This window comes from Rhea pennata, chromosome 6, assembly GCF_028389875.1.
Source record: "Rhea pennata isolate bPtePen1 chromosome 6, bPtePen1.pri, whole genome shotgun sequence".
NCBI classification, from domain to species: Eukaryota; Metazoa; Chordata; class Aves; order Rheiformes; family Rheidae; genus Rhea; species Rhea pennata.
Window position 1 is genome coordinate 27554780 of NC_084668.1, and position 144179 is coordinate 27698958.

A 144179-nucleotide genomic window follows, 5' to 3' on the forward strand; every position below is an offset into this window, starting at 1 on the left:
AACAAAGAAAGGCATCAACAGGGGACCCACTGGAACAAAAAATGGTCTCAGAAGGTCTCATTCTTTTTCTTCTCAGATTAATGGGAGTTTTACCATTATCTACAAAGGAATTTAACTTACAAATTTTAAACTGTTATCTTCATTGCTTTTGCCCTTTACAATAGAGAGGGCTGGTATAGTCATCAGTTTGCTGCAAAGTAAAATAAAGTTAAGGAAAATAGGCAGAAGTATTACTTATATCAGTTCTTAATGCTTCTTAGCAAACCAGAAGATCTTTTTCCTTTCCTACTGAATCTTGAACAGCCTATTTGTGTCTAGTCTTATTTGATCAAATAGTATTAAACCTGTAACTTGTTTTCAGTGCACTTCCACTCTACGTTAATGTGAACATCTGCAACGTTTGTCTTCTTTCAATTTATGCATTAATATCTACAAAGGTATAGAATTTTCTTTTGGTATATACTATTCAAACATTGCACTGTTTTGCTTTACTGTTTAAAGACTTTGGATTTCTATTTTTATTTCAGTAAATATTTTCCCAATTAAATCAAAATTCATATTGATACAGTAGCAAATGCTTTGACCAATACAGTGATGAAATGGGCTCCAAAACATACAGAGAAGCATCTGAGTAGTGTGTAAGAAGTCAGATCAGTAGAATTCCTGTGTTGAATAACACAAGTTTGACCAACATTATTATTCTCTCTGTATGACAAAATGCTAAGAGAAATGTTTTGCATTGTATTGATGAGGCAAAATATGCTTTTGTAGATTTTTGCCAAGGAAATTAGAGACATTCTTTTTCTCATTAGGTTTTCAATTTTACAGAGAAAAGTAGTCAGAAGATAAGTTAGAGTTGGAAGATCCGAGTAAAAAACTATAGCATGTTTTGTAGTAGGGAAGCAAATGTATTTAGTGAATATTCTTCCTGTCCAACAAGACAAAGCTTTCTATGAAACCAACACAGCACTCTCAATTTGATGGAAATTTTACCTAAAGTAGAAGAAACAAATGCTAGAAGAAGTGCTAAAAAGTTAATCCAGTCCTCTGCTAAGAAATATACAGGCTTTCCAACCCCTAAATCTCACTTTCATATGAAAGAAGTACAATCTACAGAAGCACAATCTACAAGATCCCAAGACAAGACAGAATATTTATGCATCGCTTAGTACTAGTCTTAATTATTGAAAGAATTTGCAAAGACTATAGCTTATTATACAGTTTTATAAAAATGTACTCACCACTGCCGGTGCCTCTACAGTTGCCATTATTAGAATCCATAGGGAAATCTGGCATGGATTTGTAAAATATGTAAAGAAGTGTTAGTATTTTTAATATTGGATTATTTCAACACAGCCACATAAAAATGCTTTTTATTTCTCTAATATTTAGTATATTAAAACTCAATAACTTTTATTAATAAACAAAGAAGTTGTAATGTTCTAGAAGCCAGACTGTTCTTGTTAAAGTTAACACAAACTCTTATTTAAATTTGCATGGAATATGGTTCATAATGTTAAATGTAAAAGTAGATTAAATGTCACATTTATACTGGTGCATAGATCGGCAGATTTGGGAGAAGGATGGAAATTTATGGCATGAACTTAGTGTATCTAAAAACATATACATACTGTTTGCATTTAATTAGATGCTGAAGGAGAAATTACTTTTGGTTTGTTTTATTGGTTACTGAGGAAATTAAACAGACTATAATCACATCATTGAAGCAAATGCCAAAACAAATGTTTCAGAACATTTCCCTTCAGTTTAAAAATATACTGATTATTTTGAAGGACAGATAAAGAACAAAATTAAAAAAAAGAAAGAAAAAAGAGGGCACTGTGCAAAAGTTACAAATGTTTCTAAAAGCAGTTCTTTGGAAGTGGAGTGTGTCCCATGTTGGTAAAATGTATAATTTCAAATCTGTTGTTCACTAAATCACACTTCCATTTACTGAATTTATGCATATACTTAATAATGAAAATGAATATATTATTGCATATAATGTTGTAGATGTTTAAATATATAGAATAGATGTTTAAATACAGGAGAGAGAAGTTACCGGGGAGACACAGCACAAATCATTAGAACGACAAATAAAACGGAAAAACAGATGAGCCTTCAAATAAAATGCCATTCTTCAAGTTTGTATGCCCAAAGGATTGTCCAGCTTTTCACCTCTAGAAATTGATGTCATACAAACACCATCTTTCTTACATCCTTACTTTATCATGTATATCACAACACAGCTCTTAATATAGAAAAAATGAATCCATGAGCATGTAACAAAAGCTACAGTCTTGCAACAGGAGCTACAAGGATCTGGCTGTAAAAGTCTAGGTCATTGATGATACTTGGTATAGGTAGAGTTTAGATACAAGGATTATATTTTAAGGGCTGGGACCATTATTTAATAATAGGTTTTGAACTATAAATATATTTAAAATACTTAACTCTTCATCAGAGATCTAACAGTACATACTTGATCTTCTAATTTTGCCCATACATTAAAAAAAAAGTCTTAATGTATTTTTTTTTATACTTCTCATAGCATGAGATTTCTTTTATATAAATGGACATATGGCTAAATGATAGTCAGGGCAAGCATAAATCTGAAGAAAAAAAACTAATTTAGCTAACTAATGCAATAATTAACTTCACAGAAAACTTCAGAAACAAGCATTTCTACCAATGTAATAAGCAAAGAGTACAGGAAGTAACACAGAACAATTGACTAGATGCCTTATGTCCAGCATCCTGTCCCTGGTAACAGTCCAAACTATTTCAGCCAAAGAAAGTTTCTCCGCAGAAACTATCCCAGTACCTTAGTTTACAGTACAAAAAACATTTTTATGGTACAATTCAGGCTTCAGCCATAATGTACTTCTATGGTAGCCATAAGGCATCTCCATATTGCCTTGTAACAAGTCAAATTACATACACTAATTCTTATTTGTTTTACTGTGATTAGTCATGTGAGATATTCTTGAATATTTAAAAAGTTATTTAGATGGGGTAATAATTAAAGGTTGTGACTCCTACTAATGATATATGATAATAAAAGATTCTCCAACAAATTTAAATGCTTTTTACATTTTCTCAAGTGCTTCCATGTATGCCAGGGCAGGATGAAAAAAGAAAATGGTCTTCCTCAAGCAAATGATTATCATATTTCTTTTCATTCTTCTCCCTTTGCAGGGCTGAGCTCTGTTGCCTTGTTATAGTATAATTAGTTGGCATTTCTCTTTAAACCTACAGCTCTTCCTGACTTGGTGACAGCGTACAGTCTACTTCCTTCTATAGTTCAATAATTCTCTGATCTCCTCTCATTACGGAAAGTAGTATATGAAACACTCTACTTGTGGTGCTAGTACCACCTGGTGATGAGGATCAGCCTGAGGCATTTTGCCAGTCTAGGCATTCAAGAGAGTAACAGCGCCAGTCAAGCAGAGAAAGCTCTCTGGATTTGCTGCCACTCCAGTGCTGTTGTCTTGGGCAACTACTCAGTTTGCCTTTAAGGCCAGCTCGCTCTGCACATGCCCAAAACAACTTTTTCTGGTGCTTCATCTGGCCCAACAAACTGCAATTCCTGCCAAAATGGGCACGTCAGTTATGAATGTTAAGAAGGGATGTTTTGTTCACACTTCTAAATTACATTCTCTATGCCAGTAAAACTGTTAATGGAGTCTAAACCAAAAAAAAAGGCACTGCAAGACACCCTTCCAAAACTGAAGGCTGATCCAAACATTCATGAACTTTATGGTGCTTATATTAGATTTGTGTGTCGATCCAAACTGCCAACTTCTGACCATCCAGAAAAATCACCTACTGTTCTTTTTAGCTTCATACACCTACACAAGAATGTTTTTGATAACAAATACTTCCTTTGTTACCCAAAGACAGGGATTCTAAAGGATTTCATTAATAAACAATTACACAAGATAATAAATTTGTATATTAAGGTACAACTCCAGAATGAGAACCTACAACTGGATCCAGTTTGATACCCTTGCTACGTCAGTGCTAAGTCCAATTGACTCTGGAGTTTTAATCAGAGACAAATTTGATAAAGCTGGTGTATTTCTGTGACTTCAGGTCAGATCTCCAGCCCTGATTTATCAGCTTTCATCCACCACAGTCAGTAGCTCTATAATAATACGCATCAGCTGAAGAACTATCCTTGTAACCAATATATGGAAAACTCCATTGCAATGCAATGAGGGCTCGTAAACACTCAGTATGCCTAATTGATCCTATAACAGCAAAAAACAACACACACACACACAAAAAAAAAAAAAAAAAAAAAAAAAAAAAAAAAAACAGAGGGAATTAGGCCACTTTCCATCAGACACTTTCTTCTACTTCTAGGTATGCAACTTTTTTTCTTTTTTAAGTCAATTAACAATGCACCACAACCTCAAATCATTTCATAATTCTGCACATATTTGCTTGCCAGTTCACTTGTCCAATCCCAAACTAGTAATTATGGATATCTGATGAAATATTTGGCTATACTGCAAAAGAATAATTTGATAAGAAGTTGTTGTTCAGAACAGCTAGTAAAGAAAATATGTTCAGTTTTTGTGCCTAAATTGAGGCTGTGGTGCACAGTGTATTGTACTCTGCAACTATGGTCATAGTAAAGTGTTTGTCAATGAAAAAAGGGTGCTAACTAGGTACTGTTAAGCCACTTAGTGATTCCTTTGCTTAATTTTGAGGGCTAGGCCAGGCAAGTATGGAACTGACCCTAAGTTGATACTGCTATTTCTCAGTGTACTTATGCCTATTTAGAGATGGGCAATTACTAGAGAGAAGCACAGAGCTGTGGGACAAAAGAACTGAGAGAGGATACCATAGACTTTCATCACTGCAGAGGACACACTGGAAAAGGCAATGTCCCTGTCTGAAAGATCATGTCCCTGATCCTTCCCCCACATCCAGCAATCAAGATTTTGGTGCTGCTGCCTCCTTTCCCACTGCCTGCCCATGCTTTTCCCCCCATCTCCAAGGCCAGGGCCAAGGTAGATTACAGCAGGCTAAGTCTCAACCATCCTGCTCCTGACCTAGAGTATCCTCACGCAACAGTGTGGGAACCCCCTCCTTGGCTGGGCACTCCTGCCACCAAGTTCGCATCAGCCATGTGACGAGAAACTCAGGGTTGGGGCCATCCCTTCCACCAGCCCCACATGCCCAGATTGGCTTAAACCAATCCGGGGCTCTGCGGAGAAGGACCTGGGAGTGCTGGTGGATGACAAGTTGACCATGAGCCAGTAATGTGCCCTTGTGGCCAAGAAAGCCAATGGTGTCCTGACGTGCATTAGGAAGAGTGTTGCCAGCAGGTCGAGGGAGGTGATCCTGCCCCTTTACTCAGCCCTGGGGAGGCCTCACCTCGAGTAGTGCATCCAGTTCTGGGCTCCCCAGGACAAGAGAGACATGGAGCTACTGGAGAGAGTCCAGCGTAGGGCTACGAAGATGATCAGAGGGCTGGAGCACCTGCCCTGTGAGGAACGGCTGCGAGAGCTGGGCCTCTTCAGCCTGGGGAAGAGAAGCCTGAGGGGGGATCTGATCAATGTGTGTAAGTACCTGAAGGGAGGGTGTCAAGGGGACGGGGCCAAGCTCTTTTCAGTTGCCCCGTGTGACAGGACAAGAGGCAATGGGCAGAAACTGAACCACAGGAAGTTCGGCCTGACCGTGAGGGGGAATTTCTTCCCTGTGAGAGGGACAGAGCACTGGAGCAGGTTGCCCAGAGAGGTTGCGCAGTCTCCTTCTCTGGAGATATTCAAGGCCCGCCTGGATGCAACCCTGTCTACCATGCTCTAGGTGACCCTGCTAGAGCAGAGGGGTTGGACTAGGTGATCTCCAGAGGTCCCTTCCAACCTTGCTGATTCTATGATTCCATATTTTTAATAATAAACAACTGACTTCCAATTGTTCCTCTTCTCTTCAGAACTGACTTCTTTGCAAAGTGCTGTCTTCACAAAAGAGTGTGTTGAAAGAAGTATCCATCAACAATGATTAGCAGGACTGTCAAGGAGAAATATTATCCAGAGCTCAAACTCTATTGATCCAAGTTTTCCTATTAAAATTTGATTAAGAGAGGGGGGAAAATAAAGTGATTTTTCCCACAAGCCATTCTAATTAATCTTTTTTCAATGTGAAGCTATTAAAATCACTCAAAAGAAAATTAGAATAAAAGTTATTTGTATAGTAAGTGTACAAAATAATAATTGCTGGACTGCAGATTTAGATGAGAGGTTTGGGAAATGGCAGTAACTGGTAGAAACTTAATCCTGAACACACATCTTATTTACGTCAGTTAAAAAAGAGAGAGAGAGAGAGAGAGAGAGAGAGAGAGAGAGAGGGAGGGAGGGAGGGAGAGGAAAAAAACTGCCAAGAGTACTAAGAACCTGACTGTCACTGTAATTAAAAGAATATCACCCAGCTACTATTGAAGCCATTTCAGGAACACTGCTCTAAACAAAAAAAAACAAAAAAAAAAAAAAAAAAAATTTGATCATTGTTTGTGCACTTTCTTCAGGTGGAGATATCTGTGAGCCCTGTTAATTAAGAAATCTTCCAAAAACACATATGTTTAGGCTTTGTAATCTATTTTAGTTTTTAATATATAGAGAATCTTTGTTTATCTGATTGCAAAAAGAAAAGTGAGTGAAAAATAACAAAAATGATGCTAGTTAAAATTTAATATAGATCTTTGTACACTAAACCATAGAGCAACTTGCAACCTGACAATACTTCCACTCCATATACACGTAGGGAAATCTGAATCTCTTATCTTTTATTTACATCAATAGGAAAACAAACATTTCTCACTGTCTGCACCACAGCCTGACAAGTTTTGATAAAATTCAGCTGCATAGAGCTCGAATCTGTGCTTAGACCATAAAAGCTATTCTAGGGAATTCAGTCTTCAAAGGCTGGCAAATTGAATTGATACTAAGACATAATCAGTGATATTATCATTTACAAGGTTTAACATTCTCTTATTTAACAACTTTTAATTTCTCTTAATTACATTTGCTCATAGTGTCTCCTTCAAAGCTTGCAGCTTGTGATTATTTTGTTCTTTTAACTAAGAAATCAGTCCACTTGAAAGTTGTGCAAATGACTAAAATCTCCACTCTAAAATGACAATCTCGGCATACACAACCATTCTGAGGAAGGCATACTTTGTGTGTCTGAAATACTTTTCTAGCACATTGTAGAGTTTGACTACAATAGAGCTAGGCAAAGTGTGACATCAAGTTTGGCAACACCTATTTTGGAAATTAAGTCATTAATACATTAAAAACAAGCATGAGAAATGATTCTTTCACTTTTGATTTAAGCATACAATGCCTAAGTCACATAGTGGGTTCCTATGAATTCCTCTTAAGGCAGACATGATTGAACTACACTTAAGATTCTCAAAATACATCTTCCTCAATTAAATAACATTTAATTTTCTTTCATGTTTAAGACATTTAAGGTATAACTTTTTTAAAAAAAAAGAATCTGAATTCTAAACGCTTTTCTTAAAATAATCACCCCAAATGATTCCAACGTTGATTATGTGGTTGATACCTTTACTATGACATTTCCTTTTCTCCAATACCTCATCAAAAGCCCTACACACCTTCAAGCCATTTTTATATCTGCTTGTAACATGGGCTGTTCCTGTTCCAGGACAAGCGGATAAAGACAGTACAGCAATCAGCAGCTAGTTTAGGGTAGCGGAAAGGCCAAGCTTTTCTAGTATGGAAACCAACAAGCATTTTAACTGCTCAAGAATCCTCTTGCGACAGGAGTTAGAGGATTTGTATTAAGAGACTGCAAGCTGTAAACTCCAGAAATACGGAGATAACTGGATGGATTTGGCTTTCCCACAGAAGATGCAAGTTAAATCACAAATTAAGTACAGTTTCTTATAAGTAATGAAACATTTAGCAAGATCAAATACAGTGAGATATGACTGAGACATTTTTCAAAATTCTGCAAGGGAAACATGAAGGTTTGCAAAGTTATCCCTACAATAAGCAACAAGATACAGAGTTTTTCAAATTTTAAAGTACGTCCCATTCAAATATAACTTCATTTGCAAAGTGAGAAATACAGCTGACAGAACTGTCCTCAAATATGCTTGTTACCCCTAACATTGCTCTTACTTTATTATTTCCTTCTTCAAAACAGAAACAAATTTGCAACTTGAATATGAACAGCATGATAGACAGTAGCAGACCAGCACACATGCTTCAGGACTTTTTTGAATCAGCATTCGAATGCCAGCAGTGAATTTGGTCATTTATTATGTGTAAAATTAAAGACAGGCTCTTAAATTCCAGGAGCTGATAGACTGAGTGATGCAGTGGTGAGCAAGACTTGCCTCTGTACATGCTTCTTGCTACTTCACAAAATAAGAATATTTGACAGGAATAAAGAAAATAGACAACTCCATAAACTTGGGGAAGAGTCAGCTTAAGCATTTAGCACACAGAAACAAATATATGGAGCAAGGTGTATTCTGAACAATATACATAGCAACACTACTTATACACAACTATTCAGCATATATCATACAACAACAGCCTGTATCAATGTCTGTGAGTGGAATCACTTTAACCCACAAAAAATGTAAGATAGAGGCATAAAGTAAAAAGCCTGAAATAGAGTTGACCTTAGCACATGCTGGTCTCGCAAGTGAGAGGTTGTCACACTGTCAAGCGTGTTTTTTCTTTTTTTTTTCCCTTCTTCCTGGACAGTGATCTGTGGGATCCTCCAAGCAAACTAAAATATTCAGCATCATACTAGCCTCCAAAACATCCACATAGTACCTTTTAAATACAGGCCTGGAGATTCCCTGTTATGTAAGTATAAAGAACCTAGGTGTTTTCCACAGGTGATGAAAACTGGACTTCAAACTTACTGACAGATACAAAGTATGTGTAATATAAATAATATTTATTATATGTTGTATTTATTATTATGTTGTTGTATAGTATACAAATATAATACACACAAAATAACAAGAAAGGTATGTTTCCCACAGGATAAATCTTTGAAGGTGGTCCCTAAAACCTGAATCACCTTGGCCACCCAAAATCAGCAGCAGAATATGGCAGTCCATGTGGCGTTTTGGGGGGACAGCACAAGCCAAGAGGGTCCTATTTCTCTTAATTCAAGTTGCATAGGTTTTTTCCAACTGAATCCTAAATAAGGCACTACCAACGTGTAAGCAGCCCTGAAGAACTAGAGTAAAGACACAAATATCTCCCTCATTCTTGCAGAGAGAAAGCCTCCTCAAAGCCTAGGCTGTGTATGATAAAAAGAAGTTGTTCTAAAAGATGCTCATGGAGGATTAAAACATAACCTGAGTATCAGTAACTGAGAGTGAACTTTTTACTAGCATTTGCCACAGATTTTACCAATCACAGTTTCTCACATTTTATAACAGCCACAGTATTGTAGGCATGGGGTGTACAACTGATATGAATGAAATTCTTCTTCATTTACTGCAACTTCAACTAAAGAAAAAAAAAGTGGATTTCAAATGAACTTCAACTTGGCATTGTCAAAATGACCATTCAAGTAAAGACTAACTACTTTAATGGTGGCAGAGATCAGACAGGTCTGATCAGGTCTGTAGGACCTGATGAGGCAGAGCTTCCAGGAATCTCATATTGTGGAGAAACAATCAAGATTGCACACCCACATATTCAGCCTCTGATCAAGGCTCCAGATGAGCGAGGCCAGCAGTACTGCTGGTACTGGTACAAATCAGAGCTTGTCAGAGCATCCAAAAGGGAATTTTTGCTAGGTTCTATACAGATTCTCCCTGGCTGCAGAACCAGACGACAACTGAACCGGCATGACATTCAACAGTCAAAAATGTTTCAGTATATTGAATCAGCAAATCACCTGCCACACTACAAGCGCTCTGCATCCTGTGGCCACTGTTTTTCCCATGATAGCTAGAAGTCTCTGACTCTCAGACTATACCTGACCCTTACAAACTGCCACTGCCAATGCCTTTTACAAGCAACCCATACCACAGAAGATGGCCTTCCTCAGCGTGCACCAAGTGCCAGAATAGCCCTTTCATCCAGCCAAACCACAGGTTCATAAGAGGCATGTGGCGGAACATTAGGAAAAGAAATGGAGATCAGACCTTTTGAACTGTCCCTACTCAGCAGCAAACACCTGAGTATGTTATCTTTTAGGCTGCCACCTTACACAAGAGATTAAAAAATATTAATCCTCCTCAGTTAATAACGCAGAGACTTTAAGAGGAAAGAATACAGTAGAATCTTGTCACTTTGCAGCAGCAAATTTCTTTTTTCTTTTGAAAATGAAAAATGAAGATTTCTGAAGAATAAAAATCTCTTCTGTAACAAAAGCCACTGAAAAATGAATTTGTGTGTATTTGCTCTACTAAAAGTAGTCTACAAACAGCATGAGGTTCAGGAGTGTTCAGGAGGAAAAATAAGAGTACTGTATACTAACCATTGAGCAGTTTGTTATTTGCATCTTCTACTTGGCTGCAATCCTTTATTTGTAGAATTGGGAAATGTTCATCTGACTTCTTCCTAGAACAGGAATACTTCATTCTGCCTTCTAAAGGAGCATTTTTATTCCCCCAAGAAGGATTCTTTCAGTCTAGTGAATAATACATTAGTTCAAAATTTTAAACCCAGAAACGAGAATGTCATCAGGTTCTCATTCACTGAAAGAAAGTTTTCATGGATTCTGGACGGGAATCATTCAAAGAGGTTATTGTACTGCTCTGCTTCTCAGAAATAGGTAACTCTGGGGCAATTTTAGCAAAACTTCCTTCCTTAAGATTTGAATGTGATTGCTTTCAAATTGCTGTAGACTTGCCAAGCCTCACTCAGTTTGGATCCATTTTAAAGCAGTTGTGAAAGCATGTCAAAACTGCTGAAAAATGAGTTTGGTGTTCAAAACCACACTCCCCCAAACCATCCCAGCAGGTACACAGCCCTCAAAAAACAGCAAGAGGAGATGCAGAGACAAAAATAAGTAGCTAAGTTTACAGGCTAGGTACTATTAGAGAGGTTAAAAGGAGGAAGGAAATGCAGAACATCTGGAAGAGTCAGAGAATTTTAATACAACTTGAGTAATCAGGATATGATTATTGAGTGTCATACAAGTCTTGAAGAGGTAGAAAGGATAATTTTATGGAACCAGAGAAGGAATGGAGTTGGTCTCCAACAGAGAGAAGTGAACAAAGCTTATCTAGGGAAGGCTGAATAAGGGAAGCACAGTCAGGAAACTAAAGCAAGAGATATTATTAGGAGAAGAAAACAGGAATGACAGTATTCAACATTACTAGTAACAGGCTAAAAGCACAGTCAAACACTGAAGTGCTGATCAAAGCAAGTATCAGAAGAAGAAAACCTTTCATTCAAAAGACACTAGTGATGGAGAAGGAAGGATGAGGGAGAGATGGAATAGACTGCACCCAGCAAACTGCTCCAGCCCAATGCTGCAGGCTGTGCAGCCAGAGGAGTGGGCTGCAGCAGCAGGAGTTACTAACAAAGAGCGTGAGGAAGCCTGAAGGGTGCACAGGTGCATTCCTGCCTTATCCCTTAACTTCCTGTTAACTGCTTTCTGGCCAAAGCTTGCTTTTCTGCTGCTTTGACACAGAGGTCACAAACCCACCAACACTGCAACATACTGCATGTTCTGTGCAACATGGTTACAACATTGGCAAATGTTTTCCTCAAACGAGACAGGCCATTTTGTAAAGGTCAAAGCTCAGTCACGATAACTACCATTGCCTACTTTAATTCCCTATTCAATAGCTACTTCACTGGAGTATTTCTGTGGTGCTTGTCTTACTGCGTTGCAGGTGTGCAGTGCTAGCTGTTCCACCCCAAAGGGAGCTGCTATTTGCTGCAAGTGGAATTGCAGCCTTAACAGAGCAGAAAACCTCAGCAACAACAGTTTTGCAGTGTCCTGGTGACACAAAAAAGGCTTCCCAGCTGGAAGCCTTCACCTAACCACATAGAGATTTTCTTACTGCCCAGGAAACCCTTAGACAGCAACATGATAACGTACCTAAAAATTAATTACCAGCAACCTTGTGGTATCTAACAAAGTAAGCACTGCCAATGAAACAAGATGTAGCTGAAAAGCTGCTGGGCACTGTGGGCTTGAGGGGCCCCTTGGACACCATCGCGATGGGACACGGGCTGGAGCAGACGAAGCAGTGTTAACACTGGAACCAGCCTTCAGCTCCCCCGAGAACGCCAGCAACACGATGTACTAAAAACGCACCTTCGCTGCCCTGCTCCTGAGCACACCCAGGGTACCTAACGCCGGACCCGTGCGGTGACCGTGCACCAAACGCGGGCGGGCGGGCGGTCGTTTTCTCCCCCTCCGCGGCCCCGCACGGGCTGCGACCGGCCTGCGCTGCCGCGGCAGGGGAGCGGGGGGACAGGCGCACCCCGACCCGGGCGCCGCCGCGCCGGGCCGGCCGACGGGGGCTCCGTTCCCCAGCACGGTCCGCTCGCGTGCGCGGGCAGCGGCCGGGGGGGGAGGGCGCCATCGCGCCCGCGGCGCGGCACTCACCGGCTCCCTCGGCGGTGACGATGGCCTCGGGGGAGATGCAGACGCCGCGGTCGTAGAGCGGCAGCTCGTCGCAGGCCAGGCTCTCGGGCCAGGCGTGGCGGTAGCGCACGAGCACGGGCTCGCAGCCGGCGCGGGCCCGCTCGCACACCGACTTACAGGGCTTGATGGGCTCGTGCTGGAAGTCGATGGTGCAGATGGGCGCGTACATGGCGCAGAGGAAGAAGAGCAGGTCGGGGCTGCAGTTGGTGCCCAGCAGCCCCTCGAACTGCTCCATGGCCAGGATGGCGTTGGCCTGCGTGCTGTGGTGCAGGTGGTTGGGCATCTTGGTCATGTTCCAGGGCAGCGGCTTGCAGAGGGGGATGCGCACCGGCTCGCAGGCCGCGGCCCGCGCCCGCGGCGCCCCGCGCAGCACCACCGTGGCCAGGGCGAGCAGCGGCAGCCCCCGCCACATGGCGGCGGCGCCGCCCCGCGGGGGCCGCCGGGCGCTCGGCGCGGCGGGGACGGGCGGGCGGGAGCGGAGCTGCCGCGGGGCGCTAGGCCGGCATGTGGCGGCGGCGGCGGGGCGGCTCTGCGAGGGGCTGCGCCCGCGGCCGGCGCAGTCTCCCTCTGCGCCCGCCACCGGCGCGGGCGGGCGGGCGGCCCCTCCCGCGCGGGGCGGGGCCGTTGGCCGTGGCCGTTGGCCGGGGCGGGGCGGGGCCGTGGCCGTTGGCGGGGGCCGTTGGGCGGGGCGGGGCGGGGCCGGGGCCGCGCCGTTGGGTGGGTCCCTTCGGCTCAGCCCTGGGCGCGGCCGCGGCGAGGTGCGGAGCGGCGAGGGGTCGAGCCGCTTCCCGGTGCCGCGGAGACTAAGCCGGTGGCAAGCGGAGCAGCAAGACCCGGTACATGATGGGAGACCTCCCTCCGCTCCCGCCCACCGCCGCTGAAACGCGCCGTGTTTTGCCGCGGCGGCGAGGCTGCGCGGCCAAGTCGTGGTAACGCGGTGCCGCTGAGGTAACTCGTGCGCCAGAAGCGCGTGTTTCGCCACCAAGGAGCTTGTTTTAGAACAAAGAACTGCCGGCAGCACCCGGCACTTCTGTGTGCTGGTTCAGTGTCATTCGGGCAGTTCTGATGAAACGAGAGTAACACTAATATCTCAATTACGCCAAAAAAAAAATAAAGAAAAAGAAAATGCGATTTAGTGTTCAAAAAGCGTTCCTAAAAGGTGAACTCCGAACAGGAACAGCTGATAAAAATACCGGTTTACAAAGAGAGATAAATATATCGATTTCTACCTTAGTCCCTGAGAAATACTCATGTATGATATGAGAAATATCTGGTTTTTGTTTGCTGCTGTACATGGTGCTGTAGACTAAGAAGCAAATATATTTCTCATAAATATTATAATACATATTGGACAGTTAGTTACAATTTGGTTAAAGAGTGTATGTTAAAAATTGCCTTAAAATGTTGAATGAGTGACCATTTTTAAAGGAGAATCCATAATAATATTAAGAGACTTTTTAAAAAAAAGCCAAATTAACATTAAGTAAATTCAACCTGACTGCTGCTGTTGCTTTCTTTCTGTAAGGTTTAAAAAGAAAAAAAAAGCCATATATAGATGTTTTAAGTAGCACACAGAGCAGTGACATGACAAAGGGTATTCCAGCTGGTAGGAGGAAAGAAACAGCCCTGATAAAAGGGCTTTTTTCATACTGACTTGAATTAATGTTTATTAACCAAATAAATTCTTCCTAGCTACTAAGATATCGAGCAACTGTTTGATCATGGGCTTGTTTTAGTTTTGTTATGGTATTAGTATGTTTATTGCTTCAGTTTCTGCCATCAAATCAAACATGTAGCATAAGCCAGTACTTGGAAACTGGAACAAAAATTTGAATGGGTTATGAAAGCAAGCATGTTTACAGACTTTGAAATCCAGCCTCCTAATCCCTGAAAGACTTTTTTACATTTTTAACTTGATTACTGCAGATGAAGTCTTGATCCTTTTAACTCGGTTGCAAAAATCCCATTGGCTGAAGTTAAGATGCGTCAACTGTACAGTGACTGCTAATAAATTCAGTAGGAGCTGAGGTGTACTGGGCATATTTCAGTGTATGCCAGAGCAATGAGGCACAGCAATGAGGTTTATTAGTAATTCGTAATTGTCACAGTGACTGATTTTTTCAGTTCGTCTGGACCTAAACTTTTATAGGATTGATGGTGGAAGCAATTATCTGCTTGTGAGTTGGCAACACCTCTGTGACTTGGACTTTCTGAAGATACGAATAATAAAAACAAAAGTTGTGCTGTGGATATTATGCAACAGCAAGTGCTTAAGTTATTTACCAAAAAAAAAAAAAAAAAAAAAAAAAAAAAAAGATCTGATGTTGTGACAGTTGTGAAATTACCTAGCTTGGTTACTTACATATAACTAGTGGAGTTACAAAAACTCAATTTTCACTGACACCAGTACACCGCTCTTACTAATTTAAAATGAGGAAAAATCTAGTTCTACTAAATTCATTACAATTTGAAGGAACTATTTAAGTGTTCAGCTTTTCATTTCCACCGTTCAGCAGACAGGTGCTAACTTGAAGGAAGGAATTGTTCTCAGCACTTCCAGAACTAGCTTTCAACCTCACAAACTTGTAGAAATATGTGTCACTTTGCATAAATGCTTGCAAAATAGGTAGAAGGATAAGCAAATGAAGCTCGTTCATTTACAGAGCAGATTAAAAACATCTGTCTTGATTCTTCCTTTCAGCTCTTCAAATTTAGTCATAGCAAAGTCTGAGGCTTGAATTTCCTCTTATAATGTAAAATATGTTTTAAAAGGTGTGCAGTTTAGTTGAAAAACTTACTTGCCTGGTTGAGAACTGGAATATACTGTCTTTCGCTAGTTGACATTGACTGGTAGTGATGATTGTTTTGAGAGTAGCACATCCTGGGATACTAGAGCAGAACAAGATCAAGAGCAGAGTAGAGCAGAGTAATGTAAAGGGACCAGAACCTTTTAAAAATGTGTTATAATCCATTGTTTACTGAATGATATTGATATCCTTCTGCATGAAATTTCCTAATCTCTGTATTTTATCTATTATCTGTCTCATCTCTGGGCAAGTTTTTCAAGTCACTGTTAGTCTATTTTAGAATGGTTAGTTCTATAGAAAGACTTTAAAATGTTTCCTATGCTTTCCTAGCTTCCTTTGAAAGAAAAGTATGTACTCTTTCTTTTTTTTGAAGAATAATTCTAATAGCATACTTTAATAAGAATGTTTTATTTTAGAAGACAAAACATAGAAATTTCAGTAATACTATTGCTACTGATTGTGTTTAAAGAGTATCTTAAAGCTGCAAATAGATTCCCCATTGCATTAGGGATAGTTGTGACAGCAAAGGTCTAGACTAGACAAAAGGTGAGACAGAGGAAATAACAGCATCCTCACCTATACCTACAGAGACCAATGCATGCAAAGCAACTCAGGACCCAGAACTGAGTGTCAATATTCCAGATAATTTACTCCTTGATATATTGTCCTTTTATAAAAGTTGGCTAAAAAAATTACAGTGAGAGCTGACTGATGTTGAGCACTTTGCAAGCTTTGATCTTTTCCAAGTGAGAGTGGAGATTTTTCTTTTTCTTTCTTTTCTTTTTTTAAAACACATCTGACCTCAATCTAAGCTCATCTAAACTGGATTAGGAAATCTACTGCAAAGGCAGAAATCAAACTTGAATTTCCTTTTGTCATAGTCCAGTATCTTAATTAGCCTGTTCCTTCCTTAGTTATATTGCAGAGCTGAACTCTTACAAACTGTTGCAGTCACTATTATTTAGAGCCTCATTCAGACTCAGTGAAAAGGCTCCATTGGCTTCAGGGTGTAATGACTCTCCCTTTGTAACCCTGCAGGGTCAAATTCTTCTCTTGAATACTCAGGCCTAGCTTTTTCTCGCTCCAGATAGATTTTCCTTTTTCATTCTTACATCCCCCACAGCATTTTGACTGTTTTGCTCTTGTAAGTTACAGTTTATGGGCAGATAATTTCTGGTGGGTGGGTAGGTCTGCCGAGAGCATATCTGTGTTGAATAGTTCCATATGTGCTGCAAGTCTATCAAATAAACATAGACTTTTTTTTTCCACGTCTAGATTTACATGAGATGACTTGCACTTTTTTTCAAGCATGAATAATACTGCACTTGCTTTCTCGGTACAGCTAACGGTGACATCCGCATAAACTCAAAAGTAGTAACATATGTTCCCATGCAATGTGTTTTTAAATCTTGCAACTTCTACATGAATGTGCTTGCTATTCATTTAGTCTGCAGGGGATTGCTGTTTCAGGGGGAGCCCTGCACTATGAGCAGCGCTGAGGGTGCACAACACCCACACGTAGCATCAGTGCTGGCGCTTCAGCTTTCCCCCAGCAGCAATCGACCTTCGCAGGCTCTAGCAAGGCTGCTGAGCGACAAGGCTGTCAGCGTTAATGGCCTGTCACTGTTTCCATTATAAATCAGGCTATAGTTGGTTGTAAAAATTCACCTCAGGCTGAAACTTGGCAAACAGTCAGTGAGTCTGGTCACTGACCTGAAATGTATTCTCATTTTTACCGATTATCTATACCCAAGCATCTATGTTTTTTTTTAACAGAAGCAACAGCCCCATTTGCACTTCATTCAGCCTTGCTAGCTTTTTAAAAACATATGATAAAGATACAGTAAGAGACTGGTTTAAAAAAAAAAGAGAGAGAGAGACAAGAGGAAGGACTGCTTTCATGTTATAGAAGTCATGGTTGCAGTGGTTTGTCCTGCATGTGGAAAGATTACTTGGAGGGAAAAAAATGACTTGAGGAAAAAGAAAGAATCTACTTTCTGCCTTCATGTGCAGTTGCTGCAAAAGATAGAAGCTGTGAATTGAGATGAAAGTATGTGCATGTGTGTAAAATGAATAAGGCAGAGTTATCTGTTAACTGAGCAAAATAACTGCTGGGGCTGTTATGTTTAGTACTCAGCAGCAGCAGATCTCAAAATACTCTACAAAAGAGATCAAAAACCTCCTTTCCATTTTGCATAGGGAGAACAGAGAGAGAGGTGTTTGGTTGACCATCGCCTGTGATACTTGTGCTTCAGCCTTACTGGCTTTTTTGCTTGACGTATGCATTGGTTTTACAATATTTCATACTCTACCAGCAATGGTCCAAATGACAAATGTTCTAAGCATATGTTTTTACCCAAAGTTCATACACACAAAAAAAATTAGGCAGGGAAAGAGCTTTTGTTTTGTATGCCATTACACCATTGTTGGGAATTTCATCTTCTCTCTTGAAACATTCTTAAGATTTAGGAATAAAAATTCTTTCTACAATTAAGCCTTTGGCAATGATTAGGGACAATAATTGGATTCCTAATGTTGTGTATAATGTAATGTTATGTATGTATATGTATATATATGTAATGTAATGTAATGTTGAGACCCATCTCAAAAAGGGATTAGTCAAATTAACAGGGACAAACATTATTTAGCACTGTATCAACACAGATTTCTTTTTAAGGAATTTTTAGTTGGCATTCTGTAATAAGCCCTAGCTGCATATAAGTTTTGTGGTAGGATTTAAGGAGTTGGTACATACCTATCTATAAATTTAAAGAATAATAATACAGCACATGGTATCAAATGAAGTAATTTGCTAGAATATACAAGCCCTTATTGGGGCTGAGGCCGAAGAAGAGGATTTGTCCTCAAAGTGGTTCATATGAAAGTTATAGAGAAGTTTTATTATTGTTGTTACATCCTGTTAGAATCCCTGTAATCCACAACAGTACAAAATATATCTTGTGGGGCAAACTGCCCTCAGTTGCTGTTGTGTAACCCCATAAAAATCAGTGGAATTGCTGGGACGCGAGGATGGAATTCAGCTGGAGGTGGTTTGATAACACACACAGCTGTGCAGATGGCTGAGTAACTTTATTTGGGCATGTAAATGTAACAGTGCTCCCAGAGCTGATGAGTGTGTGAAAAGGGGTTGGTGTCTTTGTTGTTCCTGTACCCTTCCCCAAATGGAAACTGAGCAAAGAGCTGTTTCTAGACAGCTGGAATCAATTTATTCCCCCCCCCTTTTTTTTTGCCTTTAATAATGTCTATATTTTCCTCCTCTGCTTGTTTTCCTCTTGTAGGAGTCAGAGAAAGAGAACTGTCTTAAGAAGCGGGAGGTAACTTTTTGAGAAGCTGTGGTGTCCAGCTGAGTTGTTAGAACTATACATTAGCAAAACTTGTTAATGGTTTAAAATACATATGTATATATTTTAAGTTTAAGTAGTAAGAAATATATTACTGAATATAACATATATCAGAAATACTACATTATTAAAAGTGAATTTCAAAGCATTCTATACAATAACCCCATATATGTCCTGGCAATTTACTGCTATGAGGTAGTTGTTGTTTATAGGCTACAAGTGTAGGAGCCCACTTCAAATCACATAGCACCTAATCTTGCTTGGGGCAGAGTTCAACAGACCAAAGAATTTTTACTTATTTTTTTTTAAACAGGAATGATGTTAAGTAGACAATATGCATGCATTTAACTCTGTCATGATCTGTTGAGAAGTGAGTATTAGTCTAAAAACGAAGAAGGAAGAGGGTAAAATTCAGAACAAGAAAATCAGAAGACCAGAAAAAAATCCAGAACAGCTGTGTCATTTCTTCTGGTAGAATAATCACCCAAGATAAAGGCCCTTGTTGCGTAGTACATTTATAGTTTATACACTATAAAAACCATTGTTACTATGTAGAAAGCTTATATTAGGCTGTAAGTACTAGATGCTTTATCTTCAGATTTCATCTTCTGACAGACCCTCCAAAGCAACAATTTGTGATAGTGTTTAGAGAACATGCAAGACTTTTTCATAGGCTTGGTAAACTACTGAATCAGTAACAAGATCAACAAGGGCTTGGGCAATGGGCTAATACTCATAAACCATATTATATGTTTTCTGGTATACTGCCACCAATTCTAACTAAAAGAAGTGCAAGCATGTCCACATTCATAGCAGTTCCTAAGAAGAAAAACTAACTGAGGAAAGAAATACATTTTCAGAAGAGGTTTTCACTTTCCTGAGCCTTTTTATAGATATTGCTTACGATTTAATTTACTTATGTATACTCCCCTAAAAAACTTAAAGTGCATCTTACATAGCTGTTACTAAAATCATAAAATCATTGACTTACAGAGTCATAAAAATGGGATTTATTGTACTTTTCCTGTTCTAGCTGGGGGCTTACTGCAGCTCCCTCAGGTAGACAAAACACAGGGGACCGTTAACTTATTTTCATAATATTTCAAGCTTATACATAGATGATTAAGAAGAAAAGGTTCTTTTAATGCAGTTTCTTTCAGACTGGTAATTTTTCATACTGTTTTTATTAGACAGCTCATTATTAACTATCCTGTACCCTCAGGGTCTGTGTGCATCTTAGGATCAAGCTTTTCGCATTGATATTTGCTCTCATAACTGACACACATTTCAACAACATGATGATGCCAATAGCAATTCTGTTCAGCACTGCCTGTTGTAGGCATTTGGTCTGCAGACATACACATATACATCCCTCAGAAGTCGCATTTTGCAGCGTGCATTTGTTAGCTGCTTGGAACTTTCCCAGATTGCGAGGCCATATAAGGACTTAAAGCATTCTGATGGTAAGGTTTTCTACCTGGAATGCTTAATTTCCGTCTGCATTTTGGGGTGTGTAATAGTTTTTCTGCTTAAATCTACAGCCAGCATCTATTGCAAGGAGTACATGCTTTTCAAAGCATTCAGTCATGCTGAAGAGACTAGCAGCAGAAGACAAAAAGCTGAACTTCATGGAACATCTTTGTTATCCTCCTTTGACAATCCTCCCATCTCATCTTAAATGCAATAGTCTTTCAGTGAAGATCCTAGTGGAAAAGGATTTATAGTTTATAGTTTAGCTAGAGTAATTACATCCACAACTTTTCTCATGCCCAGGCCTAACATAGAGTAAGCCCACATTTGAATATAGCAATTGATGGACTTTCATCTTCTCACTTGGGCAAATATGTCATAAATTCAAAGGCAGTAAATGCTTTCCATCGATAATCTTTAACTACTCAGATCTGTGACTATGACGCAGAATCCAAAATTCATACCTGAGAGCTTTTTATGGTTCCAAATCTTTAAAAATAAAATAATCTTATTACTACTTGTATTTCAAACTGAAATATCTCAATTTTAAGTTCATGCCACTGTTTCTCATCAGGCGTGGGTTAATTTGGCAATTCTTCAGTGCAACAATGAAGAATGATCATCCACAGTCACTTACTGTATTTCTCAAAATGTAATTAGTGTCCTGAACACGGTTCTTACTCTGACAGCTGTGAATGACTTGCGTATGGCCTGAGGGCACTGCTGGAACGTGATTCACATTTACAGCTGAAATGCTCTAGCTCTTGCATTCCCTGCTGAAAGAGGAAAACAGTGAGATGAAACTCAGGATTTTTCCTCTGCAGGGAAAGGAAGTGCAAAGGGAAAGCCTGCTGCCATACAGGGCTAGAGGCGTCTGAGCACTGTGAGGCTGCTGTGGCTGCCCTGCCCTCACTCACAGCCCCACAACCCCAGCAGCCTTTCCTGGCACTGCCAGGGCAATGCTTTTCCCTTGTTGCTCCTGTTCCCATGTTGTCATTCTCATGGCCTCGTTCTTGTGAAGCCTGGCCTTGCTGTGGTGGTGGTTTCCCAGGGAAAGCTATTCCTGTCAGCATGGGAATCGCCCGTTCTTCCCTCAGTTTCCATTCTCTGGTTGTAGCTTATGTTGGGGGACTCACTCAGTAACGTGCACACACAGAGCTTAGGAACTGACCAGCGTGCAGGACCAGCCATTGAGCAAAGCGTGCGCCTGTCAGTGCCAACACTGACAATGATGCCAACCGGAAAAAACAGTAGGGAGTTTGAGCAGGTCTTGACAAAAGCTAGCTTCTGAGGAAAACCCGTAGTGGAACAGACTGCAGAGGACACCCAGAGAGGATGCTCGTCTGCTTCTCTACCAGCTGGCTCCTGGGGAGAGTTTACCAGTTTCCCTCTCCCTGCTACTTTAATTTTCTCCCAGAAGTAATTTTCATTAGTAGAGCATTGTTAACATCATCATTAGCATGCCGTCAGCTGTGAACTCTGTTAATAAATCTTCATGCAAGTGAACCTGTTTCAGCTTCCTTTATACTACCTCCACAGTCAGTATGAAGCAAGTTCTCTTAACCGTGTTATCAGTGTAATTAAGAATAATAATTAAAAAAAAATTGGTTTTCATGCCATGATAAGAAGTCCAGGCTGAATAGAAGCCAGTTACTAGATCTGCAGCAATTCAAAAGGGTCAGATGGGAGAGAGAAAACACTTCAGGGAACTGAAATATAATCCCGTTGCTTAGTACTCAGTGTTTATTATTGTGACCTATCCATGAGCACTGAGAAAGTGCTTCCTCGGACAAAATCTAGTTGGCTGGGAGTTCACAAGTAAACCGACAGGCATCAGAGACAAACTCTGGATGGCACAGCAGGAGCTATGATTATCGCCTTTTCTTTCTGTACAAGCTGAAAGCTTGTAGAGACCTGCACTCTCACATGACCTTAAGAGGAATCTGCTCTGCAAAATGAAGAGCCTGTCTGCTACAGACTAAGGTGCTGAGTACAAATTACCATATTATGTCCAGAAACTGTAGTTTCAGATATTCTGATCAGCTCAGAAGGCAGCCCTGTCAACTTTCCATGTTTAAATGTGGCTAGATGTGACAAAGGACTTTAGGTCCCTGCTTTTCTTAGCACTACATCGCGTTCTGTCAGACTTCTTGTCAGGGATCCCAAATGCTACACTCATCACTCAACTTTCCCAACAGTATTTCTGAAAAGCTTCCCCAAGGTAGCAGCATTCACAGAAATGACTTTCTTACCCTCACAGATCCTACCTCAAGGGCTGTTAATAAGCTTACATCCTTTGTTCTGTCCCTTCAAAAATGCACATTTAATTTTAGAAAAGGTATGAGTCATCCATTTCAGTGACTGGAAAAATATATATTGTAAATATGATAGCTACTGCAATACATCCAAGAGTAGATAAGAAATTCTTTAGCTCTAATGTGGCCAACTGGCCCGTGTAAGTATTAACTATTAACTGCTAGATTCATGTGGACTACATAATACAAAAGTAAATTACAGCTTGTCAGATTGTTGAAGGTTAGAGGGTACCAGAGTTAAGCTTTTCATCTTCCTTGTGCATATTTATTCTGATCAAATTTCTGACAATTTTTTCTCTTACAGGGCCCTTTATCATGCAGCAAGCAAAACTGATGATCTTCAGCATATACTGGCTAGCACACACAATCAAGGAGGCTGTTACAAATAACAGTGAGTAGACTCAAAGCAGACAGGTTTGATCTCGATACAGCAATCATTTTTTCTTCTCAGTTTCTTACTCTAACATGCAGCTATACATATTTTTCTTTTAAAATTTGTTTTTAATTACTGTTCAAGTATTTATTAATGTAAGGTAGCCTCCATAATAGTATTATGTACAGATGTTCAGTTTAAATACACATTTTATTCATCATTCTAGTGCAACAAATTGCTATATGCTATTACAGTGAACATGATAATGAACATTTATCCTGGGCTCATGGGAGTTTGCCATAGCAAGATTGGAACATATATAAAAATGCATCTTTCTCTCCTACTGTGGGTCATTCTAGAGACACAACAGAATCCACTTAACCCCCTCTGAGTTATAATGACCTCCAGATGAAGCATTTAAGGCAAAAACTGCAAAGCTGTATAATAACATATACATTATACTGCCTTTCCATTCTGGCCTCTGTAGAAACAATTTCAGATTCCTAAGCTTAAGCACTGTAACCACTCAGAATTTAATTTTGTTAAACTATAAATTTACTATTTAAGATTTATAGCCTTCCAGTTGCAGTGCCAAAGTCTGCCTTTGCTTCTGCTTATACAGATTTATTAGCAGTACACAGCAGTATTAAGTACCAAATCACACCCGTGTCTAAAAATAAGATGTACAAAAATGGTTGAGTTTTACAGTAACAGCCTCATGCTGCCAGGTGCTGAAACTCAGACTTAACCACTGACTTCAGTGGGAGCTGACTGTGCTCGGCATCTCAGAGGATCAAGTATTATGCATAAATAGAAGCCAAAATAACTCATGTATTCTTTATTGATAATTTTGGCAGTTACTACTGCAATCGTAAAAGGGTTTGTACTGGAACCTCAATAAGTTTAGGAAAATAAATGTTGCCTTTCCTTAAAGCTTTTACTAATACACCTGCAACGTGTTTTAAAAACAGCAAAAGATCTAGAAAACAGAAAACTATGAAATCTAATCCTATAAAAATATCTGTATTAAAAAAAAAGTGAACCACACTCACATAAGTTTTTAACTCTTTCAAGTTAAGATTTTCAGTTTCCGTATGTATGTTACGCACCAAGTCTTGATTACGTTTCTTTCCCTGTCAGACCCCTTGTAATAATAAATATGCAATACAGGTAACGCTTTCCAGATGAGTAGCTGTTTGATGTTTATTTTTAGCTTCACAACTCAACACATTGTCTCTTTTCTCATTTACTGAGAATCTTTAAAATCACAAAGAATTAGTGAGCCTACAGCCACTTCTGAGACTTAGCAAGAGTGTTCGCATTTTTTTCCCCTTTATTTTTGTTTCTATTTGAGAAAGTGAATGAAGGTAGAAAATAGATGTTAAAAGATTCATAAAAAATAAGTAACAGCTGGTGGTGTATGGGCTAGGGCTGAACATAAATACCACAATATAATTTAAATGAAGCTATCACATAATAATATAATCCAAAACCTAGCTGTCATATAGAGCTTATACTAGGTACCTAGTCTCTTTAAAAAAATCTTCTTATTCCCACAGAGCCCTTTCCTTGCTTGCCAGGTCTTTCAGTCCTTTGCAGCAGTCCACAATGTTCAGCATTTAAAATCACTTCAAACAATCCACTAGTGATTCTAAGCTTTTCAATAAAGGTGTGATTTGGGGGATATTTTTGGAACCTTTTTACTTTCAAATTATGGTTCTTAATCCCACAAACACTTCAGCAGTAGCAGAATAAAAGTCACACCCCAGAAATTATTAAAACGTTTATCTTCTTCCAGTTCCCTGATGGCGTTAAGAATGTTTTTGAACTAAAATGTAAAAACATATGAAACAATGGGATGACAGTGTTGATAACTAAAATGCTTAAAATTTGCTCTACTTGCCCACCAAGTAAACTTCCTTAGTTGAGATATTATCAAGGGAAATAATTTGCGGCATTTTTCCAGAAAATATTTAGTTCTTTTAAAGGTAGACCTGTTTTCTGTCTTCCCTAGTAATTCTTTTACAAGATGCATAAAACTAACCTCCCAACAAGCTTTTTTAAGTTTACTTTTTTGTCATTTATAGACTGTACATACAGCATTTGCTTTTTTCCTCCCCTTGAAGCCACAGGGTTGTTTCCTAAAATTGGAAACAAAAATCTTTTTTTTTCCTTTCCTACTTTAGCAGTAGAGCTTACATGCATACATACAAATATTTGCCAGCATAAATGGATAGAAATAAACTTGCTTTATGACTAGTAAATGCTTGTTTATTTTATCTACTCACAGAAGACTAAGTAAATATACAATGACCCAGTCCTCTAGTCTCGTGTCTGTCAGTTATCATGCTAGAGTCATTAAAGTTCAGAAAAATGTATTTTCCAATACCACAAGATTTTTTTATTGGTAGTTTTCCTTAGGGAGACAACAACCATGCATGTCTGCTTTGCATCACAGCTGCAATACTGGAAACTACCAGTACTCCTGATCGCCCTCTGAATTGATTCAAGTAGTATACATGGTAGTTTTAAAATGGTCCTAGGTTGTTATTGATTTTAATTTCATTTCTCCACCATTCACACTGAGACCATTGAGCACTTAACAGCACATAGACCTAAGACCTGAAGTCCAGACAGTTGGAATACACATTATATTAGAGGTCATGTTTTCAGTCACAGTTCTGTTAGTTTTAAAGTAAGCGTCAGCTGCTTTTCAGCCTTTTGAAGGGCTTTGTTTATCTGAACACAATAAACTCTATAATATAGTAAAAACACAAATTCCAAGTAGTACAGACCATCTATATTGCTTCACTAGAACAGAAAGATTCATTCCAATCCAGTTTTGCTGACTTGGATTTGACAAACACATTCAGGCTAAAATGTCTCAAAATTGTACTTTCAAGCATTCCTAATTTACAAATAATCCTAAGCCTGGACAAATTTGCTACTTCACTTATGAAGTGGAAAGCTGGTGACATCTCAGTTGAGATTTTAAATGCTATTGTGGAGTCAGTGATCTACAATCTAAATTTGATCCATCAGAAGTGCCGGAATAAAGACCTAGCTGCAAAACTGATTCAGTCACTGAGTAACAAGCCTTTGTCTGAGCACTGTAACCAGTTTTCAATTTACTCCCCTTACCTTCTTTTTCTTTCATTCCTTTTATAGCTATTGGTGTTGTTGCTGTTTTTAAAGAGATTATCAATTAATTGATATTTAAAAATAATACTGCTCTTCTCAAATGAATCTGATCTCTGTATGGGCTGCCTATGGATTTATCTCAAAAATAGCCAAACTCAAATGCAATGACTGCATTAGAAGAGCAGGGAGGCAGAAACAGAAGAGTGCAGATAATCTGAGATAATGCCTTTCCATCTTCTTCTTCCACTTCACAGCTTTGAAGTGTCTACTGGAAAGATACGGAATTATATTGTTAATGAACTATGAAGTGGATTTACCGTATCAGGATTTTAAACACAACTGTAGCAGGTTTGCAGATCTCATCTGTACTATCACAGAGATGTATTTTTTTATTGTTTAATCATATTTATTTGAAAAAAATACGTATTATTATAATCATGAACAAAGTGATAGTCTGGAAGTCTAGACAAGAAACGACTCAAATCCCCTTGCTTTACACTAAGCTCAACATATGCTTTTGATTCAGAATTCAATACAAGCATTTTGAACTAATGAATTGTTTAAGACACCGTGACACTATATCCAGTGAATGGGTCATTTTGACCTTGTAGTACGGGAAACAGCATGACTCATTAAGAGCAAATTAGATATAGTTTTGGACATAGGTCACTGAGGCCATTTTGATTTTTTGCATACAGACATTTACAGCCTTACTAACATGACAAATAGCAAAAGCATATATAGTCATCTTAGAGTAAAAACATTTGTCATTTTTAAGGAAGACTTCATTGTAAAAAATGCTTCAAAGTTTATATTTAAAAAGATAGACGTAAGGCTGAGTATTTTTGAAAGTTAGTTGACAACCCTGTAAACTGTAAAATCTGTGGACAGCTGCCATTTAAATTCCTTGCTTTGCCCAGTGAACCACATTCATGCCCATCTAAAGCAAATTAGATTTTGCCCACAACCTCTCAGGCAACGTTTTGCTTTTAATCCCAAAGCTATGAAACAGAAGGCAGAGTTTTCTTGGCATGTAGACTATCTTTCGTTAGACTAGTACATGGCTACTGTACTACACTGTAGTGCAGAAACAATCAGTGCTTATCCTGCATTTATTTTCCCTTGTCTTCCCTACCATATTCACAGAAAGATGTTTCACTTACACTTTCTTGGTAAAGATGTCCATTATTCTCGATAGTTTTTTGTCCCGATGAATACTTTTTTTTTTTTTTTTTTTTTTTTGGTCTCTAAATCAAACAAAATAGCTTTTTGGGCAGCAATAAAACAGTCTTTGCATACGCTCTTTCCATGAAGCACCTCCCCACCCCATCCCAGTAATTTGATGTTTGATTCAAACTGGCTCCATATGGAACCAGCTCAGTTGTCTGTACTTTATGTTCCAGAAATTACAAGCAGAAATGCACAAGGCACCCAAGATGACTCAATAAACAGCATCAACAGTTGAGCTTACTAAGTTGTAGACATATTCCAGGCTCCAGAGGCGGCATTCCTTCTATACATTCCTCCCCCAAATTCTAGGTTCAGTCAGTTTATTAAAATTTGTGTAGTACATGGACACAGGTTGCCTCCAGGGCTGCATTTGATGTGCTCTGGCCTCAACAAGCAGACTGAAGCCCTAAATAGCTTTGTGGTAGCTCAGACAAAACCAGGAATAATTGTCACTTGGCAAGAACTGCCCTTCCCCTCCCCTCCAAAAAGAACCCCCCAATATGTGGGTTAATTCATATCATTCTTCCCAGACTGTCTCATTTTGCAGCTCAGTTCTGAACTTGCTCTGAGTTTTTGCAGGAAGTTTAGAAATTAAAAAGAAATCTTAAGCATGTGTACACCATACAGTATAGCACAACCACACAGCATCTCCTATAGAAACTGAGTTTAAAAGGTTCATGAGTGAATCAAAACTGTGTCAGAAGTAGCTTCTTGCAGATACTGTTATCATCTGTCAGAAATTACTTACTTTCTAGACTTAGATCATTAATACCCCAGAGAAAAGTTAGACAGGGATCGGAGGTAAATGACTGAATGCAATCCCTTTGAACTAAAACAAAAAACCTCAAAACCAAGGAAGCCACACAGAATTAAAGACACAAAATAGGTTATTTCTTAAGCCACAAATAACTTCAGATATTTAACTTTCTGTTGAAAATGGGCATTATTTTTTCCCACAAATAGTATATTACAATTAAGATTAATTTGAAAGTAGTTTATAAACAAAAAAGAATAAAACTTGTCAGTGTCTCATTTAACCTAACTTCTTGGTGAACAAACATACTTGTTATAGTACTAAATTATCAATTTAAAACCAGTTCCATGGTTATAACATAAAATGCATAATTAGGAAAAATATAGATGTACTGTTTTACTTCCTTAGGAAAATTTTATTCCAGTACTTATTTGTCTTTGGACAGAGGAAACTATTGTAGCTGAACACACAACAGCTCTTTCATAATAGAAAAAGTTACCAGCATGCACATAAGTTGCATCAAGAACAGAGGCTCTATACAAATTGCATTGCCTTTATATGCACGGATCAAAGAGCGCAACCATCTGGTCAGCTTTCAGACTAAATAAGCCAACACTATCCTGCATTTGCATGACTGATTAAAAAAAAAGACATATGTGTGTGTGTGTGTGAGAGAGAGAGAGAGAGTGAGTACTGTCTGATATTATGGTTTTAGGAACATTCTCTTGGTTTATAGTGATTTCAAGAAGTTTCATGCTTTAACATTTATTTTTATGGGTGCAAAAGGCATCACTATGTGCTATATAATGCTTCTCTTGCTTTATTATTTAAAATTAAGATTTAAAGGATAATAGCACTACACTGACACTTTTTACACTGGTTTTAATTCCTTCTAGTTTTTACAAGATTCACTATCACTGATTTTAATTCCTTCTAGTTTTTACAAGATTCACTATCACTGATTTTAATTCCTTCTAGTTTTTACAAGATTCACTATCACTGAAGCCAGTAGATGAAGGATTATAAAAAGTCTTCATATGAAAGGTCTAAGAATTGATATGTTATCAACTGTAAGATGTAAATCAAGCTACAACAAAATTTAAGCTTAAAATACCAGGATAACATTCATATTAAAAATAATTCACCAACAGATAATACAGTCTAGTGTTTATTATATGTTATGGAAGGTACACTTGAATTTCAAAAATTTAAAACATATAAAAAGTGGTTAAGGGCTAACATTTTATCAACATGTGATAAATGTGTAAGAATGTTTATTATACAGCAGGGTACAATGGTAGTGTTAATGCCAACAGGGCACCACAGAAGTTAGTTTAAAAAAAAATTTCCACTATGCTTTATACAAACAACACCACTTGCTGTTTTTTTTTAAGAACACTGGGAGAGGATTGCTGTCTGAGGGATAAGCAGTCCTGTAACATTTTTAATGTTAGATAGTGTCATAGTATATAGTTTGGTGAATATTTCAAATAAAAGTAGAAATGCTGTAATTACTTCACAGAAATGCACATCCAATATTTGTTTTCAATAAGAACAATAGGTACAAGATTATAACTCTCCCTATATGAAATAATTTACACACAGATGAAACCTACACTATCTAAAATAATCACTAAATACATTTTTCTTCTCTGAAATAAACAAGCAATTGTTTTGCATGATCAATATCAAAAAACATATAGCAGAAGTAGTATTTTTTTTTAAACATAACTGATGCCAAAGAAAAGGAAAAAAAAATCTCCATGAATGTGCAACCTAAAAATCAACCAAGCTTATATTGTAGTACAAGCATATTAAGAAACCACTGATCAGAAATACAACTTTATGGAAAAAGTTTATAATCCACAACTGTTCATCAGGCCATAAAGTAAAATAGCTCCACAGTTTACAGATAAAACTGAGGCCACACAGATGCGTGCTATGTCTTATCTCCAGTAAGTAGATACTTAGGCAGAGGATGTGACGCTTTGTTTGTAGACAGCATGGTATGCGTTTCTCAGCAAGACATAAGGAAAACAAGACTCCAAGAGATCCATTGTCAGGAATGGAGACTCCTGCACAATCTGAAAAATACCAGAAACAAAGTTTTGCAAAACACCTTCTTCTGGTTGCTATTAATAATCTATTTCATGTAGATACTTCTGTTCACCACCACAAGAGCACTGATGTTTTTTACAGCAAAAAGAAGTAATACAAAGTTTAAATGTTGGGAAGAAACATGTTACTATAAATATAAGTATATATAAATATAAATATAATGAGAAGCAATGTATTTTCAAGAGATGCATAAAATGCAATGGAAAACCTCTGAGCAAAGAAGCTTACCCCTCCTCCACACTCTGAACAGCACTTCTTTAATATGAAGTTTTATTTTAATAATGTATGTAACTAAATCAGCAATGAAAGTGATCTGACATTGTGATATCATGTTCTAGACAAAGAAACACGATGGTACATTTACCATTTTACAATGGTAAAAATGGGTGTTTCGGCATGTATTGGGGGAGGGGAGGGGTGCTAAAATGTAATCCCTGACATTCAAATATCAGTAAGAACGACATCAAGAACAATTTCCCGTGTATGATGAGTTACACCAGAGATGACTCCGAAGAAATCTTTGTTGAACAATGTGATGTGAAACCTATCCCTGAGGCTACTAATACAAATAAAACAGACAAAAGCTTACCATGTCTAGCAGTAAGTAAACAGATTCTCTGTTCCTTGTAGTAGTTTTGTCAGTCTCCTGGCCAATCTTCAGCAGACTAGACGATGCAAGCTATATAAAATGAGTATTTCAAAGCAATAAATAAAACAATACATTGATCAGCTTCTGCGCGTGCATGTGCAAGTGTTTTACTGTTCTGAAGATGACATCTATAGCCTAACCAATAGAGACTTCATTATACCAATAATGACAATGAAAAGTAATTAATCCTGAGCACAGTGACCATCACTGAGTTTTATGCTCAGCAAGTCATTTCTGCGTATTTGAAGTTGTGTTTAATAAGCAATGCATTGTGTTTTATTACAAAAAGCCATTCATTTATCTCATAGAACTTCTACTGAAGTTAATGACAGAACTCCCAAAGAGTCGAGATCAAGACCTCACTTTGTCTTTCCCAAAAGCACAAAAGTATTGCATTTTGGTAAGATTAAAAAATGAAGTTGTTGTTGCTTGAAATTATATATATTTTTCCAATTGAAGGAAAACAGCTTAGTTTTGCTTCCAGAATTATACATGGGTCAATAGATACTTTTCTTGTTAAGACACAAATTTTGATCTATTGTTAGCCTTCAAAAGTAAATCAACTCTATCTGATTTTCTCCTAATCAAAACAAACTCTGTATTATAATCATATTAATTGCGCTGCAATCTGTAACTACAGGAGAATAAGTAACATGAGACCATGAAGCAATATTACAAGTGGTATAAACTGGTATTAATCAATATTCATCCATGCAAATCTAAGTCTTTACAGTATGACCTTGTGACATACTATCATAGCTGACTGCTGCAGTAAAAATGACACTTGAAATCAGAAACATACTGACATGTTAATGGTATAACCTAGCACTATGCATCAGATAGATTAAGGGGCATTAGGGCATGTGAGTTCCCCTCCTTTTAGAGAAACTAGCTGTAGAAATTAAGTTATACATACAGCCAAAAATTCTTTAAGACGGTCTTCAATGCTTCCCTTGTGGATGGTAAATAAAGCTGCAGCAATCTGGTTGATAGCTTTTGCCAAGCAGTGTATGTTGTTGCAATGTCCTGAACAAAATCATACAAAAATTACCTCAGCATCATGTTTGGAAGTGAAAGTGGTCTTTAAAAAAATATTACTACAAAAACAGATTTGTCACGATGAAAGAAAGATCAACATGTAATGTTTTACACAACAGCAGAAAACTACTCTTACAGACTGCACTTCCTATCATGGATGTAATCAGAAGTACAGAGGAAAGCTATAATGGTCATAATAGCCTGGCAAAGACCCTTGTGGCTGTTAGATAAGCAAAAGCATATACTGTACGTTTATCTAATTTCTGTAGAGCCTGAGAGTATTGCTACTTGACTAGGCTAAATGGACATCTGCAAACAGGATTTTCTTAAGCTAATTAGCTGTTTTTCTCCCCTCCTCTGTAAATGAGTAAGTCATCAGGACCAGATGGGATGATATTCACCCAAGAAATCTACAGGAACTCAAAACCAAAACAAGTGAATTGCTAATTACAGTACAAAACTTAAAAATCACCTAGGCTCCAGAGGACTGTAAGGTGATTAAAATGATGCATGTTCTCAAAGAGAGTGATGGTTGAAAACTAAGAAGAATTGCACATCAGGAAGCCTGTTATCTTTTACATAAATTAGTTGAGTCTCCTGCTTTAAAACAAAATTAATGGACATCTGTACAAATATGACATTATGAGAATGTGCCAACACATTCAGTGGAAGAGGTCTTGAAAGAGTTAACATGCATGCAAATAATGAACATTTCTGGTATGTTATTCTTACTAAGCAGTTTGGTAGGGATGGAAGGGGTTGACTTGCTGATTTAGTCATTTATCATAACTCCAAAATCATGCTTGAATAGTGAGGTCAGCTGAGACCTCATCATTTCATATGAGAAAGATCAGATCTTCTCCATGTACAAAACTATTTAAAAATGAATTTCATCTGTCACTTTATTGCTCAATTTATTCAGTGTCATAGTATCTTCTTGCAGCTCTTTACTTCTTTCCAGTACTTTAAAGTAACTTTAGATGATTTGAAAGTTTTTTCACTTCACTCTTCACCCCTTTTCTAGGTTGTCTAGGAAAATGCTGAACAGTGCGTGCCAGCAAAGAACCCTATGAGCCTCTGCCAGTGGACTCCCTTTCTCCTCTGGGCAAGGGCTGATACTCCTACTTGCTGTTCCCTACTTTTTGATTAAATACTACTTCAGGAATATGTTAATACAAAATAGAATAGCCACTTTCCTTGAACATTTAGTCAAGGCATCTGCTCTGCCTAAAAGAGATTCTGAGTTGCATACTGTATTAAGTGATACTGAAGGCTTTTGAGTGTTTTGGTGTCTTCCCAATACTTCTAATTTTCAAAAGTCAATTTAGACTTTTTTATTTTTTTTGAACTGAATGGAATTGATTTTTAGGTCTAAGAGATTGTAGAAAAAGCATCAGCAAGGAAAATTCAATTCAGATACTGCTGTCTTCTAATTTGTGTCAGGTTTCAAGATTTTAGAAAATGCTATCCCTCTAGTAGACTAATATTTTAGTCTAAGTCTCTAGATGAGAAACTAGCACGCTAGTCTAATATTTGACTAATAGTTCAGATTTCAATCATTTTCAGTCAGCACAAAAAGAAAGCTCTGTTAGAGCCTGAGTCTTTAGCTGCAGCTAGTGAAAGAAGCATGTAGACATTGCTAAAGCTGTCCAAGAACTATCTGCATTTGGGAGGTACATCTTTTGCCAGGTAAGAAAGCTGATCCTTCTTTAAATGTGTGACTTGTTGATGGTTATATTCCGGATTTGGCCAGGGAGTTTACTTCACAAAAAGTAGCACATACTACATTCTCATTCTGGAAACAGTAACTATTTAGTTTCTGAAGCCAGATGGTCTACAATAAGGGGCAGAAAATGGGGTTGGGGGAAGTACTACGGAAGTAAGGCAGGACTGACAAGGTCTGTTCTTCTTCCTTAGTTATTTTTATGGTGTGAACACATTCCATATTCTGCAGACTAAGAGGGTCCTTAGAAGAGAGGAGAGTTTGAGGAAAGCAAGCATGCACAAGCTGTAATCTGGAGAAAGAGAATGTGGGCAATAACGTCTAGCTAGCCTAATTCAGGTTCCTAGAAATAATTTGTGCAGGGATGAGTGTGTATCACCAAGACTTGAAGCAGAAATCAGTAACAGAAAATATTTCTAGATGATTTCTTTTACAGAACTCTAAGTAATACTTACAGTATTACTTGCACTACTAATAGTATTACTTACAGCATTATTAGTAATATTTAATCAGTGTAGTCTTAACTATACATAAACAAGTTCATTTGGACCCAGTTAAGACAACCAAAAGGGAGATTCTCTCCCTTTTTGTCCAGAAATTGTTTGGTATTCCCTACTCTTGTCGATATCAAGAGTTTCAGTCAGCCATCAGAACTTCAATAAACCATGCAAAATCTGACAGAAACACAATGAGACTGCAAACAACACAGAACAACTTTGTTGGTTAAAAGCTGTTGTCCCTATCCATCAAAAACAAGATGTTGACTTTAACTTCCTTAGACTTTCAAATCAATATTCCAGTTCTGTTCATTATACAAGATACCCAGCTTTTCCACAATGGGCAAAAAGGCTATGCTTACTGTTTGAGATTAAACTTGAAAGTTAACAAATCTCTAATCTCTCAAAATTGAAGAAAACATTTCCCCTTCAAGAAGGCTGATTTGCACGTATAATTACAAATACCCACACTTCAAACCACAATCTTTGGTCTCTGAAGAAATTCTGATTTGCATACTGTATTATGTGATACTGAAGGCTTTTAAGTATTTTGGTGTCTTCCCATTACTTCTAATTTTCAGAAGTCAATTTAGACATTTTATGTAATTTCATTTTGTCCTGATTAAAAATAATACAACTTTAAAAACATAAAAATACACTGTATCAAATAAATGGATGCAGAATACAAATTTTTTATCTAAGCCATGGTACACATCACAAAGGAAATAGATTGAACAGCTGAAAGGGCACTTTTGTATGTGTTGGATCAGTTCTGTCATTCTTATTCAATTTAATTTTGTCTGAGAGAACTCAGTATTTTATGGATTACATGAAAAGAATTTCCTTGAGGCAAAGATCTATTTTTATTTTTTCAGTACAAGGAAGTTGAACTATTTCTTAGGATATAATTCTGTTCACAGCTCATACCTTCCAGATGCTGTTCGCAAAATGTTCTTCTCAGTAACATGAACTGCACATTCATATAGAAAACTTACTTTAATTAGTGCAAGACTTTTGTATAATTAGTACAGTTGTTTTAGTAATGGTTACATTTGATTTGAGACACTTAATGTAGAATGTATTCTCTACCTATTCCAAACATTAAGTCCAAAATTGCCCCTCGCAGTATTTGAACTGTTTCTGTTCTTAAAATCTCCTGCTTTTCATAAAAAGCAAGCTGAAAACAAGACTTAAATGCTTTTCAAAGTAGCTTTCAAAATTTTTTTTCTAGCTTCAGGCTAACCAATTTTTAAATTTGTTCACTACAAAATATAAGTAAATATTTAAAGAAAAAATATTCAAGAAATAACCAGGAGTACTACAAAGGAAACATTCACAGCAAATATTTAACATTACCTTCTATGGCAGGGCTGTATTGAGACATCACATTACTGGCCAAAGTTGGCAAGGAGACTGCTACAAAGACCATGAGAAGGCAAGCAATTTTATATTCTTCTTCTGGACTAATGTTTTCTGAAAATAAAAATGAAGTCCTTTAACTCAGAAATGATTTTAAAATATTTACTTTCAACTGCAGTTAGCTTAGAGTATAAACTCTCTGATCAAATTGAGGGAGCTAAAAAAACCACGTTATATTGTGAAAGGAAGAGTATTGAGTCATGCCATAATAAGATTCACAGGGTCACTGGACAAAATGTCCAGTTTCTTATCTGTAGAATAAGTTGCTGCCATCCTATTACTTTTAGCCATTTGAGTCAATAAACTTTTAGCTTGCTGAGTCAAGTTTTTTTTTTCATGCTGGTGTAAATCCAGTCACCACTCTCAAGTGAGCAGAGCTCGCCTGAAAGCACTATACTTCAAATTGCAAAGAAGGAGAAAAACAAAACAAGATCCTAACCAATCATGAAAACATACAGAATTTCCTGTCTTGTTCACACTGCTGCACAATTATATTTAAAATGCAATTTCAGATACTAGCTATTATCTGAAGATATATCTATGTATATTATAGGTATAATGTAAATAAACAAATATATGTTTATATTTTATGCTACTCAAATAAGTTGAGCTTGATAGTTTTGTATGTTTTAACATTGAAATATCTTTCAAAATTCGCTGTATTTTCCTTTTCCAAAACAACTATTAGAGGGGGAAGAATAACTAGAATGTAAAATATTCTTGAACTGATTAGAATATTAAACATCCCATATACACACAAAAAAACCCCGCAATGAAGTTTTCAATAATGAAGATAGGGAACAAAGTTAGGAAAAAAAAAAAAAAAAAAAAGTCCAAAAGCACTTAAGAGTCTCCATTCATGCCTTCAAAACTGCCACAATAAACAAAGCTGGGAAGCATAGACAGCAGTGTTTTAGAGCAAATAAGAGGAAGCACTATAAAAATCAGTACGTTTATTTTACCATGGTTTTCCTTGTAAGCTTCATGCTAACACCTGCACAACACACCACTATCAGAGTGTTGAACTACACGCAGGAACTAAATGTAGTTGGCACTTTCAGCTTCTAATGCCTACCTGCATGACACAGATCTATTACAGATCTGTAGAACAGAACTTACTACATCAGTAGCTTTCGAAAGTGAGACACTTTCATTGTCCTTCAATTACTGCAGTTTTCACTACAAGCCATTAAACTCATTAAACATCTCCCATTATCCTTTTCTAGGTCAACAAGTTAATATGCAGTTCAAAAGATTCTCTGCTAACAAATCAGCATGATATAGATAGCAGATATGAAATATGCACGTTCTTAGCCAATTTATTAAGTTCACTTAAGGAATGCAAAGGAGCTAAGATACACAAATTGCTCCCTATCACTACAAACGCTTTCATACTTTGGGGCATTTTAAAAAATTGAGGGAGTAAAAGGTACTTAAAGTTCTTACTTGATTAACCTGGTTAACTTCTTACCTGATTTCTGGGAAGACAGTGCTACAACCAAAGCAGGATCGATCTCACACGGCAATCCAGCAGCTGATGACAATTCATATACATTCATTGCCACCTGAGGACCAGAAGTAAGATAATTACAAGGAAGACAACATTGAGTGCTTTTGTGTAAACATTACAAAGCACAGATATGCTAACATTTTAAAACATTTGTATTAGACTTTGACGCATGAAGGAATTTCAGAGACTTGGCAGAAAAAATGCTTTTAGATTTTCATTGTTTCTAACCTACACTGAACAGCTGGGTCAGTGCTTTTTGTGCTAGCTGGTTATCATCCCTTTTTATCAGGTCAAACAAAGCTTGTATACTTCTCTAAATTACCTCCAGAGCAAACACCCTGCATTCCTTGCTAGCCTTCTGTTTCTACATCTTTCCTGTTCAAAAAACTGTCAGATTTTCTGTGTCAGATCTAAAGCGTTAGTTAAGATCTGCAAATATAGCATTTTTAGACAAGCAAAGGCAAAAAAAACCCCAAAAAAATGCAATTTGATAAAGTATTACAGTAAAACAGAAAAGTAATCTTACAGCAACATTCAAATTTGATACAGATTAACAATGCCAGAGACTCCAAGTACCAAAAAATGAGATTGTAGGTGGGCCTAATATTTGGAGGAGTTGAGAACACTTTGAAATTTATTCCATTTTCCAATCTGCCTCAGTCTTCCTGTATCTTTTATTGCCATTAACAAACTTTAAACACAGTATTTTCTTCCCTTAAATTACATTTTGAACAAAATATCTGAAGCTGTAACTCAGATGTAACCCTCCAAAAGCAAAGGTATATCAAATATAAAAGACTGAGAAATGCTGCTGATGCATCTTATTTCTATTAAGATTTGAGAAATGTTATCCTTCTCACAATCAATCTCATATAGTTTGTTAGCTGTATTTAGCTAGCCTGGCCAGCTGAGAGCAGTTTTGATATGGAAAGCACACTGCTTTGTTAGCAAAGTGCTAAGCTGTCAGCAGGGCATACGATACTAGCTTGAGTATAGTGCTGCATTACAGGAATTACACAGCCTCTGAATGGGAGCTGGCTTACCACAAACTGGCTTCTAACAACAGTGGCTCAAATGCAAGTGCCTGTTTGTGAAAGCCTGTACAGACATTCCAACAGCCTAACGCTACATATAACTAGCTAAAAAAAGAAATATCCATTTTAGCAATGGTTCCAAAAGTTTCAGGCACACTAAAATAAAAATAACATTTCAAAACAAATATTTATCCTACTAACATCTTTAAAGCTATTTCTGCTTTGCTGTGATAAATTTATTATATAGGAAATTACTGGTATTATGTCCAAAAATATCTGAATATCCTAATCCATTGTATAAAGCCTTGCAAAGGTCTGCTGACATGCCTTCATTTAAGGGAGGAGGAAAAAAAAAACCCCCAAAGCCCCCAAAACAAACACGCACCACCCTCAATGTCCCTACACACGACAAGGCCAGAGAGAAAGCTCAAACAGCAAAGTGCTGATTGTCCACACTGCTTAATTGTTCGCAGACTCTTAGCATAGCTCTGGCTGTACCAGCATGCTATTTTCAAGGCAAGGCTTTGGCAGAGATACGGGGTAGCACCTGCCAGAAACAGTTCCCAGCAGGCTGTATGGACAAGACTGCACAGTTTGGCTGCTCCCTCCACATACGGTCCCTCCAACACTATCCCAGCACGGTTTGTATTCTCAAGCAATTCTACATGGCATTATGCCACAAGACATCTAAGCTTGGTATCATGGAAACACCACTGTGGTGGACTGCATCACAGGCCCTGTATTATTTCAGATGCTTTGAACTAGAACATCTATGCACAAAATAACAGGTATATCTAAGAATCACAGGGAAACTGCACAGGGCCCAGAGAAGACCTACAGCCAAGTATTAACTAAGCCGAGGCAACTAGGTGTACTTTTGTGGCAGAGAACAGTCGTCAGCATGGTTTTATTTAGCAGCAGAAACATGGCTTTTTTGCTATCCACTTATGGCAAAATGGCAATCCACTTATGACTGTAAATTGCTCTAGCAAGTTTGAGAACAGAAGAAAAGAATACTATGCTTCCGCACCAGTAAGTGGTGAAACCATCCTTCTCTCTTCTGCATGCCGATTTCTCAAGTTTAATAATGGAACACGATGCATTGGCAATCAAAGTTTTGTAATATAACTACAGGAGAGAATTATTTTCTAGGAAGCTTTTCTTGAGAAGTGCAAAGGCAACTTGCATTATTTTGACATAGCTGTTACCACAAGCCGATATCCTTGAAGTTCTATGTCCATTTTCCATAGCATTTGCATATTATTTCTTCTATGCTGCGTGAGTTCCAATGTTTTATGGGACATCAAGCACTATGGCTGCTTTATCAGCTTTGCAAATTTCAGAGGGCATATAATTCTTTATCTTTTGGAGTAAAGCAACATACATGTGGACTTTCAGTAGCTTATCACACTCTTCATGCAACTTTCGACACTGTTCTTAGACTGGTGAACTGTCTTCTCAAATAATGAGACCCATCCATAGTAGGCTTCGAATAGTTCTTGTAATGTGCTTTTAATAAGAATTTTTTTTTATTTAATAGATCTTCATACATAACAGAACTTAAGTTTCTTGCAACAAGAATATACAGCAAAACATAGTCTCCAAGTTCAGGAATTATAGATAGGTTTAAGTTCAGGAATTACTGGGCATCACATGGCCAGAAGCCACATTATAAACATGAATAACAAGGGATTTTTGGATGTAAACATACTACTGTTCAGAAGCAAGGCACCGTATTCATGCTGCTATTTTCTCCCTTCCCCCTAAACATTTCAGGGGGTAGAATCATATGAATTTTAAATTCAAGGCCGAAATCAGGCTCATAGCTATTATACGCATAGAGCTCCAGGCCTGTATAGACAGTCCTTGAAATGTTTTATTTTACCAGCTCGTACTACGAAGTATCTCAATATTCCTCCTTTACTGCTTAGCTATGTTTTAACACTTGATAAATTTTGTTCTTAATTATTTTCATGAAAGTTCTCAAATGTGATCACAGGCAGATAGACACTTGCATTTATCCTATTAAGTTTTTTTGCAGAACATTAGTAGGTTTACAGAAGCACAATTATTTAGCTCCTTGGGACAAAGGTTGTTTGTTTCAGTATTTTTTCCAAAAAGCATGATAGTCTTGCGCCTTACATAGTTTTAATAGGATCAAAAAAAAAAAAAAAACAAAAAACCAAAAAAACAAACAAAAAAAAAAAACCCCAAAAAACAAACAAAACAAAAAAACAAAAACACACCCTCACACACCACACACTCTTAGGACCAAACATTACCTTCATGTCAGTCTCTCTTGGAATGTGATCCTTGAAATCTTCAATTGAACTTACAAGGAAAGGAATGTGATAGGATAAGACCTAAGGGAGAAAAATAAGAAGTTAGAAAACATTGAAAGTACTAATGATCAATTACACACTAATGTTACTTTACTGGATTATTCTATTTTTTCCATAAGTTATTTTATATCTATGTGTATTTAAAATCTGAAAGCTTAATAAACTCAAAGCTGAGCTGTTGGTGAATGAAGTTTTTAAAAATGTATTAAACACTGAAAAGACTGACAGGCATGCTCCAACGTAAATGTATAGGTTCTAATACAGTATTTCCCTGAACAGGACCCAAAAAGTGCTAATTTTTTTCCAGAACTTGTAAGTCAAAGTTCAGTTATGACTGACTTCTCATTTTACCCATATGCCAAGCTTTTAAGAGGCACCATCTTAAGACTGAGGCTTCATAAATTCCAGTAAATCTAAAGGAAATAACTGAATATTTTCTAAATGATTCAGGCATTTCTTACATCTCTAAGTGCTTCCTGTGCCAATGACCGAAAGGACAAGATCACACCAATAATCGTCATTCTCTTTAAAACACTGTCAACAGCTAAAGAGAAATAAGAAAAATAGTGAACAAGAACTTATTGACATTTCCAATTTAAATTCCTCCTTCCCCCCAAAATATGAGAAAACATTTAACAAAATACTGGAAAACACATGGTACAGGAACAAAGGCATTCCTTTAAGTGCTGAAGCAGGTTTTCATGTGTAAGCTGATGATGAAATTTTTAGAAGACATATGTTGCAAAACAGGGAAATGATCCCTGTTTTAAACAGTTAACAATTCAATGTTAACTCAGTGTCTTTTCTTGAGTTTCAAATGTTTCATTTTAACTATTATTTTAAACAAATAATTATTTTGTGTTAATAATTACATTGTTAAAAATGTTAAAAATTCCAAAGAATGCAATAAGTTACTGTGATGAAATCAAATCAGAAACATGTAATTTAGGAAAAAATATTTTATGTGAAACACAAAACTCTGTGCTTTCTATTCCACAGCCATGTATTCACCTTGTTGGCAGATTATTATAGCCATTACAAGAGACAGAAGTCTGTTTTATCTCTAAGCATTATCATTCCTGAAGAAAAAAGATGCTTAAAGATCATTGCTGTAGTGATGGTGTATTGATTAATATTGAAATCTCATTTTCTCTATACGTGACAAGATTGGAAAATTTTGAAAAGTTACATCAGTTCATATGAACCCATTTATACTGCAAGTAGCATAGTAGCACTGTGTTGCTTCTGTTTACTTAATACACGGCCATTAATTTTTCCTCATTTTCTTTACAAAGACAAGGATGAAAACAATTCGACATCTTTAATAGGATCTTTCTAGTTACCCACATGACAATCTTTTAAAGAGTGCTGCCATCTGGTCTGGCTTGTCGAAGCTGGTCCTCATTTGTGTTAGAACTTCAACGTTCTCCACCACAAGTTTCTAAAAAGAAGTAAGGCTTCAGGTTAGCTGCAGATCTCAGTTCGTTAAGAAGATAACAGCATGGCTTAGGACTTTTTAGTCTGGCAGAGAGGAAACTAAATTAATGGAACAAAGATGTTTCCATTGTCTTCTTAACAGGACTACAGCAGCGGTGTCAGATCCTACAGTACATGAAAGGGAAAGCTCTAAATCACAGAGCAGAGGATGAGATATGCCTAAGAACGTGATTTTTATATTTAGAAAAAATGTAAAACTTCCTAAAATGAAGTAATGAAACTCAGTTAAAAAAAATCCTCATGCAATTGGTATTTTTATAAGAAAATTTAACACACACACACAAAGATATATTATTTAGCTTCCAAAAGTAATCAGATTCTTAGTTTAAGAGCCAGACTGTTAAATCCCTGTGCAGTTTTACCTGAGATTTTATTCTATTACAATATAAAGGGAAAAAAGTCATTCATTCAAAACTACACAGCTTCAGCTAAAATAGTTATTAAACTCCCAAGTTTAACATTTTCCATGTCAGTTTGACAAAAATTAAAAAGATAAATAGGTTTTTTTTTTCAAATTAATGACAGCTCCCATATGTCACTTGTAGCATTAGGGTAAATGTTACAACTTTCCTGTAATTATTCTCCAAGTATATATTAAATTTAAATTACTGAAATTGCAAAACTACATCTACAAAATCTGTCATATCCAAAAAGGATCAGCTTGCTAACTGGGTAACTTATGTTGTGCCAAGCAGTATTTTTAAACACCCTTCAAGTAAGAGATGGTTATGTTACTCTTACACAAATTATTTTTCAATTTGGTTACAAACTATTCTATTTTAGAAACAGAATGAATGATAATCTCTCTTCAGGCGAGGACAACCAGTGGCTAGAGATCATGTTGTGTGCTTCTAAACACTAAATGAAAAAAGGTAATGCCAGGTTTTCCCAAAGCATCATCTTTTAATGAAGGATTAATTTAGTGCTTTATATACTAAACAATATCAAGGTAGGAAAGAATTGCTAAAGGATAAAAGAAGAGGAGGACAGGATATTCTGGATTGGGAGTAGTCTCCCACAGTGATTATTAATAGCTGTATTTTTCACATGGACACATTTCAATCCAGTGCAATTACTAAACAGCACAAACAAAAGGAGCACTGAGGAGGGGCAATGTAAAACTACCATTCATCAAACATGTAGACCATTATAAAAATGGAACTTAAGATAGATCGTATATAATCTAGGAAGAGAAGCACCAGCAGGATCCTACTGCTAAGGATCCAGGATACATGAGAAAGACAGCTCTGCTAATGGCTTTACAGGTTTTATTTTACTTTAACCCATGCTGATAATAGGGCAAAACATAGCAATTTGCAAGCAGGGAAATTCAATTACAGAGTAAACATTCCTGTTGCCACAGTGGAGAAAGACAGCCCACAAAACCCAAGAGAACTTATACCATAATGCCACTATGAAATAAACTGTGATCTCTGTTTGCTCCCAACAATTCAGGAACCTGAGCAAAGGCAGCTCAGATCTCAGATAGCGTTCAACTGCATTGCGTCATCGCCGTACTATTTCCATAACCTCCATCCGTAAGCCACTTGCTCTTTCCACTTTCATTTTTCTTATCTTCAGTGAGAAATAAGAAGCAAGCCAACAACCCCCACGCATGTGCATGTAGACCCACACTCATAACAAATTTCCAAGCTGAAAGCCAAAGTAAGACAGATCACCGGTTTGCACTTGAAATCAAGATGGGCAATTGTAAACCAACCAGTATATCAGAACTTGGCAGATGTGTGACATTTTAATTAGATTCCCTCAAAGCTCCCTAGAATTCAAGATTGAAGGCAATAACCCACACACTTTTACTTAGTCAAGCTTTCAGCTTTATAAAAATAACCAGCATATTGACTTAAGTTTTAAAAGGGACAGGCTGGAATACAGTTCAAAATAGTTACTTAAATGAAGCAAACTTTTTTCCCTCCTCTGTCTTAACCTCCAGATATAAAACCGGCACCTGGTTCCACTGTGGGATGAGAAAGCAAAGCAAGTATGCTGAACCCTACTCTTAATAAATTCCCCACTCTATCCTCTTGTTACTTCCTTCTCCCAAACAGGTGTTTCTCAATGCTCTCTGCTAAGTCAACTGCATCTAAGCCAGAGAGATAAACACTATTACTTTTCCTCCAAATATGAGGCCATGTTCATGTGGAACTGCATTATGTATCATAAGATGATTTATCTTTAGGAATATCAGAAAACAATAGATTTCAAAAATAATTAAAGGTTAATTTAAAAAAATACGCAGAGCTACAAGCTCAGTCACACCGGTTTTGAAGCAGTATGACACACAGCTTGACAGTAATTGTCAATTATGACAATGATAAAGGCAGCAGCTGCCAAGAAACTTCTATCCGATGGCTTTGTGTTGTACTGGAATGAGACGGACATCACTGCATAGCTAGCCAGCAGTTACACAAGCAGTACTACTCTAACTGTTCTTACCTGAAAAGTATCAAGAGCTCAAGAGCTTGAATGGGCATTTAAAAATACAAATCACCACCACCACACTGCTCTAACTATCTTAACATTGTTCCCTCAGGTCAGAGTTGCTGTGTGCTCTTGTGGGAGCTGGGAAAGCGTGAAAACCCTCTCCTTAAGCTGTGACGTTGAATAAGAGGCTTCAAATTTTCTAGGGCATCATATATCCTAGCCACTCAACAACACTGAAATTCACTTTACTGAAATAAGATACTTGGAAATGCAAGGGTGGTGGGGAATATGTTTTAAAAAAAATACTTTTAAAGGCCTGAGATTCTAAAAATAATTTTAGAATTATTGCTGAAGAAAAAAGTGAAAGTTTTCCACATTCCTTTAAATATTTGATGCGCATTTAAAAGAAAGCAGTAGACAGACATTGTAATTAGCAGTTAAATAAATTAAAAAAGATGAGATGTAATAGTAACTTGCAATTAAACTCATAATTGACACTAAAAGAGTAAGTCACATGAAAAGCAGATATATGCCAATTCATGGCATTTTTACAGTATGACTATCTTGGAAAAGTCGTACATGTTATTCAATTTATTAAAATACCTTTCCACAAAGAGTTAAGCACACCGGCATCAAGTGCTTCCCCCACTATTGCTGCTTGTTGTTTTGAATATACACGCAACTAGCTTCCCTGACATGTCCATATTACTTTTGGAGGTAGGAGTGTGTGTTTGTTTTACAGGACATTAACCTTATTTCTTGCCTTCATTTAGTAAAATGGCAACAGCAGCAAAGGCTGAACATTTTAAATACCGGATCATTAGGACTGTATTTCTTATCACAATGCAACTTCTCTAAGCAAAGACTAATCATTCAATCTCAAAGCATGTGAAGTGTCAAAGTTCACGAAGATTGCGTGTGTTACTGTAGGTATCAGTTTTATTTACCAGAATACAAATATCTATGGAGAGTATTCAACCAGAGTGAAAAATATGTTTGAAAATGTATAAAACTATCAAGGAAAACAAAATCAATTAAGTCTGCCATCCATGCAAAGTGAGAAATATAAGCTAATATCCAGGGATAAAGAAAAGCAAGCCCTTATAGATGTCTGGAACTTAGACAAAGATATGTTTTAGATTATTCATGCTAAATGTGGGGAGTTGGTGGATATGGAGAAGCTCTCCTCAAGCACCCTACAGGTCTTGAGAAGCATTCTTCTTCTTCTAACTGAAGAGATAGGGGGACTGGACTCATAACTTGGGGATCCAACACTGCAACCAACTGTAGTTTGCATAAAGTCCTGCTCATTAAGCTATTGAAGGAAATGGGATACAAGTGTATTTTCACATGTGCTACAAAATAATCCGAGTAAAATTCACAGCTTATTCAGTTTGCATTTGGTAAATTATTTCATAAATATGGCATACAAAAGCACAGCTATTGAGAATTATAAAGGAAGCCTACACAGAAAACCTTCCCCACCCCTTATCCGAGGTTACCTTAAGCTCAGCAACTTGTGAAGAAATGTGCCACATCAGACTTTCACTTAGGAACTTCATGCCATATGGTCCCAGAAGCTCAGAGAGGGCTCTCATTTCTGAGAAATAAAACAAGTTGTTCTACTTCAAACATTCCTTTTAAAGTTATTTGATGCCCATTATGTATCTAGCAATGCTATTTTAATTGCTAAAATATTTACCTCAAAATCAAAATTTAGATATGAAAATTTATATCATAATAGAACAAAAGTATCTGTACTCTATATATCAAATGCAGCAACTACACTTTTACCAAGAACTGGAAAAGTCAGATCTGCCAAGGCATGGAGGCAGCAGGAATGAAAATTATTTAAAATAATACTTTAAGAGTTGCTGGTATTCCAATTACTCAAGCATATGCTAACTATCACTCACAAATATTTGGTAGAAACATCATATGAAGTTTACCTGATATGTCAGAGTACTCCTCAGCATTAAATGTCAATTCATTTTCTGTTGGCAAATTCACAAATGCCTTCATGGCTGGAAAATAGGCTATGTGACCATTGCTGACTTGCCTTAGCAAAGTTTCCAAATACCTTATCAAGAGGGGAAAAAAATTTTAGGTGAAAAGACATAATCTCTCAGTATGTCTAAGTGTAAGTACTCTATATAGATGAAACTTCCTCTGACAGCACACTCTAAAGTCTCACTTCCACAGTTCAATCTTATTCTACATCTTCCACCTACAAAGAGATGAAATTCATAACAGGCAAATTTTAAGGTTTTTTTAAAAGTACTGGGAGAAGTAAGCCTGTGCAGTCTGAAACTTAAGAAAGTTTCAGGCACTTAGGCCACATGAAATGCCACTTCTCCAGTTCCAAATACTTAACTAAAAAGATATGTCTACATAAAAATATCTTGTAAACAGATACACATTTACTTACCAATTTGTGTACAGACTGGTAATGGTTGGCTCACCATGACTATCTAAATGTTGGGTTTGCTGAAGAAGAACATTGTTAAATACTCGCGTAATGTCGATCTGTACATAGTTTTCTATTGACTGGAGGACTGTCATATAGGCTCTTACACTGGTTAACAGCTCTGAAGGTTTTGCAATCTCTTGTGTTGCTTGATTATACATAGTCATTCCAACAATTGACCTTTTAGACCAAAAAAATTGGAGTTACATGCATTTATTAGTAAAATTAAACAGAGACAAATATGCAGCTACTAAATGACTTTATATTTAAAGCTTTTATCTGAATACTTCATTAATCTGCAAGTGTGAAACTTGTGTGTGAAATTCTTGTATCAATAAATATGCTATACTAGTAGTTTTAGGGACAGTCATAAACGCCGAAGAATACTGTACTCATAATAATGTCTCCAGTAAGACATCTATGAGACTGTAAGAATGGTCAGTAAGCATTATAAACATAAGGCTTTTCTTCCCGTATTTAAACTAATCCATAATGTGGAATATTTAATTTACAGCTAGTTTGGTAAAAAAATTGTAGCACATGCTTTGATAATAAATAAATAGCATTTGATATTTGATAATAAATAAATAAATAAATAGCAAATAAACTCTTAGTAAACAAGTACTTGTTCTAATATTCATTTTAAGCCTAGCAGAGTCTCAAACATTCAGAATTAATCTTTAGTTAGTATGTACTTTTCAACAGCAGGATAATAGGAGCAAAAACAAAAAAGAAAGCAGGAGATTGCAGCCTTCAGAGGTGAATAGCTTGAGTTATTCTGGAGAAGAATATGAACTTAATGCAACTTTGTTTCTTGTGAAAATAGGCTTATTTACTTGTTTCCAAGTTTACTTCTGGTGTATTCTTTTCTTTCTAAACTCAGTTCAAAAACTGGTCACATTACAAAATTAAGGTGTCATAACAACAAGCTATACTCCAATCGTCCATGAAACAGACTAGCTGAAAACAGTACCGCCCCGGTCCCAAGTATGGAGATAAACACCTTCAACTAAAGGTAAATTGCAAGTCTCCAGAAGAAATGTGACTTAAATATCAGAAAAATAATTATAGATTGAACATTTATGTACCTTGGCTAACATGGCTCATTTCTTGCTTTAGGCAAGAAAAAGGAAAGTAGTCTTTGAAAACCATTTCTTGCTTATGACTTCAGCACCAATCCACAAGCCCCAAAACTCCCAAACTAAAACAAACAAGCAAAAATGATCCGCAGCACTCCAGATTCATATTCCTCAAGATTAGAGCTCACATACTATAAAGTCATAAAGTTATATCTTGTCTGACTTCAACAATGGGGTGCTTTAGTGACATAATATCATGTCTTGATGATTAAAAATTTCATTAACTTTATAACCTGCTTGGAATATATACTTAAAATCTTCAGCCTAAAATAAAATTACGACAATTGGTCGTTTTAGTAAGATGATCTCTCCAGGAGTTGCCTTTTGTCTATTTCTGCAAACAATGATGGAAAGATCAACGTAAAGACAGACAAAAATATCAGTGACAATACTACTACTTTTAAGAAAAAAAAACTTCTCAGACTGCTTTGCCAGTTCTTTAGTTCTGATTTTTAAATTTCCCTTTCAGCAAGCCACAAACACTTGAAACACTGCCTAACACTGCTGCAGAACCGTGCAAAGAGTCTTTACAACTTAAGAGAGACTAAATATAGGCATCACCCAACTCCCACAAAATATACAGGAGTAGGAATGTAGGATCAGGCTGTTAAGGTGATACTAATTTTGAAACATTTTGTTTTAAAGTAAGAACTAACTACTGTGTATGTCTGCACAACTAATTTATTTGTAATTTCAGTCACAATTTAGAGTTTTGCAATTGACCTTTTAAAAGAAGTTTTAGGTAGTAAGTACACAATACTTTATGTCACACAAAGCAAGATTTGTCTTGTTTATGAATAAACCTCTCTTTACAATGTATCTTACTTGGTAAAGCGGATTTCCAGGTGAGACGTTAAATATTCTCTTGGGGTAAACGTGTGTTCCCAAACCACCATGTTTGGTACATAATTGATTGAGAAGCAGAGCTCAGAAAGTGCTGTGTGCAGTTTGTCCAGGCTTTAAGAACAGTAAACAAGGAATTATTAAAAAATATTTAAAGAACCATAAATACTTTTATTGTGGAAAGCACATATTGGAGGGAAATGGAAGGAGCTTAAAAAGCAGGTAAAACTCCAACTCTTCCTTTAATCATCTTTATTTACTTTCAGAATTTTCTTCTTCCAGCTTATCGCTTTTAAAAAACAGCATTTCAGTAAGAACACAGAAGCCTACAACTGCATATTGATCCGTATTACACACAGTAACACCTATATTCCTCTAAACTAGCTGTCTGCTTAGGGGCTTGTTTCTTAACCCAACTGGTAATACAAGTGATGTCTGTTACTAGTTGGTACTAAAAGCCTGGGGGGGGGGAGGGGGCGGGGAAGAAGTCTTATCAAGTTCATTTCCTGCAGTTTCTCTAATCATTACAGCTGGTGTTTTCAACTTCTCTACAGCCACCAAAAAGGAAACCTTCCCTAAGGTATAGAGGAGGAACAGGGCCTCAACTCCATCCCAACAGATGGAGGGAGCCTTTCAGTAGCAAGAACAGCCAGTGCAGCCTGTACTGTTTCTAGCTAACAGCGTTAAGCCAGGCATAATCAAAAATGCCATGCACTCCTTGGACTCCCACAGCAATAAGTGTGACTGCTAACAGACCTGCCTAAAGCGTAGACATCTTTCCTACACAGGAAAGAAAGCAGCTGAAGGGATAAGATTAATGAAGTATACATTTCTAATGCTCTAAATAAAGGGATTTCAGTCTCTACATAACGTAGCAGGCTCACAGCCAACAAATTTATATTTACAGGCAATAAAACTTACTCAAATAAAATAAGAAAGAAGTATTCAATATATAAAACAGGAATTTTGACTGAGGATTTGAAGTAAAAGGAGCAGAAGAGACTTACTTTGTCACAACCAATCTGTTTTTTCTCATACTTTCTACTCCTGGTTTCTCCCTTTCTGGTTCTCCTTTCTTTCCTGTCTGTTTTTTTGACTTTTTGTTCACTGCTTGACTGATGGTTTTGGCACAATGCTTTGGCAGCAACTAGTAGAGAGAAAGAGAAATTCCCCCGCCATCCCCCCACCAAAGAAAATTAAAATCCAGTTTCTTAGTAGGTATGAGATACACAGTAAGCTCACATGTAAACCTTCTTCTCATTTTGACTACTAGCTAAAAAAATTCAAAAGAAAGAAAAGCCTTCCTCAAACTGCCTTCAATATTACAGAAATAAAACTTCCCTGTAACAGAAAAAAAGAAAAAAATGAAAAGAAAGTAGAGTCGTAAAATTTAGAAAGTTGAACAACCTAAGAAAACTCGGAGAATTAAAAGAATATACACACACTAGCAGATATTCACAGTAAGTTTTTTTTTTTAAATGAACTCTGATTATATTAGATGTAGCACGAAGCATCACTCTGTACTGAATAACCCGTACACACATGCAGTTTTAGAACATTCAACACAAGATAGCATGAAGTTTAACTTCTATCTAAATTTTACACAGTATAATACTTAAATTTCATTTATATTCCCCACTGATACAAGAGCTATTGAGCAAAGCACTGAGATTTGGATGAATTATAAATTATTTGCTAAAACAATATTCATAACAGATTCCAATTATCAAAGCAGATTTATATTATCACCACCTTAGAACTACTAGTTAAATAAAACATTCTGCCTAATCAAAAGTTGAGAACAGCAACACCCACCTGATCACTCAGTGTACATTGCTCTGTGCAAATATCTGTGATAAGATTTCGAGCTTGCTTAGCCATCTCATCCAAGAACATGTTACATAAGGAAAGACTGCGGTCTCCAATATGATGTCGCTGTTAAAAGAGAAAGTTAAGTAGTTTGTTTTCCAATTCCCTACTATTCTTACAATAGTCACACAACATGTATACTGCAGGTAACAGTTAACCAAATCACAGAATTGGGGTACTTGAACTAAATACCTAATCTTTAAGCCCATTTATCACTGAGACCAGAAAGGTCTTCCCTAGGTGGTAATCAAAAGCAGTAAATCCCTGTTCCGTCTTTTCTGGGGGTGTGCAATGACTAGTCCCTTCACAGACCTTTAAGCTCACACACTCTTGAACTATACACCAGAAAAATAAGAAATGTTTTTCATTGAAAAGTTAATTCTTGTTTTTTGATGAAATTCACAAATTAAAAACTACTTCAATACAGTTTGTATAGGTAGGCTGATCCGCCAGTTAAGCAATACATCTCATATTTTTGTTGTAAGGTGACCTAAAGCATCACACCTGCATATAATTACATATACACAGCTTTTCTAATCAGAACACAATACTACAGAATGTTCCTAAAGCTATGCACAGAATACACACATGAAGAGTTTAAAGTTTTCCAGGAGGAATCCTATGTCAGGCTAAGACCATTACGGTTAAACAAAAAAGATTATTTTAAAGTTGAAATAAAGGACTCATCCTGGAGATTTTAAGGAAGTCAGGCAAAAACTTTCTCCCTGTGTAACAGGGAATTTTTTGGCTGCTGATGAGGTACACTAGTTCTAAACAAAACTCTGATAAAAACCTTATTTCATTAAATATGAGAATTACAATTCTAGCACTCCTCCTGAGCAGTTGTGCTCTATTTACTTACTGTATTATATCCATTTAAAATAATAGATTAATTAGTATAATTTATCTCAGCTCCTTTCATTTCTGAGGATTCAAGGTGGAAGGTAACTTGAACCATGAAATCTTCAAAGTCATTGGCACTACATATTATCATTAAAAGTATTCTGTTTATGATATTTTGCAAAACTAAGTAAAAAAGAGGTACAAAAAATGAAAAAAGGTAGATTTTCATCTTTAATTTTGAGCTGAAAATACTTTAGAACATCCAATACTCAGGGTTTCTGAGAATTTCCCCCTCATTTGCTCTGGCAAAATGTGCTTGCTATAGCTCAGTTTAAAGTAACTAGTATATAGCAGACCTTGTCCACCAACTCCTTACTGTTACTACAGTGGTTCTGAAGTACATCTCTTGTCCTGAAGGGAAGATTTTCTGGAAATTTTTGGGGGTTGTCTAATATAAATCAAGTTTGCAGCTATATGAAGCACAGTAGACAGAGGAAATAATGACAAAGACAAATACAAAAGAGGGTAACAGAAGAGGATTTGACATTTAAATAAGAAAAACATACATACTTCAATAAATCTTATTCATCTAATTGTTTTCAGATCAGCGTTGTTCATAATGGTGTGTTTTCATTCTTAACACTAAACAAGTTTGGCCAAGTTAACCCCTGGAGTAATTCCAAACTCAAAAGATGTTTAAGAAAGGTACTGAAGGATCTATTTCATTACAATATTACAAAGAATTTTCTCAGAATGAAACTTCTTGCCTTAACAAATGGTCAATTTCTTTAAGCAGCATTTTGCTTTTTTCATTTCTAACTCTAATCAAAGCTGAGGGGACAGCAAAATGAGTGTTTGCATTATCTTGTATTTCACTTAGGATTTTTTTTAAACTCATTAAAGAAATACCATTTATAATAAGTAAACAGAACTGTTGATCTGCTACCTCCTTTTCTAACTACAAGCTTATAAACCACTTTAAAGTACATTTGCTTATAAATTTTAATAGGCCTCTGGCACTTACTAGCATCTAAATCTTAGTAAGCGATACTACAAAAGTCATACACAGAGCATCTACTTTAGTACATTTTTCTGTTCCTCAAAACAGAATTAACTAAAAAATGGATTCCCAGTAGTCAAGGAGGTCAGGAGATGTGAGCTTCATTTTAAGTTCTGACATTAATCCTCTGATTGATCCCAGAAAGCCATCTAACCTTTGTACCTTTGTTTCACCTCTCCTAAAAACGAGAATAATACTTGCTCACTTCCAAAAAGCATTCTGAGATCCAAAGACGAAGGATCATATGTTATTAATACATTATCTACATGATTTACTGCCCTTTTTACCATTATTCTCCCTTGAATCTTAGATTGGAGTAATACTTTCTCTCAGCGTTCTGTACTAGTCCTTCGACCTTTAAATGACAACTGAAAATACCTAAGACGATGTATTTAAAAATTACCTCTTCTGGGCATAGTTCATGAGTGCAGCTCATAAAATGAGTACAAAGCAGTGGGAAGGCAATTGAGTATCTTGATTGAGAGGGAAGCTCCAAACACTGTTGAAACATCTTCTCAAAAGCACGACTATAAAAACTGATCAGAAAGACATTTAAATGGAGTATATATAAAAATTTCTCCAAAGTACTTCACAGAGATCAAATATGTTATTAATTTCAGAGTTCTAACTACAGTGCCCATCTGATGAAAAAGTGCAGTATTTTTCCAAAAAAAAAAAAAAACCCCAAAAACAAAACCACCATTTTCTTTATCAACTCTTCAACACAGTCATGACAACTGAATGAGAATTGGACTTTCAGAGACAGATTTAGCCACTGTAAAACACTGTCCTTCAGAAGAGATGCATGCTTTTTCACTGGAAGCTCCAAAAATAAGGTTCTACAATGGGGCTGAGCTATGTTTTTCCAAGACTAATTTTCACACTGGGACTTCAAACAGTTTATCTCAACTACTGCTTACACATTGTATTTGCCTACTGATTCTACAAACATTTAATTATTTCAGCCTTCAACAATCACAGAAGTATTTGCTTTGAATTCTTGCTTTCAGTAATTAATGCATCTGAAAAACATTAAAGCTCTAAACAATCAGAGCTTTAAATTGATATATTTGAACAATTAAAACACTGCTGAACTTTCTTTTACTAGACTTTCAACTAAAATATTTTACTAGGGTTGACTTCATAACATTAAGTGAAAAATCTTAAATACCTACATTATAATTTGTTACCAGAAAAAACAGTATGAGGGGAAAAAAAATGACGATCATCAGGATGAGTTATTCATAGTAATAATGGGAGAATAGAACTTAATTCTTTACATTAAAGAAATAAAAGTTATATACAATTTGATAGCAAAACTCTCGGTATCCCTGATTCCTAGCTACAAAAGAATGCCAGGAGATTTAAATCCTGACCTCAATGGATGAGAATGCAAAATGGTTAAAGTCTCCATCAGCAATAGAATGAAATGATAACTATTTATTTATAGTATATCAGTAAGCCAAATCATCCCTTACAATAATAAAATTTGACTACCTGCATGACAAAAGCTATACGGTTTCTCTCTACTGGTCCATATTTGAAGCAGTACACTTCATTTAGAAAAAGGTTTAATCTGAATTTTAAAACAGCAGCATTATACCATGATGTTCAGACACTGTTTTGTTAACTAGTTTGAAGAATTACATTCTTGAAATCTTAATTAGCTTAGGTTCAGATCAGTCTGATTTTAAAAAAGATAGTACTACATAAATAGTTACTAATAATCTGATTGAATCAAGACCTTAACTTTTCTTGATAAGCAAAATAGATCTTATAACTTTATGTAGATAAGACACTATAATATATTGATTACAATTCTTTTTTCCAACTTTCATCTTCAATTTTCTTCCAGACTTGACATTTCAGTGGCAATTGCATCAGAGCATCCAGTAAGATAAACTTCCTACTACTAAATTCAATTTATGCAATTAAGAAGACTGTTATCTCCTTAAATCTAACATTTCCACTGTAATCTGACATTCAGAATCATTCTGCATTTTTAGTTTTTGGATTACACTACTTCTGATCATGTTGCAACACTACTTTGCTATCAGTCTACATATCAATTCAGCTCTTTCTCAGCAAATCGTTCTCTTCATTTTTTGCCAGTCTAAGTGTCACATCTACATATCTGAAGAGCACTGATGTTACTTGTGGAGGTAGCGTGAAAAGGCAAGTCATCAATTCACAAAAATACACTCTGGGGCCAAAAAATCCACTCAGTCAGAATTCTCTGTTCATAAGCACATTTTGAAATCTGTTAAAATTAGATAAGCACTAAATGAAAATTAATTTGTACTAAGTGTAATTTTGCAGGACAGCAACTCTTTTGGAATAATTTCTTATGCAAATATATGATTTTCAAAAGTGTCACACTTAATAATTAGAGCAGTTTTTAGAAACAGCTTAAGCTACTTTGCTTATTAGAAGAAAAGCTAAAGCCAGCTGTAACAATCTAGAGTACTTGTCATGAGGAATGTAAATTGACAGAGGCTTACTCAGCCTTTCAAAGATGTAAGGACTGTATCTGACAGAGTTGAGAATAGCACAATACAGAAAAGGCATGTGTGGGTATTACAGATGTTAGTAAAGAACGAGGCAAAAACGTGGCAGAATGATTAGTCACGTTGCCTGATTTTCTTTCAGTATGTAAAAATTACACTTGAAAGGATGAGTCAAACAACAAAAAGCTGCTAGTCAGGTTCATAACATACCAAAATATAGAAAGATCTGAGGTTTCAACCAGCATCTCCACCAAAGAATCTACCATTTTTGTGTGGAAAATGATTGTGTTCATCATTTTCCCAAGTTCTCTATGGTCCGCAAGACTAAGTGAGGCTTTTGAAACACTAGTGTAGGCCTGAAAAGACATAAGAACAATGTAATGTTATATCTACAGCTGCTTTTCCGCAAATTCCACTACCGTTGCCCAATAAAGTTTAAATACTGAATAAGCTAAGCACAGAACACCTGTGCCTTTAAGACAGTGCATGGTCCACTTATTTCTGCACTATAACTTAAGAAAAGCAAACTGCCTTTCAATGACATTTCCAAACGTCATTCAAGTATAACGCCAACACGAAGAAAAGTTGTAGGACAAAAGTGTTGAAAAACCACAAATGCACACTTCTGGTATTAAGTTTAGCAAGGCCTTCCCTCACTAAGGGAAGCCATTCTTTCTAAGAATCAAGCGTGGTAAACAAGAAGAAAAGAGCAATTTTTGAAAATGATTTAATAATAATAAAATACAAAAATAACATCTAATCTGGAGGTAATGGCTTTGCAGTCTAAATAGTACTACCCTCTTTATAAAGTCAACTGGAGATATTACTGCAATGCACAGAAGCAAATTCACCAATTGCTTACTAAAAAGTCTCTAACTTCCCTTGACTGACTAGGTTGTATCATATTTCATGGAGTACAAAGCTGCCAGCAAACTGCTTGTGCTCAATACACTCTATCTGCAGAGAGTATGCAATAGAGAGACAAAAACAAAGTTATATCAAAATGTGGCAGATCATCTGCTTAAGAACTGCTAGATTTTAAAAGCTGAAGAGCAAGTTATCCTTAGATATCCTGTCCTCCATTTGCAATGTGAGAGTAACCTAGAAAAGCAACAACTTAATACTACCTTGAAACCAAAATGTGTATTCAAATTCAAAGTGCTATACATAGAAACTCTTACCTGCAATCTAAACCAATCTAATCTCATTCCTCTGAAGTCAAACACCTCTCCATCTTCAACTGCATTCGGGGCAGAGGGAGAAAAAAAGCCACACAGAATATGAAATCTTTAGGAAAACAACTAAAAGCATTCAGACATATTAAATCAGTTATTAAAAAAACTACTGAAGAATTACTTGGCTACTGCACTTCACACTGTTACCTGGTAATATCATTGCAGCACAACATTGTTAATAGGAATTAGAACAGCTAGATGAAAATATCTATATGCTTTCCAAATTAAAACATAGGATTTCTTCCAAAAAGCCTTCTTCAAAAGCTTTATCTATACAGACTTGCATCACTATAAAAGTGAGGAAAAACATTTAAGACCTTTTAAGAAATTCTCTGAATAAGTAACTACCTGTATAAACAAATGGTTTCTTCTCTGAAAATGGACAATGATTACTTCAGAGTGAACTAAAATGCAATCAGAATGTGTTTTTGTTTCTTTTATTACAATATTTAATGAGGTTCTTTAAGCTAGACAAATTTCATCTTTTAAGTGTAAAAATGGAAGTGTTGTTCATCATGCACTTGAGTGTAACCCTCAACTTTAATATGCTCCCAGATTACTGCACACGTTCACTAAGCTTCTTACACACGTGCAGTGCAAGCCTTCGCGTCATTATTCCAGTATTCTGCTCTGCTTCCTTGTCACCTCCTTGCTACTTTTTATTGAGTTTTTGCACTGTTCTCCTTAAGTCGTATCAGAACCATGGAAAAAAGCATGTATGACTATTACACTCAAAGCAGTTTTCACTTCTGCTCGATAGACCTTATTTAGGCATAGCTACCTAACGTTCAGCTACCTTATTTACTGCTTAGGACAAAATTTTATGCTTTGCTTGCGCATAACAAAATGCTTTTTCCTGATTCCCAGGAAGTCAGGAATCATGATTCCTTTTCGCAATATGCCTTTCCAGAGAGCACACTGAATCACTATAGCAGATGAGGTAAACTGTAAGAAACGGCAAGTTAACTATACTGATAGCACAAAGCAGTTGAGGGAACAACTTCAGGTTATCCAAGTTATCTACTACTGACTGCATAAAACAAAAAATGACAAAGCTTCCCAGAAGAATCTGTCATTTGGTTACGATTTCCTCAAGTTCATTTAACAGACTTACCTTGCTTCACACTAAGTGAAGTCATGGTGTTTACAAAAGAAGACATGATGATGGATTCATCCTCTGGGCACACTGAAAGATTCTAAAATAAACATTGTTACTGTATCTCTCAAACCTGATTTATGAAAGAATGCCAATACCCAATCCCAATTTATCAACTAAATTCTAAAAATGTGTTTATATACTTTACAAAAGATAACTTGATCAGTGAAGTATTTTAAGTAGTGCTGTTTAACAATAATTGTTCCTTTGCTGATGACAAATACCCAGAAAAGCTTGTTTCCAAACCAACAGAGGCTCAAAGCAGAAAAATCTGTCAGTAAATATGCTCCCACACTTTCAGGCTTTAGTCATTTACATAAGACAAACATTTTTCTGAACTCTGCAGGCATCTGATTTGCCTGAATAGAAAATTTAGCCATGTCAGGGTACAATACAGACCATTAACCATATCAGCATCACATTAGATTACGGCCTTGTTTCCCAAAGGACTCTATAAGAACAGATTTCAACATTTAAGACTTCATGAACTAAAGTTGCTTCGAATGACATACACCACCTGAAAGATGGGCTATCAAGTTTTCAAACCCTACAGAATGCAACAGTTCATAAAGAAGTAGTTTCAGCAACCGCTACAATCATACTTCTATTTAATAGTACAAAATAGAAGTTTCATGTAATTCTAGATGACTGATATTTTTAATGTAAAAAAGATCCCTAAAAGATCCAAACTATCACTCAATCATCTGTCTAGTCTTGTGTTTGATACTTGCTATGAATGAATTAGAACTAGACTTAAGTCATTATGAAGAATTATGTGTACATAGAGCTGTAAGTTTAAAATCCCCAAATACAATTATTTTGATATGAAAAGTAAACTCAAAAATTCAGTTACGTTAATAGTTGAAACAACAATGAAATAATACTATTTAAATAGTTTAAACACCAATTTAAATGAACAGCAGAAGATGCAAGTTCTAGCTTTTGGTAATTGATGTATTGCTTAAAGCGTGAAATTAATTCTTGCAAACAACAAAAAAACTACCATACAACATAAACTTGTCAAAAACATGAACAGCTAACAGATTCACGAAATTTGGGCTCCATCTTGTGGTCACTAGAGAATAAAATCAAAACAGTTCAGAATTTTTTTCACTTCTTTGTCACTCTAGGTATGCAAAGTATTTTCTACAGTACTCCCTTGATGGCTGTACTTGTTTATTTGGATTTATTCAAATCAAATTAAATCAAGCTTGAGAATTTATTTCATAAATTCAAACCACATCTACCGCCTTTACTTAAGAAGTCATCTTTACTCAGCTATAGGTATTATTCCCTAGAGTTACAAAAATCACACCCACTCTGGATGACAAACCCACAGAAACAAGACAGGATGGTCTCCCATTAAAGAACAAGCATCATCTGCTTCTCCAGCACCTTTCTGTTCCTACAGATCCACACTCCATAATGTTTTCAGTGACTTGTGGTAACAGATCTGTTGAATTTGGTAAGGTTCCCCTTTACTTCCCTTTAACTTTTCCTTTTCTTGCAAGAGTTCATCATTTCCACATCGCTCATATTTCTGGACACAGAGGACAAGATGTCTCCCTCACTCTCTAGAACAGAAAGCTTTCCTGAAACCCTGTTTTAAGTTTGTCACATTTGCCACTAACTTCAGTATTTTATATCCAAGCTCTTTGTGGAACTCCTTGCTAGTAAGCAATTCTAACTGTAAACATGCTATCTTTACCCTCTGTAAATAAATTATCCTCAGTGCAGTTTAGGTTGGAACCAGGTGACCTCAACAGGACACCTGGTTCCACTCTCGGCTCAAATGAGGGCTAGTTTTCATGCTACATCTTTAACACATACTATGTGGCACAAGTCTAAATTCACTTCCAGCGAGGAGAATAGTAATAAGGAAAACCACAGGGGGATAGACAGCCTCTGATGACACCTCCAACTGCCTGACTGGGTATTTAGGCTTAAACAAGACAAATCACCTCAACTCTCAATTTCTTCCTGGGGGTGAACAGGAATGCAGAACCCACAGTGATTCAGTTAGCTCTCACAATTGTTCCTGATGCTTTCAAGTGTTGACAGTAGAATGCAGTGCTTATCTTGGACACTTAAACTAAATCTTAAATACGGTTAAGGTTGATGCTGAAAAGTGGTAAACATCCATTCATACAGAATATTTGGGTATATAAATAATAAAATAATAATAAAATAATAATAATAAAATAAAATAAAATTTAATAGAATAAAAGGGTGCCACAGGATCCCAGTTCATCTTTTTGTTTCGTTCAGTAAGGTTTGCAAAACGACACTAGTCTTGTTTTCTCCATTATGTCAGCAAAAAAAACATCACAGACAAGGGCACTACTTTAGAGAACACTGGTGCTTCCCAAAGATTTCAAAGAAGCAAACCTACATGAAAGAATCATATTAGTCGAGAACAGCTTGGTGCTACTGCAGGCACAATTACTTTTACTCCATGCCCTTCCCCTCAAGCGAGGTTAAAAGCAGTAAAGAAAAACTATAGCATACTTAAGAGTAAAGCAAATAGAATCCTAGGAATTCCTGAAAATGTTAAAGGAACTTCAGGCCCCAAGAGAAATCTATCAAGAAATTCCTGCCAATCACTACAAACTAGTGTTAATATACATTATAATTTGTCCATTCAGGAGAAATGTGATGCAACTGTCTGCAAACATAACATTGCTTAGTAACATTTAAGTATTCATAGAACAATTAAAAGTACAACTCTAAATCCCAGTATTAGTTTGCCTTATTTCATGACACTCATCAATATCCACAAACCAGGATGCATTTTATAAAGACATTTGGAACAAAAAGGCCTTTCTAAAACTTGCATTTGACAACCCCAAAACCACAGCCATGCCTTACCTGAACAAGTTCATTTAAGACCACAGCATCAAAGCCTGAGAGATACTGCACGTAGTACCTCTGCATCACTGGTCCATATTTTCGCACATGTGCTCTGAGCTCCTCCATGTAGAATATTAACTCAGCTATGTGCCTAGACAAAAAGAAAAGGTTACACATATGAAATATGGAAAATACTATGTTTACAGTGACACTCATGCTGTTTTATCTAAAGAAGAGAAGCTTCTTTGGATTTAAAAAGACAATCTTGCTAAAAAACAAAACAAACGAAAAGCCTACAAATCAAGTTGTTCAACAGTTTCTTCCCCCCCACATTGTTCAGTGTAAATCAGTAACAGTGAAGAGGTATGATAAAGCTTCCCCCCCACCCCTTTCAAAGGAAAACACGTTCATTTACTTTAATGTCTCAGGTTTGGTGGAAAGTGCAACTTTTCTGTAGAATTTGAATTTTCACTGATGAGCTTTAGTTTCTAATGCAATACCTCTAATTTTCTATTTTACTGGGAAGATTAGGTTTCCCAGACAAAAGATTCTCTGACCTGTCCCAATTCTTTCATCTAGCCATCTTTTCCTATTTAGATTCCCTTAACTTCAGATGTAATTCCTCTGTGAAGTTCTCAGATATTTACAGTATCACACTAAAAACTAACGTACTTATCTATGAAGTCATCTGCACTCTTCTTCGGCATATTATCTGCATGACGAAGAAGCCAAATAATTTCGTCACGAGCAAAGGATAGTGCCATAAATACAAACAATGCCTGAAAAAGAAAAATTGTTCCAAGATCCTTTATACACACACACGGTAGTTGGACACCTGCTGCACACCAAGAGGCAACCAGTTTCTAAAATAAAGAATCTTAAAATCCAAGTCGATTTTCTCTCAGAGGAGGGTTTGCTTTTCTTCTCAGAATGTCATACTATCACTCAGGAACAAACAGTAAGATTACATAAATGCAAAAAACCAACTACTATAATTACCTTAGGTCCCAACAGGCCTGGCTGATCCGACAGGACAGTTGCCAGTTCTTTGAGCGCAGAACGTAAAAACTTGCGTCTCTCTCTATGCATTGAACCACTACATCAAAAGAACAAACACACACCATATGCCGGGCTAATCATGGAACACTTCATTAAAAAATATATATATATATATATATATATATATATATATATACACACACACACACACACACACACACATATATAAGCTCGTATCATACCAACCCCAAGAGCTGGGTTTCTTTTTGTGTGTGTGTGTGTGTGTGTGTGTGTGTGCGCGCGCGTGTGTTTTGTTTTTATGTTTTTAATAAGGCGATTCAATTAAAACTAGCACCTCCACCACCAATGCTGTATACTCACTCCTCAAGCAAGGCTAAATTTAAAAACTGTCTTCTGCTTTAGTCTATGATTTGCGTTTGACTCCACTAAAATATTTCTATTTAATTTGCATTCATATTAAATAATAAGATAAAAACTAAATAAAAAACCCCCAATCTTACCTCCCAACTCAATATAGCCCCTACTGCCCTAAAACAAACAAAAAAAAAGGAGAATATGCAAATTAAATGCTTCCTTCTTGAAAATTTGAAAAGTAACCTAAAACTTGGGAATTTAAATCAAAGGCATACCATTAAATCCATATTTAAAAGTACAATCAAGACAAACCGAAGAAGATAATATACAAATAAAGAATGCTGTGGCACTTTCCATTTAATGGCCGATAGCTCTATAAGAGAAATGCAGCTTCCCTCAGTTTTATCTATCAAGCTTCACCTACTTGCTATCTTGCATTTGACATTTGCCAGAGACGTAATAGCAAACTTTTTCATGTATTTCTTAGAATTCAGAGACACCTGAATTCTTAAATAATCTTTCTAGTTCTCAAAGAGTCTCAAGAATAGAGCTGTTGATAATAATGAGATTTATATTGTTAATTAAATAAGTTAAACTCCTGTTAAATAGAAAAGTTAAAAGGCAATAACATATATACCTCCTTACTACTGCTGCAGGAAAAAACAGGGGGAAAAATAATTAGGCATAATCTCTTCTTTTTCAAATAGTTTATTTAAATAAATATCTCAAAATATTTAAATATTTACATAACTACCTGAATAAATACCTCTAAACAGGCTACCAAGATCTGTAAATAGTGTTCAAAACTCTTTTTCACTAGGAAGATCTTAATGGACAAGTATTTCAATTTTGGGATATTATTACTTCTTTGTAAAAGTAAAACCAGAGCATAGATCTGCACAGGAAAGCAGAAAAAAATAGCCAGATATTGCTTAATCTGTATATAGTCCCATTTGAAAATGCACAACTAATTCATAATTTAACAAATCCATTTTGTATATTCATTGTATTTGAGAAGGAAGAAAAACAGTAAAATCTGTCTGGAAAATTCTCCAAGATACTCACGCATGTGATACAGCAGCTTCTTTGCACTCTCTGATGTCATTAATACGTTTGTTGTAGCTGCAAGTAAAAACAACCGATTATGTTAACAAGCACCGGTAACAAAATTTAAACAAGAGCTGAACTTCAAATGAACTGCAATTCTAAAGCAAGCAGGACACAGCAAGTAGTGCACAGACAAGACTTCTTTCCCTGGTGAGAACTAAATGCTAAAATTAGATATCCAAACCAAGAATACTCTCTACTGAAGTGCTCCTGGCATCCTAAGGTAAGAGATCTGAACTTTCTGCCTGCCTGAGTTTTCATATGATCTATCGCAGAAACAGTGGCAAAATTTTCAAGCAAACTCTGCAGAGACATCACTTCTCTTCGCTAGATTAAGAACGGTGAGTACAGACCAATCAAACTAACCTCTGCCATTTTAGAGATTGATTTGCCAGACTTTTCCAGAACTGAGATTAAAAAACCCTTACCCTCGTATATTTACAAACAGATCTTCTGCAGCTTTGTGAATATGGAATACTTCATCTCGAAACAGAGCCAAGCAGGAGCTGCTTTGAAGTGCAAGTTTCCAAAGGTTCAAAGCTGTAGCATCACTATTCAGGATTCCATGGCACAAAATAAATCCAACTACAAAAGTTCACATCAATTTGTGTGACAAAACATGTGTACAAAGACAAGAGAACAGTGAGATTATTACACATTTTCTCTTAAATAGTTCAATTACTTCATTGATAAACTTCTTAAGAGATAATATGTAGTTTTATAAACATAAGAATACCCTGCAATATGCATTCTATTAGTGATACGGCTTTTGTAGTATGAATAACTTATTTTCACTGCTCAGCTATATTCACCAGAATCACTAAAACCCCTGTATTTAATCAAAGTCTGAAACAAATCGATGACAAACTCAGTTCCAAAATATGCTGAATTCTAACTTCACTGCATGCAAAAAGCACAATGCATACAAATGAGATTTAATCACGTTATTGAAAATCTGTCTGAAAAACAGCTTTTATAAAAGCAAATTGTCTTTTTTAATTTAAAAGGAAAAAAAAAAAGTAGTGCAACTATGAGCTATTTCAGGAGACTTTACTCACAAATGATCCATTTTTCCATTGCATCCAGAGAGAGGTATTCACATGGCATCTGTTTAAAAAAAATTTGTTCCAAACTAATTACATAAAGACAATACATTTCATAAGAAGTTCTTATAAAAAGGGACAAATACACTTTTAAATGTTGATGAATCATGGAAGACTGCTACTATCTACAAATAAGGCATTGTTTCATCCTTTCAGAAACTAAGAGTTTGAACACTAAATGAGCTTCCATATTCTCCAACACCTTGAACAAAAGAGTAAACAATTTTTGACAATTTAGTCTCAAATGATGTGTTTAGGAATGTTTACAAATAAAATGCTTTAACCTATAGTGTTGCAAAATTAACACTTTCCAAAAAAAAACTTAATTTTCAGAGACTAATCACAATCTGACAGCTGTTAGCGCTTTCATTTGTTCAGAAAGACATCTATCTATATCACAACTAAGGCAACAAATGCAAACAGTAACAAATTTTAAAGAAATTATCAGTTCTGTTAGACTACAAATATCTGAAAGTACTACACAGGACCCCTTCCTTCTACACTGTAAAATTTGTTTCCCTTTACCTTTTGATTATCAAAAATTGGAAATGATGTCATGACTTAATGCAATGGAAGCTTCTCCCCTACAAAAATGTCCCCAGCTCTCCCAACTAAGCTATTTTTTTCTCTGAATAAAAGCCAGGTAAAGGTAATTAAACAGAAAACAAAATTTTGTTTTCTATATTGTTTTACAAAAAAACTTGCTTCTTTTTATTGCATAAGCCAAATTAAAAGGTTGTCATACTGTGTCAGACTGTGCAGGATTAAGCATTGTACTAGGCGCACTGATGAGGCTCAGCAGTTGTGCATTTCTCCACTGGTCAGCCGAGAGATTTCTTCGAGGATAGACCATCTGGAGTGAAATCAGAGCATCTGAAAGGGACTAGAGAGAAGAACAATGATTAGTTTGACATATCCTCAAGGCTCACCCTTTGATAAACATCAAAGATCTTTACTTCATCTTGTGAACTGCATACTGACCAGGCAGCAAACATACAGAGACAACTGGTTAGAAGCTACTGTAATTTATTAGCAAAAGAGTTTTAACAATTGCCAATATGATCATATATTTAATTTGATAGCTACATACTAGTACTGAATTCAAACACTATACTCCAAGCATAAGAGAAGCTAAATCCTGTTTTATTAGCAATGCTATTTTGTTAGCTATTTGCTAGTTGTTGTAACAATAACTAAAATGTTTTACTGAAATAGTTCTGAAGTTAAATATGACGTTAGAAACCACAGCATCTAGTTTCTTTCTCATACAGAAAACTATCACAGGATCAGAGAAGTATGAAAGGGAGAGGGAGGTTGGTTTTGATTTTTTTTTTTTTTTTTTTTTTAAGTCAGGGAATTATAAAATTCTGAGTTCAGAATTAGAATACAAAAAAAAATGAGTAGTGAACAACAAATCTATTCACATATAACAAAGCTGTTCATTAAAGCATTCACATTATTCTGCTTTTTCTCCTCTACCACTTAGTTTAGTATGTCCTTCTGCCTTTGCTACCAAATTATATTTAGAGTAGAAACTGTCTATGGAAGCACCTTCATAACAGTTTAAGCTTATTCAAGCAAGCATGGTCCTACACCTTCTCCCTGTCTTCTGCATCAGTACTGGTGCTTGCATGACTCCTCAGGGAGGCAGCTCAGTAAACACTAATCTAGCAGAAGAGTCAACCCAGGAAAAATATTTTTATGTCAAAGCTTTTCTATAGGGCTTTCTGCTGAAGTTAAGGTGCTACAGAACTGTCATGTTACTGTAAAGTAATGAGATGACAGAAGGATAACTTAACTGTGCGGTTATCTGACAGTTTAACTTAAGTATCTATTTCTACAGCATGTTACCTGAGGGATTCCTCACCTCTATTTACAACTCCAGCACAGAATCAGCAGAAGAAAAAAAAAACCCTCTGAAAATGGTTTTATCAACATATCTAAAAATACAGATGTTATATATATATATACACACATAAATATACACACATAAATATATGAAATTGTGTAGAGGAAAGTATAGTAAAAAAAGATTTAGACAAACGACAAATACTCAAAACAATCTGATTTGACATTTAGAAACAGTAGCTGAAAAACTCTGAATTTCTAGTTACTATCTTCAGGAATTTATGGAAATTAAGGAAAAGTCTCACAAGCACTAGAGAAGGAAAACACAGTAAGAACCTAGACTTCAAAACTTTTTTTTTTTTAAAAGAAAGAACTTAGTATTTAACTTGAATTCCTGCCAAAAATTTACAGCTACCTAGCAAGTAATACCTTTATAAGAGATAGTCATTATGGTTATGTCAGAACAGATCATCTCTAACAAATCTAGTTTCCTTTGCTAGGGTAGCAAGCCTAGTGGACAACTGGGAAGTAACAGGATATACATTGATTTTGGCGAGGCTACTGACACTTTTTCAAAATATTCTTATATGGAAATACAGCCTAAATAAATCACCGCAGAAATGGTCAACAACTGTCAGTCTAGAAAATCATTTTAAAAAATGAGCTTCTGCACAGCTTTGTAGTGCACATGGTCCAGGTCAACACTATTTCAAGATATGAACAACAGGAAGATTACAGATAATGTTCACAGAAATTGGGAATGATAAACCTGTAGGAGCCTAAAAGTTCAGAACTTACAATGAACCTGAAAACATAGAGAGGTTCAAAAATCAGAGATTAAACTCAGTAAGAATAAGTATAGTTCTGTCTAAACTTCCCAAAATTATACACAGAAAATATGGAATATATAATTAATTTTCATACAGAGAAAAATAAATTTATGATATAACAGTGGATTATAAACTGACATTAACAGAACAATACTGATCTAAGGGCATCTTTCATTATGAAATTTTCTTTAAGAAAGCCACACAAAAAATCCTATCTATTTCATTGTATTAGGTGCTGGCAGGATCATGTTACATTGCAATATAGCTTTTGCCCTACATTTTAAGAAGAAGGTAGACAAACTGGAGAGGATTCGAAGTTTTGTAAGAACACAAGATTTAAAAGACTTGTAAGATTTGTGCAAAAAAGCTAAAGGAAGTGGGTTCACTTAACCTAGGTAAGTCAACTAAGCAAGGTGCATTATATCGGCCTTTGAGTATATAAAATATTAGAAGGGCAGCAGTGACCAACTGTTCTCCAAGACCATCAGTTTATGGACTATTCAAAGCACAAAACCCTATAGTTAGGAACAGAAAAACAAACAAACACACACAACCCCCCACATTCAACTAAAATGTTAAAACCACAAAAACTGGTTTCCTAGAAACATTAGGAATCACCTTCATTTCAAGCTACAAATCCAAACTAGATGATCCACAACCTATTTTTAACCCTTAGTGAGTAACACGGATCCTAACCGATGGGTGCCAGCACTCCTGTATTTCTATGGTTTCTGTTGTTTAAGAAAAGATCAACCCCCAACAATCCATTATAAATAAAATTCACATTCCCTGTAAAATTTACACCTAATGCTCTTTGACAAAACAAACCCTTGTATATTTACTGTTTGATTTCTGCTTCTTTCTGTTAAGGTTACTGTGTTCCAGTGAAAAGAAGTTACATACTTTACTGTGAGGTACAAATTCCTCCATCATTTTCTTTAAAGGATTTTCATAATCCACAATCATCTGACCAAGTCGTGGATATTCTCTGTCACTAAAAGCAACAAGAAATAATTAAATCAGATGTAGTTATTCTTTAAAGACAAAGAAACAAAAAACTTCCAATGCAGTAAATTTTTTTACCTTGCTCCATGTGTCATTTCATGAGCATAATTATACAATCCAATGATGGCTTTCCTTTCTTCAATTCGAGATAGCAATATCATTAGGGTTGTGTAGGTTATAATCAAATCTAGGTAGTTCTTTGTTAAATCGAAGTTTACAGTCTAGAGATAAGAAACAATTACTTTTCATTGTAAAACTCTGAAAATAGAACATACAACTTCTTTTATTCTCTCCACCAATTCTCAACATTTTAAAAAACACAAGGGACTGTCTTCATCATAGTTTTCATTATAGTTAAGACTTTGTATAGTCCTTTTCACCCAAATGCCCAGAACTATTTGTATTCTTGAAAGCGAGCGTGTGAGTAAGTCTTTTCAAGATCAAGCACCACTGATTAGCTGACTGATAGAAAAGCTTTTCTTGGACATTTCCAAGCAGTCAACAACTGCCTATGAACTGTGAACAAAAATGTATTTGGGGATTTTTTTTTTTTTTGTTTTGTTTTTATCTTAACTCTCTCAGCTGCTTTTGTACTGCTTTAGCCCACAGCAGAAAAGTGATGTCCTCACATACCTCTCAGGTGATATACCTGTGATATTTCTATTTTGTGAGCCTCAGGTGGCTTAAGCATACAGATGACAACAAACTTCTTAGTACTCACTTCAACAGGAGAGAGTAAACTTGCAAATGTAATAAACCAAAAGACAAACAGTACCACACACATAGTATCTACATATTTTGTAGTAGTACACAGATATTATATATATACACTATAACTATAGTATATAGCCATGTATAGTATATATAACCATAGCACATGTGACTATACTGTTCTTACTGTCCATACATAATCTGCTTAAAATGTCCTATCTTCTTCAAACCATGCATTTATAACTAAAGATATCATGTTTACTGAGCAATATAATCAGGTATTTCTAATTCTCTATCAGAACTGTGATTATCAATATTTTTAAATTAATTTTGGAAGCTTCACTTTTTAAACCAGAAACTTACAATATCAAAGAAGACTTGGCAAGCATCAATAGTGTTCAGCAGCTCACAAACATGGTCCTTAAAAAAAAAAAAAAAGGAACAATTTTTGTTTAAAAAGATCTAAGTATGTCAGGTTATTATATTTAGTGATGGAGATTGTTTTTGCTTTAAATGGAGCTGCAATTTCAGCTATTTCATTATGAGGTACTATTTTATAAATAAAAAGACAGAAAGAGGATGTAACAGAACTACACGGAAATATTTGCTGCATCTCACCTTGAATTCCATAACATCAACAAATGTGAAGTAGTATAATGCCAGGTTCTTCAGAATCTCTGATTTTTCTTTCTGCAGCTGAGCAAGCTGTTGCTAAAAGAGAAATAAAAACACACACTGTTCTTAAAAGATCTTGAGAAAACAGCTGAAAAATACACCAATGAAATACCAATGATGTGCAGATTAATCACCAGGTTTGCTATACAAAGAATTCTTAACATGGCTTTTTAAGACTGAGGTTCTGTGTGTCTCAAACACAAACAAAGTCCTCAAAATAGATCATTTTAATAGCTGCTAATTATATTTTGAAGATAAAAGTCAAATTAGTACACATTAGTACCAAAGTCATATTGTTTAGCTCAGCTAGAGACAAAAATGGGAAGTTAGAAAAACATGGTTATCATATGTATAATTAGCAAAAGCAGAACAGTACATGAGCACAAATCAGTATGACAAAAAAATAATGACATTACTTGTGGTGGGAGAAAAGAAGGTGGTAGGTTACAGATTTTACTACAGAAAAACACTGTGCTTTTAAATTCTGAACTTACCAAAAAGAATATCCAGGCAAAGCCACGTTAAGCATGCAAAATAAAATGTAGATACAAACATAAAATACAGTAACGGTTCTCTGACCAGTTCCATATAACACAATAATACATTCAAACAAAAGCAACAAAATAAACAAAGAAACAAAAAAGAAGCAAAACACTAGCATTAGACACTGGTGGATAATATGGAAGAGGCAAATGTGAATACAAAGGCATAAAATTGTGGTTTTTTTAAACAGACATTGAGATCTCTTAATTTATATATTTTTCAAAATTTTCTAGAAGAATCAAACAGCTCATTTAAACAATTACAATTAAAAATACAAGAAAAGTAGTGTTAGGTAATGAATAGTCACTACATTTATCCATGTACTACAGTCTTACAAGGATCTAATTATTTAACTTGCAATTTCCAGTTGCTAATTAGCATAGCTGATAAATGAATTGAAAAGGATTAAAGTAGTCATAACTCAATATGAAAAACTGCCCTCCAAAAATCTTTATGATTTTCATTTAAAGATTAGTCAAACAGGATTTTTGTTCTCTGCAAAAGCAAATATACACACACACACACACACAGAAGATTAAATAGTTTCAAAATTGGTTAGCTTATTTTCACATAGGTGAAAACTGAGTAATCTTGTCTCCCTCTCTTTAAAGTTGTACTCTGTGTTCTCAGTTTTACATAAAGCACTAAAGTTCCTCTAAACCTCACAAAACAAACCAACCAACTCAAGAGGTACTGATTGCCATACATATTGCAGATGTATTTTGCTCCTTTTCCTGAATTTTTAGAAGTGATCCTGATTTTAGATGTCTTTGGCCATAAGATTTCCATTAGAGCCAAGACAGACAAGCACACACATAATTATGAGCCAATCTGAATGGCAATAAAATTATAAAATGCTATAACATTATAAAACAATTGTATCTACTCTAATGTCACTGCAAAGGATTTAACCTTGAAGGTCTGAATGTTTGCCTTACATGTTATTTTGATTTCTTGCACATAATCATCAACTCAAACTTTAGATGGAAAAGAAGTGCAAGTGAATGCATTCATTTTGTAACTTCTGAAAATCTCATGCACTAGGAGATAGAATATCTCCATTTAACAAACTGATGCAGTACAAAATCAATTCTCAAATAGAGGTCTGATGAATTCTACTTTGATCCTCAGTATGAATTTAATACTAAGTTTCCCAGTGTATAGTTTGAACCATAAACCTGTCCAGAGACTAGAACATCCAAAATCATTATATGCTGTGTCTAAAGTTCATGCAGGTCTACGTAGTTCTAGCAATCTTACAGTGAAGTTGTGTTTTCACTGAGAACTTCCCCAGAAGAGCGAGCTCTTCGTGCTTTCAGGGCTGCTTCTTCAGTCAGTTGTTACAGTTGTAGATGCTAGTTGAGCATCTAGCACAGCTGTTTTCATTCTTCATCCTGACTCTATACATTAGAGTATTGTATGCAATTCATTTTTAAAAACACTTAAGCAAAAAAAAAAAAAAAAAGAAAGAAAAAGAAAAAAGGTTTATTTCTGTACAGCTAACACAAGTGTAAATAGGATGAATTTGAGGAGTCACTTCATGAATTTTCAGTCACGAACTCATTGTTCAGAAATAAGTCACTGTATGCTACACTGAACCCCTAGTTGCATTTTCATTTCTGCAGCAGAAAAGAAGTCATACAGATTTGAAAACAGGATAGAAATAAGAAAGAAGCAACCTTACATAATGAAAGTTGGTGGGGAGGGGAACTATCTCTTCAGATAAACTCGTACATGATATAACATGGTAAAAATTAAACTCTTCAAACCATAATTGACTCTAGTGCCGAGAGAACATGAAAACAAGTGATGTTACAACTACATCTATGCTTAAACACTTTCTCCCTACTGCAATCCTGACTCAGGCTAAGCAAGATGTAAGGTTAAGGCAGATTATCAAGGTTTTAGTTTTTGTATCTAAATACCTATATTTGGTATTAATAGCAATTGGTAAAAAAAAGTCTTTGCTTCTGGAAGACTTGACCATTCCAAGGCCACAGTACATAACACAAAGTAGAGAGATGTAGCAAGAGAGGAGATGGTGCTAGAAACTATGCTTGTAAAAGAAATACTTATTTTCAGAAATGCCATGAAACTGCACATTTAATAAAAGAATACAAGGAGATATTCATTACTGAGCCAAGAATTAACAAATAGCTGCTGTGTACCGCCAACTAGTTGCCTATATTCCCAGAAATATTTATACTGAAATGATGCTAAAAACATCCTTACACGGTTAAGATTATCATACTTTGGACTCTGAGGGTCAAGGGTATCGGTAAATTTCTATCCAAATTTTTGAGACTGAAGTAAAACAATGTATCAACTGAAATCACTGCTACATCAGTATCCTGCTAATAGTTTAATGCAAAAAACACCGACTGAAAAGTGATATTTAAAAGTACAGTTTACAGCATGTAGAGTCTTGGATATTTATTTGCATTTTTAATACTCAGGAATGCGGGTGTAGCTCTTTCCACACCCACTGCAACAAAACTTTCCATTACTAATTTCATAACAGCTGTTCAGAAATATTTAGTGCTACCTCATTTTATACTAGGTTTGACGTGATTTCCCTTTAGCCTGTAATGCTCACTTAACAGCAAACATTTTTGCTCACAGTATTGAGTAACAGTTTTCAAATAGGATAAGTTGAACAAATAAGGAACTTTCAAAACATTACTATCAATAAAATACTCCTTTAGCTATAGATAATCATGCCTTGTTGATTAGTTTAATGTGAAAGCATTTTATTTATTCTTAAAGTATTTCAAGTACAAACTCTACTTACAAGGGCTACAACGTTTTTGTTGAACAAGGTAAGGTTGGCTTATGAAATACTGTGCTTTATATAAAGTTTAACATTAAAAAGTCTCATGATTAGGAAAATTCTGAAATCATTTGTCAGCCAAAATATCAACCATATCTCCAATGACATTTGAATATTATTCAAGAATCAGGTTTTTAAATACCTGAGTGTGAAAGTGACATTTTGTCAAGTTTGCCATCTACAAATGGAGGAACTCAACTCTACCAACTTGCCTTATGTTTTTCCTTCTCATATTAAAACAAACAAGAATCCTTATACAACTGACCATACAAGACAATTAGAAGTGCTTGTTCAGAGGGTTTTCTACTAGAAAAGAGAAGATAACTGTAATACTGTAACTATTTTATCACATTTATTTGATTGGCAGCAATAGTATATAAATACCTTATTTCATGATCTAAGACTAGATGGTAGGTAGGAGAATTTTCTCATTCTTACATCACTGCAATATTTTTCTGTAAGTCTGACCATTAAATACTGTATGTGTTTTGTTACATTGTCCTCAGAGGACACATCATCAACTTCTTAGTATCTGAAACCTATGACCCCCAAAACAGTATTACAAAATCTGACTGTTAAAATTCTGGGAATTGGGGGAAATAATATGTATTCTTATTGTCACTTTTTATATTCAATATGCCTGTCACCCATAGAGTTCTTAAAGACTTTAAAAATTCAACTCTTTTGAAAAGGTCGAAGAATTCATGGACTGAGACCATATGCAGTAAGTTGCTGCTGACCACATCTGGAAGGGATTCAGTTGGCTTTCTCATTTTGATTTACAAACGAATCAGGAAAAAAAAAAATCAAAAATGAAGGTTACAAAATTCTGCATCTACAAGATATTTAGCAAAATGGTGGAGAGAGGAGAAGAATCTAATCAAATGAAGAACATGAATTTTAGGCTTTCTATAAACGAACTGCAGAATGCCATCATTCTTTGGTTTGGTTGTTTCCAATTAAAACCAGCCTGTAAAGTGGCAGGTGTAAGAGAATGTTTAGCATGTTTATTGCCTAGTGCATTTCTTCTATAAGACGGTTTTTGTTCAAATTTCTAGTACTACATTAATTCATTTAAAATGGAAATAAGCCCCCATGACCCTCAAAAAAAGTCAGACTGGAGGACTGCCTGTAATTACAATGGCAGACAATCTGCTTTTGGAGCAGCGAGACTCCTCTTCAGAAAGCAATCTACTACTAAGTCATAAGGAACATTTTCTCCATTGTCTTAGTTTCTTTTACACAAATTCATTCAGAAATTCCTAAGTTAACTTCATTACATACTACTGTAGCATTCAAGCATTGGTTACAAGTCTTGACCACATTGTGACAGCTGTTTACAGAATAAAAGTCTCTGCTATGACATTTTACAAATAAAAATGTTTTGGACATACATCTCTAGATGCTTGTACAATTACGTTTATGGCATGAAATTATGAAAATCATTCACTTAAGATGCATGAAAACTGATTTTTAAAATGCTATCTCAATAAAACCTTTTAACTAAAATACTGTTTTTGTATCAAAGGGAGTTTTGGTGGGTTTTTTTTAATTCCGTCTTTTGAAATGGGTAAACTCTTCAGTTGTCAACCATCAAATCAAGAGAGGATTTCTTTTTTAAGTAGATGTAACAATTAGTTTAATTTTTACACAGATTCACTCCCTTGCAGGCTTTTCATATATTATATAATACAGAGCTAGGTTGGTTTACCTTTGCAAGTCATCCATAAGGACTAGTTTGACTTATAACAATACACTACAATGATTTATTGCACATAATAACAACATATGAAATTTGGATACTGCTCCATCCCAAATTCATGCACAAACATGGGTCAGACCTCAAAAAATACATAGATATTTAAAAAACTGATAATGTTTACAATTTAAAAAACACAAGTTATGACAATTCTGCTTGGTGGAACTTTTAAAACAGATGTTACTATTTCGTATTATCTTTTGGAATCACTGAAAAATATTGAAAGTATTAAGAATGTTCATTTTAAAAGGACTGTTAGTCTGAAAAATATTACCTACTATTCTTGAATTATATTAAAAAGTAACTCATTTCTCAAACTGAAAAGTCACTCCTACATTGGTAACACATAACTGAAGACATTAAGCACACTACATAAAAAAAAAATCAAAACATTTTGTATGGTTGTACCACTTCTGAGCAATATATTAGCTGGACAATTCAAATTTTAAATGATTTTTAGTATAAAATTTATATATCGATTTGTTGTGCAAACAGTGCAGTTTCTTCTGAAATATACTATCATCAGTACATCTTATTCTCAAATACAACAGACTAGTTATTGCTAGTGTAAACCTGAATACAGACCGGTTATTAGTCAGGTTGCTCTACTCATGTAGCAATACCATAAAATAAAGCATGCTCTAGCACGCTGCATGGCAAACTAAATTATTGCCTCAGTGAGCTTTGGAAAGCCAACCTCATTTGTGGTCCCTTCAGCACTTTAAGTTCTTCAAGCAATACCAGAATTTAAACATAGCCTTGCAAGGCAAGCAGAACATCAAAGGATGCTAGTCTATGTGCATTCCTGGCCAGGAAGCCAGTTAGTTTTGTCACAGAATGTAAGGACATGGGGGTTTTTTGGAGTACCCCTTCAGACAACAATAAAGTTTCTGAAAAGTGAGTCTCCAAGACAAAGATATAGCAGTCCAGAAAGTCACAGAAAAAAATATAATCATAAGTTAAACAACTTGGAAGATTTAAGTTACTATATTTAAGTTACTCTTAAGAACCCACTGTCATAGGTGTTAATTACCATACTGTTGCCTCAAAAGTAGCTGACTTCATTTTCAAGGAAGTACTAAAAACACCCTTAATACAAAAGGCAGCATAGGCAAGGCCCCGAAGTTATTCTTTCCCCAAAATTCATTTCTAGATCATCTCCACTAGCTCTGTGCAAATCACAACACTGGAAAGCCTCATTAAAAACATCAACCAAACAAACAATTTTCCCACTGTACTCCTTTCAGGGCCTGAAAGAGGTAACTTGAAAAGAAAAAGATTATTTGTATTTAGTTAAATGTTTTTAAAAATAATAAATGCTACAAAAAATAAAACCAGCACCAGTTATAAAGAACAGATTTAAACAATACTACCACACAGCAAAACATTTAATAAATGCACGCATTAATTTCTTCTGATAAGCTTTGGTCAAGAAAATCCAGCCATTCTATGGCCACAACTCTCCCACACCCAGCTCACTTGCTGTGCAACCAAGTCACCATGGAGTGAAGCTGTGAAGCAGGCAATAAGCTGCCCACAAATACAGACTGAGATCTAAAAGGAAAATGTCAAAACATCAAAACTGATGAAGAAAATGTTAAGAATATATATATTTAAAGCAAATTCAATTCATATCTGTTAAAAATGGAAATCATTAACCACTACGAGGGTGCAGAACAACACTACAAGAATAAGGATGGAATATTGCATTAGTAGTTTCCAATTTGCTTGTTTATTCAATATTTCTAAGCATTTAAGCTATTACTTATTCATTAGTAGAAAACCAGCACATCTTTGCTGTTGAATTATCACATTTTCTGTGGTAATGCATAAATAAATAAATAGAGATAGATCAATGGTAACACATAGCAGCTACTGTTTCAAACAGGTAAGGTATTAGTATTACACCATATGTCCCCTACATATCCGTGATGCCATCCCATACTTCAGCACTACAGACTAACCCATGCACGCTGAACACGCTCTCACTGCTTATAATCCATTCTTGGCTGGTCTCACTTCCAGTCCTGCTGACACAATATAGCCGACAAAGATTACAGTTTAACCAGGAAAACAACCCCCTAAAATACTGCCTCCAAAGAACCTGGATGTGTAGCCAGATCAAAACACAAAGGAATAGATATGAATCCTACTGAGAAGTAACTATTAAAAGATCAAGATTAATAATATGATTCTATGATAATAGCTGAAAAACATGGCTATTTCTCTCATTAACCATTCATCTATAAACTTCTGAGTAACATTTCATTAGTCTGCTTACTCTTAAGTAACGACTAAATCTCAACTTCTCTAGAAGATACTTCAAAATAAAGGAAATTTTTCTATAGAAAAATTTCTGAGGAGCAATCCAAGTAAAAAAATAACACGTTTAAGAAAGAATGCAAAAATTCTCACTACTTTCCATATGTGCTGTTTGGGAAAGCAAAAAGGAGACTAGTTCTGTTACACAAACATAGAGCATTACCTGTGAAAGCAGCAGATTTTTCATATCCTACAATCTACAGAAAATCTACAGCTTCTCTCTGCATCTCCGGTTCCCCATAATAAAGGACTTGATTCTGGCTTTACAAAAGCATTAGATGTTATTGTTTGCTAAGAAAACAGTTATTTCTAGGTCCTACTACATTTCTGGAGTTCAGTATATTCTCTGACTCCTCCAGAGTGATAAGGTGCCTGCACCCCTTATAACAGGATGAGTTCTAAAAATAGTACATACAAATTGGTCTGTTCAAGTGTCCCTTACTTTGGAATATCTCCTCTGAAACTAGTCAAGGAATTTTAGTAGAAATAAATTCTTACCCTATGTCAAGTCTAACACAATCATATCACTGTTCTGACCAAGAATGATCATACTCTAAAGCTTCTGTAAGGGTTCTCCAATTTAGAAGGCTTTTTCAAACAAAGCTTTTCAATGCTTTGATATTGGTAACTGATGTTATTTACTGCTTGCTACTCCATAGTTCTCAATTTAAACACAGTCTTTTAAAATAAATAATAGTACCAGGCTTTCTCAAACACACAAGATAGATACGCTTCACTGTTATATAGTTTCCTTCTCAAATACAAGACTGAAATACGTGTGTTTCTTGCTTTGTCAATCCTTCTGATGAAGGCTTATGTGACGACTAGTATTTCCTTCCAAGTATCAGATGATTGTTAATCTAAAGAGTCATTAGAATTGATAACTGAAAACAGGTCAGAGTTAAGGTATGTTGCTGGCCAATATCATTAACAGTTGATTAAAGAGCTCAGTCTTCTAATTGCACATTTTCAAAGTGGTGATTGGAGGAAAAATGGCAAGAAAAAGATCATAGGGACTGCACTCTGATAAAGGGAGACAGTGGAATTATGAACTGATGAGGTCCAGAATTACTTTTAATTAAATCTTTTGGAAAACTGACAACTCCATCTTATTTTTCAGCCTTGATAGCAAAGATTCATTCAGTGTTCCTTCTCCATTTGAACTGCTCACTAACTTTCACTTAAATATTTAAAATCAGTAACTGCCAGACATCTTTGTAGTCTGACTCAGTATGCCAAACATAGGAGAAGGAACAAACCCAGCAGTCATATTTTTTTCAAAATAAAAATGTAAAAATTAAAGTAACAAAATGCAGCAGATTCACTTGTTTCAAAAGAGATTAAAAACAGACTTTTCAAAATTAGGCACCCATTTGATTACAGGAGAGACTGCTCATACTCTCCAGTTAAACTTACTCTTCATCTCTAATACAGAGAACACTGTAAATGATGGTGCAAGAGCAAAACAAAGAAGTAGGTCAACAAAGATCACAAAATCTGCATAGGGCTACAAAGATGATCAGAGGACTGAAGCATCTGCCCTATGAGAAACAGTTGCGAGAGCTCAGAACGGCTGCAAGGCTGTTTAGCCCGGAGAAGAGAAGACTGAGGGGAGATCTTATTAATGTCTACAAATATCTTAAGGGGTGCGTGTCAACGGGATGGGGCCAAACTCTTTTCGATGGTACCTAGTGACAGGACAAGAGGCAACAGGCACAAACTGAAACACAGAAAGTTCCACCTGAATATGAGGAAAAGCTTCTTTACTGTGAGAGTGACAGAGCACCAGAACATGTTGCCCAGAGAGGTTGTGGAGCCTCCTTCTTTGGAGACATTCAAAGGCTGTCTGGATGCAACCCTGCATGCTCTAGGTGACCCTGCTTGAGCAGCAGAGTTGGACTAGATGATTTCCAGAGGTCCCTTCCAAGCTGAACCATTCTGTGATTCTGTGAAATCCAAAAGTAAGCGTTACTCTTTAACTGAATGCAAAATTATTTGTTCGGTGACATCACCTACTGACATTGCAATAGTTGTTACTAAACATATGGATGCTGATGCCAAGCAATGGTAATCTGCTGCACTTAGAAGTACAAAACAAGCCTCCTTGAAAGACTCTCCTGGAATTGCCACTACGAGGAAGATGCACAGGTTATGATTTTTCCATTATTGCTTCCGTAGTAATGCTCAGTATGTTTTAGTAATGGATGTTTCCATGTTCCAGAAAAACTTTTTGTCCATTTAAATCTCTGACCATCTGTTTTCCTGCTGAAGAAACTTATCACCATGTCCTACCACTGTACGGAGAACTAGTTGTTGACAAGCACTGGGAGGGAGACAAAGGAAGAGCAAAGAGGGAAACTGGGCCTCTTCCTGACTGTTCCTGAGCTAGATGCTTATGCTTTTTAGAAGTTAAGCTTTACAAACAAGTGTTTATCTTGCATCAAAATAGAACTTTCTCTGCAACCTGGTATCACTTTTATCTCATTAGGTATCTGCTTATACTAAAAGTTTCTTTTGGGAAATACAATATAACACACCCAGAAATTATTTGCAAATGTCTTCCTGTAGACAAGTAAATTGCCTGCTGCTCTGGGACCACGGGGTGAAAAAAGAACCAGCCATTTCTGGAACTGTGAATGCTAAATTCTAAACTAAGCCATAGATATAGAGGGTAAGTTTTTGATAACTTCAGAAGCACAAGTCTGGCTGGCTCATAGTACAAACAAACACATGGCAAAGATGAAACTTTATGATTGTTTCCTATTTTAAGAAACACTGATTGTCAAAACAGTTCGGTTCGCTTTCATCAATTTCCATAAACTTCACAGTACCAAATTCTTACATGTCTATTATTAGTAAAGCTCCTAATTTGCAGTTAGCAACCTGAAGATGCTTAGAGCATATTTTGACCACAAGAACTTGTTCAATGACATTGCATATAACATTTTTCATACTAGCTCCACTACAGAAGTTTTGAGAATAGAAGTCTTTATGCAGTATGGTTAAAAGGATTTACTTTTTATGTAAATTTGATGAAGACCTTACCATATTTATTACTAACATAACTAAATTCAAAAATAAGCATTATTAAATATCACAGAACATGAACAAATTTTAAAATGAGAAAGTACATTGTTACTAAAATATTTTCCTTTATAATGGAAAAATATTTTTTGTTGTTTTTTTGGGGGGGAAGATTACATATCGGAACTCTGGAAAGTATTGTAGAAGAAACTATTAATGCTGCTAAAATGAAAATATGCAGAAACCACAATGCTAAAAGCAAGCCTAAACCTCTCAAGCACACATGCAAGTAGTTGCATGCAGGAAGCATTCAAATACCATCACCTACCTCCACTTTCCACCTTTGCAAAGAAATATAAGCACTTTAAAAAAAAAAATCTTTCTCTTTACTTTTTGATTTGAAAGTGAAAAACTAGTGTGCATTACCTTCCAAAAAAACCCAAACAAACAAAACCCCTCACCACCTGCAATCTTTATCTCCAAATAAGAAGTCACATTCAGCAATACTGGCTCCGTCAGAAGGGTGAAGGACAATTTTCTGCTGCAACTGACCTCACTATGACTGAAGGGGAAACAATTACATTTCCCTGGGATTCGTATTTACGTACTTTGCAAGGTTTCTCCTACATACTAATGCATTCTTTATTCCCATAGGGCTGCCTTTAGTGGTAAAAAGATCTGTCAGGTACAAACATGTTCTCAGATTTTCAGTCAGTTGGTCTGCTTGTCACTTCTCAGCTTCTATCTTCTGCAATCCACCTGGTAAGCTAAGAATTTCTGCCATCAAAGTAAGGCAGGAAGTAAATTTCAATTTTTGCCCACAGTATCTTTGGTTGAAAGTTCTTTAAAAATGAAACAGGAGGCATCGCCTAAAAACAAAAAGTGTCCCACTCCAACAAAAACAATTCAGAAATACAACATATTATTCTCTCTCCAGAGTAATTTTTTTTCCGACAGACATTTGAATCAACAGCTGGTAGGCATTCTAACTATACTTGCCAGCATCGGATGCTTCATAAAAACAAAGTCTCATAGATTTGAGTAGCAAATGTTCAAGGATATTGAAAAATACAGCATTTATATAGCCATCTAGTTACTTACATTGTTGTTGCGTGTTTCTACTGCTGGAAACTTCCTGACTATGAATTTGACAGCAGATTCCAGGTTTTTGTCAATAAGATAGGATGGTTTGGCTTTCGGGTCACCACATGCCTATAAAAAAAATACAATAAAAATTAATTCATCATCTAAAGTTAAGCAGTTACAAATCTGAAGACAAACTAGAAAGATTCTTTTCTGGTTTTAGTGAGCACGTGATAAAAATGAATAGGCAAAGTGCAGGGACTGTCACAGCTGAAATATGCAATGGGAGACAGTACAGAGATGCTCTTCTACTGAAAAAGATGCATGGAAATATCAAAGCAGTTAGTGCAGAACAGCAGTGGGGAGGGGACTCAATCCTAAAAGAAGGGAAAAAAAAAAAAAAAAAAAAAAAAAAGCTGTTTTCTTTTTACTGCTATTCCTGGTTTGAGGTAGTGTGGTATTCATCTGGAGTTAATGAACTGTTAGAAAATTCAATCATGCCATCATCTGTAGAGGACAGTACTGGGCGCATTAAATGATTTAACTATCCTTTTGTGAAACAAAACTAAAAATTCCACCACCAGACTGTATTTAAGCTTTCCTCAAAAGCATTAACTCCAAGACAGTTTTCCATTCCACAGTAAAACCGCCAGTACTTGACTCAATTATCATATTCCCTTAAATTAGGATCATATTAAAATTTACTCAACATCTGCTCATTTCCTTTACTCTTCCAGTAGCACAAGGTGTGCTTTAAACCAGCTTTCAATAAATATCATAAAATTTTGATTCAAACAAAAGTGTCAGCTAAGTTTTAAGTCTCTAAAGTACACTTATGTAGTCACATGAGAATAACAGGTTCTGTGGACAAACTGATGAAGCATCATCCATTTTTGTGAACTAAAGTACATATTATCCGACACAGGCTACTTTTTCCTCATCTTCTCTGAATAACAAGCCATGCAATAAAGTTTAGTTGTGAGAAACATAAAAGCAGTGTTATTTATATGATATAATTTGTGCTCAAATTGTATTTTGGTTCAAACATTTATTTAGTTTTAAAGTCCTCATACGGATTTGAAAGTAAGTTTTGTTTCTCATGCAAAACTATAAATTACATGCTACGTTTTTTGCTATGCAACATAGTAAACTGGAATGACAGCTCATTTAAACTTTTCCACATTGATTTCTATGACTGCGGATTGTAGAGACAGGAGTCATGGAATATGAGACTGATTCTGAAAGCGGGCAAGCGGGCAAAGGGAAGGTGAAAAGCTTTGCAAACCTTCCAAACTTGTCCTTGCTGGGAAAGCATTGTAATAAAAAGAGAGAAAAAATACATATAAACAAAAGATTCTTTAATTCTAAAATACGTTACATTTAAGTGAACTAATATACTAGTATCTACGTCCAAAAAAATGTTATGACTGTCTGTTATTATATAGAGCATACTTTCTACTTGACGGCCATTAATCTAACACTGAAACACATCTACATTCACTCATTAGAATTTTACTACTGTACAAAGCTCTGAGTATATGTTGCAACATGGCACTTCTAATAGTATTTCCAAACTAAGTTCAGGCAGGGAGAGAAAAGGAGTTAACAACAAACATCACATGCATCTACAAGGGGAAAAAGAAGGAGAGAGACTCAGTGAAGTTTTACATACCTGAAAAAGAAACGGTAGCCAAGAAAAACAAAACAAAAACAGTCATTATTTAAGTTTCTAATACTCCTACTGGCAATATGGCAATGACCACCATGACATATACTAACGTACTACTCTTTAGTACCAAACCGCTAAACTCTGCTAATTTTTCCCACAGCAAATGCTAAATTTTATTAAAATGTCCTATCAGTAATACTTTAAGACGAATTTATAATAAAAATAAAACAATTCAGCAGCATCCACACCATCAATTAGACACAAAATAGATTCAATATCTGCAGAGCAGCAACCATGCCACAGATCTGTTCTATATGCACTTTAAAGTCTTTGCACCATTTGAAGAGTAAGAATTATACTGTAAATAGTTATGTCAAAAAATTAAAGAATTCATGTTCCAAATTTTCAAAGTCTTAATTAACTAGATGTCATGAGTTTGCCAGAACTCAGATTATTTCTATTATTCTCTTGGCCACATATTATACAACTTTTTCTACTCAAAGAAGGATTAAAAACTAAGAAAAAAAAAGCTTAACAAACAACATATATTTGTGTTCCACTAAATTCCAACATGGTTGCCCTCACACAGGACAGGAGAAATCTTAAATTTGCCACCACTGACTTCTGAAATTTGTCATTCTGAATTCAAATATTGCTTTCACACACACTATTTCTTATTTTTTTCCTAGCAATAGAAATTTATCCTCCTATAAAGCAGCTCTGGCAGAAAAAAGTAAACATCTGCAAGATACATGGGGTTAACGATATAATTCAGATATTTCTAAAACTTCAGCTTTTAAAGAGCTATAAAGCCTACCTACATGGACTTGATAGAAAGAAGACCACATGCAACACCAAAGGAGCAGGTCAGGGCCTTTTCCTTCTCTCTCGTATTCTGTAATGGCCCTAGCTCAGCTCATTTCTAAGAATTAACGTTGTCTGATTACTCACCCATCTTGCATCTTTGCACCTATATTGTTACCTACATTCAACATTACAGGTAAAACAGGCCATATAAAACCAAACTTTTCCTGAAACTGCAAATAGACCTATGAAGCTCAAATTCAGTACGTTTTACTGAATAAAGTACAAAAAAAATGCAAATACCCAGACCAGTTGTAGCATATCTTTCTCTGGGAGTGGGAAGTGGGAAACTGTGATAAGTCATATAATTTTGTGCCATACAAAGAACAAAGACATTGAGCACAATGGACCTACATAGGATAGAGATTTTTTTAAAAAAAGTAGGTTTTTGCTTTTAATTATTGGATTAGTCAATACACCCTCCCATCAGTATGGTAATAGGCATGAACATTATGGTACAATTCATAAACATCATTTTGCCATATGGAGCTCTGTAGCACTCAAATAGGACTGCTGCAGTTGGCTACTGCTCAAAATTCTTATTTGATCAGACCCAAATGCCACTTTTCCACCTAACTGGGCTCCAATTACCTTTCCCCCGCGCCCCCCCCCCCCTTTTTTTTTTTAAGGTAAAAAGAATGATTACATATTTCTGAGCTTTAAATAAATAATAATCAACAATTAAAAATGCTCTTACTACTGTAACATGCCTAGAATACAGCACTGAAGCTATGAGATTCCAGCTGCTTCAGGCCTGAAATCTTGCACTCAAAGAATCTCCCAGAAGTCATCTCTAAATTCTTTTGTACATTACTATACAGCTGTCAAGCAGCTCTGGCAAGAAAGATGATGCAAAGCTATCATTAAGACTAACTTATGAATTAAAAAAAAAAACCCACAAAACCACTGACTATACAGACACTAAATTTCTATCAAGTCACAAAGCATTTTTTTGCACAGGCACTTCAGAAAGGTACCCTACCATAAGCTCTCAAAGGAAAGTAAACATTCTTCTTGATCTGATACTCTGCAGCCAACTTTAGCAGGAACAAAATTATTTCTAAAGCTAAAAGACTAATGATTCAGCATTTTTATTTTCTATCAGACCATGTAAATCATTAGAGTCAGGAAAACAACTACGAAATAATTTACTATGCTCTGCATTTTAAATTAAATTTTTCCAATCTCTTAAAAAGTTGGGTTGTTATAAAACAAAATTTAAAAATTATACTTCATTTGATGTTATTTCGTTCTTCTATAATATTTTCAGATTGATAATGAAGAACACTAGATAGTCTCATCCTCTAGGTTGCACTCATTAAGAAGCAACCTGCAAGAAAACATTCAACAATAAACCTCCCTTAAGAAGAGCACAGGACCCATGAATTTAACCAGCAGCCTGAATTTCAAATAAAAGCTAAGAATTTGCTTTCAGTTAGTCACTTTTGTTGGTAAATATTCAAAGATTTCTATTATTTAAATTAAAAAAAGAAACACTCCTGTACTATTCACAGTTCCCTACAGCACATTTTTTTTGACACACATGAAAAGCATGCACAGTAAAAATGTTCTTCTTCCTCTGCATCAGTTGTTGACAAAGACTCTACTCTAAATTGTATCTATAGTAAGTTTGAATGCCTGGGTGGGGTTGGGCAGCCTATAAAATTATACCAAATAATACATAGCAAAGAAATATTCAAAGAGGCAGGCTCATCATTAACTCTAGATTTCTGTGGCATAAAGCATACTATCCTTCATTTCTGTCATGCATTTAAGACTAATGAAATTACCAGCTGAATCTCTAATTGTGAAAGAGGCAAGAACACCGAGAAGGACAGAGAGGTGAATAACACTGCCAAGCTGCTCTGAAGGTGAATACATACGGGAACAGTGCACCCGATGTTCATCTCTGCACCTCTGGTGAAACCTACCAGCTACAACAAAACCTGCAACTGTTTTGCTCTATCTTAGGTTTTGTGGAAGCTTAAATTTACTAGTAAACAGGCCTGTTCCAGACAAGCTTTGTGAATGAAGTCCTGTCCTTCTAGCTATGCAAGCGGCTGCAAGCAGCAGTCTACCACACGTGGGCAAATTATTATAGTTTAATACTAATGTGGTTAAAATTTAACAACTTTCCTACTCTCGGATCAAGTACCAAGACTTGACTTGGACCAAGTAAATAACAGTAACAGTCTTTGCAATTACATATATGGACACTTCTACAGAGGGTATACCTATTTTTTAGGTATAAAAATAGCTTATATACAAAAATACAAATAGGCATGTGTATATAAACTATGCTAATAAATTCAACTACAGCTGTATTGTTCCCATGATTCAATACAGACTGAGCTGTAATACAGATTGAAAGTCTCCAGATAATTTCTGGACAGTCTCTATAGACTCGGATATATTGAAAATAAGACTCAAAATTGTAGTAAATTTAACTGCTACTTCACTTTTCATGCACAAAGGTTCAACTGTTTGAAAGATACTGCACTTTCATATTAATTCAACAGAAATTAAAAGTGTTAAAAGTCAGTCCAAAGTTTCCTAGAGGTAAACAAGACACCCCCCCCCATTATTTGTTAATCAGTATGTCCAAAGCCCAAAGTATATACTTTAAATCCTAGTGTATCTACCTGAATATCCAAGATATTAGAATGTAAACACATGAAATCATTAGAAACAAGGCTAGAAAGGACCTCGAGAAATTGCCTAGTCTACCCTTGTTCCAAAGCAAGATCTGCTGTATCAATATTGCTCCCGTCAAACCTTTACTTAATGTCTCCAATGAACTACATTTAAAAAACTTTTCAGACATTTTTTTCCAAGTGTTTAACTATCCTTATCATTAAGAAGTTCTCAAAACTAACCTCAATTTTTCTTGCTACCCAAGTGATTTAACCCATCACTTCCTGTTCTCTGTGGTCACACTGAATCGGACAAGTTACAACCTTTTCTCTGCAACAGGCTTAAATACTTAAAAACTTGTTTCACTCTTTATATAAACTCACTTTAACATATATGTCTTCTTCCCATTTTCTAAATGCACCAGGTTTTCTACGCCTCTGATCATTCTCCTGTTCTGATCTAGTCTTTCTCCACATCTTTCTTGAACAGCACACTGAATCACATACTTCAAATGGACTTTGACATGGTCCCTGCAGAACAAAAGGATTGCTTCCTTTGTCTTACACTACCCAGCTCATGTATTTACAAAAACTTACATTTTTGCAATGGGATTTAGTTGACTCAAAGCCTTACTAAGCAGATCCTTTACATGTTGGCCTAAGTTTTCCATATCAGTGATCTGTTACCTCAATGATGAAAGCAATATGCTTGATTTGACACTACTTATATGTGATAAATTCATACTGTCCATTTGTGTTTGTAGCACCTATTTAAACAAGTGCTTGGTTCTACTAATTAAATACATAGTTGAAATGCAAAGAAAAATAGAGAGGAATTTCACTGCCACAAGACTTCATTTCCTTAAATATAATGTATAAAGAAAAACTTTAATAAAAGAAAACAGATAATGGTAGTATCATATCTACTTAAATTTAAAATGTAAAGCGTTAGTCTTTTTAGCTGCATCTCGTCTGCGTAAGATCTTAAAATCTCTTGCAACCAAAACCGGATGTACTTGTATCAGTGCATGGCAGGGCAAATGAACAGGAAATGGACGAGGTGAAGGGGAAAAAATAGCAATATCTACATTTGTAAGCAAACAAACAATGCAAGATGATTACAGGTGTCTACATAACACAGAAGAATAAGTCCATCTGGATTTCTTTTTGTATATTTGAAAAGATATCACTGGATTTTTTTTTCTTTTATATAGGTTAGAAAGTCACACTGTTTCTTTACAAAAATCAACACAGGGTTGTTTTTTCTTTTTTTTTTTTTTGTTTGTTTTGTTTTTTTAAAAAAAGAACTGCTAACATTTGTCAGGCAGTAATAACAACACTGCTCCACCCTAAGATACTTCTTGATGATTTGAGAACATTTGTTCCTCTCAATTCCAACCTTAAAATTCAAATGAGATCGTGAGTTTTTCCTCTCAGCTCAAAGGTCTGTGCTCCAACACAGAGCTCAGAGTGTAAAGGGTGATCTAATACTAAGCCTTTCCAAAATTTTCCGTGGCAATTGGAAATTCTGGCATGTTCTGCCAGTCACCTGTCTGTCTCTCCGACGGACTTCTGCAGTTTCCAGAACTCCATTACTTTGTGCTGCAGAACTACACTGGTACCCAAGCAAAACAGCAGCCCTTATGAAGTACTTTATGGGACTTGAGTCAAAGTAATCCACAACATATAAACTTTGTGAAATCCTTTCTAGTCCAGTTTTTGGACCTTTTGGAATATTTTTCCTTGTACCAATCCAGCGTAAAAGGCTGGAAGAGCAGCATTTAATTTCTGTTCCATCTTGGAATTCTAATCTGGTCAAGTTTTCATCATCCTATCACAGAAGACCTGATACAGCTCTCACAATATGTTTGCTGTTGCTCTTTCAACAAGAATATGCACTTGTAACTGCTGCAGAAGATGAGATAAATAGAAAAAGTACTCATTAAAATTTTACAATGGCTGACAGGCAACATCCTCAATACAGGTAAAAATCCAGTACTCTCAACTAAATATTAGATCTTGAGAATACTAACTGGTAATTAATCACTTGCTAAATGACTTTAAACCATGAGTTCATACTAAATTCACAATGGTTTCAAATCTTTGTTTTGTTCTTTACCTATGATTTCAGTTCAGTTATGCCATTCGTATCTAATTCAATTTAAGATTCTTATTTTTCAGCTACTATGTGATCGTCTGAATTGTGCGAGTCAGAAGTATTTGGTCTATTATTGACATTTTAAGAAAAAGTTTTGCACACAAACATAAAAGCTGTACATCAAATATCAATGTAATTAATGCTAAGTAACAAAGATTATCATTTTTGAACATATACTCTAAATCAAAAACTAACTTTTACTCATAACAGTTCTGTTGATAGTAATACTGCTGACACTCATCAAAACTGCACTTTCTAGATTTGCCAAGTCTATACTCCAGGTATTTTAACAAGGACTCTCTTGTGGCAAATTCCTCCTGGTATCCAAAGGATCTATAAGCAAAGTAAAAGAAAATTCCCAGAGAAAGGATTATTTCTCTGCCACCATTCTTGAACAATACATTTATTTTATAGTGCTAGAAGCTTTAAGCAAAGCTTACAAACACAGTAAGCCTCAGTCTGCTCTGACAGGTAACAACAAAATTCAGATTCCACAAGAGCCAGAATGGCATAAGAAAAATGTCATAATCGATTTAAACAGATTTAGTTGTAGTCGTATAATAGAAGAGCTAAATGGAAATGCAGTAATACAATTGTTAACCTGGATATTTAAGGATAAATACTTAAAGTAGAAGGAGTAAAACAGGAAAGAAAACAGTAAAAAAATCCCCAAGTTCACAACTAAGACTAAGCCCAGTAAAAAACAACAGCTGAAAGCAGTAGGCAGAGTCATTCTTCAAAATAAATAAATAAATCTAATTCCACGCCAGTCAAATGTTAATTGTGTCCTATCATCCTCTATTACCTTAGTAACTACGTATCATACTTTCTGCATCACTCACGAAGAAGCAAAAAACAACCGCTCAGGTAATATCTGTTGCTCTAAAACAGAGTATTTCAGAAGATAACAGCACAGAAGGTCAGCAAACAGGAAATGATGAGCAATTAACAGCTATAAGCTCAATGACATCAAAACTGAAATTTATATAGAAAAATGAAATACAAATGTTAGGTTTCTAATTGCTTTAAACAACTTCTACAATTCTTTAGGAACTAAGGAGTGCTAATGTGGCACTTTTAATAATAAAAAAAAAATCATAATCCTTTAGAAAATCTCTACTTCCTAGAAAGTAAATTTGCAGAAAGTTAATCTGCAGAAATCTGTAACCCTGTTATGAATACTTCACCTCTCACTTCCTCTTAAAAAACTTAAAACTTAAAAAAAAAAACTTAACCATTTCCTTTAACCGCAATACCGCAATACCACAGTACCACATCTGGTTATTTCTAGTAACTTGAGTTTCAATATCATTGTCCATAGAGAAAGCTATGGAACAGCAATTTTGAAACTGCTTGTTGATTTGGAACAGCAGTTTTGGAACTGATTGGGAGCAAGGGGGAGTAGGAATGAGGGGAGGAAAAACATCAAAAGAGAAGGAAAGAGGAAGTGCTCCAGGAAGTCAGCTACGCTGAAGTTGGTCTGAGGCATTTCTGAAGAGAGCTCTACAGTCAAAGTCAGTGATCAATCCTCAGATTTCTGGAGCTCTCCATTAAAGTTAGTTAGATACCACAGTCAGGTAGTGTTTACTATAGCTTAAGAAAATAACTATTTGAATATCTGCAGAGATATTCCCCCCCAAATCCCACAATTACACCAACAGAAGACCTAGCTTAGGCAAAATTAAATCACACCGTTTTTCAACCCACATCTCTCTCAAACTGTAACAACTGTACATACAAATGGCTTCAAGGTTTTGACATTTTTCCCCTATGAATAAAGAAATTCTCTTTTGTTTTAGAAGTATTTTTTATATTGTTATAATTATCGAATTGAAGCAAGCTTCCAACATACAAAGCTGCAAACTAAAAGGGAATCTTATTTCAATATCTGCCATTAACTACTTGTACTGCTTTGGATCAACACTGGATACTACAATCATGCTTCTGAACACTACAGTCATTTTTTTCCTGGAAACAAACAACACCTTTAAGTAAAATCAATACAGCACTTGGCTACACCAAGTCTTTAATACTTCTAGAGTAGAAAACTCCCATACAAGCCAAACAATTTCATGAAACAGGTATTTCTACTCAGATTTGTTAAGCAGGATCACTTCTTCCAGAAATTCAGGTTCAGAAGTCAGAGCAATACCTCCGCTTCACAAGCCAGCCTTGCACACTGAGGCTTACTAACTTGAGAGCTTCTGAACCACTGGATTCTTCCCAGGTCTCCAACAGAAAGTATTGCTACAGCACAGGTCAGCACATTGAGCACACGGACCGGCGCGGAGATGTTGACATGCTTCCTGCAAAGGTGCGCTTATCGTTTCAATGCAACGACTACAGTTTTCTTACAGATGAATGTGTCTAAGACGAAGCAATAAAATCTTAACCCAGATTCACTGCTGGAATGGAATTAAACGTGCCCACAAATTAAAACGATGTATTCAACATCAGAAAAATTAGATAAGCTAGTAAGCACAAGCAAAGCACCTGAGGTACTGGATAACTACGGGCTACTTTCTTCAACTGTGAAGCAAGATTTCCTTCACAGGAGAAGTTAGCTACTCGCCAAGACATAAACGTCTTTTCCCTTGGATAACAAGATCTGTCGCTTCCTGCCTCTCTGCACCATCCCGCCCTACGCAAGCGTTATCTTCTCTTTATTTTTTTAATAAGGCGCAGAACAGTTTGAGCACCGATGACAGCTTAAAACATCTGTTCCGCGTCCAACCAGAAGCTGCTAAGCAACCGCGCGCCCCGAACTCGTTGGGATTGCGCTCACGGGTCTCACCCGGGAGGCTCCCGCGCGGCGCCGTGCAAAGCCCGCGGCCGCTCCTGACTCACCGCGCCAGGCCGCGGCGGCGGCGCTCCCGCTCCCGCCCCCGGCCCGCGCCGCACGACATGGCGGGCGGCAGGCGGCGGCCGCGCCGGGCCTAGGCGCCGCCGCCGGGAAGGCGGCCCCGCCGCGGGCCCCGCCAGCCGCGGCTAGGCCACGGCGGAGCCGCCGCCGCCGCCGCCGCCGCCGGGGAGGCCGCCAGCCGGGAGGCGCCGGCAGAGCGCCGGCCCCGCCAGGGCCCGGGCCCGGGCGGCGGCGGGGATGGCGGCGCGGGCCGGGCCGGGCCGGGCCGCGACCGCTTCCCCCCTCCCCGGCGGGGCCCCCGCACCTTCTTGATGTTGTAGAGCCGGGTGAGCATGCCGACGCCGCGGTCGTTCAGGATGGTGAGCTTCTCCGCCAGCTTCTGCTGGCTCGGCTGCAGCACCGCGCGCGACATCCTGCCCCGCGCGCCGCGCCGCGCCGCGCCGCCCCGCACCGGCGGCGCTGCGGCCGCCCCGCGCCCGGCCTCGCTCGGCGCCGCCCGCTCGCGGCCCGCTGGGCGTGGCCACGGCGGCGGCGGCGCCACGTGACGCGCTCGCGGGCGCCCCCCGCGGCCGGCGGCGGCGCAGCCCCGCCCCGCCCCGCGCGACCGGCGGCGCCCGGCGCGCCGCAGCGGGTGGGCCCCGCGCTCGCGGCTGGGCGCCGGAAGGAGCGGCGTTGGGGCGTCCGAGTGGTTTGGTTCTTCTTCTTATCATCATTATTATTATTTCTGAGCCGCTAGGTTGTTAGAATTCTGAGTTGCATTTCAAATCCATTAAGAACTTTAGTTTTTCTTCTAAGTTTGTAATGAAAACTGACTCGGTCATGTGAAATCACCTCCCAGCTTCACCTAATCGCGTGGAATCAAGAGCGGAACATTGGACGAGCCCTGGGTGGGCTGTGTGGACACGACCACTCCACGGGCGATGCTGATTTTCCGCGAGAACCTGTGTCGGTTAGCGCGCAGCTGCACACGAGGTGGGATCCTGGAAGCAAAGAATCGTCATACAGACACCCACTGACAGTGGTATAAATAAGTCAGCAACATGCTACATAATAAACTTAAGTCAGCAACATGCTACATGATACGCTGAAGAATTAACCTTCTAATTTCATTTTTTTATAACGACACCATCTGTGCTTCTTATAGCATCTATTTTAATTTTCAGTTTGTATTTTCACATTAGAAATCAGAATCAGCCTTTCACCAGTTTTAAACTAACAGATTTCAGAAAACATAGGAATGAATGTGAGAAGCCTAAATGTAATTAAATTGTTACCGACCTCCTCCTCCTCTTCAGCAGCTACGAGATAATTTATGATTCAGAATGAAATCAGGGAGCAAGAACTTAGAGTTCTAATCTGAAGCCTGCTATTGAGTCATTTTTTGGCCTTTAGCAGTTAGTTTCTGTCTCAGCTTTTTATCTAAGAGTTGGGAATAATATTTTACAGAATACCTAGCAACAATGTTGCACAGATGAATTAGTTAGATCTGACCTTTCACGACTAGAGTCTATGGAAAACATCAGAAATGATCACATCAGTCTTTAAATATATCATACCTAAAATGCTATATAATTTCAAAGCATTAATTGAAAAATATTTATAGTAATGCTGTTACGTGAAATATCTTTCTTCTGTTAAAAATCATTTTAAAATCAGTATTGAATGTAGTATTTTTAATTGCAATAAAGATGTTTCCTATGGAGTTCCACTGCAAAATAAGGACGAAAAATATGCTATTGCTGAGTGCAAAAATCTTTTTCTCATCCACAGCTAAAACAAGTAATCACCAATTTTCAGTTCTATATTCAATTATTTCTGAGCCATTCTCAGTCTTCTGGAAGTTTAAAACAGTAATAGCCACATGATATGATATACATATCCAAGCAAGTGGAATGATCTTAACAGTGACATAGTTCAGTGTGACTTTTTCCGTGCATATTTTATCATTCATGATCTAATATTCCAACTGCTTTCCTCTTGAAATTAGGGGTCAAACTACCATGGTTTTACTACTACTACTATGGATTGCATTGGGGTCCGGGGCCTCTGTGGTAAGGCTGGCACTTACAGAGCTCGCTGGAGTCACTCTGTCACTGGCAGACCCTTGCTGTCTTTCTTTCAGTACGAAAGCAGTCACAGCCACTTTCCGCACTGGAGAGGCTGCCGGTTGAGGCATAGAATGGAAGAATGACTGACTCCTTCTCCTTTGTGATAATGGCAAAGCATCCTGTTTTTAAACTCCCACTCTGTTCGTGAGGCTCTTTATAAGATCCTGTTGTAAGAAGCAGCTCTAGTTTCTATAATTATTAATGCAAATGATGCTGAGTTAGCTGCATTTCTTGAAAATACATTACACATCAGATTAAGAAAAAGATCAATATCAGTAAATATGAACCTCTGATATTTACAGTCAATTCTTTTTTACCTTGCAGCCATACAGGCCTAATATTAAATAGAATATGATCTGTATTTATCACTATAACGTGGTTAGTCACAGATTTTAACACTTTTCTGCTAAAATCTATTCAAGCAGATACATTACGATGAAAAATAATCTCTAAGTGGATAAATAATCTCTAAATTAAGTGGAGACTAACAAAGTAGACCAGATGTTTTCAAGTACAGGCTGTGCCCTCCCAGAAGATGAAGGTTTTTCAGCAAAAGGCATCAGTGAGGTGCCAAGACTCGACTAGGAAAAGGTGGCATATCGCACCTCAGCTCAGAGGAAGATGTAAAAGGAAAGATCAAAACTCATGGACGGACGATGTTACTGCCCACACAGATACAACATGCTGCTGGTCACATAACTGGCAGCATCTTGTTGAGCTGTGTGTCAGCACTGGTGGTGAGTTTGGAATGATGAAGCACGCATTTTTTCTTCTTGCTTATGAACACTTGACTGCTATCAAAAGGAGAAAATGTGTACATCTCTTAGGGAATATAGAATTTTTGTTTCATAGAAAATGCAGCAAAAAGTGCAGAAACTTTTGCACTGTGTGAGTGGAGAATTCACAGTTATAGAAAGCAGATGCCACAGAGATCAATCTTAGTTCATGTAAATGTACATATTCAAGCAGGGAAAAGCCAATTTCATCATTGTTTTTAATGGAAGCAGAGTTAAGCTCATGTTGTCATACTACTTTTGTTGGAACTTTATTTCAGAACTGCTGGAATAAGCATTAGGTTTTCAGCAGGAAGTTTTATTCAATATTGTATTATTATAATATATCTGTATTGTTCAGTCTGGGTTCACCAGTCTAGCAGTATGCATAACAATAAAGTAGAAATACAAGCTTTGTCAGTAACAGCATAGCTCTTACAGGTGTGGTGAAATTAAAATGTAGTGAGGGGAAGAATAAGGATCACAATTATTTTTAAAGCATGCAACACCTATTTGCATGATGTTTTATTAATGATTAATATTCAAACAGGTTACTATATTTAGGCCAAAAGTACGAGCTATGGGCAAGTGTCGACGTTCAAGATTTCAGATTTGTTTTGGGCTCGGCTGTGATCCTTTCAAAGGCAACTTTCAATTCAGTTAAGGGTTTAGTAGTGCTGTTCACTATGGGGCTTCTAGATGGTAGTGAAAACTTTGTTTGAGAAACCTCTAAAGAGCCACCATAAGCCAAGAAGTTCCAGATGTACCATCTTCATGTGGTGTCTGGCAAAGCATGTAAATTGTATGCATACTTTTCTAGCATTGCCACTTTAAAAGGTGCGATGGGCAATTCATGATTGCAGAGTAAATGGTAGCATCAACTAGATCTTTGCTACTACTATAAAATTTGGCTTTGTAAATTTTAAATGAACAAACAAATTTCTATATAAATATTTCTATACATACACTGTATTTCCAGTCTGGACTTTTTTCTTGATTTAACTTTTTCCAGTTTGGAGACCATTTAAACTTAATAATCCCAGAGGAACGGCAGCCATGAGGAGCTGTGCTCTCCATGAGCCCACCACCTGGCTTCTGCAAATTTGACCAGCAAAGCCCAAGAAGTGACCCTTACACAGACTTATTTTGTTCAGTATCTCATAGAAACAATTTAAAACACAAAATCAAGCTATTGTTTGAACTGACTAGATTTTTTAAACTGTCATCATTATAATCCCAATTATTTAGGTCATGCCAGGGTATTTATGTTAATAACACATAAAGTATTTGTAATATTGTTAATCTTGGATCTAAAAGCACACAAGCTGAAAACTTTACCATACAAAGTCTACACCATTGTTTAGATCATTTATAAAAATAATGAACAGCATTGAACAAGCAAAGTTGCCTTTATCAAGTACACTTCTAATCCTGTCCAAAAAGGCAATAGGTTCAGAAGACTCACTAAACTATGCTGATAAAGCTTTATTACATTTCAATCTATAATTTTATTGATGAATTCCAACTTTTTCATTATTTAATCTGACATAAAGCTAACATGTTTGTAATTTCCCATGTCCCCTGCAGTATGTCCTCATTTACAGTATGTAAATGAGCCTTAATCAGCAGAGAAGCAGGTTGTTTTCAGTGTTTGAGAGCTAGCTTTCTCAGTTTGTCCCAAGCCCATGACTAACCAGTAATACCTAACAGGCAAGTCAAATGTCAACCTGGTGGCTATAGAAGTGTGTGGTAGCAGGAAGAAAAATGGTTAGGTATGAACTTACAGCATTAGGAATGTGTCTGAAGCTTTCAGAAAATTGAGTTAGTAAAATCTGCTGGAGCCATTGAAGACAGTTACATTAATAGGTGCTCCCTGGAAGTTTTTAGTTGATCTGTGCAGTGGTGAAGATATACTCTGTTTCTGTGGGATGTTTAGGCTCAAAGGACTAGATCCCAAAATACAAACAGCTAGATATTAAAGGAGTTATTTGACTAGGACAAGGACTGGATTAGGGTTCAGACTGACAATTACTGACAAAAGACTAGACCCTGGGTTCAGAAGAGGACCTGACTATGTTTTGGCCTTGTGCTGAGATTAGCCATGTAAATTGTTATTAGTTCCTCCATTTTTAGAAGTTCCTGGGATAAACCTAGAAGTAATTAGAATTCAGGATAAAAGAAGCCAAAAAACTTTGAGAATACTGGATATCTGACGTGGGTTAGAGTTTATACCAGTAATGATCTATTTTGCTCTGGAATTGTTATGTATCTTAACTATAAGCTTGGGAAATAGGTTCATTCCAGGTGAAGGCTAAACAGAAAGAGCTTACAAGGCATTGATGAGCTAGGGTTTGGCCTGTTACAGCATGAGACTGCTTACTTTTAAAATGGAGATGGGATCAAGATACTAGGCTGTTTCCAATGGTATTATTTCAGGTTGGAGTTAGGATTACAGTTGATTTTTGCAGAAATTGCTTGCAGGATAAAGCAAATAGACAAAAGAGTTTTATTTTTGGCTGTCAAACAAAGCTTATTACAGCTGTCAGGATGAGTCACTGGACTAAATTAAGCTCCTGATCCGATATGGGAGTAGACCTTATACTACATTCCTAGATGGAAGTAGCGTCACCAGGTTCAAAAACATTCTGGTAAATCCTGAAATCAGAAGGAGATTAGGACCCCATCTAGATTAGCATTTTATTTCTAGTTCCCTTGAAGGCTGTGATTTCGAGAGGAATCCACAATGAGATATTTGTGAAGCCACTAAATGGAGACAGAGTGTCTAATCGGCTTGCAAATCTTAATCATAAAGATGACTTACCTAGCCCATGCTGACTGTCCACTAGCTAGAATAAATCAAGAGTGATCAGTTTGCAAAGGATGGTCTCTATCCCCTTTGGAACCGAGTTGTGGTCAGAAAGTAGTGTGTTGCTGTTTGAATAGGGATGCCAACTTGTCAGACAGGACCGATTAAGGTGGTCCTGCACACACAGAAATTGTGGGGCCACTTAATCTTTGTAGAGAGCCTTTTCTGATACAGGCACATACAAGCTAATATGTGCTGACCTATTTCCTTTAGCCTCTGTTATAGTTCTGTCTTAGATAGACGGGGTTGTACCAGGGACTAATGTGTGGCTACAGTTATAACTGGACAAAAATAAGCTGCTACTTTTTTTTTTTTTTTTTTTTTTTCCCTACACCTAAGAATGCCAGGAAAATAAGCTGCAGAGCTGAAATAAGATGCAGAAAGTATTGTTAGTGGGACATCAAATCCTGTAACTTTACTACAGGGAGCCATTTAAAATGTGCTTATTTCCTAATGTTTTACTCTCTATGGTAACACTGAATGATTGCCTTCACTGAGGTAAAGGAATAGATATCAAAGAATCTGCTTGTATAGACTAGTTGAACAACTAATTTTTTTGTGAATTTTCATTTTTTTTCCAATTTAGATAATAGGCATAGAGTAAATGTGAAATAATACAAATACAGTTTTAAGGAAATCTAAAAGGCAATAAAATCATTAATTCTGAAATTTATACCAATTATTAGTTTTGGATCTTTTTAGGTGGAGTTCTATGGCATTTAGAGCTTGATCTTTTTAGGTGGAGTTGTTCTATGGCATTTAGAGCTTTTCAGATACATTTCCTCTTTAGCAATAATACTTTCAAGTTCATTTTTTACAGAATTACCCCAGTATATCTTTTAACATATTTGGGAAAAAAATGTGGCTTTCAGGCATAACTCTGTTGCAAAAAACACTGGGAGATAAATATAATATTTAATGTTTTTGTTAATGAAACTATTCTACCTTGTACTGCTCAAAAAACCCCAAATGTCTAATGCAGCTTCTTGAACCTTGAGAGTTCAATTTCCTGAATTATGTTCTGGTAATATGGATGCCATTAGCAAAGTATTATCAAAGATTTCATCTGCTTGAATTAATGAAGCTCATTGTTTAGAGTTGGATAAAAAATAGTGAATCAATTTTATGAAATATTGTGAGGTTTCTAAATTAAGGTGAAGCCAAAAACTCTCAATACTATTCAAAATAAGTCAATAACTTAAAATATTAAACAATCTTTTTGGTAGGTCATTTGTCATTCCAATCAGACTTGAATACAAATCTTTCATATTCAAGAGCAGAATCATTCAGGAAGCTTTTTCTGATTCTGCAAACATGTTTAAAAAGATGAGGAAAGGGAGAAAAGGGAAAAAACAATAATTACTGATTTTGACAAGATAATCAGTATTAAACATAAGAAATCTTCCTAACTAAGATGTTATCAGAATAATACATTACCTCATTCAAAGGTATATATATTGACATCTACAACTGTAGTTTCAGAAAAATCAGAAAACACTGCTACATCATCTAAAGCATGATTTACATTCTATACGTAAAAATGAAAAGCATATAAATGTAACTCAGCCACAGATTTTTTTTTTCTTATTCTAATGACCAAACAGAATGGAAGCTCCTGGATACTTTATCTTATTTAAATGTGACTTTTTAAAGTTGGGACTGACATTTGAGTGGATGCAAGATAGTTCTGTGCTGCCTCTTTATTGAAATACTCAGAAGGAAGATGTCAAAAAACTTACCTTTCAGTTTGCCTGCATATTGAAGAATAAAAGAGAAATATTAAATGAACTGAAGGAGATAGCTTAGGTCAATCAGGGTCATTCTGCAACTTTGCAGTATACCAAAAGTAATGAGGTTTTTTTTTTGTGTGTGTGTGTGTGTGTGTGTGTGTGTGTGTGTCTGTGCATATGCGAGTATGCGTATGTTTCAGGCTGTCCCCTCCTTTCCTGGAAAGGTCTTTCTTTTAAGACTTATCAGTTCCCTTCTTTTTATTGAAACCTTGCTTTTCAAATACTTTCAATCATCCCCAGAATGTTTTGACGGGTATCTTGATCTCATGCCTCATAGCAAAAGAATAAATCATAGTAGTGTCACTTTCTTTACTGATACATGCAGTATCACCTTACAAACTTAGTTATGATAATAGTTTTTATCCCATCAATACTATTGACTAGTAAGGCTTTACTCTGTCATCTGCAATTTGTATTCTGTTACAGTTCACAGATAAAGCTTTGGGGTGAGGGAGTTTGTGTATTTAAAATATTAAGTGACCTTATGAAATTTTTAAGCTTTAAAATGCTAAGCATATTAATTTTTATTATTCAGTTTACCAGAAAGAAAATAGAACATAAGAACTTGTTCACATGAAAAGTCCATTCAGCTCAGTACCCTGTCTGAAATCAGTAGCCAAAGAATGGATCCCTAAAGAAGAGGGTAAGAACAGACTAAGAACATAGCAGTACTGCTGAAGAACACGCTCTCGGACTCCAATCGTTTGTGGTCCAGGGACTTTGTGAGCCGCTGATATTAGCCTTTTATTTAATAGCTGTATTACCTTTTTATTTAATAGCTGTTGTATTACTCTTCTACAAATGTATCCACCATTTTCTGAACCCATGCAAACTTGTAAGATCCTGTGGCAGAGGCTCCTTTAGCTTAACAGTGCATTTTATGTTGGAATTTGGAGGAATAATGTAGGTCTGTTCCTGACTGAGTATATTTGTATTCTGAGTGGGAAATGAGAAAATTAGTTTTTCCTTCTTAGTAGCCAGAAGTTATTTGGCATATCTGAGCTGGTTGGATCAAGCAATAGATACAGAATGAGCTAAGGCAGAGTTTCTTTTTTCTTCCCTGCCTGTAGCAAATAACTTCCCACACTCCAGCATGTAGCATAACACTGTATTAATAATACGCTAAGGCAAGAAGCTCGGGTACACTGACAAACCATATTCCCTAGTGTTTAAAAGAAGGGAGATGCTATGCTCATACATTTTCCACTTCAGCTTACCCCATTTTTATAGAAGCCTTATCTTAATGCTAATCAGTAAGAGAAGCTCCCAATTCCATAGCTTACTAAGCTAATCTGTGAAATAATTCTACTGAATGCAGCTTATGCTTCTGACATCAAATACCACAAGAAGCTGTAATGGTTTCCTTCCTGAACTTTGTGAAGCTGGAGAAACTAGCTAAGCATCCTTGTGTAAATCATAACGTTAACATTATGCCTGTGGAAGCTACACGTAAGCAAAAGCTACACATAAGATGTCATAAAAACTTTGAAATAAACTTGGATTTTACACTCTGAAACTTTAGTTTAGGCTATAGATTTGTCCCTGGCTGCAAGAGAAATATTTGGGGACTTTTGTTCTAAATTAGCTCACATTTCTTTGAATGACTACTGAAATAAAACCGTACAGAAACAAAATTCTGGGAGAAAGATTAATTGCTCTTATGCACAAATGGGCTGCTAGGAGCTGAAGTGCGGGATGGAAGTTGCTCTTTTGAGTGTTCTGGTGAAGAAGCAAAATAATGTTCAACTTCTAAAAAAATCATAATTCTAACTTTAGCTTTTTTTTTTTTTTCTTTTTTCTTTTTAAACTCATCTGGAGAAAGAAAATTATGCTTTGGGTTTCAAAGAACTTGGAAACCTTGGGAACATTACAGAAGATCTCTTACATTACATTATTTCTTTTGAAAAGCTCAGATCTTTTCCTTTCTCTGTGGAGGTCTTGAACTCCATAGGTTCTTTTCAGACTTTGTAAACTTCTCTTAAGTCAATTTTTCTGAAGTGAAAGTATTCTTAGAATGAAGTAACACACTAAGAGTGGAGAACAGCCGTGGTGACTCGCAGTCCATACTAATTGGATGTTTAACAATCTCTCCTCTGCAGAGCAGCTACCTGAGTGGAAGGTGTTGTGTGTGTGCAGATATTTTTGCTGAAATATGTCGTGTTTTTCTGGTCTCTTAATAGACTGACCCTTTTCCTGATTAACTTTAGCCCTATCTCTACAATTGAACTGACCTATCCTGTTTTACACCAAGATTCATCCACACTACATACGCACATTATCTATTTTAGCTCACATGCGACTCCACTGGAGCAAGTCAAAGAGCTTCTGGAGAGAAAAAACCATGAGTGCAAATGGGAGGGGAGTCCATGGTGTGCTCCAGATTCTACTTATGTAATATAGACATGACCTGTGCCAGATCTTCCTCACACCAACAAGTCACTAAGTCCTCTATGTCCCCTAAGTCCCCTGTAGTGGTTATCAAACACTTTGGCTTTGCAGTCTGCTCTATTCTTTGGTGCTCATATTCACCACTGTCAGTGACGCAATATAAAAATACCTGTCTTTTGATCAGTGAATCAGCCCGCTCATTTGCATGGATTGCTCACAAGGTACGGTGAGTACAGAGAGAAATGCTTCAATAAATGTTCAGAGGGCCGTGCCCATATGCACGGCTTTGCTTCTGAGAGATTTTCCGATACGAGGAGATACCCCAGCAGAAACATCACTCATCTGCGACACTTGGTCAGGCTATCTTTATAAATCAGCAAACAGTGCTGCTTCAAATACACAAAATAAAAAAAGAAGGATGCCTACACTGAGGCTTGGGATAGAAGTTAGTGCTTGGAGTAGGTTCACAGACTTACCACTGTTTCTAAGAGCGACCCCTGGGTATCTGATTGTTTATGATCTTTTGCAATTTGTACTGGGCTTTCATACATCATTGCCAGAGTCAGATCACCAGCTCAGCCTCTGAGGCTACAAACTTAGTCAAAGACTTGAAGAAGTGCCTCTCTTTCTGGGCTTGACCAAACCCACACCCAACTCTAATATGAAGAAACAGTAGGTAGATACAGCTGATTAAGAATGATCTAGTATGTGTCAGCAGCACAGCTTTAATGGATGTTTTGATCGGTATTGGAAGTCATTGGAAAGGGTATTGGAAGAGGGAATATATACGTGAACTTAGGATATATACTACCTGCTACAACTGGAAACCTTCTGCAGTAGTAGATAGGCACCACAAATACTTAGAATCAAAGCACAAAGAAATTTCAATCAGACTCCCACCACTTCTGTCCTCATCCCATTCCCAGGCAGGAGTAACTACAGAACCTTTACCCAATGAAGTTCGGTGCTTCTAACATGTTACAAACTGGTGCAGACAAAAACCACAGAAACAAAGTGACAGATTATATTGAAGCTGCTCTCACTGATAACCAGATGCAGCACACACAACCACAGCAATAGATGCATGCAGGAACGCCCTGGTAACTCTTAGTTTTGACAGCTGCCTTTATGTGGCCTTCAACATGGTCCTGCTTCCCATCACTTTCCCCGTTTGGACAGACTACTACTGCAAGCTTTTAAAGTGATGTGCACTTACTAATCTGCCTCTGCCTGTGTCCTTTCTCCTGGTGATCCTAGAAACAACCACAGTAACTTGAAAAATTACAGTTTCTTATGCCTATATGGCTTAGCTTCATGACATAGTGATCTCAGCACACAAAGCTGACAATCCTTGCATACTTTTCACTCTTCACTATATCCTGCTCCAGAAGAGGCTTTGCTACAAATTCATTCTTCCCCACACAATGCCTTCCAGATTTTTGTCTACACTTCAGAAGCTATTTAAGTTCGCATACTGGTCACTTACCAGTCGTCAATCCACTTCAGCCAGATTTTCCAGATATGTTACTGGATACCAGAATAAAAGAAGGTCTACATCCACACCCTCATTCAGGAGATGGAACACAGGTGGGCTGGAGAAGAGGCTAAGTCTTCTTCTGCAGACCTCACTCACACTTTGCAGGGACTATAGTTTTCTTCCAGAATATTCTTTTCATGCCTACCAGATGTAGATCCACTGCTGGTCATGCCAAATCTGAAGGATGAAAACAAATGTGTGAGAACAAACAAATGGTTGTCTCTCTCACCCAAAACTTCTCTCTATGGGGAAAATGGTTTTGGGGTGAGGAAATATGCCAAAGCCAATGTTTCTGAAGGGAAATAAGATTTTTTTAGCATGTTATGCTCTAGCCATCCTCCCACGTGCCACCTTGCCCTGTTGCTTAGGGTGGGAATGATCCTGAGCTGGTGACTCCAAGTTGACAGTCTTTTCAGCAATAATAATGGCAGCAGCAGTAGGCATTTTATCTTTGTATGGGCACGAGCTGCCTGTCCCAAAGGGTCCAGGATACAAACTCCATGAAGGTGAGCCAGTCCTCCCTTGTGAGACCAAGAACTACTGAATGCTTTGTTGAATGTCTAATGAAGATACAGCAGTTTAAGCCATTCTTTGCACTTCTTTCAATATGAGAGCATCTTTCTTGAGTAAGGTCAGCCTTATTCAGGGCTGACCTTATTCCATACAATGTGTTCCATACAATTGTATTTGAAATAATGCATTTCAGAAAAGGCCTATTAGACCTTTACACGATTGTATTATTATTATTTCCCTCTACTTTAAATGCCTCCTGACACATCCTAGCATCACGTTTGCTTTTCTCACCACCACGTTACATTCGTGATTCATAGTCATTCTGTGACCAACTGGTGCATACAGGTACTTCTTCTTCTCAGTTATTTGCAGCTAATAAAATTCCAGATTGCAGCAGAGGCCTGTATTGTTAGTTAAATATTAACTAACGATATTTTGAATTTCACCCCATTTCTTTTATTCCAGTCCTCAAAGTTATCTAGTTATTTCAGTTTGAAATGTAATGTTATTAGCATATTAATCAGCATTTGATTCTCCTCTTTAGTTAAGTTACTGACATAAGCAATCAACTCTCAATTTTTAGTGCATTTTATTCATTAATTTCAACCATCCACCATCCTCAGTCTTCAGAATGCAAGGCTGATTTCTCAGAGTCAGCTATCTGGAATGTCTGATTATCATTTCCTTGACAGAAACTGGCTCTTTTACATCTAAGAGTAAGGACAGTATAACCTGGGCCTAAATGAGTATTAGAAGGAAAGGAAAACAACAGAGAGAGATGACATATTGTCATATGGATTTTATGAATGCGTACAAGCTGTTTTCTTTGTCAATTCATGCCTACATTATATGTTTCTTAGTTTATACCACATCTGCTAGAACACTGCTGGATTTCTTGACACAGACAAAATAAGAGGACCATGAGCTTAAAGAATACTTAAAGCTCTGCAGCAAATACACTGGCAGATAGCTTTTTATAATCTAAAGATTTGGCAATACCATAAATGCATTTTACCAGTGAAGCAGAGACGGCTTTCAGCTCCTGCTCTGTCTTTTGAGGAGTCTTCTATACTCAGCAAAGCATGCAAGAGAAGAATGATCACGTGTGACCTGAGATCCCAATTTTAAACTCTAATCTCACCAATCATCATTCTCTTCTATCTTGTAAAAGAAAGTATGAAAAACTTGACAGCAGCCTGCATGATAAAAAATAGTGTTTGTTAATAGTCAAGCCAGCTCTAGTGCTCGTGATACAGACATACTAATTAAATAATAATATATCAATTGTTTATATAAATGTCTGCAGAATATTAAGATTGGCAACAGCTTAGATTTTATGTCTAGTAGTGACCTCTGCTGTCTAAGGTAGTTATAGCAATGATAAACATTCCTGGAAGATAAATGAGCTACTGTGAAATCAGCTGCTTTTCTGTGTCCACACATAACAGACTCTTCTTCAGTGGCTAAAGAAGAAAATTTGTTTGTATCATTAACATTTAATCATCAGGGTCTTACACAGGGTCTGTCACAGCTTAGTCTTGCAAACTCTCAGGCAACAATATGCCTCGTATTCATACGGGGCGGAGGTAAGTTATAAGGCATGTTCTAGAGCAGTGCTACTATAATGGCAGACTTCTCAGAGTCACCGTAACCTCTCAGCTCAGGTTTAAGGATATTTAAACATCGCAGGGGAAGTACCATAGAAATGCATCTTTATTCTATGAATCGAGATGGATTTTTTTTTTTTTTAACGGAAATATATTTCTGGTACAATGGAAGTTAAGAGTGTTTCCATTTACCTTTATAATGAACAAAAATTTCACTCTGAGCATTCTCTGTTATTACAGGGATAACGCTGCAAATAGTCCTTTATAGACTATGGCAGTAGTCTATACGTGTAGTTTATATGGTTATTATTAGTATGGTTTATCGACCTGAAATATAGGGGCATTAGGTGCCTCAGGAACAACCGAAGGGAAAGGACAGAGTTACCTCCCCACACACCTTTTCTGTATTTTGTCTCTTTGGTAAACTAAGAGGTTGATTCTGATTAGCTTTTGGTTACCATCCCCAGGAAGCCGGGAGAGAAGTGATTTTATATTTTGATGTTTTCTATTTAATTATTTGTAACATTTCTTCCACGAAGAAACCCGCCGTTAGCGCGCCGGCGGCGGGGAGGTCGTTAGCGCCCCCTCAGCGGCGCCGCGCGCCCCCGAGCGCCGCGCAGCCAATGGGAGGCGGCGCGCGCTCGGCCAATCGCCGGGCGCCGGCGCTGAGGCAGGCGAGGCGCGCGCCGGCGCCGCGCGGCGCTGCCGTTGTGGCCGTTGGGGCCGGGTGGGCGAGGCGGTCCCGCTGCCGGTGGCGGCGCCAGCGCCAGCGCCGCGGCTGCTGGTGGTGCCATGCACTCGCTCGGAGAGGAGATCCGAAGCTTCTCCAGGGCGAACCTGCGGAAGCAGTGCACCAGGGTGACGACGCTGACGGGCAAGAGGATCATCGAGACGTGGCGCGGTGCCTGCTTGCAAGTGGTGGAGGAGACGGGGCCCGGCGATGGCGGCGGCTGCGGCTACGTGCCCGACCTCAGCTCCGACCTGCAGGTCGGCGTCGTTCGGCCCTGGCTGCTGCTGGGTGAGTGGGGCGCGGGGCCCCTGGCGAGGCCCGCACGGCGAGCTGCGGCTGGGCGGTTACAGTTAACAGGAAATATTTACTCCACTCGTTTAATCAACGGGCTCCAGGGAAGAGGGTCTCGAAACTTTCAGAAGTGATGGTTACTGGCTGCTGGGGACTTCCTGGCAGTGTGATGCTGCTTGATGCGAGGTGGTAATTCACGTGGTAACAAGCTTATTCTCTTTCCAGGGTCGCAGGATGCTGCTCATGATCTGGAGACAATGAAGAAGTATAAGGTAGTGCTATGTAGCGATAAAAACATTCCTCGCGTAGTGTTTGTTATTGTATTTTTTTAAGTTGGAAAAGTCTTAAAAGTATATATTCTCAGGTAACTTTAAGGACGATAATACTACTACATTTATGCTTACAAAAAAGCCTGCTACTAATAAAACTTGCAGCAGCATCAGTCACAGATGGGTGGGTGTATGTGACTTTCACAAGAAGTTGAAATATTTTGCTGCAAGACTTATGATTGTTTAGCACAATTTGTAGAATAGATTTGGGTATTGCTGTACATGTTCTTAAGTTTCAGATGCTACGCAGAATCAAATCAACTTGCTTTTATGGGAATTGTTAAAAGGAGAAAAACAAAGCAATAAGTCTAAGTCTGTCCTGAACATCCATCTTTTTACTCTTCTCTGTTAGGGTAATGAGGTGATATGGCCTTCAGACTATTGTGCTTCCACAGGACAGAGCGTGCACTGACCTGGCATCCAGTGCCATCTAAATGTCACTTCGACGTAAATTAAAATAATCCATGACTTCGCCATACCTTGAACAGAGCAAAGATGGCAGGAAGCCAGATTTGCTCTTTTCTGCTAAGTGCAAGTATAGTTTACTCTGAAATTCTTTTGCTCCAATAAGCTTTACTGGTAAGTCAGTACAAGGAACATTACTATGATGGGTTAGAGCAGGCTTTAAAATTTGGGGGATTATGGGGTGATCTGTAATATCATTCCCTTTGGTTTCTCTTTTATTTCCCATCTGTACGCTGACAACTCTCTTTTCTGTTTAAAATTCTTAATTCAGTCTGCATGTTTGAGTGGGTACAGATCGTTTAATTTCCTCTCATTTGTGATGAGAGTCGGAAATGCACAAAAACTCCTCAATCACATGATTTGTAGCAGGAGGTTTAAAGCTCACTGACCAGGTTGTCTGACTGGATTGGTGCCAGGGAGTATCCTCAGGCAGCAGATCTCAGTGTCACACTAAACTTTAGGGCATTAACGTTCATCCTCAGATGCTATTGTGCTCGTGGTCACTTTAAATTTCTTGGCACTCCTCTGCAATACTTTAGCTCTGTAAAATTCAGTGTATCTAATCATTTTCTCACTGTATCTGACAAATTAACATTTATTCTTCTTTTTCTGTTGGATAGTGTGTCTTTGTACTCTAAAATGGAAGTTGTGTTCCATCCAGAATTGTTTAAACTGTAATGATGAATTAAATGATTCCTACTTGTAAACTGAAATGGATTTGAGCACCTACCTGGTGATCAGACATTAAATGAAAGGTATGACTTAAAGTAGCTTCAGTAGGTGTGAAGTTACCTACCTGAAATACCTTCATTGCCTTAATGATAATTGCCAGTTTGTTTTAATAAAAAAGAAGAAAAGTGAAATATGGCACAATATGTTTTAACAATCAGTAGAACATTACTTGGAAGAAAATACACTGTAAACAGGATATGTATATAAAACTGAACAGTGCAGTTGTCTGAGTTACAATCTAGGTATGTCTAATGAATAATCCACCTTTGTTACTGCTCATTTGCTTGCAGTCTTCAGATTTTTTTTTTTTTTTTTTGACTTAGGTTACTCATGTTCTAAATGTGGCATACGGAGTTCAAAATGCCTTTCTCAATGACTTTATATACAAGAGCATTTCTATTCTGGATCTCCCAGAAACTGATATCACCTCCTACTTCCCAGAATGTTTTGAGTTTATTGAGAAAGCCAAGATCCAGGTACAGTATATGAATAATTAATGCTACTAGTTACCCTGTTTAGATTATTTATTACCCTATTTAAAATCTAAAACAAAAAAGCAAGCATAGTACCAAATGAGTACCTTTGTCGTTGCTTTTTTTCATTTTAAGTAGAGAATTCACACGATTTCTAAGCATTCCTAGAAACGTGACCCTGCTATTAATCCCCATTCCCTATCAGTATTACTTTTTTTTTTTTTTTTTTTTTTTTTTTTTTTAGAATGACTGACTTGCATGATTTAGAGAAGTTTCTTTAGCAAAGCTGGAGCAGTGTGTACCTTTAGATTAAAAAAAAAAAAAATCACACCTAAGTCTTAACTTACCATATCTGACAGAAGGAAAAAGAGAAACTTTTTTTGCTTTTTAGGCATCCATTAGAGAGGTTATTTTAAAATAGAAGAAAACACAACAAGAAGATGAATAAGGCCTACATAGTTCCGTGCAGTCTGTCAGTTGCTATCCACCATCCTTGTGCCTTTCCTTGACCATCCACTGAAGGTGCAACACATTCAACTATGAAACCACATACAGTTACGTACAAAGATTTTCAGAGAAGTCTTTGTAGTCTTGGATGCACCCAGTGATTTTAACTGCTAATAAAATCCTGAAAAAATGTGACATAGGAAATGGGGTGAAGGGACTGCTTTTGAGGTTGCTTGGCAGCCCTGTATATGACCAAGATCGTCTCTTGACTCCCATTTGTAAAATTCAGACTTACTGCATTTTTGTAACAACATTTGCTTTGGTATTAACACTATGACTTGACACACAAACCTTAATGGATGTCATTCCACCATATCTACCATATTCATTATTTACATAGTTTAGGATAAAAGAAGATATTGTTGTCCCGGCTTTCTCCGTGTCACACAGTGTTCTTTCCCTCTCTCATATATCATTTACAAGCTATGTGATACACATTGTCACTAAAAAGGTCATTACCTTTTAAGGTTTCTAGTTACGGTTTCCACTTCATTTCTAAATGAGACTTGCCATTCATAGCTGCAGCTGTGTTGCTGCTCTGCCTCTGGTCTTTATGTTCCTGGTACTATTTCATAAGCAAAGAAGTTTTCAGGAAAACTTCTACTGCAATATTAATAGCTGCAATGGAAGAGCTGGACAAAATTTCAGATAATTGATAGAATAGATGTTCTCAAGGAACAATTCATGTGATAGTGTGTGGAAAGTGGGATGGCTGGATGGTTCTGAATCCTCCTATTTGCTTTGTTAAGATAGAGTTAAAAAAAGCTTATGATAAGTTGTATAATGAAGTGGTTTTTGTATGTAAGTAGTTAAAAAGAGTTTCATTTCCTAAGGTAGAGAAGGGAGAGAGGATCACTGATGAGAGTACATCACTGAAGGAGAATAAGAGCACTTGTATTAGAGAACACAAGTAAAGCCTGCGCTGTTCTTTAAGTTACTGATGATTGGTACTTGTAATAGAATGGAGTTTTCTAAAACTAAAACTGTGCGAGTCTGTAGACTCCATGGTACAAATTCTGATACTGATCACAGCTCACCTCATCTTCCAGACTTCAAATAGACAGATTTACTATGTGTAAGGTGACCCATGTCAAATCATCTCTCTATGAATGAGAGAGATTTTTTTTGTTCATTTGTTTAATATCTCATCACAAAGCTTCTGAGATCTTGTCTTTCCAGGTTCTGCAAAGAACTTTTTGTTCATTCATGAGCATCTCTCCATATTGCTTCTGTCATACTTAAAGCAAAAGCCCTGGCAAAGTAAAGTGAATCCCAAAGAAACTGTTAGCCCCTGTTTTTTTAGCTAAAGCTTTATGCTTCTTTTTCACTGTGTAATCACTATATAACTACCATTTCCTTTTGGTGGAAGGACATTATGCTTTTTCCCCATATAAAAATTCTGAGAAAACTTGGTGTTGAATCTTGCGGGTTCTTGTAAGTTGATAGACTATTCCTAGGTAGGAGACGGTTGGGCTGTAAGGATCAGAATAAGGAGTCTTTAATAAGCAGAGATTAATTTAATATCTGAAATCTATTTCTTGCTCTTATCCTGTGTTCACATCTAATGCAAAATTAATAGGAATTATGTGCCAAATTCATCTTGTATAAAAAAGCGAGAGGGTTTAGCAAGGAAGGCTAAATGTGCTCTGTGATAACTGGTTTAATGTTGTTGCCCTTGTTCATTCATGTTCAGTAGTTTTCACTTCTATTCATTTGATATTTTTGGCAGTGTACAACAGAGCAGTCATAAAAGAAAACTTGAGAGAAACATGAAAATAAAGTATGAACTGTACAAAGAAAAAAAAGAATCACTTTCAATGTTGATTTTTAACTTTTAGTGCCACTGTTAGATATTTATCTCAGTTACAGTAGGTTATATCTTAAAAAAAAAAAAAAAAACAAAACAAAACTTTCCCATTAAGTCAGTAAAAATTACTCCAGATCCACAGTGGATAAGCTTGAGCAATTGCTTCATCAGCAGTGACATAAATGTAATTTTTTAATATCGTATTATTCTTACTAAGGACTAAGCAGTCCTAATCCACTAAGCAGTGGATTTATAATTTGCCAGTGGCACTTCTGCAATGAACTGAAATATGTAAGTCTGCTTTCTACTCTGTTGCAGTGTGTGATCAGGAAGTAGGCCCCTATGAATGTGAAAAAGTAAACTAAGATGTAATATGCATCAGACAATGCAAAGGGGATGTGATTTGCATTGCAAGAAAGGGTGAAATTGTGATTCATTGTGCTGGGATTCAGAAGCTTAGATTCAGTTCCTTGCTCTGCTGTAATCTTGTGGTGCTAACTTGAGCAAGTTGTTGTTCTAGTCTTAGCTTAGCATTTCTTCAGCAAGGATAATATTTCATTTCATACTTCTTTGTCTTACTGTTTAAACTGTCAGCTCTTTGGAAAAGGAATCATTTTCTGCTGTATGTATATTAATATACCAGATGATTGGAACTCCAAGGTCTGTAACATAAATCATAAAGGTCCTGCAAAGGAATCCTGTCAATTACAAGATCTTTTTTCCTCTGGGTAAATAGTACATTGAGTAATTTGTGCATGTTAAGGGCAGGCAAAGCTCACTGTATCTAGAATATATTTGCTTAGCCTAAAATATCTGAGCACATTTTGTGTTGTTTTTCAGTATCTTTATTCAGAGTATGGAGATGCTGGCAGACTGTGTGTACTGAGTCTTTGCCAGGCTATAGTCTGACATAAAAACATGACAGCCTCACAAAGCTTGGGCATTGCAAATGTGACCTAACCTACACTAGATCTTAATGACTGCTAACTCATGCCCATTACATTTTAACAGAACTTGCAATATCTTTTTAAAGTGTCATGGAATTCCTTCAAAAGTAATTCAGGAAATATTTAAGAAGGGTAGAAGTATTAATTTTGCATGTAATTCAAGAAGAGTCTGAATTTAACCACCAGGAGAAACATCTGTGAATTAAAAAAAGTTAGTAGTACAAGATTTTGTGCCTTAGTCCCTGCCTAAGGGACTTTGGTTGTACCAACCGATACAGTTGTATCGGCAGTGTTATGGAGAGGTAGAGAATTGTTGCAAGTCATACTGTTAACTTTGCTGATTTTTCTGTTCCTATGCATGATCCTGCTTACCCAGAAGCTTCACTGAAGAACTCCAGAGTACACAAGAAACATGACTGAAACTGTGGGATGTACTAATATCTGCCTCTGTGCAACAGCTTGCTGCATCAGTGTATTTTTAATCTGGTTACAAGATCTAATCAAATTCTTCTCCCTATTGCAAATAAAATCTATTTTTAAGTTGTCACCCAATACCTTACTATTCCAGATGTCTTTGATTTGGATTTTATGTGAGGGAGATGCAGCAAGGTCTTGAGGAAAGGGACAAAGGAATGGGGTCCAGTAATTAGTTGTAAGATATTAGTATAGTTAGGTCTAAGTATTTTGTAATTATAAAGCGGCTTTATTTAGAAAAAAATTTAAGTTGGAGTTACTTACATGTGTATATGTTTTTGTTATGGAATCAGTAAGGCGTTTTTAATACATGTTAATAGATTTCATGTTAAGTTTCCAGTACTAGTTAGTATCTACTTGAGTATCTGAACTACGTGTTCCATTTGTTTCTTGCAGGATGGTGTGGTACTGGTTCACTGTAATGCAGGAGTCTCTCGTGCAGCAGCAGTGGTCATCGGTTTTCTAATGAATTCAGAAGGACTCAGTTTTGCTAGAGCCTTTTCTTTGGTGAAAAATGCAAGGCCTGCTGTTTGTCCAAATCCTGGCTTCATGGAGCAGCTTCACAAGTACCAAGAACACAATAAAAAGGCAAATGGAAGCATAAATGATCAAGACTGATCGAAAAGGAGAAGAGAAACAATCTGTTTTGACTATACAGTAACAGATGCTGGATGTACTTTAATCTGTCATTGTGCAGTTCTTTCACATATGCATTCTAAATTCATTCTCTACACATTTTTATTCTGTGTTCCTTCCCCTCTCTTTTTTCAGCATCTAGTTTAAAGGCCAAGTGGCATTCTACTGACTTCAGAGATGATTTGGCCCAAGAACAAGCTCTTCCTAGAGCAATGATAGAAAGATAAAGTTCTCTTTTCCTTGCAATATAAGAAAAAAACAGAATGATGGGCTTTATTGAAACATCAGATGATGCAGGCAATAGAGAAAGGACTTAAAATGGTAATTAAGATAATAAAGTTGCTCTGTTTACTTTAATACTAAACTGAATCTTTATTCATTCCAGTTGATTGTAAAACCTAGATAATAAAATGTTCCTGTGATGAAGTACCTTGCTATTAGGTCTTTAATTGATATTGCAAAGAAAGAAGATTTTATTGAATTTCATGGGCTAGCCAGCTGATAAATACTTTTAGAAATTAAACCAGATGGTCTTTTGATAGAAGTAAAAAATGTGTATGATACTTTAATGCTTTATTTTTGTTTACTGTTTTCCATCAAATAACAGTTTGAAGTGCTGGAACCAGCCCATCAGTTTTCATTTTGGTAGATTGTTTCAGGGGAGATACAAAAAAATGTTTAAAGCAACCTATCTTAGACTTATTGCTACTGCCTTTTTTTGCATCCAGTCTTCCACTGCTGTCCTCTCACTCCATTCAACATCACCTAGAAAGAACAGATATGAACAGATAAGTAACTGCCTTTTTGTCTTGTTATCTTCCTGCCAGATCTCAGGCTGGAATAACCATCTTAAAATGACGCATTAAAAAAATACATACATATATAAAAGATTTTGTTAATATGTGTTTTCTGCAGCCTTTGTGCCAGCTCTAAACTGTTTGAAATATATTAATGTAAAATAAAAAGAATATCGTGTTTGGATAAATTTGGTGTTAAAGATACTCGAAAGGTTTGGGTGCAAGTACTGTTACGCTATTCTCTCCTTCTCATACCACTCGCTTGCACTGCACTGTGTTACGGGGTTTGAACTACGCCTGTCTAGTTCTCAGTTGTTTATGCTTGCTCTTAGTGGGGGGTTTTAGGTCACCCCCATACTGTCGTTCTCGGGCCATCGCGTCCCCGTTGCCACGGGGGAACTGGTCACTCTGTTTCCGTTTTAGACGTAGATGGCGAGCGCGCCGTGAGCCGCGGACGCGACTGACCATCCTTTCCCTGGTGAGTAACCTTCTCCGCCTCGTCTCCCGTTCTTAGGGGCTTACGAGTTCCTGCCCCCAGGCACGCTGCGGAGCCGAGCGCTCCCGGGACGACGCCCTCCCGCGGCGTGACGCAGCGGCGCTCCCACCAATCGGGGCGGGACCCGCCGGGAGCGCTTTGTGATGTCCCGCCCCGGGGCGGGGCCCGGGCGGTGAGGTGACGCCAGGGGGCGCTCGGCGTCGCCACCGCGGCCCCTCCCCGGTCCTCCCCGCCAGGGGCCGACAGGCGCCACGGCCAGGCCGCGCCTCCCGGAAGTGGCGGCGGCGGGCGCTTCCGCCCCGTTTGAACGCGCCTGGCAGAGCCGCGGGCCGTCTTTTCCCGCCGCCATGGCCGCCTTCGCTGTGGAGCCGCCCCTCGCAGGTGAGGTGCGCCGCGGGCCGCCGCCCGGGGCCGCGCTCCGAGCTCCCCGGTGGCGGGGCCGCAGGAGCCCGCTCTGCGCTGGGCCGAGGGCGGGACGCGCCGGGATCCCTGTGCGAAGGAGAGGGACGAAACGCCTCGAAAGAGCAACCGCCGTCCGGGGCAGGCGCCGCGCGCAGCCGGCGCGGTGCGTCTGGCGAAGGAAGTCCCGGTGCGGCAGGTTTTTCTTTCCCTGCCTTTTAGGTAGCGCAGTTGCTGGAAATGCAAGGTTATGATAAGCTGTATTTCCTTGAAAAATAAGTTATTAGCAGCGGTAATCACTCACTGTGAACTGGTTTACAGTTCACCGAACTGCTACTTAGGCATCGAGAAAGGCTGGATTGTTTGGCTGCTTTGATGTTTTCAAACTTTTCTTTTTTGTTTGCTTTTTAATGTAGGAGCTGAGCCAATGACTCTTGGCTCCCCGACATCTCCCAAGTCGGGTGCTAGTGCCCAGTTTCTTCCTGGGTTTTTGATGGGTGATCTGCCTGCGCCGGTGACTCCACAGCCACGTGCTTTGAGTGGCCCTACTGTTGGCGTAATGGAAATGAGGTCTCCTCTACTCGCAGGTCAGAACTCGTTAAAGATTGAAAGGTTATCCTAAAAATAAGAATTAGGATTTTCTTTATTACCCTGTCTGACTGTGGCAGATTTGAATCCATGTAGCTTTAGAATTTGCTTGATAGTGAATTTGAATGTGTTAAGTCTACTTTGAAGGGTTTAGCCACACTAAACTGAAGTTTAATAAATATTTTAAATCAGCAGTTTTGGTACCAGGAAAGGTTACTTGAAGATAGGTAGTATGAACTTTTTCTAATATAAATTCAATTTATACAAGTCTTTACAAATCAGTTGCATATACAGCCATCTATGTTTTCTCTTTGCTCAAAGCAGTTAGTTATCTGCTGGCAAACTAAATGCAGCTCATGGAGGGTGTTGATTTCTTTGCAGTGAATTCTAAAAAGTCACTTACAGTTTGTTAGATTCTTAAAATTGAATGGAAAAAAAATACTCCTTAATCAGTATCTAGCACTTGATACAGTGTTTGTTGGTGTTAATGTCTGCTGTAATGGTGGGCTGGAGTAGTGACCTTTCTCACCTGTTTGGGGTGGGTACTTTTTTCTTCCCAACTGCTTTTCCTCCTCTTCCCCTTAAATACAACCCTGTTGAGAAACTGGTTTCAAAATCTAAAATAATCATGTGAATTTCACCACATATTGTTCAAGAAGGGATTATTACAGCAACAGAGTATCAGTTTCACAAACAGGGCAACCAGTAAAATACTGACAGAGATTTCCTAAAACAAGTGGTTAAATACATTATATAAACTTAAGGTGAGAACCTTGAAGGGAGAGTGCTTTACATAGTATCTTAAAGCAGTTCCTGGATGTGTTAAACTGGTGAGAGAGGAGTCTTGAAGCTCAGGGTTGAAAAATGCCTCTGAAAAGCTTAACTTCCTAATATTTTGTAAGTGAAAATTGTAAGGTCAAACTACTTGCTAGTGTAAACCCTCACAAAGTAATTCAGAGGTATATCAAGGTCTTCTAATCAATTTAATTTGCTGTAATAGTGAAAGTCCTAATGTTTAAGAAATGATAAGGCAGATAACTTCATCTTTGCTATATGCACGCCAGTTCCTACTCTCAGGAGTCTACACTTTATTTAATATAAAGTTTTATGGGAAGGAATGGAAGAAACGGTGGGAGTGTGACAGCGTATGCAATGTTGTACACATTTTGACATGGTTCTTTAGTACAGTATGTCCCTTAATTCTTAGAAACCTTGCTTTTGTGTGTCTGATGCAGGGCAGCTAGTCTCTGAAACGATTCAAATGCTAATCTGCCTTAAAGCAGGAAGGATGTAGCTAGTTATGCTTAGAACTTTTAGAAAGAACAAGTGCATTTAAATAATGAATGTATCAGATAGAATGAAATGTGCTATGACAGCCAATGATTTACAAATTTTAGATGATGTCTGTGTAAGGAGACAGTTTCTGATAACTACGTGATATTCCTGCATAGACCTTTCCAACCTGAGCAATTTAGTAGGTCGGATGGCTTTGCAAATCCCCAGTGAAAGAATAAATGGTCTTTCATGGCTGAATTTGCTGTTGAACTTTTCAAGAACATAACAATGGATTAAAATTACATACTTTCTTAGGCTTTTCATCTGTTCCCTTTAAGTGCAGGTGGCTCTCCCCCACAACCAGTAGTCCCTACGCATAAAGATAAAGGTGGTGCTCCACCAGTTAGAAGCATATATGATGAATTATCTAGTCCTGGACTTGGACCAACACCTCTAACCTCAAGACCAGTAAGTAGTTTAGGTACTGACGTATTCTCAGTAGAAAATGTGATTACTGCTTCAGTGAATTCTTTAGCTCAGTTGTATAAACAGTTGTAGCAAAATGACTCAGTTTTTGGTTCCCATTGTTGCTTGCTGTAGTTGTTTTGTGTGCCTGTTCCTCTGTGGTGGTTGTTCTGCAGTAGTGGAGCTTTCTTCTGTAGTTGCTGTTTATCAATAGACAGTGGAGAATGAAAAATGCAGATCTTGCCACTGTTATGCTTTTTTACATGACAAATACAGACTTTTTGCAGCTCTTCACCTTCTTGGAAGTTTGTTTGGTTACTGGTAGCCAGAAATGTCCAAATATATGCGATCTTTTCTTTTAGTGTGTTTACAGAAGTAGAAGACATTCTATGCTGAGTAAAATACCTTATTAAATAGGAGACGGGGGGTACAGATCATCTTGAAAGAGCAACAGTAAGATTTCTAGAAGGTTATGTGAATAAATACCTTTGCTGTTCACTTCATCTGAGCAGTCAAATGCTAGCAAGCTCTTTTTTGGTGAAAATGATCCTTTTGATGCAAGAGGACATTCACTGAATGGAGCAGACCTTTTACTGAATGTTGCCTTCTGAAAGGATTATTCTAAAGGTTCAAGTCCTGTATGAAGAAGAGGCTCTACTACTGTTTTAAAGGAGTAATGTTTCCAAAAAAAGTTACTAGCAGCTATCAGATAAAATGCTAGGTATAGAAGTGCTCCAATTTGCTTGATTTTTAGACATAAGAGTTGCCATGGTTCAGGACAGGAAATGAATTTCAAATTATTTTTTTAGACATTGAGGCTCTTCTGTATTAAAGAGAAAATAATGAATAACAGCTAAAACTTGAAGTTACACTAAAGAATTGAGAGATTATACTAAGTCTAGTGATAGAAAGTACAAGTGGGTGTATACTTACATGATTTCTAAATCTATTAGTAAAAATCAGATGCTAGTAACTTATGATATTGACATTCTTTCCATCAGGATGCACATTAATAACGTCTGAAATACTATAATGCAGCAATAGTAAGATGCTTACTTTGAACAAATTAACCTTTAAGGTTTCTGAGCATTGATACCAAAAGCTATTTGGCTTCGTAGAGGATATGCGATTGATGTTAGATAATGGATTTGTTAGTCCAAAGTTTCCAATTCCTATGACTTAAATAGGCTTTCTTCTTGTATGACAGGAGCTGTTGCTTGTCAGATGATAAAATACTATAGACAATTCTTAAATCTTGTTCCTTGTGATGCTTCCCTTGGGTGTAATTCTGTGCTCTATGTTCCTGTACTACCTCTGCTTCTAACAGTTCAGTTTCTTAGTAAGAAACCTAACTATTTTCTGTGGCTTAGTAATCACTTGTAAATTTTAGCATGTAATAATTGAGGCCTACTGGATGTCCAGGCTATCTGCTAGGTTACTAAGATGTTAGAATGTAAAAATGGTGTTGAATAGATGGGGGAGATTGGGGGGGGGTTTGGAAAGCCTTGTATTAAATATACATGTGAATGGGTCTGATCTTAAACGTTAGAATGAGTAGCTTAAGGCAAACTGTTAATATTTTTGCCTGACATTAAGTTGCCTGAAAATGATGATTTCTGACATGAAAAGTGTACTTCTAAGAATGAATTGTTACTTTCTGTATTTTAACACAGCCCAGCTTTTCTGTTACGCAGAGCCCATTGGTTGGAACTATGCCATCCACTCCTGGAACAGGTAGACCTCCTGTCAAAATATATAGGCTACTTTCTTATTGTCTTCTTTAGCACACAATTAAGAGTCAGCACTGTCCAAACTAGATCAACTCCTTGCTGACTTGCAAAGCAGTCGCATCTTTCTTGCTAGCTCTTCAAAAGGTATGGGGCTGTGAACAGGAAATACCTTTATACCGTGACTCTAATTGAATCAACCATCTCTACTTCTTTGTGGAGAACCTGTTACTGGATTGAGCATGGAGGTGGTTTTACTTCAGTAAAGCTGCTGAAATTGATGGGTGACCTTCCACCTTCATAAGGCCTTCCGCTTCCTTCTGTGTGGCATGGCATCTTGCTCGGCTTAATTCTGGGTCGTCTTGTTCCTATTTGGCCTCTGTATTAAGCTGCTGCTACTTTTTAACTGTTAAAAAGAAAGTTGGGTAGTTAGTTACAAAACTCAAGGGAGCATGCTTGCAGATGTGAAGTTTGAGTTGACTTACTGTTTGTTGGCAAATAAATCTTCACCAAACTTTTCCATATACAAATGAAACACGCGGTGTTGAATTTATCCTTTTAGTCTATGTTTTTAAGCTTATGTCTTGCAAAAGTAACTTGTTAAACAATGCCATTTCAATTTAACAGCCTCAAGTGTATTCAGTCCTGCAAGTATTGGACAGCCCAGAAAGACTACTCTGTCTCCTGCTCAGCTAGATCCTTTTTATACTCAAGGTGATTCCCTAACTTCAGAAGATCAGCTAGATGACACATGGGTAACTGTGTTTGGGTAAGTTGATTTCTGAAGTATTAGAAATAGTGGACAAAGTCTTGGCAACTCTTGGCAACATATAGAAAGAAGCACCTGAAGTCACTGCTTCTAAAACAGTATTAACACATTGGCTTGTTTTGCATTTCTGGAAACCCTTTATAAGGATGTATTTTAGCACCAAACAACTTACAGTTCTCATGATTTTTTTGAGTGTGTTTTTTTCTGTTTTTCAGATTTCCTCAAGCATCAGCTTCATACATTCTTCTCCAGTTTGCTCAGTATGGAAACATATTAAAGCATGTGGTATGTCTTAGTTTGAGACTTCTCTGAAAGTGTTCTTGCGCATTCTTTAACAGGCTAAATTTTGCAACTTTCTTTTAATCTCTTACAGATGTCCAACACAGGAAACTGGATGCACATTCGATATCAGTCTAAGCTTCAAGCCCGGAAAGCCTTAAGCAAAGACGGAAGAATTTTTGGTGAATCTATCATGATTGGTGTCAAGCCTTGTATAGACAAAGTAAGTTAGCAACTGCTTTTACTTAAATACAAGGCACTTGGCTGACCTTAAGCATAGATAGCCAACAGATTACTGGCTTTTGCTATTTTGCAATGGCATAGTTCAACATCCGAATAAATTGTATTGAGGAAAATTCTGGACATTATTGTGTAGATTAAACATAGCTATGGAGAGGTACTTAAGCACCTTGCTCTGTACTAAAAGGCATTTTAAGCGTAGTCTTCACTTTGATATGTGGATGTATCTTTTTTTTATCAAAAAATTTTAGATAAATCCATAAAGATTGGAATACTGTTTTACAGCTTTTCAGTTTTTGATTGTGCTATGTTAACTTCTTTTCCTCCTCCCTTCCCCCCCCCCCCCCAAGAGTGTGATGGAAAACTTTGAAAGAAGCTCTACAACTTCAGTGTCTTCAGTCTTTACTCCACCTACAAAATCCTTAGGCACACCAGTACAACCTGCAAATACTACCAGAATTTCTACAATGAGACCCCTTGCAACAGCATATAAAGCTTCTGCTAGTGACTACCAGGTATTTTAAGGGGAAATGGCAAAAACCCCCTTGTTTGAGGCTAGACACATTTAAAAAGATCACAGAATTGTTAAGATTGGAAGGGACCTCTGGAGATCATCTAGTCCAACCTCCCTGCTCAGCTAGGTCACCTACAGCATGTTAGACAGGGTTGCATCCAGGTGGGCCTTGAATATCTCCAGAGAAGGAGACTCCGCAACCTCTCTGGGCAACCTCTTCCAGTGCTCTGTCACTCTCACAGGGAAGAAATTCCCCCTCATGTTCAGGCCAAACTTCCTGTGCTTCAGTTTCTGCCCATTGCCTCTTGTCCTGTCACACGGGACAACTGAAGAGAGTTTGTCCCCGTCCCCTTGACACCCTCCCTTCAGGTACTTGTACACATTGATCAGATCCCCCCCCTCAGTTTTCTCTCCGCCCAGGCTGAAGAGGCCCAGCTCTCGCAGCCGTTCCTCACAGGGCAGGTGCTCCAGCCCTCTGATCATCTTGGTAGCCCTCTGCTGGACTCTCTCCAGTAGCTCCATGTCTCTCTTGTCCTGGGGAGCCCAGAACTGGATGCAGTACAAATACACTGCAAACCTATCCTCAAACTTTAGCGTGGCAGTTTTTAGGTAACTTTTTAATGAAAGTAAATGCAGTAAATTGAAGGCCTACAAGCAAGTACAATCTATAGCTGTGCAAACTTACTATTGAACAAACAAAGCTAACATTGTTGCACATTTAAAAAGTTAGAATTGCCAAGAGTGCCAGATTCTATCAGTCCCAAACTGTTATAGAGAAAAATAGCTAGCCATATTTAGATGTAATTTTACAAATAAATTCTTTGGCAGAGTTTTCATTTTGACTGTGCTTCCATTACTTTAGAAACAATAGAGCCTTTCAGCAAGCTTTAATGATCCTGTGGCCAGGCTTTTGCTGCTGGGCCAGCTTTGCTGCTGTTTTACACTTGGCTTCTGGAACAGAGTCTATCCACAACATCAAAACAAAGCATATCTCTCACCTTTACTGTGTTCTACTATATGCAAGGTTTGGGCTGTGAAGGTGCAGATGACATAAGGACATACTGTCCATTGTACTAAAATACCCTTTTTGCTAGATTTTGTATCATCATCCCAGCATCGTTGAATCTATTAATGTACAGTTTTAGAATAATCAATGTGACCTTAGCTTTTATCTTCTGTCATTTCTTATAGCAAGTGGTAAAGAGGTAGTTTCAAGTACAAACTTAGTTTGCACAACTGCTAAAGTCATTAAAAAAAAAAAGTTACCACTTTTCCAAAAATAAAGGGTTTGTTTTGGAACTTACAGACATACTTTGGTAAAAGATAGTAGTGAAAAGTAGTAGTAGTAGTAAAAAGAGAAATGATTAGTGTAAAGAAAGTTAACTATATGTTGATTGATTCTCTTTATTTTCTCTTCCTTTTTTTCCTGCCTTCTAGGTGGTTTCTGACAGACAGACTCCTAGGAAAGATGAAAGTATTGTATCTAAAGCAATGGAATATGTGTTTGGCTGGTAATAAATAAGAGGAAATAACGCACGAGGCATGGTTAGCATTTGAAATCTGCTGCCAGCATCCTTGGTTAGTTGTATAACCACTGATGGCAGTACTTTAACTTCCATCTCACCTGTTATGCCTTCTAAGAATTCAGCAAACATGTAGCTTGCACTTTAAATGATGGCAATGTGCACATGGTTTTAAAAATATAATCAGTGTGAATTTAAGTGCTTTTTTGCTGTTTGTGCTTTGATTGCATGACTAAAGAAGAAACATCAGCACTGACTTTTTTCCCCCTGTAATTACTTTTTGTGAATTACTTCTCAGTAAGTTGGAAATGTTTAAAATGACAGCTTTATCTACTGGTGCCTTTACTTCTTTAATTTTATTGATTTTTTTTCCCTCCCTTTGCTCCCTCCCCTCAATGAAAGATGATGGGCTTTTTGTAGGAAGAACACTATGTACAGCTGCTTTCCGGGGATAAGGACTGTTTTTAGTATATGTGATCTTAATCTTTTGTTTGGATTCATTGCTATTTTATAATTATCTCTGGCATCCTGTTCTGAATGTCATAGCAATCTTTTAACTTTATCCTATGTTTTATTAATAAAGCTAAATAAAATTCAGTCTTTTTAGGTTGTTTTTTAAAGTATGGGTTCTATTAAGAAATAGTATTTGTTACTCTTACTAGAGTTGATTGTGAGGCTACTTAATCTTTATTACAGTGTTGTCAGCAGAGCAGTTACTACTGTCTTTTACTGAAGTAATAGCAACCAGAGTTAACACCAGTTAGGGTTTAAATGCATATCTTCATGGGTATTTGTGCACTTCATAGCAGTTAACACACTGTAGCCTTCTAAGTTACAAAAATTCAGCTGAAGTAGCAGAATTAAAAATACAGTGCGTCTTGACCAGAACTGCTTTCATTTCAAGACTGTTTTAAGAAGTTGTTTCAGAGGTGTTGGCTGTGTGCTGAATTTTTTTGAAACTGAACCCCCCTCCCCACCCTGTGAAGCTTTTTCTTGAAGGAGAACCTCTTGAGTAATTGTGTGCATCATGTGAGCTCATGGTCTTAGACTGAGGTAGCTTGTAAGTAGCTCTTACCTGAAAAAAAGTATTTTTTTCTCCAATATTTGAGAATCTACATTTAACTAATACTTTTGTAATTTTTTGTGTGTAGCTGTTTTAGGGTGGATCAGCATTAGAGTTATTTTGGATTAGGAGTGTGCTTCTAAAGTGAATTTTCAGTTGTATCTACTGTCTGTGCTTTGGTTCAGACTGCAATGTGGTCTCAAAGTTCATCAGCTGAACTCCTTTCTGATTAAATTAGATTGGCAGATTAGACTAGAAGCATGCCTAATGAACTCCAGATGCTAATGGACACTCAGTTTACAGGACTAAGCTAAAGATGGTCCTGAGTAAAATCCCAGAAGTACCTAGTGAGGAAGTCAGGTGCTGAGCATTTGTTGTGGCTAGGCTGCACTACTTACTACTGTAAGATGACCTGGTTTGCTGTGACTATGCTCCTTGTATTTGGAGGGGCAGGGAAGAGAAAAGCACCCTGGAGTGCCATGACCATTTTTATTGGGAGTGTGGTGGTAATCTTTTGCAATTTACTTCTGAATAGAGATTCTTAGGAAAACTGTGATGCAATTGCTCTTTATTTTTTCTGCACCCTGCAGGAGTTTGGAGCATGAGAATCTGAACCAGAGCCTGGTGATAACAGGTTTTTAAATAAGATTGAGTCCTGGCAGTCTGTGTGAGACGGAGGAAAGTTGACTGAAAAGGAGGAACTGTGGTCTAATTAGAGAATCAGTTTCTTTATAGATGCACTTGGGCAACTAGGGCAAGTTGCACAGTCACACAAGAGGGGAGCACGTGTTCCAAAGTACATTTCCAAGTTTTATTTCCTTGATTACTTGCTCCTGACACATGCATTCGCATTAAATGCGTAAAAGTATGTATGTTTGCACATGGAGAACTCCAGACAGCCACAGCCATAAAAGATGTTTCCAAGACCTCAAACTTTGGAAGTCAGTGCCGAAATCTTTGGATCTAGCAGACTACACTCTTCTCCCTTGAATCATTTACCAATAGCGGTAGGGCATATCAAACTCATTACCTAGATGCAAGTTGAGTTAAATGCCTGTTTACATAAAATATGAGTAAACTTGTTATGACCTGCTGTTGTTGGCACCATCTTTGTGCACTTCAGTCATATGGTTTTTAAGTATGAAAGCACCCTGCTCATGTTGTCCTGCATTGTATTAGAGCAAACTAGACCGCGGTATCAGCAGGACTTGTGGGCTCAGATATAGCACTATGCTGTACTGTTTCCAGTTTTGCTAACTTGTCCTCTACTACCTCAGGGCCCTTTGTACTTTATTGTATGATGTAGAAGTAACTGATGCACAGGCAGATTCATAGGTTTTTAGGAAGCTGTTTACTTTATTTGCTGGCTGAGGCTGTATTAAGGATTGCCTTTTGGAATGAATGCTGGTTGTTACTTTCGTCTTTGTTGTTGATCAAAGATAATGGAGCTGCTCAAACCTAATTGATACCCAAATATGTTTGCTCAGAATACACCTGACTTTTTTCCGTACTAAAAAATACTTAACATGCAGATGACCACAAGGAAAATAAGTAGTTCATCTACATTTTCTTCTGCTACTTGCTTTGCAAAATACAACTCTGGTGCACTTGAAAGTTTTGTGTAGGATTTACTTACTTGATTTCAAGTGGTCGAGAATGAGATTGAACTTGGATCAGGTAATGCTGATGCTGAATATGTAAGGAGCTAGAGCCTAAGACATTAGTTTGGCTCAACTACTGTGCCAGTAAGTACCAGACTTTATTTTTATTTTTTTTCCAGCTTCCTGTACTGTAAAAGCATCTGGGGATAGTATGCATTTGTTCACTTTATTATGAAGGTAGTAATTAAGAGTTTAGAACAGATTAATCTGTACTTCTGTACAAAAGTGTTAGGTAATGCTGTTCATATGCTTCTGCTGGTAAAGATTCCCCTTAAAGTGTTAATTTAGTGTCATGCACTAGGAAAACCCTCATCTCACTGGTAATTTAGGCTTAGTGATTACGCAAATGTTAGTTTTGCACTGCACAAACCACTGTGCAACTTTATTTCAGTTTGTTCCTGATGTGTCCTTGTTAACTAAATCGGAGTAGAGGGGCCGTGGGCAAATGGCCATGGGAAGACTCAGAAGTACATGCGCAAAGAACGTCTGAAACTCTTGGATGTCTGCAAGTAAACTCAAGGCCGGTTACCGTTGGTGGGTAGCACTGCATTTTAAAATTAAGTTCTCTCTTTGTTAACCCTTATAGCTGCTCTGCAGTAAGGAAGAATGCTATGCTAGCTGTTGTTCAAGATGTGATTTACATAAAACCAGAATAAGGACTTCAGCTGGTACTGAGTAACATGCTCAGTCCTGGTTTCAATTGTATAAGACTTCTTAAAAGACTGAAAACTGCATTTTTCATAGGATCATGGCCTTTAAAATAGAACTTATTTGAATGTTTTCTGTTGTCTGTCTTAAACACAAACAAGTTACTCAGGGATTTAATTCACTTCTCTGAATAGCAAAATCTGTGTGGTTTTAAATTCTAGAAGGATATGTTGTAATGAAATTATAAAAACTACACAATTTTAACAAGCTTTTTAGAGGCTTTTTCTAAAGACAGGTAGATAGTGTTCATCTTTTACCTCTTCTTTCCTGCCATTCCACCTCAATTTAGCTTTCTAATAACATTGAGTAATGTGTATCTAAGTAATGTTTATAAAATGAGGGTCAAATGTTAAGAGTACAGCTTATTTGCTTCTTTTTTTTTAACTCTATTTCAAATCGCAGGCATCTATCTCCACCTTGTGGCAGTTCTTTGGAACTCTTAAGTTATTGGGCTTGTAACTGTTCAATGGATACTATATGGGATACAGTATATTAATACTTGTCTCAACAGCACATAAATAGCACTATGAGAACAATTGTGCTCAAATGTTGTTTTTAGTTGAAATGCTTTTGTAGTAAAAGAAGAAAGAACAAAGAATTTACAAAATATAGTAACAGCATATTTTAGAAACAATTCAAACTTCTATATACTGCTTGAATGAAGTAGTTCTTAAACTTTAAAAAATATTATCAATATTTACTCATGTCCATGTCATTTTCAGATGGATAAACTGAACAAACTGTATTTTGACAGAAAATGCTGTAAAATCCATTTTGTGTAAACACATTAGACTTTTTTCCCCGAGTGCATGCATGAAAAGACAAGTCTTGCATGGGTTTTCTTCTGCTTGACCGTAGATATTTAGAGCAGAGATGAATCCACAGAATGTTATATTGCTTAAATATATTTTAAAAATTGTAAGCTATCTTACTATTCAGTTGACAAAATTAAAACAAACTGGCTTACAAACAACTAAGATCAAGGAGTTGATTTACTAAATTTCAGACTGCAGGTGAGAAGGCACTGAAATAAACATTCTACCTCAAGCAAAAGCATCAGTCCTCAGACAACTTTGTGACTTCTTGGTAATGCTGCATTTTCCTTTTTTACTTACATGGACACGGGTAAAAGGTTGTCTTTTGATGTGATGCGTCTCTCATGGCGAGTATCAAAGTGCAAATAGTACTGACCGTCAAACTTCTGTTAATGTTTACAAATGAGAATTCAACATTCCAGGAGGAAAAAGAGGTATAAGTTAAATAATGATGTAGCAAAAGCTGGCAATGCCAGCTTGACGGAAAGTCTTAAGTTAGTGAAAGGACCTTTACAAATGAAAGCATAAATAATAACTTTGGAAAATATTTTTGATTTTCTGTAATTGAGTTGAAGGACTCCTTAGCAATCTTGTGTAATGCATGTACATTGTGTTTCTATCAATAATGTCTTTCACTTTTCTGCAAGCAAAACTCATACTAAAATGAAGAATGTTAGTCTGAGAAAAGGTGTAATTTGTATGTCCTCTATAATGTCGTCAAGTATCTTGACTGTTTCAAGCTCTTCAGTTTTATAAGTGAACTTATAGCTTAAATTAGGAGTTTATTGCTGATGTAAGCAGATGCTGGTCTCTGTGGAGGAAGCACTATTTTTTGTTCAAAAAAACAGTCTTTTTGTGCATGAAGGTGAAGAATATTTTATTAGAAATGACATGAAATTTGAGAATTGCTTGGAAGAGTTTTTATTTGCTCAGCTGTTAATCGCATTTATGTTTCAGATTGTATTTGGTTTCCTCAGATTTCAATATAGTTTACTGTAGAAATCTTCTGAATATCTTGTTCATTGTAGGGATGAATTTAATTTTCAGCAGGAAAAATAGAGAACTTTGCAATGACATTGTATTTTTTTTCTCTCAGTGTGCGTCAGCTGCCTAATTAGCATCTTGTTTAGCTGCCATTGGAGCTATTGTGTGTTCTGTGAGAATCTGTCTGTTGCTGCAGAATTATGTTCCAAAAAACAGTTTCTTCCTATTTTGGAAGATCTTTCCAGCCCCCTACTGTTTAAAAAAGTAACCTTGAAAACATGAGACAAGGGTAACCTGACAGATGGATGCCTGTGGAGAGCCTAAAAACAATAGTTCTGAAATGTGGATTATCCAGTCCATCTCAACGGATGACTTTTCAAACCTAAAGATAGGCAAAATATCTTCTTCTAAATTGTTGATACGATAAAGCACTCTAGGTGGAATATTTTAGTGGCAGCCCAGACTGACTCTTTTAAGTGCTAGCATGCTAACTGGTTTTTGCCGCTTTGCCAAAACTCCCACTTTTTCCTGGCAACTAAGTGTATGGTTGGCTTGGAAGAGATACTGTTGCAATACTGGATGTTGTGAGTTAAAGCACTGTAAAATGAATTTATAGAACTGTTTAAATTTCTAGTATATTAATAACATACATTATTAGTTTGACTAGTGTCAGTTTTCTGTCTCCTGCTCAAGAATACACAGCAATCAAGATGCAACAGAACTGAGATTTTTCTTCCATGAAACCTTAGGTATGGTTATAGTTTGTTAATACTGACTTTTTTCCCCTGCATGATCAACTGTTATTATTCTCAGAAGAACTGATGAAAAAACCTAATGAAAACTTCCTCTTAAAAAAAAACTTGCTGCAAATGACAAATATTTTTGGCACAACATACTTTCTGCACGGCAAATATCAACTTACTAGGGTTTCTCACTGAGCACCCTCAGTTCTATATTTAAAGTATGCAGGTTTGATGTTTAACACATGGGATTAATTTCCTGGATGCACCAGGGGACAAGATCTTGCCTCTGACCTCAGTAGAATTGAGCTAAGGCCTGCGATATTTTTCAGGTGCGGAATATAATACCATGTAGTATCACATTTCAATAGATGAAATGCAGTTAAAATTACCCATCATAGGGTACTGTAATAGGCTATCGATTTTAGTTGCCATGCTTTCTATTTCTTTGTAATTGAATTGTGCTTGTGAACATATGAAACTGTTCATTTGCAGAGCGAAGGTGGTAAAGTAAAACTGCACAGAGATTGACTTTACCTAGAGGCTAGAGAGTAATTTAATTACCTTACTGTTTCCAAATGACTGCAGTTTTAATAATGGAGTTTGCATGTATGTTGAATAGCATAATTCTTGTTCTTGCTGGTAAACTGAAAAAACAGATTAGTTGCTATTCCTATACATCTACTTAGACTGCCAGTGTTTGAGCTTCTAACAAATGGAGCTCTTCAGAATGAGAAGTATCAAACAGCTTTTACTCCAAGAACCACAGGAATGGGATGGGGTGAGTGTACATCTTGGCTTAAAGCACCTTTCTAAAAACTAATGTTAGGACATATGCAATCACATTCTTAATTATGCAAATATTTTAAATATGCTTTTAATTATTTTGTTCTGGGAGACAACTAGCCTAGCCTAACAGATACATAGTAAGTAACTGTAGTACTAGAGTTTTAGCAGAGTAGGAAATGGTAATGGCTTGTCTTTTCAGCTGATTTGACCGTTTAACCCTAACTGAGCATCTTACTGGTTAGGTCTTGAAATATTTTTCCAGCTCTATATACAGTAGCCACTCGAAAATGTCTTGAAAGATAGGTGACTAGTATATGCTATGAGTAATTGCCTCACAGTGCAGTGGTGACAGCTGGCATTCTGTGCCTCAAAAAAATAAAACAAGTTTATTTGCAGCATGAGTTAAAGTTGTAATGGTGTATCGAAATGTGATGCAGAAGTAGGTACATAGCTTCATTTCTAAAACACTTTTGCTATATCATACCCTAAATAGAAGGGTATTTAGTGAAACTTGATGTGTTCATCACGTATGTATGTGTACTAGATATTCAGAGCATCATCAACTCAACATAATGTGACAAACAGGTCTCTGATTATGTCTTCAGAAAGCAGTAACAAGATCTGTGGGTGAAAAATAGCCTGAAATGTCATCAGGAAGTGTTTCTACACAAATACTTATTCTGCACAAATATTTAGTGTCAAACTACTGTAAAATTCAACAAGCATTGATACCTTATATTTCAATCTATATTTTGCCATTTCAGATGCATTTGAAAAATTTAAAGTGTGGACTTGAGTTCGACTTCGGCATACAACTGTAACAATGGTGCACTTACCACTGAACCTCAATACTTTGCATGATAAAATGGGGTTACATAAATTTGTCATTTGCTCTCAGGCCTATCACAGCAATAAACAAATAAACTTCATAGTTCAGCAGCGCTTTTCCACTATTTTTTTCCTCTGCTTTTTTTTCTTGTGCCATTAAAGTAGCATGATAAAAATTGGCACCTCTCTACTTTGTCAAGTGGGCAGTACATGAAATGTGATTGAAATAGCAATGCTCAAAATGCTCGTAGTGAAGTAACTGCACAGTGTTTTCTCCAGCAAACATGGCTTTGAGTGGTACTCTATGTGCCAGTTCTTTACTTGCTGGATGAAGAGTTTCTTTTTGGCAACTAGAAGTCGTTTTGTGGATATCATTCTCTGACCATCTGGAAGAGCTGACACTTGAGTCCCTGTAGGATGGACTGGGAACAACAATGCATAGGTTGGAGGAAGTATTTGGGCTGGAAAACATTTCTGCATAGAGGTTTAATTCCACAGTCTCTGGTTAAGATTGTTTCATTTTTCTGTCTTCTCTCTCAAAAATTCTGGTTTGTGAATTGGTAGAGGCCTGTTTCACTGGAAGATATGTCAGCTTTGGTGCAGAACTGAAAGAAATGAGGTAATGGTGGTTGTTCAGACATAGAAACATTGCTTCTTTCTTAAAGAGAAAAGAAATCTGCAAGGAAGCTTTGTAGGTTTCTGTGCGAGTGCTGTACAGATGTTTTAGCTCACTGAAGTTTGAGCTATCAGTGTAAATAACAGGTAGCCGTTACTTTGTGTTAGCATTAGGACAAATATTCTTACTAAAAGTGAATGACGCTCCCTGTTGTGGTTTTTCTTCTAAGTAGTAAAGAAAGGAAAGCCATACGGTGGTAAATTTGTGCAATGATTTACAGAACTAATTTAAAAGATATGCTTTTAGAAGGTACACAAGGTAGAAAAAATGGAGATGTGTGATAGCAGGAGGGACTTCTTGAACATAAGAGATTAAAAAGCTGAGGAACACTACTGCAAGTGTTAGTCAATAGGAGTAGAAATCTGTTCTTGAAAAATGAAATCTTGTTTATTGCAAATGTATATAGACTTTGATTTTTGGGTAGGACTGATGCTTGCTCAGATAACTTATTGCTACGGCAATTAAAATTCTAATTACAGTATCTATTTTAATCTTCTAAGCCCTTAAAAGCCAGAAAATAATTGTAATCCTATTTTTTTTTACACTTTTTTTCATGAGAATGTTTTTTCTCAGACTTCTTTCCTAAAGTAAATGGAAATCTTTAAAATGAACTTTCCAGTTGTGTAATGGCAGGACATAAATAACTAGTGAGCTCAGCAGCATGTGTTAAATTGAGGATATATGATGATGTTTTAATAACATCATACCAAAATGTAATATTGACATCCAAGAAAGTTCAGTAGAAGCGATGTAAGCCATTATATGACTTGCAAGCTAACGGCAAAAGGACTCACTTTTTCAGCACTACATTTCAAGTTTGTTCTGATGTTCGTATGAAATGTTTTTTGCAGCTGTAGTCTAGCAGTAGAGCTAATGCTGTAGACTTTGTGTTCTGGAATACAAATAACTATTTTAAAAGCAAAAGAAATGAACATTGTTCAGTCCTGCAAACCCAGGCTGCAGTGTGTTCTGGCATATGTGGTCAGAGAAAGCGTTTACTTAGATAAGTTCTAGAATTGAACATGTGAGGATTGATTGTATCCAAACATCTTTTCTTACAGCCCGAAGAAGGGGATCTGTTACTAGCTTGCACACCATGCTATGAATGGTTGATCATTCCCCTTGATCATTATTTCCTATCATACTAATTTGTCTTTTTTTCCCCCCAACCTATTGCATGCCTAATTCAAAATAATTTCGTGTCCTGTGGAATACAAATCAATGTTCTAAAGTTGAAAACGTGCATTGTGCTACCTTTGTCTTTCCGAAAGGCATTTCAATGTGCATATGAAGCTTTTTCCCTTTGTATTGTGTCAGAGTTCAGAGATTCACTGATCACATCTGTTCTCATTATATCTCAGGCTGACCTTGGCACAGCAGGAAAAGCCTACCTCGATGCAGAAAGGGCCCAATGCCTGGCAATTCATGTGACATACCATTGAGTGAATTAGTATCTCACTAGTTTAAATGCATAAAGCTAGATGGAGAAAAAGTTGCATGATCTTTACAACAGGTGAGGGAGGGAGAAAGTATGTAAACAGCAAATCATATAGAATATGGTGGTCTAGAAGCTTTATGTGGCTATAAAGGAGTATGTTTCCAGAGTTTCATCATTACACAGAAAGGATCTTGCTCATGCAGGACAATCTCTGTTTAGAACCCAAGGATGATCTCTTCTATTTGCTGAAGATGCCTGAAATCATCTGATACCTTATAAATGTCTAGAACTATTTGTTCTAGAGCCTGGATGCTCATATTATCTCTAGACTCCTGTTCTTGTGATAGTGCCTTTAGTAAGCATCAGATCAACACTTTGCAAAAAGTAGGCATTATCCTGCAGGATTTACAGCCTGGATGTTGAGATTTATGAAAACTAGGAGAAATGTACTATTGTCTTCATTTTATAGAATGGGAAATTAGCTGAATTAATGGGAACTGAAAGAGTAAATGACTGATTCTAGGGTATACAGATACAGAGTGGTGTAACAGATGTAGTCCAGAGTATAGTTTAGCAGTGAAGAATGCTAAGAATGTTCTTCCTTTCCTGTTGTTTCTAATGTCACTATGGGAAATTTTTTTTAGAGATCTCAGTACTAAGTAACATCTACTAGAAAATTAATGCAGTTTAAAGCTGTATTAATGCTTCATTTTTTTTATGCATAAATACAGCAAAATGGAAGATGAAAATGCCTACCCCTCTCTTGCTTTTTATGCTTGCTTTCTATTGCAAATGTGAAACAAAGTTTGAGGAGGTAGAAATAATGCCTTCGTACTGCATCTTACCTTGTCATCTTGAACTTATATAGCACCTCTTATCTGTTAAAAATCAAGAGCTATACACAAGTGGTGTCACTGCAATGCAGCTATTCTTGACAAATAATAGCAAAGAACAGAATAGTAATAGCAAAGGGTGGTTGGTGTGTCACAGCAATGGCAAATATTACTTACGGAAAGGTTAAGTCCTGCTCTAATGCATGAACAATAGAAATTTCTCAATAAAAAAGAACAAAAATCTTGCATTACATAAAGGAGAGAGGAAAAAAAAATCCTATATTTGAAATACTAACTGCATAATACTGCTTGTGTAAGTGCCAGTGGGGAGAGACAAGCTTGCTTCCTCCTCAGAAGCATTATCAGTTTGAGATTTAAATATATATGTGTGTGTGTGTATATATATATATAAAAATATATATATATATACGTATATATATATATCCCCAGTATTTGCATCAGAGATTTACTGATTTTTGAGAGTGTAAACTTGGAAGGAGTATTTTGGCAGATTGAGCTTTTTGACAAAAAATAAGTAATACCACAAATACTTTTCATGCCCTTTCCTTATCCTGTTTTCAATAATTTGTATAGATTACTGCGTGTATTTCCTTTCTAAGGATAAGGAGGGTAAACTTAGAGCATTGGCAGTAGACAGGAAAGTATTTTCTGTACCATCTGTACAAACGAAGTGTGTGTGTGTGTGTCACAGACTTTGCAGACCGTGACCTCTGGAGGGGACTTGTGACTTGAAAAGTTGGCAGAGATGATTGCTGAGAGTAATGAGCTCTGATCCAGGGTTTTGAAACAGTGCAGGAATGTCTCAGATACTGGTTCAAATGTGTCTAATTAGGATCTCAAGTGATGGCTGCAGCTAAGATTTTTGCTAGATTCCCCATGGACTCTATTGGTGGTTTGGCTTTCAGCAAAGGTCTTAGCTAAAGAAATAAGATTCTCAGGATGAGAAAGAACTTCTTGTGGAATGTAAATAAGTCATTAGGACTTGAGACACCAGTGCAGTTTGGAGTAGGCTTTATCAACTCATTGCCTAAACTTGCACATCTTCCCCTTTGTCTCTCTTGGTCATACGTTATTCTCACTTCTGCCCACCAGAAATATGAGGGAGAAAAAGGTGTTGCTTTGTCTGATAGTGATGTCAAAGTCTGATTCAGCTTACTCCAAAATTACTGTATTGATTTCAAGAATTAGCTCCTATTAATAGCAGCGATATTAGATTGACATTGAGTTGCATGTTCTAGATCATGTAGGAGAGCCAACAAATAACCTAAACCATGACACAATAAAAAAAATTGGAAATAGATCAGTGTAGGAATTATTATTAGGATATCCAGTTCTGCAGTGAAACAAAGTTTTTACAAAATTGACCTAGCTAATCTAAACTGTGCGCACATCTGTCCCCCATGGTGTGATCACTACAGTGATGTGGCTTAGATTTATGTGTTCTTTTATCAAATGCTGGCAGTGTAAGCTCTTGCTTTGCTTCTGTGTCACCATGAGGTGACTTAGAACCTAATTCTTTGATGAAGAAGTACTTCTACAAGGTTGTTCCTTGGGCAAGGGGGGTGTTGTAAATACAAAAACAAAACAAAAATCTTCAGAGCAGAACAATGGACTGAGGTCAGCTAACAAAATTCCCTGTTAAAGGGATAGTAGCATAACTAGTCTGTTCTGTTGTTTCCTTTCATGTAATGCTGTTGAACTGCTCCATACCCCTTCCTCAGCTGTCCTTTCACCTTTTAGAGCTGGAGAGAGAAGGCTCCTATACATGGAGATAGCAGATAAGTTCATCAAAATAAAGGGCTCATTTATTAATTTTTAAAATGTTTTCATTCAAGAAAACAAATTCAAAATGATTTATGTTCTACTACCTCCTGACTGGCATAGCTGGTTATTATCAGACTGACTATGCTGTGAGCATCAGACTAACTTCATGGAGGTACCTCTGTCCAGCTGGGATTGTTCTTTCCAGCATTACATTGTGTTAATATGCTTTAGGACCTCAGCTGGCTTCATGTGTTTGTGAGATGTCTTCCTGAAACTAGTAAATCTTCTTGGCATTGGGCATGCAGGAGGATGAGGCACAGAGGCACCAGTTCTGTGTGGCACTGGAGTATCTAGGTTTATGCCAGCTGCCTAGCACACCACGTAATGGAAGAGTAATTGTATAAGAACAGCAAGGTAAGTGATGGGAGAGATTATAGATAGATAGATATAAAATGTCTTGCATATAATATGTAACTCATTCATTCATGTGTGACCCTGGTTTATGTCTAAGAAAATGTAGAACAGAGGGATGAAAGCAAATGGAAGAGGAATCAAGTTACAATAAAGGAGAGGGATGTAGTACTAGGAGTATCATGATTCAAACTGAAGACTGTGATGGGGAGACAGGAAACTCTGCACCCAGTACTGGTTTCAGTCATTTTTTGCTGAATTTCTCTGGCTTTTAAAATACAGCATTCTTGTATCTCATTATTTAAATTCCTTGAAGCTCTCACTGATGAATAAAGTCACCAGGTCATTTTATTCCTTAATACTACTGAGATGAACTGTTGTCTATTGCTGTTCTGTTTCTATTTTTTCTATTTCTTATTTCATGTTTAAACATACTGTAGAGCGGCCTGACAGCTCTACTGGATAATATAGTTTCTTGGCAATAATCACTTCAGCTAGTCTGAGGTGAAGGGTCCCAAATCAAGGAAAGAATATGTAAATTCTAATGATATTCCTGTGTAGTGAATTACTGAAGGATGTGTTTTATCTGAGCCATGTAGTTAAATATTGACTTATGCAAGCTTCACAGAGAACTCAAGTTTAACTTATGCATGAATGCATTGCTGAGCGAAAAGGCATTGGTGAATTGAAACTTAGTCTTAACTGAACCAAAATCATAGAAAGGACATGATCTTCAACTTCTCCTAAACTGGGACCAAGACAAAGTAGGCAGTAAGATTCTTTTACTCAGTTCAAAACAATCTGTGTAACTTAAACTAAGTGAAGAAGGCAGTCTAACTGCCGGAGCAGCATCCGTCCTGTATAGCAAATAAGAACAGGAAGTTCTGGACACTTCCAGGCTACTTATTAGAATTCAAGAATTCCTGAAACCAATATTGTGCAAAATTGCTGAATCAGACTTGATGGCTTTGGCTCAATTCAGCCTCTCTAGAAACTGGGAGGTGAATACTATTTCACATCATGTCATATATTTTATCATATATTTCACAACAATGCGAATCAGAAATATGTTAAAATACATTTTAAAATCTTTTTTTCATTCTTTATGCTTACTGAACTGACATAACTGTTCTAGTAATAAAGTGCAAAACTTGTCCATGCTTATGTATGTTAATATGTGAGAGTCGCTTGTTATTTTGTAGTTTTCAGATTAGATTTGTGAAAATACACATGCAAATAACACATGCAAGCAGAGACAAGGTTGTAGTCTTCTGTGAAAATTAGCCTAAAAATGGTGTTTCGTATTGAGATTTAGGGTTTTTTGTTGTTTTGTGGTCTGAATGTGAGGTGACAAAGACAAAAACTATGTTACAATTCCATTAATAATTCCATTATTAAACTAAAGTAATGACAAGACCTAACCTATATAAAATGGGGTATGTTCTCAAGGTAATATTTTTTTATAATACATTCAGCAATAGTTTAAACTAAGCTAGCTTTATGACTGTAAAAGCAAACTGTAGTCTATCATTAGCTCTTTATGGTTCATTAGTCCTAATGCTAGGAATTGGAAAGCCACCTGGGTAAGAACGCGTTAGATTTTCTGCAGAGCTGTCTATCTTGAATATAGTGCTGACTCCGTTATTCTTGCATCTAATGTATTCAAGTTGGCTTGAATGTGAGAGAGACAATTCTCATTACATGTGCTAAGCCAGGCAGCAAGGGAAACAAGCTTGACTAAATGCTTGGATTTCAACCAATGGTGCAGCAAACTAATGTTGGTTCTGAAAATGAAAACTGTTACGGTATTCATCAGCTGGAAATGCTTTAAGAATCAAAGTTAAGCAAGAAACTGAAGACACTCTGGCAAGTTAACCCTCTTCAGTTTAAAAGCATCAGAATAACAATACCTGTGAATAATAAAGGTACTTGTTACTAATAACAATTGGTGATTTCATGCTGAAGGACATATTGTGCAGCACTTATTTTGAGTTGATGCACTCCTTGGCAGCAGCAGACAATAAAATGGATAGAAATTTTCAGTACCAGTAGCTGTTTCAAGAACTCTTGTAGGTCATTTTTTTTCAGAATACACTTTAAAGTTAAGAAAGTTGCATCAGCAGAGTTCCACTTGTCCTTGAGAGCTTGATAGAAATTTTGAGCTTCTTGCTTTCACTGCAGTATGTAATTGTCCCACTGTGTTTGTGGGCTGGCATTACTCTTATTTAGAGCACTGCCTTGCTCTTGGAAATGAGCTATTCCCACTTACACAGTTCAGCTTCTTCCATAGCTTAAAAGCATTTTTGTCTTTTTTTTTCTTTTTCAAAAGCCTGCAGAGTGCATGGCTATTTGTTAGCATGTGTGACACCTTAAATGGCTGTTGTCAACAATTACCCATTTAGAAAAGTGGCAGTCTTATTTGTGATGTTGTAATGAAAATGATCTCTGAAGAGAAGTCTACTGTTTCCTAAATCTGAAGTGATATCTGTAATGTGTATTCTGGTTGAAAGTAATTCGAAGAAGAACTTGTGCTCTATAACAGGTCAATATGGAATACAAAGTTGTTTTTGCAATTTATCTTTTAGAGACCACTTTTTTTTTTTGTTTTTTACTAGCAAAATTATGACCTCACATAAATTCTACTGGTTACAGCAATAGCGTTTGACAAATGTAGTTATGACATAAGGTAAAGGGAGTTGCAACATAAAACATACGTAAAATATTGGGGGGGGAGGGAAGGGATTTTCCATCTCCAGTGGTCCCAGGAATATTTATTTCCTGGAATTATGGCTCTTCCCATTTTTTTTTTTTTTAATACAGTGAGAAACTCTGCCACTGCGGAAGCTGATCATTGGTAAAATCCTGATTCCAGTGTGATGAGGAATCCACTGCTGGAGTCCTACACTGCTGACTGTGTTTGGTACCAAAATCGCATCTGTGAACCTAGGAGTAGAGATTTACCACTCTTATTGCTAAAGAGGTATGTGGGTAACTACCTAAATCCAGAAAGGATTCAAAATCACGAAGTATTCAATAAAGCAGAAAAAGGTACGAGCAAATGGATCTGTTTTAAGAGTTTTTAGTAGGAAGCTTTAGGTGGAAAACACGGAAAATTTTATGCCGTGGGAAAATCGGAAATTTCCGTTGTCTAAAAGCATTTAAGATAGATAACTGTGACCCATCGTAGGTTTGCAGTTGGCCTTTCCATGAAGAATATTGTGTGTATCTCCTTATCTGTAACAGAAGCCCCTTCTTAGTTATGTATATGTAACTACAAGGAGTTCAGTAGTGCTTCTCAGATGCAAGTAATTTTTTTGCAGAAGTTTAAGCATGAAAAATAAAGTGTAGTTGAGCATTTTTTTTCATTGCTTTAATGTAAACCTGCTTGTAATCAACTCAAACCTATACAGTTTTTCTCAACCTCTTACCAGTCTCTTGCCTGACTATACAACTTGGTTACAGTGAATTCTAGAGCAGATAACTTCTTTGCTTACATGAAGGGACAATATGCATACTCAGTAAAGCATCTGTCATCTTGAATCAGATACGGCAATTATAATCATTTAATCATTATAATTTATGTGCATGATTACATCCCTAACATGTATAATTTATGTGTAGACAGGAGGGGGAAGATCCCTTTGCTGGGGAGCTAAACCTTGGTGAGCTGAGAGGTGAGATATCTCAAGATGCAGGGGAGATGACTGTAGGTTTGTTAGTTTTGTGTTTTTTTTTCTTTTCATCTTAATTATTGCTATTTTATGGGCCTCTTTCTTGTGGAAAGATTAGTCCTAACCCCAAATTATATTTCAAGGGGAAACCTAAAATCTAGAATGGAAATATGATCAAATGTGTTGGGGAAGAACTTTTCATGTGTCTATGTGTAAGATGCATCTTACTGAATACCATATCTTCTAAGCATAATGGGGCTTGCTTAAATGTTTTATTTGGTTTTGTCTTTGAAAGTCAGTGATGTCATTGGTGATAGTAGTTTAGTATCAACAATCTGCCAAGCAAATACAGAAATCCAAGAGATCAAGAGGCTTTATCACATCTCTCCAAGACTGTCCCTATCCTGGAAACTTAGATACAGATATAGGAACACTCCCAAGAGAAGACTTTCATGGAAGTCCACATATTGTTCACTAAGCCCTTAGTAAACTAGAAGCAAAAGTGACCAGCTTTCTGAATAAAGAATGGTCTGTACAAAGCAGCCTGAAAACAGGTTGAAGAAAACCATGGGTCTTTAACTATATTAAAATGCTGCCCTTTAGCACTGCTTTGTGCTAGTCCATACCCTACTAGTGTAATTATGTGCCATAACCTTTTTTTTCCTTACTATCTTTTTTTCTTCATTTAGATTTTTTTTTTTTTAAATTAATAACTGTTTCATTCTCCTGGGCCTTCAAATAATGCAAGATTATATTGTAGGTAAACTGAGAGTCCGCACTTTATGAGCAAAGTCTTTGATTATAGAAAAAAGGAACAGATAATTCTCCTTAAATTCCAAAATTACTTCTCTTTTCTGGGTCAACACAATGGATTACGAAGACTATATTGTGCTTCTTAGTTTCAAGTAACTTTGTTTTTAAGTGATATAATCAGTACCTTGTTTTTGTAGTTGCTTTCTAAAGAATGGTGAAGTCCCAGTGTAAATATGTATACAGAAAACCAGACTGTGAGCATGTTTTAGCCCTGATCTTTGGTAACAGTAAATATGTGATGTGTTAAGACCTGAACTAATACAAAAAGTCTTTTGTGCAACTGGAATTTTTTATGTTAATGAAACATCAGTTCCCTCAGCGTTTTCATTAACACCCACTATGGTTCTGTATTTCTAATGGGCAAAATCTTACAGGGCTGAGCTTTATTACTTTTCCCTGCTATTTTTGAGATGTCACAGTGGCTTCAAAAACCAATTTATTTCACATTTTATTTCTACTGCCAGCTGACTAACAGTGGTTTGATTTCTGACCAAGATATAATAAATACCCAGGTGCGAATAAAAATCCTGTTAAAAAGCATGCAGGTTCCAGTGGAAAGAAGTATAACTGAGCAGAGGATGTGAGTAGTGCTCAAACAACTGCTGCACTTAGGTGTTTATAGTCACTCTCTGTTTGTACTTGACTTTAGAAAAATTGTGAATGCTATGGAATGAATACATCGTTCTGTCTTCTAGTCTATGGTAGCTTTTCTTTCCATTTTAAGATGTGCAGACTGAAGGTCTCCTCTCAGTGTAGTGAGTGTGGGGTTTTTTTTGTTTTGTTTTAAAATCAGGAGTATATACTTCCATCTTAGAAAATTACCCTTTTCCATGATATTGTGCAATATGTTTGATGCTTGCTGTTTTAGGAAAATACTATGTATCACTAGATATTACTTTAAAAGAATAGTCTCCCTGTTGGGACTGCTGTTTCCAGAACGGCTTTCTGAGGGCGCTGGATGCTGCCTGCCGGCGCAGTCGTGCTGGAGCCCGGAGGAGGAGGGGGAAGAGGGAGGCAGTGTGCCGGCTCCAGCCGGAGGCTGCTGTCAGGCAGGCGAGGAAAGTCCTAAAGCGGCACAGCAATCTGGCAAGAGTAATTTTTCCAACTGTAGCGGAGTCTTAAAAAAAATACACACACACACACATATATAATATATAGCTTAAAAATAAGCTTTGAAAACCCCTTTGCTACGCTGCTAAAATGAGTGTGGAAATTAGAGGAGGCGGAGGCAGAGGGCGTTTTGCCGTACAGCCCATCTGCGGTGCGGGGGGACGCGTGCCACCAGGGCTGCGTGCGTGTGCGTCAGCCCTTTTAACGACAGGGACGGTCGCTGGTGCAGGGCCCCGGTGAAACAGGGTATCGCTCTTCCATTTTTGTACCTGTGGGAGGCTTCAGGCCGGTTCCTCCGCGACCGAAGAGACCGTGCTTCGCCCCCGAAACGGGCCGTAACCAGCAGCGGACCGCGGAGCTAGCGGCTGGCCGGGGAAGAGCCGGGCAGAGCCAGGCTGCCCCTTAGCCCGATCCCAGCAGTAAGTGTCCTCGCGTGCGTCCTGAAACCACCCGCGGCCCCAGACGCCCTCGTCCCAGGGCGACCCGCCCCTCGCTGAGCCTCCCTGGGAAAGAGGGAAAAGTACCGGCCCCTGGAGCTGTTTATTTCTGGTTTCCACGTGTTTAAGGAAAGAGGAACAGAGTAACTATTGAAGCAATCAGGATGAGGTGCTCACTGCAGATTTCTTTTCCCCCTCTTCTGATTTTGAAAGCAAATATCCACAGTGCTGTTCTGCGCCGTGCTGTGAATGTAATACTGTTTAGAAACGCAGTCTCCTTCCAGTTAAACTGAAAACTTAACTACCAAAGAACTGAGTATATAACTCCATGAAACAGTGGATTTAATCGGTGGTGGAATTCAGAGTTGTAACTTTTTTCTTAGCTATTTCTCTGTAATACTCTATGACCATTGTAGCTGCATACCTAAGAGCAGATGTTCACACTTAGCTCGTCTTTTGATCAAGTATTTCCCCTCCACCCTATTGCGAAGGTCCTGCAGGTAAGAGATGCGGATGCAGTTGGTGTTGGGTAACAGAACGATGACCCCCAGAATCTAAATTTCGTAGTAATTCTTGGAAGCGACGAAGGAAAAGCTAGCTGACAGCTCTCAAAGCTGCTTGTGGTGCAAACTCGCCGATGTCCGGCGGTAACCTAAGCAGCGGCTCTGGAGGAACACTTAATGACTCTTACCTGGTGGTAACCCCAGCAACTAGACTTTAAATATATAGGCTTTCATTGCAATTTCAAAGTATTCCTTTTCTACCTTAAAGCTTTTTCATATTGAGATAATTACTCATTTTCCTGCTTATATATTTCCTTCTATTTGTGATAACAACAAAATTGATTCTTAATGATAATTATAGTAGTAGCTAGAGGCTCTAAAGAAGACTTAAGGGCTTCACCATCCCTTCACAAAAGGCAAATGTCAAAGTAGATGAGAGGGGCAGAAGGGACAAAACACACAGAGTTGAATTAACCTGTGTCAGACTGTATAGCAGAAAAGCTGGGAAAATCCTCAAATCTGCTGCTAAAGACCCAGGGCTCTGACTTGTGTTGGCTGAGCAAACAGCCGTAGCAGCTCAAGGTGTTACTCTGCTTCCACGAGATGACATCTCGTTCCCAAACGTGCCCCTCAACATGAACTGCTCCACCAGAGGTGCAAGCACAAGCCGCAGGCCTGTGAAATGGGGGGGCCAGGGCTCACGTGTGCATCTTGCCCGCCCCGGTGGTGCTGCGTTCTTGAAGAAGTGGCAGCGTGGAGGGGTTCGATTTTGCGCGCTGTCTGTCGTCTTTCCAGCAGTGATCGTTGAAGCAAGCAGGGTAGAAGAAACAGCAGGATCAGGGTGTCAAAGCATGCCAGCCGTGAACACGATCCTTTAGGCTCGTCCTTTCCTCTCTTGCTGTTTTTATCTGGTTGTATGAACAATATTTAGGATCTGTTGAGCTGTGAAACTCCACAGACAAATGAAAAGCTTCATGCAAATATAATTGTTTTAATAGCATAATAACTTTCATTTGCTTTGACTTACCAAGCTTTCCTTGTAATTAAGGGTGAAGTCTTCCACCCAGTGTTTATATCAGGACAGTGAGCGGGATTTTTATTTGTCTATTTGAAAATTTGTTCTAAAGTCTCTTAACTTGTTTTACAAGTCAGTGGCACAAAATGGCTTTTGTGGAATTACTGCTGTAAATAAAGAGAGAATCAGTCCTATCTGGAGAATGAGATCTCAGAATAGGCTTTACTGTGAACTCACCCTATTAGACAAAATCTGGTCTAAAAATGATTAAAAAATACACCCTATACTCACGAAGGGCTCCGTTATCCTCCTGGATATTTATGAAAAGCACTCAGAGTGAACAGTGTGTACATATCTGAAGGTTGATTTGATCCTTAGGCAAGTTATGCCTATTTTGGGTTTCAGGATGTACTCAAAGGATTGTTCTGTGTTGAGTTGTTTTGTTAAAATACTGCAAAAGCAAAGCAAAGAAGGGATTTCCCACTGTGAAAGGCCAGCTTCTCCTTGACTGTTTATGCTGACTGGCAAATTCTGCTTCATGCCCAAATGCAAACCTTTCATCTTGTAATGTATTTAACACACAAAACAGTTCTTTTCAGTGCAATCATACAGGTAAGTACAGAAAGTTTCTTGCGTTTTGTAAATTCTATTTTACAATTAGTAAAATGGATGGGGATTGCAGAGGCTCAGTCCGGTGTCTGGGAGGGAAGCCAGCTTCCAGAGGCCCTGCCGTGCGGGGAGGAGACCCGCTCCCACCGCGCTTGAAGATGCAAAGTGAGATCTAACTGTTTCAGCGGGGTGGAATTTGGCTGTAAGTCTCTTAGGTTTCCGTGGAGCAATTGCCCCTAACGCTAGCGAGCCTGCAAGTGCAGGAATTGGTTACGGATCCCGTCAGAATCCCACTATGTTCGTTGTGTAATTTGAGGGGACTGTGGTGGGAGCAATAGCTTACAGTGCGCACGCTGTTCCGCTGCTGGAGACCAAAACCACTTAGACTTTCCTGAAAACCGTCGTGCGCAGAATGACTGAGCTTAGCTCCTGCTGGTGTAACACTAACAGTGAAAATAAGGTCTTGCCACAGTGTCTTTGTATCCTGCTCTATTGTTTTAGCTGTGTAGCAGTATTTTATTTATTTATTTATTTATTTAAGGTATTACCAAAGACCTTGCATTTGAAGAGCACAGGTGCTTCCAATTGCTATCTGTTTTGGGATTCCTCCTCTGTCTTCTGCCTCTTTGTGATATTAGAAGAACAACGATCTTCTGGAAATCAGGACAAACTGGATGCTCAGCTGCTGACAAAAATCAGATGTTGCCCTTTCTTGGCATCAGTAGTTCTGTTAGAAAAGAGATTTTCAGCATGTAATTACTGCTATGGGTGTTGTGTCACTTAGGGTCATATAAAATGCTTGGAGGAAAGAGAGGGGGCAGGAAAAAAAGGACTAATGTAGGTTTAGAGTGTATTATCGGGAAGTTATGTGCTGGATGGCCTAAAAGGAGCAAATGGTCAGCTTTAGCAATAACAGCTCCTGGGGGAACTATATCTTTGCTTCCCGATTACATATGAAGAATTTGCACCATGCTAATCATTTTCTCAAATGATTCATAATTACCTCCCACAGTAAACCAAAACTACGAAAAAATTGCTATTTCCTTAAATCTGTAGATTAATTTCAAGTCCTGCTAGCATTTCTGTTAATGAAAGCAAAGCCTGCCTGCACAAGACACCTGACTTTTGGGGAGGAGGGAAGATTATACTTTGAAGAGTAGAGGGGGGTTGCATTCTATTGCTCTTTCTCTTTTTCTTCTATTTTAATCTCTTTTTGTTCAAGCTGATAGCAGGATTCTGTCCTTGTCCTTCATGTTTGTCTCTGGAGAGCAGCATATACCATTTCTGTGCTATTTTTGTTCCTTCCTCCCGGTAATCTGCGGGTACTCTCAGCCTAAATTGGGTCACCTTGAGGATTAAATAATGGCAGTACAGGAATCCATTTCTGGAAGAAAGTCAGTTGGTTTCTTCTTTTGGTTTGTTTTACCGAAGTGGGGGAAAAAGGAGAAGCTTTTTCCCTCTGGAGGAGATTCTTGAGGAGCTTTTTGTCTTTGGTGCTCTTGAACTGTATATAAAGGTCTCAGATACTGGATGCATCTCTTTCACATTCATAGAATAACTAATCTTATTCCCTTGATTGTTTTACCATATGTTAATGGATAAGTGATTAGAAGTGGCTTTATATCACAAGATGCAACAAGGTTTCTTATCTGAATATCTACTGGTTGGCAAAAAAAGTACCACTTTGTATGTGGAAAGGAATTGCATTGGCTATACTGCTCTAGCTATGAGAAGACTTTCCGCCTGCATCATCTTATTTAGCTTATTTGGGTGTAAAAGTTCCTTCATGGAAACGGATGATTTATTATAACCGCATGTTTATGGCCCTGCTTTCCCTAGGTTAGGTGATTGAATGTGTCCAAGTAATGGCTTGGGTTGTTGGCCATCTGTTAAAATGCAGCGATGCACGTATGCCCAGAAGAGAGCACGGTCCAAGCCTGCTACTCCCTCACAGTGACCTGGCACTTGATACATCAGCCTGTTCAGCCAGTCTGAGATTTTTTTGTTATTTCAATGGTCTTTGGATCCCTTTGAGAATAATCTTTGAAGAAGAGTTCAGCTGATGAGCAATTGCTTTCTGCTGCTGAGAAAGAATATCAGTTAGGTATGTATAATATATATTTTATATATGTATTGCACATATATGAAGCATGGAAATCTATTTGGAAATAGTGTGCAAATCTTGGCAAGCAGCCAGAGCAAATCTAAGAAAATACAGGTATTTCTTTCTCCAGCTAGCTGGGCAGTGTTTGGTACTCAGGTCTCCTCTGGGCAATTAGGAATACCCTTAGCAGCAGTAGAACTGTAGTTCAGCATATTTATTTCTCGATCATCCCTAGCTCTAAATTTGTCTTGCAGCAACAGTGCTGTGTGCTGAGACTCAAGTGCGGTTTTCCACCTCCATAACCACAATGATGTCTATTCTAATGAAACACTTTGTGTACTTAATACTTTTGTTTTGGGATATGAAGTCATCAGCAGGACTGGAGCCCAGTTCTCCAGCCTCCCAGCAGTGTGCTTTACTAATATA

At 37.2% G+C, this 144179-nt stretch overlaps 4 protein-coding genes across 6 annotated transcripts in view; 2 read left to right on the plus strand and 2 right to left on the minus strand.

Moving 5' to 3' along the window:
- Positions 1-13036, minus strand: part of FRZB (frizzled related protein) — a 26205-nt gene extending 13169 nt beyond the window's left edge. Inside the window, exons 1-2 of the mRNA XM_062578677.1 lie at positions 12586-13036; positions 1242-1289 (exon numbers count right to left, since the gene is read on the minus strand). Coding sequence (XP_062434661.1) covers positions 1242-1289; positions 12586-13036 — 499 coding nt within the window. The remainder of the gene's footprint in view (positions 1-1241; positions 1290-12585) is intronic.
- Positions 13037-29231: 16195 nt separating this feature from the next.
- Positions 29232-91162, minus strand: NCKAP1 (NCK associated protein 1). Of its 3 annotated transcripts, none has more exons than XM_062578766.1 (31): positions 91020-91162; positions 80547-80657; positions 68911-68997; positions 68656-68712; positions 67660-67802; positions 67480-67570; positions 64644-64781; positions 63854-63902; positions 63224-63380; positions 62754-62810; positions 61314-61410; positions 60987-61093; positions 60333-60465; positions 57423-57504; positions 56255-56313; positions 55284-55429; positions 52970-53102; positions 50610-50729; positions 49802-49941; positions 48777-48908; positions 46774-46992; positions 46295-46425; positions 45848-45945; positions 41754-41847; positions 40868-40950; positions 40347-40427; positions 36992-37085; positions 35458-35574; positions 31760-31869; positions 30784-30873; positions 29232-30160 (listed from the first exon to the last, which is right to left on the minus strand). In XM_062578766.1, the coding sequence occupies exons 1-31, from the start codon at positions 91125-91127 to the stop codon at positions 30044-30046; spliced, it is 3381 nt and encodes a 1126-aa protein (XP_062434750.1). In that variant the 5' UTR covers positions 91128-91162; the 3' UTR covers positions 29232-30043. The 3 variants fall into 3 exon arrangements, with proteins under 3 accessions (XP_062434750.1, XP_062434749.1, XP_062434751.1); XM_062578765.1 differs by having other exon boundaries at positions 68911-69003; XM_062578767.1 differs by lacking the exons at positions 80547-80657; positions 91020-91162 and adding an exon at positions 70771-70795.
- A 13846-nt stretch (positions 91163-105008) lies between these two features.
- DUSP19 (dual specificity phosphatase 19) lies at positions 105009-112114 on the plus strand. Its single transcript, XM_062578790.1, has 4 exons — positions 105009-105315; positions 105544-105590; positions 107168-107320; positions 111449-112114. Exons 1-4 carry the CDS (start codon positions 105090-105092, stop codon positions 111668-111670), a joined length of 648 nt encoding a protein of 215 aa, XP_062434774.1. The 5' UTR covers positions 105009-105089; the 3' UTR covers positions 111671-112114.
- Positions 112115-113241: 1127 nt separating this feature from the next.
- On the plus strand, positions 113242-121357 carry NUP35 (nucleoporin 35). Its single transcript, XM_062578636.1, has 9 exons — positions 113242-113362; positions 113797-113967; positions 115587-115711; positions 117382-117442; positions 118063-118204; positions 118420-118489; positions 118578-118706; positions 119074-119238; positions 120675-121357. The coding sequence occupies exons 1-9, from the start codon at positions 113329-113331 to the stop codon at positions 120750-120752; spliced, it is 975 nt and encodes a 324-aa protein (XP_062434620.1). The 5' UTR covers positions 113242-113328; the 3' UTR covers positions 120753-121357.
- The last annotated feature ends 22822 nt before the right edge of the window (positions 121358-144179 follow it).

Excerpts from the sequence above, each read along its gene's own strand:
- NCKAP1 (XM_062578765.1), bottom strand. The coding sequence starts at position 91,127 with ATGTCGCGCGCGGTGCTGCAGCCGAGCCAGCAGAAGCTGGCGGAGAAG. Across the intron at positions 55,430-56,254 it reads TAGATTGGTTTAGATTGCAG|GCCTACACTAGTGTTTCAAA; the intron begins GTAAGAGTTTCT and ends ATGTCTTTTCAG. Across the intron at positions 40,428-40,867 it reads CACAGGAAGCACTTAGAGAT|GTCTTATCCTATCACATTCC; the intron begins GTAAGAAATGCC and ends TTTCTCCCTTAG.
- DUSP19 (XM_062578790.1), top strand. The coding sequence starts at position 105,090 with ATGCACTCGCTCGGAGAGGAGATCCGAAGCTTCTCCAGGGCGAACCTG. Across the intron at positions 105,591-107,167 it reads AGACAATGAAGAAGTATAAG|GTTACTCATGTTCTAAATGT; the intron begins GTAGTGCTATGT and ends TTTTTGACTTAG. Across the intron at positions 107,321-111,448 it reads TTGAGAAAGCCAAGATCCAG|GATGGTGTGGTACTGGTTCA; the intron begins GTACAGTATATG and ends TGTTTCTTGCAG.
- NUP35 (XM_062578636.1), top strand. The coding sequence starts at position 113,329 with ATGGCCGCCTTCGCTGTGGAGCCGCCCCTCGCAG. Across the intron at positions 118,707-119,073 it reads TCAAGCCTTGTATAGACAAA|AGTGTGATGGAAAACTTTGA; the intron begins GTAAGTTAGCAA and ends CCCCCCCCCAAG. Across the intron at positions 119,239-120,674 it reads CTTCTGCTAGTGACTACCAG|GTGGTTTCTGACAGACAGAC; the intron begins GTATTTTAAGGG and ends CCTGCCTTCTAG.